At 38.2% G+C, this 144,179-nt stretch overlaps 5 protein-coding genes and 1 long non-coding RNA gene across 7 annotated transcripts; 5 read left to right on the top strand and 1 right to left on the bottom strand.

Moving 5' to 3' along the window:
- The first annotated feature begins 5,767 nt into the window (after positions 1–5,767).
- LOC307169034 (uncharacterized protein) lies at positions 5,768–10,615 on the top strand. The gene is made up of 4 exons (XM_079889428.1): positions 5,768–6,004; positions 6,112–6,277; positions 6,364–6,479; positions 9,449–10,615. The coding sequence occupies exons 1-4, from the start codon at positions 5,846–5,848 to the stop codon at positions 10,259–10,261; spliced, it is 1,254 nt and encodes a 417-aa protein (XP_079745554.1). The 5' UTR covers positions 5,768–5,845; the 3' UTR covers positions 10,262–10,615.
- A 678-nt stretch (positions 10,616–11,293) lies between these two features.
- smyd2b (SET and MYND domain containing 2b) lies at positions 11,294–26,818 on the top strand. The gene is made up of 12 exons (XM_079887610.1): positions 11,294–11,660; positions 12,637–12,700; positions 15,382–15,492; positions 15,573–15,633; positions 16,596–16,720; positions 18,098–18,165; positions 19,326–19,428; positions 20,562–20,672; positions 20,977–21,097; positions 22,378–22,552; positions 22,688–22,796; positions 25,490–26,818. Exons 1-12 carry the CDS (start codon positions 11,488–11,490, stop codon positions 25,568–25,570), a joined length of 1,302 nt encoding a protein of 433 aa, XP_079743736.1. The 5' UTR covers positions 11,294–11,487; the 3' UTR covers positions 25,571–26,818.
- Positions 26,819–36,973: 10,155 nt separating this feature from the next.
- Positions 36,974–42,177, top strand: LOC307168608 (kelch-like protein 10; the record flags this gene model as incomplete). Its single annotated transcript, XM_079888737.1, has 8 exons — positions 36,974–37,116; positions 38,892–39,381; positions 39,841–40,266; positions 40,678–40,875; positions 41,092–41,241; positions 41,417–41,533; positions 41,850–41,941; positions 42,055–42,177. 8 exons carry the CDS (start codon positions 36,974–36,976, stop codon positions 42,164–42,166), a joined length of 1,728 nt encoding a protein of 575 aa, XP_079744863.1. The 3' UTR covers positions 42,167–42,177.
- An 11,352-nt stretch (positions 42,178–53,529) lies between these two features.
- kcnk2b (potassium channel, subfamily K, member 2b) lies at positions 53,530–96,226 on the top strand. Its single transcript, XM_079889424.1, has 7 exons — positions 53,530–53,808; positions 64,055–64,365; positions 67,832–67,946; positions 73,639–73,799; positions 93,100–93,322; positions 93,406–93,545; positions 95,717–96,226. Coding segments are annotated over exons 1-7 (1,278 nt in total). The 5' UTR covers positions 53,530–53,807; the 3' UTR covers positions 96,044–96,226.
- On the top strand, positions 96,227–105,103 carry LOC307169032. Its single transcript, XR_013823024.1, has 3 exons — positions 96,227–96,681; positions 104,540–104,629; positions 104,809–105,103. It is a non-coding gene; the product is annotated as an uncharacterized lncRNA (long non-coding RNA).
- Positions 105,104–112,455: 7,352 nt separating this feature from the next.
- On the bottom strand, positions 112,456–136,305 carry prkg3 (protein kinase cGMP-dependent 3). Of its 2 annotated transcripts, none has more exons than XM_079889014.1 (23): positions 136,209–136,305; positions 127,152–127,278; positions 126,975–127,037; positions 126,586–126,694; positions 126,321–126,487; positions 124,907–125,020; positions 124,704–124,809; positions 124,453–124,516; positions 123,928–124,005; positions 123,471–123,559; positions 123,287–123,352; positions 123,133–123,180; positions 122,398–122,439; positions 122,104–122,139; positions 121,542–121,653; positions 121,299–121,435; positions 119,873–119,962; positions 119,376–119,517; positions 116,645–116,808; positions 113,544–113,660; positions 113,274–113,336; positions 113,010–113,085; positions 112,456–112,761 (listed from the first exon to the last, which is right to left on the bottom strand). In XM_079889014.1, the coding sequence occupies exons 1-23, from the start codon at positions 136,299–136,301 to the stop codon at positions 112,675–112,677; spliced, it is 2,190 nt and encodes a 729-aa protein (XP_079745140.1). In that variant the 5' UTR covers positions 136,302–136,305; the 3' UTR covers positions 112,456–112,674. The 2 variants fall into 2 exon arrangements, with proteins under 2 accessions (XP_079745140.1, XP_079745141.1); XM_079889015.1 differs by lacking the exon at positions 136,209–136,305 and adding an exon at positions 134,897–134,948.
- Between the last annotated feature and the right edge of the window lie 7,874 nt (positions 136,306–144,179).

Here is a 144,179-nt window from a genome sequence, read left to right as displayed (position 1 = left end):
TTTAAACAAATGTGTCTGAAAATGTATTCTGTTTCACTTTGTAGCAAAGCAGTAGCACAGGTCAGATTCTACCTCACTTTAGCCCCGTGCCACCAGTCTTCGTTCTCATTAATCTACTTCTTTGTGGTGAGGAGGGCACTGCACACCTTGTCGGAAACACCCACATTAAGCTCTAAATAAACCAAAACATCCTGCTTTTCGCAGCACTCCAGAGGCCCTGAACGAAGCATGTGGCCCACCATCAGCGCTCTGAGCTGGGGCAGGTCGCGTCTCCTTCCCTTTCATTCATCTCTCAGTCTTTCCTCAGGCACCTGGCATCTGTTTGTATATTGTGTGGTTCACGGCTGTCCTCTGCTCAGGGCTTTAAAGAGTTTTTTTTCCATCCCAATGACTTCCTGTTCCCCGTGATGTCATAATGGAGGAAAGTCTGTCTTTAAGTGGAGGATGCAAACACCCATTTCCTGTCGTGTGCCAGACCCACTGTAATGGTCAATGCGAGACTTTAATTGTGGCCCTGCAAAGGAAATGTTCCAAATCTGGGACATTAGATAAAGAACATATGTCATGATATTTTAATGGCTGTTCAGAATTTATGGGTGAAATAATAGCCTTGTGGTCAACTCTTCGGCACATCACAGGCGAGCTGAGTTTGAGTACTTTCCAATCCCCTCTCTCTCCTACATCGTTTCTTGTCAAATCTATACTGTGCTAAGCAAACAAAGCAAAAAATAAAAATAAATAAATAAATAAATAATAGTAGCAAAATGTTTGGGCTCTTTCCTGAAGTGTATGTGCATCTCTTTGGTTTTATAAGTGTTAAAAGGGATGATTCAACCAAAAATGAAAATTATCCCCTGGTTTACTCACCCTCAAGCCATCCAAGGTGTACATGACTTTCTTCTTTCAGATGAACACAATCGGAGATATATTTAAAATTATCCTGGCTCTTCCAAGCTTTATAATGGTAATAAATGGGGGGCAAGATTTTGAAGACCCCCACAAAAATGCATCTATCCATCATAAAAAATAATCCAGTTAATAAAGGCCATCTGGAGCGAAGCGGTGGATATAGCACTAATAATAGTATAGTTTGACTAACTTAAAGGGATGGTTCGGAGTAAAATCAAATTTAGGGTGCTTTGCACCATGACCTCGAGCCAAACACCCCCCCCAGAAGCCTTTTTTTCCCTTGGTCGAACATTATTAAAGTTAAAGCTTATTTAGAGATATCAGCCGGATGGCTTAGTGCAGGCGCTATTGGATCCTAGGCTGTATCTCGTAAATTACCCCACTAATAATGCCCAGAATGGTACCAAACTTCTACAGTTGTACAAATAGGTTCTGTACTCATAAAACGAGGCATTGGAAAGTTTGTAAGTACATCAGGAGCTTATTTAAATAACACTTGCCTGACGGCTCATGCTACTGCTAACCCGGACGTCGACGTCACTTCAGTGTTTTGGGAAAAGCACGTAAAAGTCCTGACAGAAAGCGATGCATTAGGGATGTAGTGTAACGACGCCCAGTTCCAGGAATGCACTAATATTTTGTTGGTAGTACCAGTTTGCAACAATTATTAGTTAACACTAAGTTGTCAACACTTCAGAAAAAATAATAATTCGCAAACATCGGGCTTGAGTGGAACCTTCCGCCATCCCCTGAGCGTTCATGGCTGGATGATTGGTTCCTGAGGTCGGACCGCAGCACACAGGAAGTGCATGAGGAGCTCACACAGTCGTGGAAGGCACCTTTCACTGCCAGCCTCACACTTCACAAGCTCTTCCACTCTCTACCCTTGATGGTGGAGAGGCCGGGGGTACACTGAGGTTCGTCCCAGGCCCCATCCAGAGCTTGTAAAATACATTTATATAGCACTTTTCTGAGTACTCAAAGTGCTTTACATATGGAAGGGGGAATCACCTCAACCTGGATGATGTGATGGCAGCCATATTGCACCAGAACGCCCACCACACACCAGCTTACTGGTGGAGAGGATACAGAGTGATGAAGCCAATCAGTATATGAGGATTATTAGGAGGCCATGATGGACAGAGACCAATAGGGAAATTTGTCCAGGATGCAGGGTTAAACCTCTACTCTTTTTTGAAGGACATCCTGGGATTTTTTATGACCACAGAGAGTCAGGACCTCAGTTTAAGGTCTCATCCGAAGTTTACTTTGTCCATGATGACGAAGGATTACAGTGCTGCTGGACAGGACAGGACAAATTCTTGGCAGAAAAGAAGCAGACAGAGGCAATTAAACATTATTGGTCTTTCCTGGACTGAAGCAGAGGTTCTACTCTTCAGCACAATGGTGACCCACAAAACTCAGACAACAGAAACCCTTTAAATCCCAACAGAACATTAAACACTAACAGATCTCTCAAGATCTCAGTAGAGGAGGAATAAACAGCAAAAACAGCATTACCAGCTTCACTAATTACTGACTTTATTTCTGTCATACGCCTATAAAAGTTCTTTTTGAAAATTAACAGAGGTTTAGATGTTGAAGATTTATTAAAAATAATAAAGTTTGTAGTGTTAGGGGATTTACAGTTAAAGACCTAAGGACCAGATTAATTAAGACCTGAAGTCAAGAGTGCAGTCAATTGAAGACAAGAGTCGGAATTATAAGAAGTTAAAGAAACTTTTTACTGAAGATAGTTTGCAGTTTCATCAGGCAGAAGTCAGCTTCAAGACTCACAAGGAGTTTGTAGGCCGCCCCGCTTACTGATACAAAGATCACACCAATGTCTAAGCTACGTCCGGTCCTTGCCTCAGGTTGAATGATTATCATTGGCTAAGAAAATATATAAACATAGTAATTTTCCACACACATACAGACAGACTGAAGTATATCTCCATCGATTATGCAGCTGACACTCAGACCCTGAAGTTAGGCACGTCGTGACCTTCCAGGTCGCAGATTTGGCTTGCTGGGCGCCAACATGTCCAGAACAACAAGTCAGTCAATCTCCAATAATGCAGTTGTTCCTTAACCTGTAACCAAGAAGACTAACACACACACACACACAGCTTCTTCAAGGTTGGATTTGGCCAGGCTCTAATTATAAACAGGAGAGTCTTCTCAAAACATCAAGATAATAGGTTCTTTCTCTCAAGGAGAGTACTCTTTAATAAACCACAGTTCTCAAGAAAAGGACACTTTAGTCTAATGCAGTAAAGTAAAGCTTTAACAAAGAAATGGTCCCTCAACTATAGGCTCCACTGACCCTTGTGACCTATTGTATGGTCGTCATTGTGAGCTAGAAGAACAGATATATGTTTTAACACATGTTGAAGACCTTTCTCAACAAAACAAGTCCATTATTTCATTTCTGGAAGCCAGGCTAAATGAGCAAGCACTGTTAATGCATTCATGGCATGTGGCCAGACCCTCAGTCACCTCTCAGATACCAAATACAGACATTAGAGAATACATGAAAAGAACATTTCAGTAATCACACTGGTAACTTCTATAACAGAGTAAAATCTCATAAGCCTAGAGAAGTCATTCAACTCATGTGATATTTAGAAGGAAAAATATTGATTAATACCTTGATTATAATCACTCATTAGATATTCAAAGCATCAGTGGATTAATCCACCCCTTCAGTAGTTACCATTATGGAGATCAGTGTTTGCTTTTGACTTTTTGTATTTAAGAAAATAAAATAAAAAAAAAAGAAGTTGTGAGAAATTCTGTGGATAATCTATTTGGTATTTATTTATTTAATGACTGATTGATTATGTCATAATCATCACTAATTGTATTGGGTCACAGATCTCATTCCAAGGTTTATCACAAAAGTCTGTTACATCAATCAATGCATTTGCGGTTCTCAACAACAGTGACATGCTGCAATGCATGCTGGGAACCATGGATGAGATTCATATATGGTTGCTCCCAGAAAGGGTTTCTGTTGTCTGAGTTTTGTGGGTCACCATTGTGCTGAAGAGTAGAACCTGCTTCAGTCCAGCAGAAGACCTAGAAACACTATAATATGTTGCATGTTGCTTTTTTTAACAGGCAGACATATAGTTAAATATAGTGCAGTTATGTCAGTTAACTACATTAAATTGATGGGTTTAAAAAAAATAAAAAAATCTATTCAGTTAAGTTTCAGTTTAATAAATAGCAATAAATGCACTGTCTATCATTGTCCTGACTCTCTTTAGTTTGTTTTCATATTAGAAACTTACAGATTTGGGTAAAACGTCCTTGAGAAATGTAAGGCAATCGTTTTCCACGTTTTCTAAGTACGCTCAACTAATTACATTTTACAGTGTAAATATATATTGTAAATATATTTTCCAAAATTTGAAAAGTGGCAATTTCTTAAGTATAATTCAATATATTATAATTTATTAAAGCAATATATTATTTCATATATTTTACAGTATATTTACATCATATAATATATTGATTATAAATATATGGAAATGTATTTTCTTTCCGTAAGGGATGCCACTGTAAGAAATATTGTTTAGTACTGTAATTGTTTTGATGTCACCATATTGGTGATTAGTGTTTCATTAGCTTGTTCATTTTACTGTCTATGGTTGGAACACACACATCCTCAAACGAGCCTTACAACAACAAAACTTTCTTTTAGAGTTATATCAACAATAGGCTAGCTATACAACACATATATCGCACTTAGAGTGTTTTAGAATTCACATTTAAAGTAAAGAACACGTCTTTTGGTTGGAACCACTGATCTATATATTGACATTCTACATCAGTGGTTGGAACCATAGAGCTTTTTATTTTATTTTTTATTTTTTATTACAGGTAGCATTCATATCAATGAATTTAAAGAACATTGATTCACATATTAATGAAAAAAAAAAAAAAAAAAAAAAGATAATATATAACATAACAGAGAGGGGTTATACATGTATAATTAAAAAGAAGAGGAATTTAATTCTTTGAAGATGTCCATAGTTCTGGTTGCTTTGCGGTTTGAAAGTCCTTTCAGTGTTTCAAAGTAAATCTTCATGTCAGCCTTAAAATGGAAGATGTTGGGTATCCTTTCAGACCATTTACATTTATGTATGTAAAACTTGCCAAGCAATAAGATAAGATTTAACATAAAATCGTGACTCTTGTCCATATCTTTTTTGTCATAATAAAAAAAAAACATCCCTTTTCTCTATGCAGATTTTAATTCCACTCAACATATTAAATAAATATTCCACATCGATCCAAAAAAACTTCACATAGCCTACATGCATTCAAAAAAAATATGTAAGACAATTTCAGTATCCTTTTTACAGAATGTACAAGATTCAGAAAGGTCATTTTTATATCTTTTTAGGAACTCATTTGTTGGGTAAATCTTATGTATAATTTTAAAGTATATTTCATAAACTTTATTATTAATACAGTATTTATTAGTAGGCTATAGGTTCAAATCAATCTCCAATTAATATTTCCAAAGTGTTCATTCCAAAAGTATTTATTTCGAGGTGTAGCAGGGCAGTGAATCAAGCATCTGAAGAATTTATTATTACATTTACTATCTTTTATATCAACACCGTTTAACAAGACCTGTTTTTTATCCATTGATTGCTTATGAGATTCACTACTACCTCTCAAGAGTCTCAAAAAACCAACTGGAATTGCATCAAAAACAATACTATATTCTCGTGGAGTTATTGGAATCCCAAATATGTTTAAAAACTCTGTATATGTAAGTAAGTAGCCCGGAACCATAGAGCTTACGTTTCACAACAACAACAAAACGCACACGGGTGAATTGATACAGGAAATGACGTACCAGGAAATACACTGGTGAGACAAAAGTTCTCGCGCGAGATTGTAATTCTTCCCTTACATTATGGCGAACAACAACAACAAGCAGCTTGCACTCCAAGTTATCTGTGCGCTGATTTGCAGCGAAAAAGAAAAAAAGAAAAACAACAGACGAATATGGAGGAGAGAATGTTTAAAGAGACGCGAGCAGCACGGATTGTCCGTTCCGCAGAGAGTGTTGGAGGTAAACAAATAACTATAATAAAAGCAGTAGCTGCTTGCTTGCACTTATTCTGATAGAAGCATTATTTAGTCAAACGCCTTCTGATATGAATGATATGTTATTGCTAGTCGAGCGAGGAGCCCGGCTGCCGCGAGCTGTTGCGGATGACGGAGGAGGAGTTCGAGCTCCTGCTGGGGAGCGTCGGGGCCCTCATCACCAAACAACACACTAAAATGAGACGGGCAATATCCGCGAGAGATCGCCTGTCTGTGACCTTGCGCTATTTGGCTTCAGGTGAGTCTGCCTGGGCAGTATTAATATAACGCTGAATTCATTGAACGTAGCTGTTGTTTATTTTAAGGGTTATTTTTGTTATGCAGGGGAAACATTCAGTTCCCTCAGTTTACAGTACAAGATTGGGGCCAGCACTATTTCACAGATCGTTATGGAGACCTGTGCTGCTCTGCACCAGGTCATGAAGAAAGACTACCTGAAGGTAAACTCTGATTTCCATTTACTCAGCACAATCCTAAACATCTGCAGTGGTAACATTAATCATGACTAAAAGTATTGCATATTAACTTAAGAGGACATGATAGTATCTTGTGACCATGCGATGTGAAGTCATGGGACCCAGATCCTATGTTGAGAGAATAAAGTTTAATATGTAAACCTGTACGGTTATAGCAAATTATCAGAAATTGGGATTAATAATAAAAATAAAAAAAAATAAGAATGACATAAAGAAAGTGCAGCATTAAAGGGGACATCAGATGCTCATTTTCCAAAGTTGGTGTGATTCTTTAGGGTCTTCATGAGTAGAGATCGACTGATTGATTGGCTGACTGATTAATCGGCCCGATATGTTTTAATTAATTGGCATCAGCCAATTGTGCTGTAAATTAATAGGCAGGCGCATCTGCGAGCAGCTAAGCGTTGTTGTGGAACATGTGACGCTGCTGCGGGTACCGAAACCTGGTAACGAGTCTAGCGGCTAAATTATTATTGTAGCCTGTGGTGAAAAGATAAGCTCCGACTTTATCAATTCTGTTTCTGTACCAGATAATTTCTCTCCCTCTGAGCAGCTTTAAGCTAGGTTTATACTCACCGCACAGCAAATATGACGTCATTGCGCTGTGGGTGGTCGTTGGCGGTGTGCACGGCTTTTTTTGTAACAACGCGTGTGGCTCTGTATCCGAAGTATGTATTTACAAAATGAGTCTATAGCAGACATAAGCCATTTTAATAAAAATAAAGGACATGTTTTATAAAATGTCCACGAAACTTTTAAAAAATATTTAAGAGATCCTTAATTTAGTTGTATAGTCTACATCAGGGGTGCCCAACCCTGCTCCTGCCGATCGACTGTCCTGCACAGTTCATCTCCAACCCTAATCAAACACACCTGCCTTTAATTTTCTAGTGATCCTGAAGACCTTAATTGGTTGGTCAGGTGTGTTTGATTAGGGTTGGAGATGAACTGTGCAGGACAGTCGATCGGCAGGTGCAGGATTGGGCACCCCTGGTCTACATACATGTTTTTATATCCACATATTTTGTTCTAATGTCACAAGTAATAATCTCAGGGTTTACTGGATTTTACACGATTCTTTTTGTAGTGTGGTATTGGTGGTGATGTACTAAAATAAACATTGTCACGTGTGGACCTTTCTTCTTCTCACCCTTGATTCCTGGTGGTTAATTGGACAATTACTTGAGTCGCCCCCTGTCGTTTCACCGAATAGTACAATGACGAACGCCTCGTCCGTTTGGGGAGGTGCGCGCGCAGTCCTCGGAGACTCGCGCTGCCGAGCCAGGCGAAAGTATAAACAAAGCTTCAGCCAGTCTCAGTTCTACGGGTTGAGGGTGCTAAGCACATCAAGTATAGTGATATCACTAACCCGGGAGGAAGCTCGTGTAGTCTCTACCAGCCATTTGTTGTAGTTCTTAACAAGCAATTTCTTTAAAAGAAAATCTCTCCCTTTGCTTTGAACTTTAAGCGTCGTAACTTTGCAGATGTTGTTTATGCTCAAACAGCAACATTACACGCTAACTAAAGTGAAATCATAACCCAGACAGCACATGACTGCGAGCCGGATCCGTCTTTAAAGTGGCAAATTCACTGCTCTAAAACGGATCCGGGCCGGGCCCGGTTTCAGTTGGCGGGAACAACAAAGTCTCGGAGGTCGTCTTATTCAAATAGCTAGCTATCTGCGTAGAAACTGGCTGCAAATTGAAGCCGCTCGCTGGATGACACAGTTTCAGACTCAGACAGCTCAAACTGGCTGCGTGTTTTCTTTTCAGCCCTTCTGAGCTGGCAGACACCTAACTAAATGCAAAAAAGGCAACAAAAAAAAGGTGACCATTTCATCCAATGTGTAAGGGCGGATTTCCTGCAGAGGTTCAGCCTGCAAGGCTGCCGAATGACTGTAGAAAAGTTGTCAGCAAGATGGTAGAAACTGTACATTTCTTGTCAATTCCACCCACTGCCACTTATACCAACGACGGGAATAAGCGCATGTGGGAGAGCGTTGCTATATATACAGTATATATATAGAGAGAGAGAGAGAGAGAGAGGGAGAGGGAGAGAGAGAGAGAGAGAGAGAGAGGGAGGAAAGAGGAGGTAAAGGAAGAGCCCCAAGAAAGTTTTAATCTTCTTTTATCCTTTCCTGACCATGTGACTAAAACCCAGTTGTGAGACCTTCAAACTGACCAATCAGATAATTACAACTTCCTCCACCATACTAAAGGTGTGACAATTCATCGACCCCCAAAACATCTTGGCTTACAGGCCTAGATCACTATCAGCCCATCTGTGCCTTTAGGAACTTGTGGTCCTTGTGGTAGAAAAAACTTCTTGTAGTAGAAAACCGTAATTGTTCATTTCAAATATCTTGGATTATTTTCAATCCTACAGATGTCCCCTTTAAGGCATGGCTGTATTATATTACATTGCTCACGCAATGTATAGACATTCTCGAAACACACTGAGTGTTAAATTCACATTGTGAAGTGAAGGCCTACAGAAATAGTCATATACAGTAAAACCAAAGCTTTACTGGCATGACTGTCAGACATTTATTTATAATATAAACAAAACATGGAATATTACAGGGAATATTTGCGTATTTAAAAATATAGTACAGAGCATTAATTGGGTAAAGAAGAACATGAATTGAAGGGGAAAATAAAATATAACAATGATTAGCCTATATTATACAGAAATACCAAAAAAATAAAAAGAATGGATTTAAAATTATTTTGTTGTGTATTCTTTTAAGGTACGTAATAATTAGGAATAATTTGAAATTTATAATGCTGTCATGACCACAAGGTGTGCTATACATTGTGCTATACATATTTTATATACTTTTTATATATTTATGTATATACAAATATCATAAATACCTCTAGAATAAGTGTACAAAATGAACTTAATGAAGTCTTATTCTGTTCTATTGCTAGACACCATCAACAGAGGCAGAATGGCGGACAATAGCTCAAGACTTTGAATCGAAATGGCAGTTTCCACATTGCCTAGGTGCGCTTGGTGGAAAACGGATCTATTTACAGCCTCCAGCAAAAAGTGTGAGCGTTGAGCATAATTACAAGGGCAGATTCTCTGTGACGATCATGGCTGCGGTAGATGCAAATTACAAGTTCATCTATGCCAGCGTGGGAACCCAGGCCAGTGTCTCTGATGCCGGACTGTTCGCTCACTCGGACTTGTGCAAAGCCATGGATCAGGGTTTGCTGAACTTCCCTCCACCTGAACCCTTGCCCAACAGTGACGTAAAGATGCCGTACATGTTTGTGGGTGATGAGGCATATCCTTTAAGGCCTGATCTCATGACGCCGTATCCATGCAAGCAGACGGACCGCAGTCAACAGGTACTGAACTGTCGTCTATCAAGGGCACGTAGAGCGCCAGAAAACGCTTTCGGCATTCTTGCCAACAGGCTAAGGGTTTTCAGGAACACCATATATTTGGAGCCAGACAAGGTGGTTAAGATAACCATGGCCTCGCTATGCATCCATAATTTCCTCCGCGAGCGCAGGTCTGAGGCGTACACACCTCCAGGCTTTGCGGATTGGGAGAATGAGGACCACAGCTTAGTTGAGGGAACCTGGAGGAAGCAAGGAAGTGGGTCTTTCCAGCCGGCGGAGCAAAGAGGGGAAAGCGATGCATCAGATACGGCGAAAATCCAACGAAACCTTCTGTGTGACTATTTTGTCTCGCCTGCAGGTTGTGTTCCTTGGCAGGAGGAGCACATTTAGTATTGTAAGGATGTCGGAATAGTATTTGTGTAGTGGAGAACACTGTGGATTTGATGCTTTGGCATTATTGTTTGATTTTAGACCTTTGGTAGAGAATGTCTTGTGTATAGTATATCTTCAGACCATAGAAGTTGCGTACACTTATGTAAATATATGAATATGTAAATATTCTTTTTGTAAGCTTTGTTTCAAACATTTATTATAAAAAAGTACTGGAAACAACAGTATAAAATTTTGCATTACTGTACAGATTCACAACATAACAAGTAGGCTATTATTTAAAACTCAAGTTCAACATTGATTTGATGTCTTTTACAACAGTGAAATAAATATAACCTTGAGATCATGTTCATTATGTTCCTTTTTATTCTGGATATATTGCTGTTAAGTAGTATCCCAAATTCAGATGCTACCTTAAGGTTTCCAAAGGTAGTGAATGCATCAGGTGTTGTGTCTGCCTCAACGTTTGCTGTCGTTGGCTTCCAAATAACACAAAATAAGATATTTTGAAGGTTTTATGTAGGTAACCAAACAGTTGATGGACCCCATTAACTTCCATAGTATTTTTGTCCTGCAATGGGGTACTAGTGCTGCTTTTACATTTTTCTTGGTTTTTAAGATTCACTATCATCACTACATAGTGATAAGGCATAAAGATTGTATAACATACATTTAATGTATTTCAATTATGAAACTCTACAGTCAATTTTATTTTTATGGAAGGGGTGGATTTAGGTGTGGGGGGGTAGTTTTTTTATAATTATATAATATAATTTTATAATCTATAATTAACATGAGTATTAATTTAATTTGATAGCATAATTTATGTTATGTTTTACTACTATCTGTTATTTCACACTTAATAAGATTCGAAAGGAATATAATCTCGTCTTACAAACATTTAATTTATAAAATATAGAAATAAATTAATTTAATTAAAAAGATTGTTTTAGTCAATGGCATCCACGCTTGTTTCTTCGCGGGAGGCGTAACTGGTAGTAGGTGTGATCCGCAGGGGGCGTGGTTTGTAGTACAGCGGGACGCAGACAGACCCCAGAGAGGCGAGCTGTGATTCGAGGAGCGTGGACTAAAATACACGTGCATGTCTGGGAAAAATCATTAATATTCATATATGCTCCGCCCAGTGAAAACGAAAATCTCTCAGAAATCTTGAAACTCGGACAACCGGTGCAGGCTCCCATTAAATACTAGATTTCCGTGACACGATGAAGGCGGAGGGCATCGCGGGCATTGAGCAGTTCGACAGCCCGGGGAAGGGCAGAGGACTGCGGGTGAGCAGAGCTTATGGAGTCGGTGAACTGCTGTTCTCCTGTCCTGCTTATTCATACGTGCTGTCAGTCAAAGAGAGAGGACTCATCTGTGAACAGTGCTTTACAAGGTCTGACTTCACGGAGTTTCAGTTGCCATGTCATGTTTATTTTATTTATTTATTTACATTGTAGACTACTTTGTTACTTTTATGATACATTTATGATCATTGTTTTCTAATAAATTCCTCAATTAATGTCTGATCTATACAGCTACAAAACTTGAATTGGCATGTACTCCTTTGTTACCACATGAACATTCTGGTAAAGCTGAATGAATGACAGGATTTAACATCATGAGTATATGACTATAACAACATAACTCTGAGAGAGAGAGAGAGAGAAGAGAGAGAGAGAGAGAGAGAGAGAGAGAGAGAGAGAGAGAGAGAGAGAGAGAGAGAGAGAGAGAGAGAGAGAGAGAGAGAGAGAGAGAGAGAGAGAGAGAGAGAGAGAGAGAGAGAGAGAGAGAGAGAGAGTGAGTTGAATTCAATTCAATCTTATCTGCCTCTTTCTCTTTAGATTTTAGTGTGAAATAGGCTTGGCATGGTCTTTACAAGTTTTTTGAGATATAAAATACATTACTATAGTCACGATAAATTAGCCATTTTGATTCACGAACAGTATAGATAAGCTCCAAAAGGACACATCTAAAAATACATCCCAACATCTAAAAGCAGCTGGCCAAACCTTAGGACATTTGCTCTGGCCAGGATCAGTGGGTGTAAGTGACAGTGCCTGTTAAAAGTAGCAGACTCATTCTGACAGCTGCTTCAGTGTAATGGCTGTTCTCCGCTGTGTTCTGTTACAGTCTCTCTCAGCTCTAAATGAATCGTAGTTACAGAGGGGGCTTTGAAGACAGAGTGAATTAATGTGTTTAAATGAACAAGTTACATATTCAAATAGTAATAATGACTGTGTTTTCACAAGAAACACTCATTGCTATATGAAATTATGACTTGTTCTTACTTACACACACACACACATTTTTATCATTGAGAGTTTTAATGATCATTGGTGTTTGTTTGTGTTTTTATTTATCATGTACAGGAAAAAAGGTCTTGCAAAATGTGGAAAGTGCAAAAAAGCATTCTACTGCAATGTGAACTGTCAGGTAAAACACACACAAAATACACACATGAACACAGCCATACACATACTATATATACAAAGAAACAAATTATGCAAAGGAAGAAATAAAAATAATGGAGGAAACGCATACATGAAGTAAACCGGTCTCTGAAAGCAGTATCACATTCAGAAATTGAGAAAAAAATACTTGAAAAAAAGCAATATAAACATACTTAAATTATGTATTAATAAAGATGTTTTGAGATCCGAAGTCCTTACATGGCAAGAATGGAATATAGGTATGATTGACTTTTTATTTCAGTGAAACATGCAGCGGATCATATTTACATCAGAGAGCACACTGAGCTAGTGTCTGTTTCTTTAAATACATAATCTAAGAGTTTTACATCAAAGGTTTAATGTAGCTAGCACATATACTCTGTTGTAACGAACCGAAATGAATCTTAAGCCCTACATGAAAGTTTATAATTGTTTGTCTTTTTTATATGGATTTCCAAAAAAATACAGTTAACATGAGTGTGTGAGTACGATTTAAGTTTACGTTTACACAACAACGTTGCACTAAAAATGGATGACAAACAGATGACAACGTTGTCAAAACAATCCCGTTCACACGGAACCGCAAATAGGACTAAAAATGCTGTATTATTCATGCCAGGCCAGTAGTTGGCGATGTCACTTTGTAAAGAAACACTACGTGCCTATAGACTGAACACGTAATACGCATGCGCATGTTTTGAGGTGCCTGAAAACACAAACTTTTGAAAACGAGATTCAAAGTGTTTGAAGACTATACCGTTATCGTTAGGGATGTCCCGATCAGGTTTTTTTGCCCTCGAGTCCGAGTCCGAGTCATTTGATTTTGAGTATCTACCGATACCGAGTCCCGATCCGATACTTCTATAATATATAAAAAAAGAATAAAGAAGAGCGAAAAACAGATCCAGGATGTTCCTTATTTTTTATTTAATTCACCTTATTTTAATATTCAACAACTCTGTTAACAAACAGAGCACTTCTGTGAGGTAGCTTGAACAATCAAGTAATAAATAACATAAATTCTTCACTTTTGGACTTAAAAAAAGTCTAATATATAAACAAATAGCACCTCAACTTAAAATACCCAGCAGGCATGTAAACAAATAAAAAAATAAAAGTGCCACAGTGTTTGCAAAGCCAGTAATGTGCTTTTAGGAACTGCACTCGCCGGTTTCACACTGCACGCGTTAGCAGAGCGTGCAGCGCGTATTTTTATTTCGGCGCCCATGTTAACAGATTAGAGCATTCACACCGCACGCAGAGGCGGAGTAGAGCAGAAGCAGCAGTGCCGCGATCGTTTCGGCGCCGAGTTTTTGCTGTGCCGTTTACGCTGAATTAAAGTGACAATGCATTGATCATGGCCAAAATACGCCGCAGTTTTATCCAAAAAGTACATTAATGATATCTATTGTGTTTTAAACAGTCGATCAAATGACCAACAGCAATTTAAAAAGAAAACAAATGTCCAAAAACAAACTTGTTGCCAGAACAATAAAAACAAAGATGAACCAAAAGTTATATAAATGAAATTATTAATAAAATAAGCTTCTTGACAAGTCTTTTCTCTTAAATGTATTTGAAAACGAAATAAAGCAATGCCAACTTATCCATTATAGAGTAGCCTACCCTGTCTGTACCAAGCCGCGGTTCAGCCGAGCGTGACAAACGCAGCCAGTGTGAAAGCAAAGCGCGCGTCCTGCTCATGCTCACCATACGCACTGCTCCTGCGCTGCTTACGCGCGTGCAGTGTGAAACCGGCGTAACTCTGTGCCACCACATAACTATAGATGTGTTAAAAAATAATGAGAATATATATACATATATATCCGAGTCCTGATCGGGAGGTAACGTCCGATTCCGATCGAGTCTGAAACCACGTGATCGGGCCCGATTTCCGATCATGTGATCGGATCGGGACATCCCTAGTTATCGTCTCCGTGTAAACCACAAAAACGCCAATTTGTGAAAACGGTGACGTCGCCAACTACTGGCCTGGCATGAATAATACAGCATTTTTAGTAGTTTTTCGCATGTGAATTTGGGATAGTTTTGACAATGTTATCATCTGTATGCGAAAAATGCAAAGTAAAAGCTTTTCAGTTTTTAGTACATCGTTGTTGTGTAAATGACCCAAAAACGTATTTTCAGGTCCCAAAACGCCACTGTCGTGTAAAAGAACAGCCAAAACGCATAAAAAGTTATCCATTTTTAACTGAAAATGCTGTGGTGCTACTTCAAAGTGACTGTCTGTTCATGAAGTGCATAAACATCAATGACTCCTCATTGTATTCATGCACAATAGCAAGTCATTGACATGTTTCCCCTGTTTTGCAAAACACATTAGGATTTAAATATAGCATCTCTACTCCCTCTGAATTTTATTTAGACAGTTGTTTGCCACAATCACACCACGAACACCAAACCAAGCTATGTGATTGTTCACACAAATCACTTTAATTAGTTCATTCATGTTATTTATATTATTTCGTTTGCATTTGCATTTAAATAGAAGTAAACAGAATATTAATAAACACATCCTAATATTCAGGACAGTGACCCTCCAGGACCAAGTGTGGACACCCCAGCGCTATAGACATTCATGCAGTGTTTTGTGTGTATGTGTGAGAGAGTGTTTCATGTGTCAGTTTTGTGTGTATTTGACAGAAGAAGAACTGGCCCATGCACAAGCTGGAGTGTAATGCCATGTGTACGTTTGGAGAGAGCTGGTGCCCCTCGGAGACGGTGCGACTGGTGGCCAGGATCATCGTCAGGCTGGTTAGATACAAGCACGGTTTTCTTACTCCTCTTAGAGATACAGAATCAATGAGTTTTTGACGTGTATTTTGCTGATGCAGAGAGACCAGAAAGAGAGAAGCCCATCAGAAAAACTACTCTTATTGAAGGATATGGAATCCCGTAAGTACCAGAAAAACATTAGACACATCTGACAGAGAGGATCAAATGGATTACTAACTTACTGAATACTGTGCATACTAGGCATTATGAATGTCATGCTATATTGTATAGTAGTATGCTATATTGTTGTCACACAATACATATGAGTGGCATCCAGTTGTGGTGTTGGAAGTGAAAATGAGTATTTTGTGCTTTTACTTTTTAATTTAATTTAATTTAATTTATTATTAGTATTATTTTTATTTATTTTTGAATAACTTCCACAGTTTTCTGCTCACACAAATGCATGTAATTAGTGTGGTCACATTTTTCTCCATTTTTAAAGTCCTTATCATGTTATCAGTACTTAATAATTAGTTGAATAATTTTAAGATGACGATTGAAAAAAAATTTGTTTCTAAAATTAGTGTTATCATTTTATAGCATTTCATTTCATTTCGCTTTAAGTTTCTGTTTTCTGTTTCCATTGTATTAAACATTATTTTCTATGAGCACTGAAGAAAGCTGTGGGCTGAAACATTTGCTCTCTGGTCAGTTTTTAATACACTTTTTAATTCCACCTTTTTCACAGGCAAAAAGTAAAATTAAAGATACATTTTTGAATTTTTTTTCAGTATGTGGGCAACTTCTGCTATTTTGGTTAAACAATATTTGAGTCAACAAAAACTGAGTCTGTGTTGCTGTTTCAGAGTAAAGAAGGTGAATATTTATGCTGTTTTGATCTCTGTGTTTTAGGTTAGACAGCTTTCATTAAGTTTTTACACACTACACACCCATATATATTTTGTCGATTTTTCTTCAAATATATATTTATGTATTTCACAGCTACAGCTCTAGTGTCTCCAAATGTACAATATGAATGTGTGTGGAATGAGAAATGTTGACATGCCATTTTTGTGTTGACTTTAAGCATGCATACAGCTGCTGGATAATGTTATGATGATATCTTCATCTTCTCACAGACATGGAGGATTTGGATAATGAGAAAAGGGAGATGACTGAAGCACATATAGCTGGCCTTCATCACTTCTTCTCCAAACACATGGACTTCCCTGATCATCAGGCCCTGCTCACACTTTTCTCACAGGTAAACATACTGTAAAAGAAGTGTGACAGTTGACTGTTTGCTCTGTCCTTCCCAGTTAATAAATAAAAATACCTAAATAAATAAATTACTGGGTAATAATAAAGACCCAGTAATCTACCAAAGAGATTAAAACCTTTTGGCAACAATTGACGTTTTGAATCCAAAATTGTGGTGATTTGTGTAGATTTGATGAGTTTTTGAAATTGGGGCAGGGGTCTGTGAGGAATCTCAGGCAATGAAAAGAGAACCATGCATTTTGAGCTGTCAAAGAATAAGCACTAAAAAATAAGCTCCTGGCTTCAGTGCTTGAAGTGCGGTACTGTATTCATTTACAACTCTAAGCTGTTTAGCTGAAAAGTGAATTGGAAGTCATGCCTTAATTCTTAATACATATGTAATAATACATAGTCCATAATGTGCAAGACAAAGTCAACTGTGGCAAGGATCTAAAAACAAAACTTGGTTAGTGGAAGGCATGGAATGAAGTCATTTTAAGCAACCCATTTAAGTAGTCTCAAAGTGAATTTTTAAAGGCTCCCTGACATGATTCAGGTATTCATATTTATATATTAAATCATCCTTTAAGATTTCATTTATTTTAGTGGCACACAATTAAATTGATAGACTATTGTTAGCTATTCGCTAGTAGTAGCACATATTAACATCTTAAATGCTAAGATTTACATGCTCTTTTAGCAAATCTTTTAGCAGTTATAAGAACTTAAATCAGTCCACAGCCTAACAAAATGTTCCACTCTTCTCCACAATGGTAACCCACTGTAATTTAAATGGTTCTAATAATTCCAATGTAATTGAACATTAAACACAATTGCACACTATCAAGTCTTCCCCTTTTCTAATTTTCTCAACAAAAAAACCCCACTTAATTTTAACATTTATTCTCAATTAATTCAACCATATGCAAAGCATGCTGGGAACTAACAAGCACCGCCCAGTTTCAGTTAATGCAACACAAATCATTAATGTAATCCAACACAAACGGATTAAGTAAACTTAAATTTTACATATATTTAAGCAGATTGAACACAATCAAATTAAGTTAGGACAAAATGTATAGCAATTGTGTTGCTTAAGCAATTTGAACAAGCAGCAAAAATATATTTTTTAGTGTATCTATCTGTCTGTCTGTCTGTCTGCCTATCTTATTTCCACCTATTCCCCCCATAAATGCCAACAATCTATTCTATTATTGGCACTTCTTTTCTTTTTTTTTTTTAATTAAACAAAAAATTGACTAAATTAATTTCTTGGGATATTCTGTAAGATATGTAGCAACAGTCAGGTCAATTAATCTAACCCTAAATTGTTCAATTAAAGTAAAAGATTGGCATGATATGTTGTGTCTCCTTCACACAGGTTCACTGTAACGGCTTTACTGTGGAGGACGAGGAACTCTCAAACTTGGGTTTAGCTATTTTCCCAGAGTAAGCACAAGTAAACACATACACATACACAATCTCTCTGACAATGTGCTCTTCTCACAAGGCTTTATGTTTTTGCAAAGCGCAAAGAGCAAAATAAGAATTGGCTCCCTTTCAGTCAATGCCATGCTTCATGAAGTTGAATTGGAGTTTGATTTGGAGTGAAAGATCAAACAAATAAAAAAGAATAGCTGTGTTCTAAAATGAGTTTATTTATAAAATAAATTAAATATGTACTCACACACAGTATAAATGATATAAAAGTGTCTATTTTGGGGATATTTGGGGATATTTAAATTAATCAATCAATCAACAATACTATTGATCAGCATTACCAAACGTGGACGTTTTCCACTAGAAACAAACATTGATGTATTATTTTAATTTAATACTGTGAAGCTGCTTTGATACAATCTGTATTGTGAAAAGCGCTATAAATAAACTTGACTTGACTTGACTTGACTTATTTGCCTTTATGATCTAACATATCTGAGACACTAGTAGGTTGGAAATCCATTTGCAGTAATCTGAATAACCAAACTGACATGAAAAAGGTCATACTTTACAGGATGTTGCAAGCAAAAGCCTCTTAAGTCTACAGTACACTTTAGTTTTTATGTGTACGCTATGGAGTGTGTACAGTGTGTGTGATGTAGATATCATTATGCCATAGTTTTCACGCAGCCTGTATATTCTGTGTGCAACGAAAATTGTCAGTAAGTTGCTGTAAATTTTACAGCCATTTGTTACAGTGTAGGTCTACAGGATTACTAGAACGTTATAGACCGGTCAAGGGCCAGAGAACCCGTTGTAGGGAACCACTGGAACTTGTGTGATGTGCTTGCTCTCTTTCATGTCCGCATTCCCAACCCAGCACTGTTGGGTTACTGATTTAGTAGTGAATATAAACCTCAATTGGGTCAAATCAATCCAGCTTCCTTACCCAACAGTCTCAATTCAGCGATTGGGTTGAAAACATAATCCAACACCTCCCAGAAGGTCTGAGTAGGGACATTGTCAGACTCTTTTACAACCTCTCATTTTTCCCTTTTCTGTCTTCATCCTTTACAATTTTCTCTAAGCTCTCAGGTTTTTTTGTTACACTGTGTTTATCCACTTTTTGTCTCCCACATTCCTGTATTGTGTTTCTGTTGCTCTCTTAGCATTGCCCTCATGAACCACAGCTGCTCTCCCAATGTCATAATCACATACAGAGGTGTCAATGCCGAAGTACGGGCTGTGCAGGAGATCAGTCCAGGGCAAGAGGTCAGTATGTCGTTGCCATCTTATCAGTGTTAATCTAGTCACAAAATTACTGACAGAATGTCAGTAAATTGTCAACCATTACAAAGACGTGATAATTAATTTCAATTAAAACATACTGTTGACAAAAATATGATGAAAAAATAATTTCCTGTTGATAACAAAATATTAACAATGCACTAACAGTGTTTTTAAAGAATAACAAATCTAGAAACAATAGGTTTCAATTAGTCAATATAGCCAATAATGTTGAGAACTGCTCATTAAACTTGCCCAAACGCTTCCTATATAAAATAATATTACATCTGCAAAAAAATATGCAAAGTGAACTTCAACAAAGATGTAAATCGAAAATCAACCTGTATTTGAGCCCCTCATTACATTATTTTTACACCTGGGTGACCAGTGTGACCACCTAATCAATGGAGGAAAGGTACAGTTTTTCACGATTGTTAAAACACGCAATTTATGAAACAAGTCACTATTTTCTCACAACTATAAACACAATAACTCATAACTACACACCAATTTGTACAAAAATCTAAATTACAATGTCAAGTCAAGTCACAGTTTATGTAGTGCTTTATACAATACAGATTGTTTCAAAGCAGCTTTACAGTGATAAACAGAAAAATGATGATTTGATGCAAAAATAATTCAATTCTGCTGTAAAGCATCTCTAAAAAAGACAGTAGTGTCAGTTTCAAGTCAGTTCAGTGTTGTTCATCAATTATGAAATGAGTTAAATTCATTTTTAAAGCAGCTCGACAAAAGACAATAGTGTTGTTATTTACTTTGAGTCAATGTTGTTTTAATTCATTTCACGAACAGTGTTGAAGTTGGAAAGGCTTCAGCCGAATCAGCTATAAAACATCTCTGCAGAAAACAGTGGTGTCATCATCCAGCTCAGCTCAGCTCAGCAGTTTTGTTCTCATCTAACATTGTCAGTGCAGTCAAATGAATAATGTTACTGAATATTAAAGTGAACCACATGTTAATCTCAAATATTTTACTCAAAAACATATTCTCTTCTATCTTCTATCTGTCATGATCTTGACGTCTTACACTCTGCAGGTATCCTTATTGTTGAGTTTCAGTGACTGACAGCTTTCTGTATGTTTCCTCTGTGTTTGTAGATATACACCAGCTACATAGACCTGCTGTACCCTACAGAGGACAGGATCGAGAAACTCAGAGACGTCTACTACTTCACCTGTGACTGCAAAGAGTGCACAACCAAATCCATGGTGTGTGGGATGGATGAATACACTTTATTTACCCATTTAGGGAAATTTGTTTTAGACCCAATTACACATATACAAAATTAACACATATAAACCTCATAGCACAACATAATTAAGCAATACAATGTAAAATATAAACTACCATTTAAAAAAAAATTGGATTTAGCAAGGCCTCAAATGAGTGTGAAAATCTGTATCCATCACATGTACAAGAGAGAGATTTTACTAAATGATATTATATGGTATTACAATGTATTATTATAATATAATATGTTGATCATATCACTTTGCTCTTGTGGGTCTGTAGGATGTGGTGAAGATGAAGGTGCGGAAGCTGAAGGATAAGATCAGTCAAAAGGATATCAAGGATATGGTGCGTTATGCCCGGAATACGATGGAAAACTTCCGCAGGGCCAAACTTGAGAAAAATATCCTTTTTTGACCCTTTTGCTAATATTGTAATTAATATTAACTAGTGTTACTTGATTGTTTGATTCATAATACTGTCAGTTATTCAAAATATTATTGTTCAGTGTATGTTTTAAATAAGCTGTGATTAATAATGTTTGCTAAGTCAAGCATCACTATTACTAGTGCTTACAGGGTTAGTGATTTAAACATTTATTTAAACTTCTGTCTCAAATTATGTTGCTTTTTCAAGTGAACAAACTTAAGATTTTTATCGGACAGAACATGAAACAGGCAAAAATATCATAACATTTTTATTATTTTAATGTTACTTAATGTTCACTTATAATGTTGAAAGTTTTTTGCAAATGATCAATTTTTAAGGGATTTTTTAAGGCTTTTCAGTAAACAGACTGTTACGATTGGCTAACGTCATTGCATAGGAAAAAGTATCAACATTCACTCACTAACAGACAACCCAGTCAGCAACATAGTGTCGGCCCAGATCAGGGCCACATCTGGTACATGTGGATTCAATGCGTACCAGATGTGGGCTGGATCTGGGCCGACACTATGTTGCTGTCTGGGAAAGCATTATTAAACCTTACTTATGATTTACGATGTAGCTGCTGTCAGATACACTTGGCCTCTTCATCTTCATTGTACTTTTCATTACACTGGGTCTCATTTATAAAACAATCTGCATTAAAATGCTCCAAACAGAGATATAATCCTCCGACATGACCTGACCTGGACCTCCATTAAAAATAAACCATCCACTTGTTCCTGACTCTGGGTCCTTCTAAAGGCTGTACAGAGACGCAAAAAAACTGTTAATGGTGTTTTTTTTTTTTTTGTTGCTTTTAACTGACACTCACGTAGACAGGATTCAGTTCTATGATGTAAAACTATTTGGCAATGTCTTGCTTTGGAGGCAGTCATATACAAATGTATTTGCCCGTGTGACGACACAGATTCCATAAAATCTAAACGGGCCATTTTTGAAGCTTTATTAAATACATGCTTTTTTATAATGAGTAGAACGTTTTAAGCTATAAAACTTAAGCTACAAAGACCTCTTATATGTCAAAAGATTAGGGAAAATTTGGTGTGTCATGTCATGAGCCCTTTAAAATATCATAGCCACCTAGATTAGCCTTGCAATGTCCTAGAAACCAACCAGAACAATTTAGCCCACAACTGTTGTTGTTTTTGAATGGTGTTTTTATGTTTAGTCAAAGGTCATTAAATAACATAAAAGGTTAAGGCCAACATTTATTGAATCTTGACTGTCGTTCACGCCCGGCTGAGCTGTTGGAGATGTGTGAGCTCAGCATTGATAAGATGAGTACCGTGTTTGATGACTCCAATGTCTACATCCTTCATATGATGTACCAGGCCATGGGCATCTGTCTCTACATGGAGCATTACGATGGAGCAGTTCGCTATGGCGAAAAAGTCATGAAGTCATACACGTAAGAACACACACATACACGAATATAATATATGTGAAGGTGAATATGTATATGTTTATAATGCATAAATTGTGTTTAAATAAATTGATATTTGTGCATATACTAATATTTATATCGTCTGCTTTTGATCTGTAGTGTCCTTTACCCAGCACACTCTCTAAATATTGCATCTATGTATCTGAAGATGGGCAGACTCTACATCGTTCTGGACAGGAAGTCCACAGGCATCAGTGCTCTTCAAAAGGTACAAGCTCCTCCAAAACTGACTGGCCCTTACATCATTCCAAACCTGTATGACTTTCTCTTGTGGAAAACAAAAGCAGATATTTAGCAGAATGTTATCTTGTGTATACAATGAAAGCATACAGTGACTGGTCCACGTAAACACGCAATGCACGAACAGGACACAGCCTCTGGAGGCAGTGTTGCAAGTTCACAACCTGGTCCCTGAAAGGAGTGGAGCCAGGGCCAGGATCACATGAGACAGGGCCGCCCCGAACTCAAGGCATGATTCACTGACCGAAAATGCCTGCAGGTCCCTCACCCACTTGAAGGAAGCAGGCACGGTCTGGAGCACTGTCTTTAGTGACAAATCTTAAGCTCAACTGACTCAAGCGTCTCAAAGGGAGCTCTCTGTAGGCCAGAAAGGACCACAGAGAGCTCCCAGGAGGGAATGAGGTGCGCTCTGGAAAGATTGAATCTCCTGTCACCTGGAACCTGATGACCAGGTCGTGCTTTCCAAGTGACCTACCATCAACAGCATTGTGATGTGCTGCGATGGCGGCAACATAGGACAGCCTCCACTCCAACCTTGCAACAAGGAAAGCACAGAGCTGATCGGGCATTTCCGGGGGTCTTCCTGCAGGGAAGAACACCACTCAGCGAACAGATTCCACTTTAAGGCTAGTAGAGTGGTCTCTAACTTAAGTGATAGTGTCTACCACCGCCGGCGCCCTGTCCCTGAGAAAGCAGTTCCTTCCTCATGGGAATTAGCCAGGAATTAGCTGTTGTGAGGAGCATCAAGTTCTACAGGAGCTGACAGGCTCTATTGCGTCCTTCACCAGGAGAACCGCAATTTCTGCACGCAGGACATGTCTTTTGCTTGCCACTTAGGTAAACAGGATGCCGCTGAACCTGGTGGGACCATGTCTGTACTCGATGTTCGCTGAACCTAGTGGGACTATGTCTCCACCCTGCCCTCCTCTGGGGGAAGGAGTCATGTGTTTGCCATGTCCTGTTTCAGAACAGCTCCCACCATCTCTGAGCCACCCGTCTCAGGGCCGCTTCGATGTACTCTTCGAGAGCTTAGCGGCATGGACAGGCTGCGTCGCCTTCCTGCGGGTACCTCGGTGGGGCTGACGGGATGACTCCGTTCGCCCCGGAGCTGGTGTAGACGCCGCAGGGGGATGCCCTCAGCGACAAGCAGTCACAACTTCAGTGCCAACATGGACATGTTCTCGCAGTGAGAGCATGTACCATCCACAAACGCTATGTGAGACAGCAATCATGGCCATCAGAGTCAGGAAGTCGCATCCAGAAACACATGGACGGAAAGACATATTTAAAAAGACACTCTTTTAGTAAGTCTGCTTGAACGGCGAAGCGCCGAGGGGTGAAGCACTGCACTCCTTCGTGCACAGCAGGCTGGATGTAAATCACTGCTGGATGCGCCTTCACACCAGCAGAGAAATCTCCCGAAATGAACTGCTTTCAAAGCAATTAAAATAGCTGTTTGCTCTTTCTCTGAAGAAATTCTCTTTTGATGATTGGAATGAGCGATTGTTGTCATAACCACTCGGCTCCGAAGCAAAATATGAATGAGGTGACTAATGCCGGGCATATTTATACCCGTATGTCTCAATAGAATAGAATAGAATAGAATATCGCACTGTCCAATGTCCATTGGCTTGTTTAGTTACCACTTGGAGGTGATTGGGATCCGTGGCGAGACACCATTACGTCAGTATCGACGTAACGTCGAACGTGACTGACTAAATGGGAACTGAACATTATTTACAATTCTGTCAGGACACTATCGTCAATACGACTGACAGTTAGCATACAGTTTGGATTGGCGGTATGGTTCTGTTCTGGGCAAAATCTCCCTGCGCATCCATGCAGCCTAGCATGGATAAGAGCAGCAATAACCCCCCTTAGGGTAAACAGAACAGAACCAACATGAATGTATTGCAGAAATCATTAATTAATTTTAATGTACAACATAATTAGAGAATTTCAGTCTGATTCAGGGGGAATCAGAATGCCTAATCCTGACTGAGGAGGAGGAGCTGGGGATGGAGGAGGGAATTGGCTCCTGAGAATGCAATAGCTGTTGATAATTCTGAAGGAGCTTATATATGTATACAGTGATAGGCGTCGTATTACTATAGGTAGACGTGGATCAGCTGAGAGTCATCTGATGCGAGCTTTACTAACGTGACCTGCCAGAACTGACACTACGCTTGATCATTATTACCTGCAATCCACAGCCTGACGGCAAACGGTCCTGAGCATGCTCACGGCAGTCTGGAGCACGAGCTTCTTGTCGCATAATGACACATATGCACATATGCAAATGACAAGCAAATTCACACGTTAGCTGACACCAAGTTTGTTTATGACAGAGTGGGAGGACGCGTGTATTGTATTGTTCATCAAAATTGTACTCACTTGTGCTTGTCCTGGATGCAGCAATCTATATGAGTTGATTCTATTCTTAAGACTTTGGGAATCAAAATTCACAAGGTTTCTTAAAACTTAAGGCGAATTTTTAACTTGTACTTTGTAACAACTTGTTAAGACCCTTAACTTACATTTTTAAAACTACAGAAAATTCTAATTCTCTTTCAGGTTTTAGGATTACAGACATAAGTAAAAAAAAAAATATATATATACTCTGTAAATGCCAGTACTAAGTGATTATTGTTTGTGTTACAGGCATTGGCCATCATGGAGGTTGTTCATGGAAAGGACCACGCATATGTAGAGCAGCTCAAACAAGAAATACGTGGGAAATAATGTAAATGGTGTGTACCGTTTAAGACTGCACTTGAATTTCATTTTGTAATTAAGCAAATGGAGAGACTTTCTTCAGTAATGCGTTTAGGAGGCTGATTAAGTATTTCTGTACAACATGGAATTGAAAATCAAAGTGCAAGTGTGCAAAAAGGGAAAACAAATTAATTCATAACATAATTTAAGCATCTATGAAATTAGAACAGTAACAGCTGATAACCAGACAAACAGAGCAAAGGTACTGTAGTCACAGAACAAAGCAGAAGTCAATGAAATGCAGAACAGGCACAAGGGGAATTCCAGCAGGACTGCATAGCTCTGCTTCAACTATGCACAGTCTGGAAAACACAGTGAAACATCTCAAGGCTTTTATACTCAACACTAGTGGAAATCCACTTAACTAATCAAATTTGAGGAACATATAAATTATTTTTATAAATAGTCTGTTTGTATAAATAGTTTATAGATCATTATCACTTTTTAAAATAACATTTTCAATTGATTTAGAATATAGAATATAATTAATCAAATCTGTTTTGTATTGGTGGATGTTCGGTTTACTATTTGCCTATTTCTGTTTGTGGATTTTATAAGTAATAAACAGTTTAGTTATATGTTTTGTTCAGTGTTCTCATGTATATATAAAGAAAATCACTGCTAGGTAGCTGAATTAACATTTTGTCTAAGTATGCTTTTATTTTGTTAAGTATAATTTTAATATGATGATTTGATGCTCAGGAAACATTTATTATTATTAGCAATGTTGAAAACAGTTTTTCTCTTTAAATTTTCTCTCTCTTTTAAAAATCTTACCACAAATATTTGAATGGTTTCGTTGTTTCCACAAACCTGTTAAGCAGCAACATTTTCAACATTGATGATCGTAAGAAATGTTTATTGAGCAGCAAATCATCATATTAGAATGATTTCTGAAGGATCTATTTAGTAAATTTACTAAAATAGAAAATCATTTTAAATTGTAAGATTTCCCAAAAGTACTGTTTGTAATATGAAATGAAGAGGACATTGAAGATAAAGAAGAACTTTTAATGCAGTTTGAAATGATGACCATTTGCTTAGGACATTGTTTCCCAACCACTGAGCCTGAGTACTGAGATGCACGGAACATTTACTGCCTCAGATGTGGCTGTTCCAGTGACAATTTGAGCTCGATTTTCATAAGATGGTAATTATTATAATGACACGTGCAAGTGTCTGACCATAGCTATATAAAGCCACAATACAAACTTCGATGACAGTGTTTAATTTATGCGGGGTTTCCGCCCGACAGCGATGATATGTAAATTTGTTGTTTTATCATCACCAACAAAATCATACTTACTGTGTTCCTACCTGACTTAAACTTCCACATTAGAATTGAGTACTACTTTTAATATAGCCTAATATCTAGATTTATATGGCATTTGAAACAATACATGTGTGTATAATTTTGTTATATTTTTAAATAGGCTAGTGGTGTGCCGTGGAATTTTTTGCTTATCAAAATTGTGCCGTGGCAAAAAAAAAAAAAGGTTGGGAAACACTACCTTAGGATATGATCCACACAAATGATCCACAAACAATGAAACTGTCGACTTAGGGAATTTAAGCCATTTTGGGAAATGAGAATTTTCAACCATCTATCTTGAAGTGAAATTCGGGTCAAGGCAGTCTGTCATTTCTTATAGTACACACATTCTCTTTCATTCTTCATGACTGCCAGAGGCATTTCTAAGCACCAGTGGATGACACACACCAACACAGTCATGCGAAATGCCACCCACCTGAAAACACCAAGTTTGCTCAAAAGAACTGCAGAGCTCACATCAGCCACATTACCGCGACGGGCCGTTAGCTTTAAAAATAGCAAGATAATTAAAGGTCACGTTGGACAGATCAGGAGCATACAGGCCCAAGGATGTCCTCCAGTGGTGTTAAAGATGTCAGGAGTTTCCAAAATAAAGCAAATTAATGTGTCAAGTTCTCTGCATCCCAGCTTCCAGCGCACCATTGGAGAGAGTGTTCAGTTTTTGCAGTCTCATTCTGGAGCAGAGGCACATTAATCTTGTAGCGAGAGAGAAAGATCAGACACACAATCATTTTTTATATTTAACAAATAACCCAATAATCAGACCATGATGTAGTTTTTAGGTACTGCCCATAAAGAGCAACTAACACCCCAAATGCAGTTAACACCAGATCCCAGTTGCATAAACTGCTACGACTAGTCTTACAAGTTAGTCTTTTTTTTTTTTTTTTCTTTAAGACTGTTCATAACTTTTTTAAGTCAGTTACATAAAATCGTAGATACCGAAAAGTATGTCTGATTACCCCGAACTAACTGCTAGTTGGTCATACTAATTCTTAAGACACAGTCTTAACATAATGGCTATGTTTATGCAACTGGGCCCAGGCCTATGTTTACTGTGGTAACAAAGATAAGACAAAAATGAGTTAACAACTCAAAGGACTGAAGTTTCCCTCTAAATTCTCTTTGAAACAGACACATGTAGCCTTTTTCTTTTCAGTCCATCCTAATCCTATACCCTCTATATATAAACACCTGAGATATGTACAATTATGTAACCAGTTTTACTATTCAATCATATGTTCCTTTATTGTGTTTTGCCTATGTATTCATCTAAACTCTTTGAATTAATGTTTTAGCCTTACTTGGGTTAATCAAGATCACATGTGTACCGTGTTTGGCATCTATGCGTTTCTGTTTTAATGACCTGAATGATCATTTACATTATATATTGATACCTATGCAACATATTAGTATTATAAGAATCTTTAATCACCATGGGCTGATTCTGAGAAATCCTGTGGAAGATGATGCTGAACTAGAAGTCTTCTAAGGACCCCTAAGTTTGTGCCAGGCTCCATTCACCAAAGATCTTCTGACTCCCACTGGTTCTCGCTTATCAAGACCACATCAGCAAAGATCAACTGGAGCCTCAACAAATTGCATCAGGGCAGTTTTATTCAAATGGGTGAGACATGAAAGTATCAAACTTAGTCTCATTATTTGATACATTAAGTATCCTTCCTTACCTCTTTTAAAGAAGCTGATGGTTTTGCTCAGGGCTGTTGATCTGCTGAATTTCAAATAATGCTATAACTTCTTGCTTTCCTGTATTCTGCTTCATCTCTCTTCCCATTGCTTAACTGTATGCATGAATGTGTGTGTATGTTAGATTAATCCTAAGTGTTTAGTCCCTAATCATGCAGATTTTGACTACATGCTCTGAGTATTACTGTATAGTAATAAAGTTATTTCCCATACCCCGGAAATTAACATTTCTTAGAATGAATCAATAATTCTGTGTTCACCGGACGAACAGGTTTGTTGATTGTGGTATTAATTATGCTATATCAAGTTAATTCTTACAGCTAATGTAAATATTTATGATTAATTATAACAGTTATGATTAATTATTCATATTTCCTTTTGGGCTAATTTGCTACAAAATACAGTCTCTGAATGCTTTTCTATAAATGTTTTTCTGTTAGGCTTTAAAAGTCTATGTATTCAAAGTTTTTATTTTATTTTATTAGGCTATTTCTGACGGGGCCTGAATATATATGTTATGAAAAGTTCCATGTTCATATCCATGTTCATCGTTTCAATTAAATAAATAAAATGAAACATTTTTTGTTTATTTTCTGTTTCTTTTTTATTTTATTCAATGGAGGAGCATGTGGAAAAATACCATGTTATCAGAGGAGCGGGCAGAAGCAGTCAATGTACTGAAAAAGTCTTACCTGTGGGCTTTTGTAGGCAGGAGTGGGACAAAATGTGAATGTTGCAGGTGAAAGCGAGAGAAGATAACATATATATTTTTGTGGGAGCAGGACAGAATCTTGAGGGAGTGAGATGGAAAAATCTGTCCCGTGCAGGTCTCTAACCCAAGGTGTAACAGATCCCTGGGCAGAGCATCTGCCACTTGCAGTATCTTCCCTTGAATCTAGTCACTTAGCCGTAAGGATGTGACAAACTAGCACATGAGGGCCTTTCAGAGCTTTTAAAAACTTGACACGACTGACCTGTCCAATTTCTACACTTCTTCCAAGATATAATAAATAGAATATATAATAGGGGTGTAACAGTACATATTCGTTCCAAACCGTAAGGTACGGATGTCACGGTTCGGTGCATGCAGTTGCACGACGAATACATTAAGTCACAGGCGATCCACACTTCAGTCCAGAATGGGCCGCGATCGGTATCTCTCAACTGTGGAAAGATATCAATAAATCAGCTTGAAAATAATATCTCACATAGCATTACATTTACCTCAGGCATTTAGTGTCGACAGCATGTTAGTTCGCTAGAGAAATTAACTCTAGAGAGAAGCATTTTGTATATGCACTATATTAGCCTATTCATTATTTACTTAACCTGTTATTAATGTCTTGATTATTTAATGTATGTTTAAATAAATTTGCCATGAAAACGTACCAAACCGAGGTACGTACCCAACCATCATGTTTGTGTACTGTTACACCCCTAGTATATAATAGTTTGCTGTCAATGTCCTCTTCTATCCTTTCAGAAGACTTTCTCACTCCTGGCCAGTCACTCCTGGCACCTTCACTAAATTTGACCCTCCCATACATATCCCATATCTCGGAGCGATCAAGACATCAAACACATCTTCCAGCCTACTTCCAGCCAGTTTTAAATTCTCGAGGAATAAAAACTGCAGCGGTCACCCCTATCTTAAAAAACCTGACCTTGACCCTTCTGACATGGCTAATTATAGACCAATTCCACATCTTCCATTTCTCTCGAAGCTACTCGAGAAAGTGGTCGCTGCTCAGCATCACAGATTTCACACGACCTTTATGAATGCCTCCAGTCAGGTTTTCACACTCTCCACAGCACTGAGACAGCACTCCTCAGGTTATCAAATGCTAGGCTCAGATCTCTTTCTCAAATTTTCTTAAGAGCTAAGAAAGCTCCTTAACCAGGAATAATACACTGATGCTTCATCATGGCCCTTCCCATATGCCAAAATTACCATACTGTGAACGTCTGCTGACTCAGGAAGAACCAAATGTAGAACAACGTAAATGTCATAACTGTAAATAACGGAAGAACTGAGATCTAGATATACCATACTGCTGTCGTATGTGTTCAAATGACTTCAGACTACCATTTTCATAAATAATAACACCCTTCTTAATCCATTTCTTCCATAGAAAGGGTTTTTTATTAATACACAATTTAGGGTTCAATATGCTTGATCAAGCATTGAGGTAAGGGTCAAAGCTATGCAGACGGGAAATCTTTAACCAAATCTTTAATCTGCATGCAAGTGTGGAATAATAGGATGTTTTTTCACCTCTCCATCCAGTTTACTAGACAGACTCTGCAATAGTGATATTGAAGGCAAGACAGATTGTTCAATCATTTACCAAGGGGGAGCTCGCTCAGGAGGAAGTGACCAGTGAGCCAGGTGTCTAAGATTGAAAGCATAATAATTAAACAAAACATTAGGCAGGCCTAGACCACCTTTCTCAACAGATCCCTGTAACTTATTAGAATGCATCCGAGGTCGCTTACCATTTCAAATAAAAACCTTACATATTCTGTCAAACTGTTAAAAATAGGAAAGCGGTAGGCTATTTGTATTGGGAGAGACTGTAATAAATAATTCAGTTTGGGCGTACAACTCATTTTAATTACATTGACTCTTCCAGCCATCGACATATAGAGTGGAACCCATCAATCCACATCACAGGAAATTGTTTTCATTAAGGGGTCAAAATTAGCTCTCACTAAATCATTCAAATTTGGGTGAAATAAAATGCCTAAATATATAATGCCTGACTTAGGCCATTGGAACGGGCCAGAGTGAAACGCTGAAGCAGGACAAAATGCAGTCAGTGCAAGAGCTTCTGATTTAGACCAATTCACCCTATAAACTGAAAACTTAGCGTAAACCTGAAAACGTAAATTATTCCAAGGAGACAAGGTATGGACCTACCAGGGTCAGAAACAAATAATAAAATGTCATCTGCATAAAGCATAAGCTTATGTACTTCTCGCACAACGATACCAGGAAAATCATCATCTTTTCTTATTAGAATAGAATTGGAATTCAGAATTCTTAATAGAATTGGCCTAAGCCATTGAAACTACAGCACAGGCCATTTTTGACCTCCTTCTAGGCTCATTAGAACCTGTGCACTGAAGAACTATGATCATAAACACTGTCATGAGCCCGGTGGGGCAGAGAGCAGTGGGAGCAGAGCGAGGCTGGTGGAGCGACGGTTAATGAGGTTGTTCGGTTATGGGTAGGTTTAGGTCTGGGGTAGGGTTAGGGTTAGACCGCTAGGAGGCACCTTCTGGCCCATATCTATCTGCATCTCATATTGACGCTAAAGGGTGCCATGTGCGTTCGATGTAGACGAAATGTCAAAAGCGTCAGTATATGACGCCTTGGGATGAGAACGGGCTGGAGAATAGATATAGTAAAAATCATGCATTTATTAGTGTCCCATCAAGCAATATATGCGATAAAGTATTTGGCGTAGGCCCCGTCCGTAACTCGCAATCCGAGGGTACGGATTCAGCATTTCCTGCCTGAAGATGAAGGCAGGGGCGCAGCCGACCCTCCGTGAGGTATTGGAAGGGACCGTCCTGGTGATGGTGGGGAGGTTGGAGGGGAAGGGACCATCCTGCGGTGGTAGAGAAGATGGAGGGAAGAAGCCATCTTGTTAGTGGAGGGAAGAAACCATCTTGGTGGTGGTGGTGGGGTGAAAGCGTTCAGCATCTGCAAACTCAGACAAGTGTAAGTACGGGTCCTTTATACTTCTAGTATTAGAACATGAATGGATAGATGAGAAGGTAATAAGTGACGCAACAATTGAGTCTTCCCAGCAGAACTTACGCTAAAGCTTTCATTTCATCATCAGTTAAGTCACTGTACAGACCCCTCACAGATAATCCCCAATCACTCATACGTCTCTGCAGAATCCACCTAGAAACCCCTACAAAATCTGCAATGCACTTCACAGATAGGCCCATACTAAGAAGCTCAGCCACATATTCCTTGGATATTATAACTCTGGGGCGGCCACTATTTCCCCTCTCCAGGGAAACTTTTATACATGTTTCCTTGTCATTTTGCTCAGAGGTGATGTAACTCCGTAAGGGCATCTTACACTGCTTGAGGGATCTGAAGCTGGCTTGACACTGCACTGAGTACAACAAGCTCCTGTGAACATACAAACTCCAAATAATCTAGGTCCAGAGTGGCATGATCAAGGCAACTTGATAGTCTGATGTAGAGCCTGTCAAGTAAATGACTGAGTATAGCATTTCCTAGAGAGAACAAAATTATATTACAAAAACAGTTCAAACAAATCCTTCTAGCATCTCAACAATGTTGGCTGCCTAAATGATACATTTATGCCAATAAACAATTATCAAAACGAACATGACTGGACTATAATCATTTATAAGTTTTGCATAAGTCAAACCTGAAATAAAAATACTGGAATTATGTTATAGTCATGGCACAGAGAAACAATGATAAATATGACCAAACATTATTGCACTCAGTCTAGCTTAGTTTTGTGAGGAAGCGGCTGTTTCTAAGTGGTTAAGCATCTGTTGCAGGTCAGCTGATTTGAGACACTGCAGGGCACATGGGAGTGAACCAACTATTCTTAAATGTTAAATGTAAATAGTGATTTTATATTTTATGGAACACCAATTTTGCAGTAATTTTGGATTTAAAACATGCTTTAAATCACATTGGCTTTATAAAATGTTAATTAACCTGCTCTGTGACTCACTGCAGCTTCCAATTATGCCTACTGGGCAAATAAAATACCTTTACTTTACTATGTTATTCCTATAAATGTTATCATCCACCAAAAACAAAACAAACCAAAAGAAAGAAAAACATTGTACACATTTGATATGATATGATACTGACCTGCGAAGAGTAGACCCACCCCTGTTCTGTCATTTTTCTAGAAGGTAAAGCAGAAGAGAATATAAGGAATAAATCGTTTCATATGAGAGTATCTTTAATTAGGAGACGAGCAAACTTAACAATACAGATAGGCTAGCATTAGCGTTAGTATAACTTACATTTCGTGAAACAATAAAGGCTAGCCCAACTAAGAAACAATGATTACCAACTTAGCCGGCCAGCGCACATATTAAAACTACTTAATTAAAACAAATGTATAAGTGTTTTTAGTAATTGTTGGTTTGGTGTGTTTGAGTGCTCATTGTTACAATTACACAGCAAAAGTTCAGTGACATTTTTATTTGTGCATGGTAGAAAGCACACAATGAACTCTGAGAAAACGCCATGCTTGAGGAAACAGTTTGTGAATAGGCTACTACAAATGATGCCCGTGAAAGAGACTGTGAACGCATTGAATAGGATATGTTTAGTTGGTGAATAGCATATGCTACTATTACACAGTAGCGATAACGTTAAGCGCACCAGAATGAAATATAATATTCAGAAGTAAACAGCATAGCTGACTTACAGATTCAGTTTACATCCACAAATGAATATGAATTACATCCACAATGAATTACATCCATATCCGTCGATTCAGGGAGCAGTGCAAAGTGCCCGTGCAAAATCAGTTTTTGTGTGTGTTTTTAGTAATTGTTGGTTTCTTAGTAAAGAAAACTATAATATTCAGAAGGAACCAAACTATAATATTCAGAAGTAAACAGTGTAGCTGACTGAGTGTTTATGTCAGAATGTTTATTTTTAAACCACAACCTTCTAAAAATGATATATTTAACGATATCTTTAGCATTTCTCATCCAAACAACGTCAAACTTGGCACTGCACTTACTCGTGCCCGTGGCAAGACACCTGTCAAGTTTGAAATCCATCAGACTAACGGTTCGAGAGATATGCGGTTAACAGACATACACACACACAGACAGACAGACGTTTCTGTAATTTATAGATAGACTAGTGCAAAAAATGCCCGTGCAAAATCAGTTTTTGTGTGTGTTTTTAGTAATTGTTGGTTTGGTGTGTTTGAGTGCTCATTGTTACAATTACACAGCAAAAGTTCAGTGACATTTTTATTTGTGCATGGTAGAAAGCGCACAGTGAACTCCGAGAAAAAGCTATGCTTGAGGAAACAGTTTGTGTATAGGCAACTACAAATGATGCCCGTGAAAGAGACTGTGAACGCATTGAATAGGATATGTTTAGTTGGTGAATAGCATAGGCTACTATTACACAGTAGCAATAACGTTAAGCGCACCAGAATGAAATATAATATTCAGAAACAGCATAGCTGACATATAGATTCAGTTAACATCCACAAATGAATAAGCGTGTTGATTCAGGGAGCAGTGCAAAGTGCCCGTGCAAAATCAGTTTTTGTGTGTGTTTTTAGTAATTGTTGGTTTCTTGGTAAAGAAAACACATTTTTACTCCAATTAATCAAAATGGATTTATCACGTTTTGGAACCAAACTATAATATTCAGAAGTAAACAGTGTAGCTGACAGATTGTCAGAATGTTTATTTTTAAACCACAACCTTCTTGGGGCTTCTTTGACCGATACAACTCTCTAGTGTCAGAATGTTTATTTTTAAACCACAACCTTATAAAAATGATATATTTAATGATATCTTTAGCATTTCTCATCCAAACAACGTCAAACTTGGCACTGCACTTACTCGTGCTCGTGGCAAGACACCTGTCAAGTTTGAAATCCATCGGACTAACGGTTCGAGAGATATGTGGTTAACAGACACACAGACAGACAGACAGACACACACACAGACAGACAGACAGACGTTTCTGTAATTTATAGAGTGACTAGTGCAAAAAATGCCCGTGCAAAATCAGTTTTTGTGTGTGTTTTTAGTAATTGTTGGTTTGGTGTGTTTGAGTGCTCATTGTTACAATTACACAGCGAAAGTTCAGTGACATTTTTATTTGTGCATGGTAGAAAGCACACAGTGAACTCTGAGAAAACGCTGCGCTTGAGTAAACAGTTTGTGTATACGCCACTACAAATGATGCCCGTGAAAGAGACTGTGAACGCATTGAATAGGATATGTTTAGTTGGTGAATAGCATAGGCTACTATTACACAGTAGCGATAACGTTAAGCGCACCAGAATGAAATATAATATTCAGAAGTAAACAGCATAGCTGACATATAGATTCAGTTAACATCCACAAATGAATAAGCGTGTCGATTCAGGGAGCAGTGCAAAGTGCCCGTGCAAAATCAGTTTTTGTGTGTGTTTTTAGTAATTGTTGGTTTCTTGGTAAAGAAAACACATTTTTACTCCAATTAATCAAAATGGATTTATCACGTTTTGGAACCAAACTATAATATTCAGAAGTAAACAGTGTAGCTGACAGATTGTCAGAATGTTTATTTTTAAACCACAACCTTCTTGGGGCTTCTTTGACCGATACAACTCTCTAATGTCAGAATGTTTTTAAACCACAACCTTTTAAAAATTATATATTTAACGATATCTTTAGCATTTCTCATCCAAACAACGTCAAACTTGGCACTGCACTTACTCGTGACCGTAGCGAGACACCTGTCAAGTTTGAAATCAACAAATGATGCCCGTGAAAGAGACTGTGAACGCATTGAATAGGATATGTTTAGTTGGTGAATAGCATAGGCTACTATTACACAGTAGCAATAACGTTAAGCGCACCAGAATGAAATATAATATTCAGAAGTAAACAGCATAGCTGACTTACAGATTCAGTTAACATCCACAAATGAATAAGCGTGTTGATTCAAGGAGCAGTGCAAAGTGCCCGTGCAAAATCAGTTTTTGTGTGTGTTTTTAGTAATTGTTGGTTTCTTGGTAAAGAAAACACATTTTTACTCCAATTAATCAAAATGGATTTATCACGTTTTGGAACCAAACTATAATATTCAGAAGTAAACAGTGTAGCTGACAGAGTGTTTATGTCAGAATGTTTATTTTTAAACCACAACCTTCTTGGGGCTTCTTTGACCGATACAACTCTCTAGTGTCAGAATGTTTATTTTTAAACCACAACCTTATAAAAATGATATATTTAACGATATCTTTAGCATTTCTCATCCAAACAACGTCAAACGTCAAATTTCAACATTTAATCAATGTCACCTTGCTATTTGGGTTGTCACTGAGTTTTTAATCATTTCTAATGTCTTTGTGACTGTGAAGATGTTTAATTTAAAACAAAACTCTATAATAATTATGTGGCCAAGACACAAACTGAAAAAATATATATTCAAGCTCTACTACTATGATGTCACAGAGACATTCTATAGAACTCTTCTGAGCAAATGTCCCACAAAGGCAAAATCCTGAGGTGACTTTAATCAGAGTTTGAGGTGAGAAGACTGAATACATTTACAGTCCTGAGAGAACATGGAGAACATAAGAGCCACAGCTTTTGACGTGTTTGATGAAGCACGTTTACTGGACGAACACACTGACATGATCATCAAGTCCAATGACAGAGAATTTCAAGTGCACAAGATCATCATGTGTGGCTGCAGCTCCTACTTTAGGTGAGAAGAAGCATTTGAACTGCAATTGTGTGCAAATTACTAAGAAATAATTCATTATAATAATAATATACATAATTTCCACTGCTAACATCATACTGTTGAAACTGCCTAAGCTTTCCAAATATATAAATGCATGAAAATGAATGTGTATTGCCAGAACAAAGAATATAACTACGGTATCTAGGAAAAGCCTTTCTTGAAATTTAATTCTTCATTTTAATGGAATTGAAGAGTGGCAATGAATGGTGAAACTAATTGGATTCTTTACATGAGAAAATTTGGCTGAAATTAAAATGTAAATAACGAAAAGTTATTTTATTATGACCGCCGCTAGCGTAGCTAGCGAAAGCGGTCATATAGGGATTGTCAAAGTTTTTTTTTTTTTTTTTTTTTTCGTCATCTACTGAATTTTTCGTCAACGATACCAGGGACACCGAAACACCGGGGAACATGAAATTTGGTGGGCATGTAGCCCCACTAGACTTTTACGGAAAAATTTCGTTTGGTCCCCGGGGGCCACTCCCCCCCCGCACTGGGCCCCCCCCAAACCCAAAAAATGCAGTTTTTCCTAAATAACTACCTGAACCGTGGCACCGAGGATGAAGACATTTTTATGGTATGTTGCTCTTAAGGGCCCACATCAACCTAGCCCATAATCACTCATTTGTGATTTGCGCCCCTCCCATAAAAAATGAAAATGCAATATTATTCTGCTTTAATCGCCCCTATCTTCAGTTGAGATGTTCAGAACTGCACCATATTTCATGTGTATGATTAACTTGACATCCTCTGGGGGTATGCTAAGTTTCGTAGAATTTCATCCATGGGGGGGTATAAAATAAATTAATTTATGTGCACATTTAGTGACTGTACACTCATCGGCCTGTAGATGGTGCTGTTGAGCGAAGGGTTGCTGGTTTAGGATGATACTGTCACACACACACATGCAGGAATACAAACAAACGCAAGCATGCACACACACTGACATCCACACGCACAGACACACACACACAAACACACACGCGCACACACATGTACGCATGCATACATACATGCACAGACACACACACACACAGACACACACATACACAAACACACACACATACACACACACACAGACAGACATGCACATACTACTACTTTTTTTAGGTATCAGCCATATACCCGATTTACCAATACCTAATGTGTTATGCTTGGGCAGTATACTAATGAGGTGGGTGGGACATGTTTCATGCCATGTTAGATCACATCCTGAGAGTCTACGCTTTCAGAAAATATATAGTTTATATAGTTGAATCAGTTTTCTCTTCATGGTACAGACCAAAATGTATTATGTGTACACTTTCTTCACCTAAATCCATAAAATCCCATTAATTTCAATGGGCCATTTACTTAAGTGTTCTACTAGGTACAGTGGGAATGAGTTTAATTTTGTTAACATTGTTTTTTTAAAACTCTGGGACCAGGGCTACAAGATAAAACCACTTTTTTGGGGAAAAAATGTTTTTTATTTCAGTAAAACACAACAAACCCATGCCAAAGTCAGATAACTGACTTTTACCATCAACAGGTACCTCAACCATTTGGTAGAGGTTTGTAGAAATTGAATGGGAGGGTCCTTTGGAAAAAAAATCACAGATTTTTCATACTTAGTATGTATAAGTATATTTTTTGTGGAAAGCCAGTGCAGGCCTGAGCGGCGGTCATATTTTGTACCGCCATGCGGTACATCTAGTTTATGCTCATTATTAATTCTTTGTCAAATTTGTTCACAGGGCTCTTTTCTCCAACAACTGGAGCAGACCACAACATTTCTGTGAAATTCTAGGAATATCCCGAGACATCATGCCTCTTATTATCCAGTATGCGTACACAAGATCTGTGCTCATTACTCAAGAGAATGTGCTGGAGCTCTTGGTGGCGGCTGACATGACCTTAGTCTCAGGTCTTATAGACGCATGCTGTCAGTTCCTGGAGTCACAGTTATGCCCAGAGAACTGCATTGGCATCTGCAAGTTGACAGAGGACTTTTCCTCCTGCTCAAAGCTCCTCTGTAAAGCAAAGCACTACATCCTGCAGCACTTTGAGGAGGTTCTGCACGTCCCTGAGGAGTTCCTGGAGCTCTCCCTGGAACAGCTGGAGGAGATCATTGGTGAGGATGAGCTGAATGTCAAACAGGAGGAGGTGGTTTTTGAAGCCGTCCTCCACTGGATTAATCACGCACCAGAAAACAGGAGGCAACACATTGCCGTGCTTCTGCAAAAGGTAAAACAGAGATTTTTGTCTTGTTTTTCACTACAAATATCTTAAAACTCTTAAATCAAGATACGTAAATGATGTTAGTTAAATGTTAGAAATTTTGTTTTGTGGTTTTGCCATTTATATATATATATATATTTAAATTTGTCTATAATTTAATGTCATATTTTTTTCAGTTTAATTTTTTGTTATTTTAGTATACATCAGACTAAATGAAAACGAGAAAAGGTTTTTAATTTTATTTTAGGGTTTTAGTTTAAATACAATAATCCTGGCATGCGGTAAGAAAAATAAACTTAATTCAAAGGGCAAACAAGTTGATTTTTCTTCCCCTTCTGACAGATTTTTTCTTCTTCTTGTTTTAAGCAGTAACTCACTTAATTCTGATACATTTTTCATAAAACGACTGCTTAGTAACAGTCTTGCAACAGTCTCTGAAAGTCTAAACTCTCCCTTGTGCTTCAGGTTCGATTGGGGTTGATGTCCTCAGACTACTTCATCAATAATGTAAAGTGCAATGCGTTAGTGGTGGAGAATGAAGACTGCATGCCTGTTATCATCAATGCAATGAAGACTTTGTTTGACCTCAACATGGATGAACCCACCAACTCAGAACTCATGCATCAACTGACACGTCCACGTCTGCCCTCATCGATCCTATTGGCCATTGGAGGATGGAGGGGCGGCACTAGTTACACCAATGAGATTGTGGCATACGATGTGAAGGCAGACTGCTGGGTCAATGTGACTCAAGAGGATGAGCGTCCCAGAGCCTATCTTGGTACAGCAGTCCTGGATGAGTTTGTCTACTGTATTGGTGGTTATAACAACCCCGTGGAGTGTTTCAACAGTGTGAGGAAATTCAATCTTATCACTCAGACTTGGCATGAGGTGAGTAATGTTGTAGCTCAACATGTAACTTTAATTTAGCTTCCTTCACAAAACAGTATTGTGGTACAGTGATGGTACCGGATTGTACTTTGACATGGACCATATGCTGAATGATGTGCTGTACTCCACATTACTTCAAAGAATAGATACAAACCATGATACATTTTTGTTTGTGTTCCAGCAATTGTTGTAGCTTGATAATATAATATAATATAATATAATATAATATAATATAATATAATATAATATAATATAATACACCAGAGTTACCATCATGACTGTGTCAAAAAAATACCATTAAGAAAAATAATAATAGTAATACCATTGTATTTCTTTGCAACTGATAGGACAGAACCAATGAGATGGTGTATTGGTGTGTGTTCGCACACTGATGTATTTGGTGTGTTGTAGGTGGCCCCCATGTATGAACGCCGAGGCTTTATTAGTGTTGCTGTTCTGGACGGGCTCATTTATGCCATTGGTGGTTTTGATGGACACCAGTGGCTTAAAACAGTAGAGCGCTACGATCCAAACACCAATCAGTGGACAATGATGGCTCCCATGAATGAAAAGAGGAGTTGTGCCAGCGCCACCTCACTGCAGGGCAGGGTAAGAGCACTTACCCATGATTCCACACTCTACTGGAGACTCTTAATGCCTGTAAAGCATGAAGGAAAGGTGAAATGGGCATATGGCATGCATGGGAATAGTTTAAATATGAAAAGGAATATCATAAAATTTACTGACTGTTTTAAACACTGATTTTCTGATCAGTCTGTGGTGATTGTGCACAAACATCATGCATGTTATGTTTGTGTTTGTCAGATTTATATCTGTGGTGGTTTTACTGGGACCGAGTATCTCTCCTCTGCTGAGAGCTTCAACCCTGAAACAAACCAGTGGACTCTCATCGCTCCCATGAGTAGCCGCCGCATTAGTTTAGGTGTGATCGCTTATGCAGATCGAGTGTATGCTGTGAGTATTAAACACACATATCAGTTTTATAGTGTTAATTAGCTATGATAACCATGACACAAATATAGAAATATGGAACAATCACAGTTTAAAGGTCGCACTTCTGTAAATGCATGCGTGGATGTGCATATACAAATGCTCAGAATACATAAATAAAGAGTGTATTTATTTAAAGATTGGTGGTCTTGATGGTGCCAGTCATTTGCGGAGTGCGGAGGCCTACAATCCACTCACTAACATCTGGAGTGATGTTGCATCAATGTGCAATCCACGCGGCAGCTTTGGCATTGAGGTGAGATGTGGACAGTTAATATCTGTATCTGGTGAAACTATGAAATAACATTACAATAATGATTTGATGATAATGAATATGCATGAAAAAAAAAAATGTGGTCCCATATTGACAATAAGTGGAAAGTTGCACCCTAAAATTGTTGAAGGCTTCAAAGATCAATGTGTTTGACTATAAAAACATCTACCTAATTCAAAGAGTCAGAAAATTCTACTATGTTTAATTGAAGTGTTGCATCTATAAGATTTATTGATGTCAAGTTAAAGAGTTTAGCTGTACATTATTCATTTTCCTTTTTCCTTTCCTCAAAATCCAGATAGTTAATGGTCAGTTATTTGCTGTCGGAGGCTTTAATGGATTAAGCATCACCTCTGATGTGGAGCGCTACGATGAGAAGACAGATCAATGGTAACTTCCACAAACATTAAATCTCACAGATCATTTCACACTGCATTAGATATAAGTGTAAGTCTAATGCAGGCTGTATTTCATTGCATTCACTGCATCTGTTTTCTATACAGGTTTGCTGCAAATGAAATGGTCAATTCCCGCAGTGCTCTGAGCTGTTGTGTAGCATCAGGATTGCCTAACATGGCACAGTATGTTGCCCTACGAGACATCAGACGAGTCTGACAGTGAATGTTCTCCCTCTAGCAGATCTGACAGTCTGACTACAAATGGAGTGTTGTGTTTCCTGAATAAATGCATTCAAAAAAGAGGCTGTATTCTAAATGTTAAACTTTCTCTCAGGTGTAGTGTTGTTCATTAAACAACCTTGCAAGGGATCTCTACAGCTTTGTTATAAAGCTTTCGGCTGGTTACCAGTCTCCACGTTTTGAGAGCACTTTACACCAAATCCTTCATTCAGAACCCTTAATACATCAGACTAGATGTGTATCACTGTGTGTTTCACTGTTAGTGCACATTTACTGTTAAAATAAACAGTTGTTAAAACAGTTGTTAGAAAATTAGGTTTGTGTTGATTTCTAAATGAAAACCTCACCTCTCAAAATGATATAAATACATTAAAAAAAAATACTTTAAACAAGTATTGTCATTATTATCTCACCCCGTCATTTGAAACCCATTTAAAAAACTTTAAAAAAACAAAACAAAAACAAGAGAAATAAGAAAAATATGTAGGCTATATGACTCTGCTTATGTCACTTTAATACACATGTGAATGATTTGTGTCAGGTTGGCACCATGTGACGCTGCCTGTGCTTTTGCAGGTGCTGTACAGTATTGACGCTTGCATCAGGAACTTCAGGATGATGGGTCAGGCCTTGGACTTGGAGAATCCCACATCCAGCTACCGTGTGGGCTCCTGTTTCGCCAACCCAGAGAAAGGAACTTATTTTGATGGCACAGGTTACGCCAAAGCTGGTGAGGCTCAATATTTCACTCTTTTACAGCCAGTCATTTAAAGTGCCCCTATTATGCTATTTTAATGTTTCCTAATGTTGTTGTGGAGTCTCTTACAACAGGTTTACATGCATCAAAGGTCAAAAAACGGTTTAATTTCCTCATAATATACATTGCACATCACCACATTTTCAATGATTCTCAAACAACTCGTCAGATGAATCAATCTCTCTAAATCCCTCCTTTCCGCGAGCTACTCTGCTCTGATTGGCCAGACAGCTCAGTCTGTTGTGATTGGACTACCATGTACAGCGCGCGTGTACGCCCATTGCCATAACAACGTCAGCTGTCCTGAGGCTTCCTACACCGTAAACTAAACACAGTAACGAACAATGACGTTGATTTTACCATATCAATTCTAGCGAGTCCAATAATGAAACACTAGAAGAACTAGTTATTCAACCCGAACCTCCATCGCAAGGATGACTCAAGCAGGACGTTTCTCAGTGATAGGCTACACTACTCAGTTTGAGGGACATTATGAGATGTTGCAACTGTAATTCCTCACCATCAGCATTAACAATTTGTCAACAAACCGATTATTTTACTTATTTACCGAGTATTTTTCTAATTTATTGCGGTGAACATGTGGAAACTGTATCAATAACAGTGCATACATTAGCCGAGCTCTAGTGTAAATGACTGATGTAACATAAACGTTGATAAAACAAATCTTGCTCCATGCTTAATCTTTCCTCAAAGTAGTGAGAACGACAGACGATCTGCATTAATAGACACAGTTTTAGGTAATAGTGGCCCACAACTGATCAGCAGAAGTATTTCAGTAAGACAGTGATAACGTGAGTTAGCCAGAAGCAGGAGACCTACACAATATAAAATCAAAACTAAGTGTTTTGAACACCATCTTTCAAGCGTTTCGTGAATCCTGCATTGAACTCTGAGATTTTTCGTTAGTGAAATAAAGGGAACACAGCAAAAGTTTAGGATTATACTGCTATGATATCATGGTAAAGATGAATTTTAACCACTGATTCTTCACATGCTCGTCCTTGGGCAGTGAAAAGAAACCGGCTTTACCTTCACATTGTAGAGCACAGCGTCTTCTTGACATGATGCTCTCCAGTATCCACAGGAATCAGGTGCTGGTTTGAGGCTTAAGTTTTCCCTGGTGTCTCTGCGCGCGCAATAAGTGGACGGGCAATATGCTAATGTTTCGTCTTGATGTCACAACGAAGCGGCTTATGACTCGTTTGACAAACGATTAATTTTATTGACTCAGAGTCGACTCTTACCTTTTGAAAGACAATAACTTTATATACGGTGCACTTTCATTTTTCAGATTTAAAACTTTGCAGGATGTTTTCATTCACTTAGATGACTTGCTGTTTAGTTGAATAAGGTTAACAGTCTTAATTTTGTCCAAAACAATTAAGTTAATTAAGTTAAATTATCCTAAAATTAATATATTTACATTAGGATAATTGAACTTAATTTACTTAATTGTTTTGGACAAAATTAAGACTGTTAACCTTATTCAACTAAACAGCATTAGATTAACCTTATGTAATTAACTTAAGTTAATTGAAATAAATAATGTTACATAAATCCAACGTAACCTACAGTAGTTACGTGGAATCTGTTGACATAAAAAAGTTAATTAAAGCCAACTGTTGACATAAAAAAGTTCATTAAAGCCAACATAGCATTTTTTAGATTGTATGTACAATAACATGTCAGCAATCGATTTAAATAGTACATTGGGTTTAATTTGTCGTTTAATTTCGTTCAGAATTTTCACGTGAATAAATAAATCTATCCGACAATTTTAAGCGTCTATTTAAATGGTCCAGTGGCAGAACTTTTGGCAAGCGTGTCCAGAGGTTTTGGGTTCTAATCCGCACTCGTATAGGTTTTTTTATTTTATTTTTTTTATCAAAACTGATTATGTTTATCAGTGGATGTATGTCAGGCAGGGACATGTTTGTGTGCATTTTTGTTGTGTAATTTCACCGGAACGAGTCTCCACAACGGATTGAGTGTGCGTCCGAGTGAAGACTGTGCGCGAGCCACAAGAGAACACAGTATCCGCGCCACTGATCGCAGTGGCAATGAGCACTTTGATCACTTGATTTCAAAAACAAAACATTTCAGCGCTAGATCGCCTCTTATTTAACAAACGAACGAAATGAATGCTCTGCTAGTTAACTGGAGATGTTTTATTTATTTGTATTGGTGCATTCGTGCCGCGAGATGTTTCAAAAGTGTTGGGGACAATATCGACCTTAGCAAAAAGTGGTGGGGACATGTCCCACCCGTCCCATCCGCAAATTCCGCCTATATTCTGGACCCATATGCCTGGCATACTCTGCACCCCCGTAATGGCGCCCCTGCCCTAAGACTGGGATCCAAGATTTATCTAGCTGGCAATGCAATTACCCACTAGCACAGCTTCTGGCTGTCAAGACGAATGAAACGGAACAGAAAACAAAGAGGTGGTGAGAGGTTTACTGAGGGTTATCAGTTATATGCTGTGGGTTTAAGTGTGCCACCGGAGACAAACATTCAGAAAAGTAACAGTTCCCAGACTAGCTGCAAAGTAGCCTACATTTTTTTTTTTTAATAAAATGCTCTTGCTTTCACACCATTTCAAGTTAATCTTGTTCTCATTTGCCCAAGAGACCCTTTTCCAGAATTCTGCTTACTCTAAGTTCGATTTGGCAAACTGTAAACTAGCCTCTTTTTTCCCCTCTTTTTTTTTTTTTTTTTTTTTTGCTCTGCATTGCATTTCATCTTGCAGTGTTGCACTGTTTTTGGTTAATGAAATATTTTGCGAACATAGTCACTGACAGGTGTGTGGATTTGTTTTCATTATAGTGATAATTCTTCTGCCATCCCCTGTGGAAGTCTACGAGTCCTTTTGCAATTCCTCAGGTCACCAATGCTGCCTTTAATCTTAATATTGTTCCAAACAGTAGATTTAGGTAAACCAGAAGTTTGGCCAATGATCTCATTCTTATAATGGCTTCTTTAACTTCATTGGCATATTCATGGTCCTCATGATGACAAATGACAAATATAAAACTCTGCAGTACAGAGGGGAAAAAATTGCATAAGTCACTGTGACTGACTCTGTCTTTTCCAGTTGCTTAAGGATGTGTTCTTGGTTGCTATGGCAACACTGCCACCAGTGTTATTTCAGAAATATCACACTAGGAAGACTGCATTAAATTACCTCATGCACTGGAAAAAAATTATTATGGCCCCAATTATATTAAAGATAATTAAATTGTGTTTGTTTAAATAATTACAATTTCGTTTTTTATTTTAATAAAAAAAAAAAAGTAATTGGTTTTATGGGAATTACATGTGTTTTGAATCAAGCTATGTGAAGTATCAGTTAGAAAAAAATAAGGTGGTTCTCTGCGTATGCGCGTAAATACATAGTTTCTTTGGCGCCGTTTCCAGTCAGCTTCACAGGTGCGAGTTGAAGAGTTTTCTCATTCCATCAATTTTCACAGTAAGTTTTGTCAGGACACTATCATCAAAGATGATTGACAATTAGCATTCAGTGTGGATAGGCAGTATGGTTCTGCTCTGGGCAAGAACTCCTTGCAAATCCATGCAGCCTAGCATGGATAAGAACAGGGAGAGCACCAATAATCCCCCTTAGGGAAAACAGAACAGAACCAACTAGATTGTATTGCATATATCATTAATGTCAATATTTTAATGTACAAAATAATTTGAGAATTAAGTCTGATTCAAAGGGGAATCAGAATGCCAAAAAACCTGCCTGTTGTGGTTGCCTGTAATTTAAAAATATTGTATTACAAACCAATTTGTCATAAAAGTTATTATTGAGAATTATCAGAGGTTTAGACATTGATGTTTTATTGAGAATTATAAAGTTTGAAGTCACCATTATGGAGATGAGTGTTTGCTTTAGTTGGGCTCTTGACCCTTGACTTTCTAATGTTAGATTTTCTCTGACTGCTTTAACTGTGTGTTTATAATACACATTCATTATGGCATAAAAATCAAAGAAAAAATGTGATAGGGTGTTATTGGTTATTTATTGGTGATGACATAATCATCAAGAAGTGGCTTGATTCACTGATCTCATAAAGAGTCTTATCTTTCATTGTATGAGAAACGTTTAATATATTTCACGTTTTTGAGTATAATAGCTATGTGACACTACCGCATGCGAGCCAGCAGTGCCAAACAGGTAATCTAAAGAACTTTAAAAAACACATGGTGTTCAAAAAAAGGTTGCAAACTACTGAGCAATATAGCCCGACACAGACATCAAGAATCAGCATATGAATCTCAACAACGGTGACAAACAACAAAATAATCAGATAAAACTCTGAACATCACAAAACAAGCTACTAAAAATTTGCAACAAAAACAACAGCAAAAATAAAAGAAGATATAATAATAAAAGAAAATACTAAGGCAATTCAGCATAATTTATTCATGCTACAATGCATGCTGGGAGATAGTGATGAGTTTTGATTGATGGCTCCCATCATGCACTGCACTGCACATCATCACCGTTGTTGAGATTCATACGCTGATTCTTGTTGTCTGTGTGTGTCTGAAAGATACAATAGTTCAAACCTTTATTGTGCACAATGTTTTTAAAATTCTTTTGAGTATCACAACACAGCTGGATTATGTGCTGTAGAGTCACAGGGGTACTACAATCAATAATGTAAAATTAATAACCCATTTAATCAAAAATAAGGCTCTATATGAGCTCAGTGGAGAGGGTCACTACATGATGATTGCATCATCAGCAATATATAATAAACATCACCTGATTCATTTTATCTCTGATTTCCCTGCCATGACCAAAGTGTCTTATAAAAACAGTTACAGCAGCCAGAGATAAACTAATGTTACAAAGTCAAGAGCCCAACATAAAAGTGATCACTGATCACCATCATGGTAACTTCAAATTAACCAATAAATCATAAACATCTAAACCTCTGTTAATTCTCAAACAGTATGACAGAAATAAAGTGTATCTGGGCTGCGTTTCCCAAAAGCATCGTAAGCCTAAGTAGATCGTAAAAACGATCGTACGACTGATCTTAATATTACGGTCTGTTTCCCAAAAGCATCGTAACTTAAGTAGCACTTAAAAATCATCGTAGATCTACGAGTGCTCTGGAGTAATCGTAAATCCCCAAGTGCATCGTAAGAAGACAGAGTTATGAGGTCTCCTCCAGGACAACCGGCAGATTACACCTTTAACTTTATTCAAATGCAATGTGATTATAATATAAGGTTTTGATTGTACTTTATTGTACACTTATTACTCTTTTTTTGTTGTTGTTGTTGGTTAAATTAATGTATGAATAAAATTAAAAGGTCAGAAAACAAAACAACAAAAAAAATCTAAATAATTTAATCTAATAATTTTAATCAAAATAAAGGAATGAACAAAAAAATAAATAAAAGATGTAATATGCTTCAAAGACTGGGAAAAATAGGGATGAACAACAACAACAAAAAAATCTGTCAATGACTTGCTGACATGCACGAAAACCAGCCATGTATTGGGCATTTCTTGGTTGGCCATCATTGGTCCCACCACCTGTTTTACTAAATGTTGTCCTCTTCAGAGCCCTTTTCCTTTTAGCAAGGCTATAGCAAAGTCCTGCCACTTCTTCCTGACCTCCTTCCCTGATCTTTTAATGCCCCTAGTTACAGTCAGTTTTCTAGCAAAATCTTCCCAGATTTTTTGTTTTTGTTTATTTGTATGACTTCCCTTAAACCTGCTGAAAATAATATGTTTGTATAGCTCCACCTCCTCTAAAATTACCTTAATCTCCTCTTTCTTTAAAAAAAAAAAGGTTTTTTTTTTTGGTTCAGCCATTTTGCTGGTGTCTCCACTCGTAGATTTGTGCTTTTATAGATTATTGGCCTCGTGGAAAATGCACATCAGTTGAAAACAGTTAGGTTAAATATTTAAAATTGCAAGCGTGTGCTGAAATAACAAGCCATTCTACAAGGTGACATTTCAGCACTTGACAAACGGACAGCGACCCTTAAGTAGCACTTAAAGCACAGCTGCGAACGATCGTGCTAATTGCATTTTTGTGAAACGCACGTGAAATGAACACGAACGTTCGTAAAGTCCTTCCCAAATCCTCCTCTGATGAGATCTTGAGAGATTTAATGTCTTCTTTTATCTTCAGTTGATTTCATCTAAGGCTGTGGATGGAGTCAGTTGTAGTTTCTGTGTTTCTCTTTCATTATTTCTCGTTCCTTTAATGATTCTGCTTGTTAGCAGCAGGTGTTCTTCACTAATGCTCAATCATCACTTAATGAATCACTTAATTTTTTGACTGCAATGTATATCTTCTTTTAGTAACCTCAACTGAAATAACTTCAGAGTAGGCAACTCATAACTATCGGTTTCTAAATAATTTAAGGAATTAAGGTAATCTGTGTCCTCAAATGTTATGAGTTATCTATTGGATTTTACTTTGTGTGTGATAATGTGAGCTAGCAGTAACAGTAGAGTTCATTTAAAGTTTGTCATTTCAGTGGTTTTACTCAATATAGTGAAGTTTAAGTTATATAAAGTATTTGAATGCAGTGAAGTTTAATTGTATATTAAGGTATATCCTTGTTTTAGTGGACTCAATTAAAATAAGTTCAGAGTACTCATAACTATTGTTTTTTATCAAATTAATTGAACAGAGGTAATCAGTGTTTTGAGTAAGCTGAACTTGTTGGGTTTTAAAGTGTGCGGCTGATTGCTACTCCTGTTTAGAATGCATAATGTAAACATTCTTTATTCAAATAAAAATACTAAAATATGAAAATCACACACAAACCATCAACCATCTTATTTGTGTGTTTATTAGCTTCTTATTTCAAGTGTAGAAATGTTTCTTTGGTTCGTTATTCACAGAGCACAGGGCAAGGAAATGCACAGGACGGTGTCATGCAAAGGGCAGGATTATGGTTATGTTGACTCACGTACAATGATTGACAGCTGTAGAGATCAAATGAAACGAGTCATAAACTGATGCAAATTAGGCAGAGGAGAGACAGAACTCGCTCTGAACGCTCTTTCAGCTCTTCAGAGTGCATAATTCAGTGGGAAATAAATAAAAAGGGCATTCTATATGACAAAAGATTTTGCAAACATTGCAATAAATCAATATTTCTCCAAATATGCACACTTTTGAACTAAGTGCCAACGAATGCTGTCTGCATGTATGTGAAGACAAATAAACCACAGTAGACATGAGTGAACTCATATGAGTGTTGATATTCTATTTCAAATATCATACATTACAGATTGATTATTTTGCAATCCTGACATAAATTAAGAAATGAATGTCACTGCAACCTAGTTTTATCATAAACAGAGGTCAAATATCAAAGCTGGAGTCTTTAATCTTTCTAATATACTCAAGTGTGCCCAGATCGAGTGTGATGTTTAAAGATGCAGTGCATGTTTAACAATAATCTGGGGCCATCTGCGATCTTTGCCTATAAAGGGGTTTAATATCTATATCTAAAACACAAAACCACCACACAATAGCAGAGGACAGCACTCATTGGCTCATTCTGCTCTGTAAAAATTATTTTCAATGGTTTTGCATTTGAAATAATATTTAAACTTTATAAAATCATTAAAATAACATTACAAATGACTTTGTCAAAATCAATTGTTCATTTTATGCATCATATTTTGCAATATCACACTAGGATTGCAATGACACCTGAAAGTTATATTTTAAATGGGAGGCCTGAAATAAGCATTTATTTAACTATCGTTTATTTCAAATATCTATATAAACAAAAAATTGTGTTTGTGTGTAACCATGTTTAATGGAGTTAACATGGAAAATGTGCCTTGCTTTAGTGGAGACAAACTGACAATTAAAACAGACACATTTAAATGAAAGCAAGCTAATGGTCTTTTTTTTACTACTTACTAATGTGTTTCTATAATTCATATTTAGAAATGATAAAATCACTATTATAACATTTACAATCATATTTTATCAAAATCCATCACTTCATATCTATTTAAACATTAGTTTTGACAATTGTGCTACATTATGAGTAATGTGAAACCTGAAAATGGTGTTTTACAGAAGACACTTGCAGGAAACATTTTGTTACCCATCATAATATCTGTATCTAAAACAAAACGTGTGTAAGCATGCTTAGTCTAAATTCATTCTTTTGTGAATGTGTTTTAGCACATTCTCCATCATGGATATTTTATGGTGTCAGGCTGTCAGCCCCACATTTCGGGTTGGCCTAGACCTTAAAGGAACACGCCGACTTTTTGGGACTTTAGCTTATTCACCGTATCCCCCAGAGTTAGATAAGTCCATACATACCCTTTTCATCTCCGTGCGTGCCGTAACTCTGTCTGATGCACCCACCGCTAGCCTAGCTTAGCACAAAGACTGGAGGTAAACGGCTCCAGCTAGCATACTAATCCCAATAAGTGACAAACTAACACCAACATTTTCCTATTTAAATGTTGTGATTTGTATAGTCACAGCGTGTACAAATAACACAAATTCTCAGAAGGCGAAGCATTGCTACTTGGGCGGAGTGATTTGCTCGCAGCACCTGAGAAGCCCTGTGTAGTTTGGTTTGCTTAGTTTGTTTGATTACTGTTAAGTTTGGTTCTGTTCAGTTGATCCTTTTTATGGGTCCAGACCTGACTTTATTTCATTTCGTTTAAGTAATTTAATTGGTAACTTTTGAAACTTTTAAAACTAATTTTCTTTGTTTGGAAATCCTGCATTATTTGCCCTTGACTGCTTGGTCCCTCACACCCCCTGTGGTGAAAATCAAGTTTTTAATGTTGTTTATATTTCTATGTGGTGTTTTTTAATATGCTTTAAGACAAATCATGTGCAAAGTCATAAGTCAACACTATTGCTGAGTGTTTTCTCCTTAAAACTGCAGTGAACCAAAGACGGACTCAAAAACGTGGTTTGAAATCGCTGGTGTTTCTGATGTCACAAACTACCTTGTAACCAATCAGATCAACGTGTGATCGTCAACCAGTGGATCTCTGAGCTGCTGTGAGTGAGTGGAGGTGGGGCTCATTTGCATATTCATAGAACTGCGTATACTAAATGAGGCAACCTTTTATTCTCAACCCCGTAACGGACAAAATGGAATTGGTTTAAAAAGGATTTTACACAAAACTTGCAATAAAACAAACATCTACCTACATCTCATATGTCCCTAACAATAACTACAAATGTAATATGTATGATAATTCTCACATTTTTATGGGGCTGAAGTTAAAAATAGACAAATTGTTTGTCTGTGGTCTCTTTATTTTTGTAAAATGTTTAACTAAAACCATTTTATCGTGTTAGTCCTTAACATGTCAGGTAGGAATTAGCAAGAAATGCCTTCTTTTTTTTTGCCATTTTTAATCATCTTCCCTATTTTTTTTCCAAAAGAATAGTTGAGATTAGTGTGACGGGGTTGAAGAATGTAACCGCTTTGAAGGGAGACATTGCCTTCAATTTTATATTTTTTATTCTGTCCCTCTCTCATATTGTGCCTTTTTTTCTGGGTCAAAATATCTGCTTGCACAACAAAGTCTTTCTGCTGATGTGGCTGCAATTTCTGACATAGAATGCTTGTCAGTGTTTAAGTGGACACATTACATCAAATATTATATTTATAACAAAATTATGAGTTTTGGTAAGTAGCCTATATCTTTACTGAAACCATGACTATATATATATATATATATATATATATATATATATATATATATATATATATATATATATTTGTATTAAAATTATTCATAAATGAAGTGGGGGTGGAGTAGGGGAGTGGGTTAAGTGAGCAATCAGTTTGGTGAAATTAAAGGTAGGCCTAGTGTGTTTATCAAGATTGATGACAGCCGAACATAAGTTGACTATTAAAAAGAAAAGCTGAACATCAGTTCACAAATAAAATACATTTTTGAATTGTTACTGCCTTTATGTTTTGGAATAAATGTAAAAATGCTTAAAAGCACTAACTTGATGAGAGCTTGGTTTTAATAAATAAAACATTAATTACATTGTTAATGTTAAAATACAAAATATTTATTTATTTATTTTTATTTTTCAATTTTAAGCATAGTAATATAGTTAAGCAGGAAAATGTGACAACATTAAGTAACTGGGACATGATATAGCATATATGTATATATATATATAGAGAGAGAGAGAGAGAGAGAGAGAGAGAGAGAGAGAGAGAGAGAGAGAGAGAGAGAGAGAGAGAGACAGAGAGAGAGAGACAGAGAGAGAGAGAGAGAGAGAGACACACGGTGGGGGAAGGTTGACCAACCCTAGGGTAAGGCAAGATGCGATTCCTCCTTAAAGACACCTACACATCCCAGCATAAACGCTTTAACATCACATCAAACCACTATAATTTGAACAGGCAAGCATATGCAATGCATACTTTGACATGGAAGCCAGTTCGAAAATTAAATAGCCTATTGCCTTACCCTTACCAAATGCATTTTAATTTTAATTTCTGGATGGATTATTTCAGAACAGCACTGGAGCAGGGGCTGATCTGAGTTTAAGAGTCAAGAGCACAATTTATGCTCAGCCTGGTTGAAACCTACCATCACAGATCACGAACCGCTCTCGCGCGTCTTGCGTCATTGAAGTCTCTGATCTAGAGGAGGTGCGATTCGGTTCCCATCCGTCTCACTCATTCAACAAGCTGTACATTTCTGAGAGGCTCGGACAGTTTAACAGCAAAAAAAGATCTACCCTATCACGGATCAGAAGAAATGGAGTTGCAGAAATTGAACCGAACCGCTGCGACCACACGGTAACGCGAGTGTCGATGAGGAGAGGACTGAAGAAGTAAGTTACATAAACACCGGAACACAGCCGGCGTTATACATCAGATGTGTTATTATGCGTGTGTAAGTGTGTGTATGAGAGAGAGGGTAGGCTACTCGTGGGGTTTGATTTGATATAGTCTAGTCCTTATTTCAACTGAAGATAATAAACGAAATGATTAATATTACCCTACAAGATTAACCAAATCAGTGAATAATTTCCTTGGATAAAAAAGCAAATCTGTAGGCTACATGGGGGAAAAAACCTACTGGGCAGCCTTATGAAATGGTTCATAAATTATCAATGTATTGCGTATCACGAAGAGATGTGATGCATGCGTACGCTCCTATCATACCATATTTCAAATCATATCACCTGAATATTAGTTCGTGATAATTTGGAGAACTGTTTAACAGTAGTATTGATATGAGTGGGACATATAAATGCGATGTTTTGAGTTGGGGGTGCTGTGATTTTCTGGGGTGGATTTCTACTCAATAACAATTGTGCAACCTAGGCAATCCTGTCATTAACAAGACAACTTTTAAAAAAAAATTAAAAAAAATGGTGCAGTTAATTTAATATAATTTTCAAATTCATTCTTCAGAATGATAGACTGGAATGTTCAGGGTTTAATGCAATTTAATATATATATATAAAAAATAATTTACAAGCTGAAATGTAAAGCTTATGTTGGTAAAAGCATTTACATAAATTCTTGTTAAAACATGTAGGCCTATAGTATTTGAGGTGTACAGTTGTTTTAATCATCATTTTACAGTCATAGGGTTTAAGGCATATCATTGTAATTTCAACAAAGTTGTAAAAACTTCACACAGAAAATGTTATGTTATTTGGATATTATTTAAGTCTTGTGGCTATGCTATTAAAACAGTGAACACTTTGAATGTTTACAAGTATTCACTTGCATTGTGCCTCACTGACATAAATCTTTTAAAGGTTGTTTTAAGTCAGATTTTCATTTCAATGCCTTTCTCAAAAGTTGAAAATGCAAACCTTTTTTTGGATGGCATTTGGTGCAGACACCCTCAGCACGAATTGCTGTAATTTTTGCATCTGTTTTGTGCGTTTTAGCCCTGATTTACTGAATTTGCAGATTTTCCTTGATAGCAGTGATTGCTTGATTATATTTTTTTCAGCGTTTCTGTTTAATTGGTTGTTCTTTGTAGTTCTCAGCCTTTGTTGTGTAATCTAACAAATGCTGTGTGATGGCCATAGCCATCCATCTGTGGTAAAGTGGAGTGAAGATACACTATTTGCAGTTTAAAATTAAGATTTCTGTTGGGTATAAACCTGTTCCGTGATGACTTCAAAGTGTACCGCTTTTAGGTATTGAGTTTGCAGATGTATCTGCATCAAATGAAAGGGTTTTTATTTATTTATTTTTTTTATCTACAACTTATCCCTACATGTGTAAATTAACACATTTACTATAACATGCGGTCGCACCAGCCCGATTAACTCGATTTTTTACTAATTTTTGTCATACAGACAAGTGTTCTACATCATTCAAAACTGACATTCAAAAATGTCTACTTTTATTTGTGTACATTCATAATTTTTAATCATTTTTATTTTTAAATGATGTAAATCACATAAAAAACAAATATTCTCTGTTTAAGTAATCTGTATGAAAGCAATGAGATGTACAGTTCTTCATTAGCTCTAATCTGACCACACCCACGCGCGCAAGAGCATTCACATGCGAATCGTCCACGTGAAGGAATGCAGACCTGTAAACGCCCCCATCACCTCAAAACAAAGCATTAGACTTCATCAGTCCTCTGCTTTTCATCAAGTTTGGAAGACATGTTTTGATGTGCTGTGCTGTTTACCTTGGATTTACCTCAGAAGAATTAGTAGTTTAGTAATTTTCACATAGTTTTGAAGCAAATATTCCAGGCTACATGATACAATTTTCAAAAGTCATGTGAAGAAATAATCAGTATGGGTTTCATGACCTTATTTCAGTGACAATTGTTTTTTGTTTTTTTCACAAACCACACATAAACATAATTTTCTCAAAACTACAAACGTTTACATACATGCTGCTGACATTATTGTAGCAGAGTTTGTGCTGAATACAGTGTAATCAGACTTTAGCCATGAAAATGTTACAAGTAACAGAAATAAGCACAAATGTCAGAGCATGTCAGAACACCTCCAGGGCCCAGAAAACACCTCAGACCCCAGAGGGTTAATTAATGCCTCTAAATATTTAATTCAGAGCTCCCTGCCTCTGGATCCTGGATTAGTAATGTCTGTACATACTGTTGATTACCAACTGAATATAAATGGCCATAATTTATGGTTGGACTTCATTGGGCCAGATGAAGTGATCATCTTTGTGTCTGTTGGCTCTAATTAAACCTTAATAAACCCTAATTACCCTAATAAAACCTTAATTAGGGTAGACGTAGTAGACGCCATATTGAATCTTAATATGAAAATCTAAATTAAATTTTGTTTTGAGTAGGATGATCTAAAACTCCGACCTACCTGCTCAGGATGGCCAACCAGTGAAATTTAACTCACAAACCTAGCCCTAACCCTGAGCCTTTTTTATGGCCATGGGTGTTAATCTTCAGTGGAACACAAAGTAAAATTTTAAAGGGTATATTCTATTTTAGACCATTATAGATGGTCTGTACATGTTTTTGTTTTTTTTCAAGCTGCAGAGAAAATAATTAAAAGAGCCACTTTTTATATGGACAATGCAGCCATATATCTGTTCCCACATATTCTGAGGCCATCAATCTGCTCAAGCACACTCTGGCATCACTTTTTGAATCAAATCTTAAACTGCATAAAATTGCCACAAACACCATCACTGAAATGCAAGCTTTTTCACCCCAAGGACTTGGACTCTCAAAAGGTGAAAGTCTGCCCACACAAGAAACCTTCAAACGTTTATTTATGTGTCAACACATCAAATCTTGCAAAAACATTTGTCGCTTGCTCCTCCTAAATTGTTCCAAGAGTTGAGAGATTGCCAGGTGAGTGCATCATTCAACTGATTTAATTTAGACTTTTATTCACAACACTGATCAATGCACAAATATAAGAGTGTATAAATGAAATATGACACAGTAAAGATGAAAGCTCAACTGTGCATGCATGACACGCTAGAACCAATGAAGGTCTAATAATATTTACACTTTGTCAACATTTATTAGGTAACCTTACATAAGAGTATTATAGCATTTATTAATCTAGGTCAATGAAACAAGGTATGTGATTGAGTCACAACTGTCCAAATAGCCTTACTTTGCTTGTACAACAGAGTTAGTAAGTTAATAAGTAGTTAATAAGTGACTCTTGGGAAATGCAGTCCTGGTGTCTTGGATGTGCAGCAATACATTCAGATCACGCAGGAGAGAATATTAGGGAGGTTCGTGAAGAAACAGTAACTCAAACATGGAAACTGGAAATGACACTCCTGAGTGGAATCACAACTGATAATGCATCCTCAAACATCAAGGCATTTAAGGGGAAGTCTTGCCACTGGGTTCCATGCTTTGGCCACAACCTACAGTACATCTGGCAGTGAACATGGCTACAAGCCTGGGTGGCGTCTAGATTTAGAAAGACTATATTTGCATTTTCTAGATCTAACAAAATGACAAGGCTTTTGAAGCCTTCACCTCTTTCTGGGGTTCTACAGTTGATATGGTGGACCATTTCTGTGAACAGCAGCAAGCCATCTGTGAATAAGTGGTGCCTAATGCCTACTGGCACAGACATCACCACACTGGAGACAGTGCGAGAGGCCCTGGGCCCACTAATTACTTCCATGGATGCCTTGTGTGCAGAAAAAGTGGCAACACTTTCTTCTGTCATCCCTGTGATGTAGAAGATACTATCACATGTATAGGACAGTGATACAGACTCTGTGCTAACCTGCAATATGAAAACTGAGATCAGGAAATATCTGGAGATGAGATACAGCTTGAGGTACAAATCCTTCTTAATTCAGCAACCTTCTGATCCTTGATCCTTGATTTTAGAACACATTTGTAACTAAGGAGAAGGAAGTGACGGAAGTACATATGCAAAAAGCTGAAACAGCTGATCTCCCGAATCAACACTCATTGATGGAGAACAAGCAGAGCAGGAAGAACAAACAGCTGCCAAAAACAAAAACTAGACTTGGGTAGTCTCCTGTCAACTATTATATAAGAGAAAAACAAGAAAAGAGAGGGGAAAGGGATATGAATGTCAAGCCGAGAGAGAATATCTAAAGATGCCAGCTGACAGACTAAACAAAGAACTCCAAACATACAATTTCATGGAAGAGACCAATGCCACAGATTCCACTTTCTTGGTGGAAAAGGCATGAATCAAGCCTCCCTATTCTTTCAATGTTTGCCAAATATTGCCTTTGCATTCCAGCATCAAGCTCAGCTTCTGAGAGAGTTTTCACAGCCCACTAAGATCATGACTGTCAAGTGACAATATTGGCACATTAGTTTTGTCCAAAAATCTACAGATAGCAAAGGAGCTGTCAAAAAATAAAGACTGAAAAGATATGAAGATATGACCCTATTTTAATTGTATTACTTCAGTTAGTACTCCAAATTTAACCTATGTTCCCTGTAGGTTTTTTTTTTTTTCTTTTTTTTTTTGTAAAATTTGTATACATTTTGTTTGCACCATGTTATAAAGACTGAAAAGATATGGAGAGTCACGTGATGGCAAGCTGGGAAAAGGCAGCACGCTAGAGCAGCGCTCCGGATACCCACCATTATTTAGATTATTTAGTATATATTTGCTTTGCATATTTTATCAAACTTCGATAGATAACTTATTTTTACTTGAAGCATCTGACAAACGACAAAATGACATCTTCCATGCAACCAATTCGAGTAGTGCAAACACGTCGGAAAACAACGAGCCCTGGAGCTAACGATTAACCGTCAACTTAAAATATATTTTTGCTGAAATTAGTCAAACAAACGCTAGGGGCAGGGGCAGCAAGTGATTTGATAACTATTAATGCGACTACTATAGAACTTAAAGATGCGATTAGCTCCGTACAGGCCAGACTCAACAAAGCCGAGAATCGCATCTCGCACGTGGAAGATTCAACAAATTACCTGACTAGTGACACTGAGAGGATGACGAAACTTGTGGACGAACTCTGGAATAAAGCTGAGAATTTAGAAAATCACAGCAGGCGGAATAAGATCAAAATAATCTTAAAGAGGGGAAAGAAGCAGGCTGCAAAATGAGTCTGTCCAAAAGATGGGGTTCAAAGGTTGACGGGATCACAGTTCGAGATTGAGCGTAGTCATCGGAGCCTTTGTGATCCCCTAAACCTAATGATGATCAATGTCCCCAGGCCGTGTTGGTGAAATTTCTATGTTATACCGTGAGGGAGAAAGTCTTGGCAACAGTGAAAAAGAGCAGGGGATTTGAATGGGAGGAATGCAAGCTTTCCAAGACCCCTTCAAAAATCATCTAAATTTTATCAACTCAGTTTAAGGATTGGTGATAAGAACTGTGAAAATTTGAGATTGATTTGGCAAAGAGACATTAATAATGACATAGATAAGGACACCTGGAACAGAATTGTGTCCCACAGTGGAAGGTAAATATAGGAAGCAAGAGGTACATTTATCCAGTATAAGGTATTACATAGGTATTGTCACAGAATCAGCCACACCATCCGTCACTCCTACACACGCTCCCAATCACCTGATTACTAATCAGCACCACTTGCATGCAATCATCACATTTACCATAAAGACCAGCACACCCCAGTTCACATTGTCTGGTTTTGTTGTTCGACACTGGACTCTTACCTGAGTGCCTACCTGTGGAAAACTCACCTATGTCTCGTCTTCGTCTTCTTCAGTCGTCTGTGTGCCATCGTGTGGTGGTGGACCGGGAGACCTTGGGAGTGCGGACGAAGTGGGAGATCTTAGTAGTGCCAGCGGAGTGGGAGACGTGCCGTGTGAGCGAGAGATGTCTGGAATTCCAGCTTAGCTCTGGAGTGCCAGCCGAATGGGGAGCCTGGCTGAGCAGGAGACCATAGTAGAGCTGGCAGAGATGGATACCACCACAACGTAGACAGCAGGGTTGAGGACCAGGGTGGAGCAGATGGAATCAGAGAAGGACAGTGACACACATACCCCTTTTCCACCAAAAAAGAGCTGGTTCGGAACTGTTGCTGGTTCAAAGTTGGTTCAACTTGCGAACCTTCTCAGAACCTGTTTGTTTTTCCACTGACTAGAGAGCCCAGCGAACAACGCCGTTACGTCACTGTGTATGTTGCCATACGTCTTAGCTTTCCCAGAAACGCTTGCTCCAACTTCAAGCATAACAATTACAATGGCGGACTAAATCGTCTTTCTGCAAATGTTTCTCCTGGCTTTGCGATCCTATATTGGGGTCAGAAGAAGATGTTTAGAACACATTTGTGCTGCTCGTCTGGATTACTATAGACGGAGGTTACGTTCGAGAAGAAGGTCGACAATAACCCCGCCCCCAGCCTCTGACGTAAGCATGACGTGGTAAAAGAACGGTTCTAGTCCAGCAAAGAGTTGGTGCCGCTTTGGAACCAATTTTCCTGGCCGAGAACCAGTTCTTTGGCTGTCGAAACACAAAGAACTGGTTCGCGAGTAGGCACCAGCTCCGAACCGGCACCAGCACTGCCTTGGTGGAAAAGGGGTAACAGAGAGTGACACACACGGTCTCTGGCAGAGACAAATACACATTGAACGTCCTCCGTGGCCGAGATGAGGGAGCGAAATACGGCCTCCACGGCCAAGATGAAGGAGCAAGGAATGGACTCTTTGGCCAATACGAATGAGAGAAAGCTGAGTAAGGAGTGGCCTCCATGGCTGTGACAGGGATCACAGGACTTGGGACCACCCAGACTAGATTATCTGGGACTACCTGGACCACTGGACTTGTGAGCTCTGAGACACCGGTCATGGGAACTCGGGGAATGTCATACTTGGGAGCTCTGGGACTACTGGACTGGGAGCTGTGAGCCCACCAGACTCGATAGCTCCCTAGAGTGTTCAGAGGCAGACTTCTTCCTCTTTCGGTCTCCTCCTCTGTGCTAGGGTCAGTGTGTTGTCCAGACTGGAGGATGGGGACTGAGAGGGGTCAGCGGGAAGGAAATCTGGAGTGGACTCTGGAGGTTCTGGGATAATCACAGGGAACAGTGGAGGCACTAGAGAAACTGCATCAGTGCAGCTGAGGTCCTCTTTCCACTTCTCCCATGATGAAAGAGGAATCCATTCTGTTAAAGGGCCAGAACCAGAAACTGGTAGAGCATCCCTTGTGGTCCACTGACAGACAACAGTAATCGTAAGGGTTTGTTATTGAAGAAACTAATGAGTATTTCATCCTCATAATTCACAACATTTGCCATTAGTAAAAATTCACAAATTTGTTCCTTGAGGGTAAAATTGGCCTGAGTGAGGCTGATGAGGCTAAATTCTGGAATGATGAAATCCATTCCTGCTGAATTCAGTGTGATTGGTCTAGACTTTTTCTCATTCAGAGGCAAAGACAGAAGATTAACTCAACAGTAGGGTTTTATTTAAAGGTTTGTGGAATGACAGGTAATGCAGGTAAGTATATGGATAGATAAAACAAGGAAAGCACATGACTTGATGTTAACAGTTCTCTCTTGTCAAGTGAGACGAGCACACAAGGAGACCAGGGAGTAAACACAGCGGATCAACAAAGGAGCAGACAGGCAATGGAGAACAACAATGGAGAACAGGTAATGGTGAACAGACGATTACGAACAGACGATGGAGATGTCTACAGTATGTAAGTATATCCAACAGGTAAGATCAACACAAGAGTCTGAACATTCTTTGGTAAACAATGAATGCGCTGCATCCGAAAACTTTGGCAGCGGACTTGTTGCCTCACTGCATTATCATGCAGAGACTTTGCAGGCAGTGTTTGCGCACAGTGTTTTCGGACAGACATCTGAGGCAGAGTAACAGTTTAATGATCTACAGCAAAATAGAGAGAGCTTTATATTTAAGCAAATACTGAATTACTACAGTAGTAATTTCTCGCTAGAAATGACATCAGAAGTGGAAAACGTTGGTCAAAAACATACATTTACACACAAACTGACCAACAACCACAACTTTCAGACGCCATCTTTCTTTTTCAAGCTCAACTGTCAACAAATAGAGCACATAGGATTGTGGGATATCAAAGGCGAAGGATACATCGATGCTGCCTTAAAAAATTGATCAGATGAAGAAACCTTAGGAGACAGGAAGTGAAGCTAACATTGGATTCGGACTTGCCTTAGTATCTTTCAACCTTGGAATGCATGCTCTGAAGGTAGCACTTTAAAATTTTCGGATGCAGCCATCCCTGTTGAGCAGGTAATGATGGCCAGGTGTGTGCAATTAAAATGTGGGTGAGAGTGAGCAGAGTGGCAGAGGTTTCAGTAATTATAATTGCCAGACCAAATGAGTGTCTGCAAGAAAATGTAAAAGTCAGTACAGACAGAACAAGAAATATTTATATCTTCCATAGTAAATGGGACTTAAGTTTTCAAAACTTTAATGAAGCCCAAGCCAATCCGAGAAATGTTCTCCACAGATTAGTTTTATTCATAAACCACTAATGGTTAGATAACACTAGTAAAGGGGATCAGTGCCAGTGCTTACACCAGTGCCAGCGCTTTACAACTTTACCCTTCAGACATCTTGTTGCGGTTTATGGGAAAGGAGAGATAGACTCTCTGTTTACAGCAATGAATGTGCCAGTTATGGTGAGGAGTGTTATAATTCTGTCACATTCTAAGAGGTTAACTAATCACCACAGACTTAGCCAGCTGACCAATCAAAGCAGACTGGACTTTTCAGAAGGCAGTTTTAAAGAAACCAAAACTAAATCATGTTCAGACAGAGGGTAAAAACATGTGCTTCAACTGTGTAATTATAAGACAAATACTGAACATTATTTGAACATTAAATCATAGACATATTCAAGTAGACCAAAACTAAAATTATTCTAGTGAAAAAAAAAAAAAAAAAAAAAATATAAACCATGTACATGAGCATACTAGGGGTCCTATAACACTTTCCCTGCCAGCGTTTATTAAAAATTTGACAGCAAAAATGTGTCGCTAGCATTTTTTTAAAATCATTTTCAGTTTAATTTAAAAAAAGGAACATTTTGAACAAAAAGCTGAGAAAATCACGTTTTTGCTAATGACTACATCATAGAAAAACAGATTGAGTCCATCAACACCCCTAAAGCTTGTCTTATACCTCTTCCTTGGTTTTCCATTTTATTTCGTAAAGTTAGCATAAAGTTTAGATTTATATGCTGTTGAATGTTTGATGATCACGTTAGCTTACATGTGTGTAAGCAATATTCTATTGCTTGTTTTGTGGCTTCTTCTTAGCTTGTTTTTGGATGTCCTATTTTAGAAAATGCATAACAGCACCCACTACTGTATAACATGGATTGCAGGAAAAACTCATCAATGGCTGGGAAGAGTTGTGTCATATACGGAAAATCTTGTCAATGGTGGGGTAACATTTAAGTGTTTAGATATGGCTGTCTGATTCTGTCCAGGAAACTCACAGAACAAATCATGACAGTATAGAAAGAAAATAACTAAATCATTTCAATCAAATCAATCATTAAGGTTTAATCTGCACTTATCTGTACCTAGTTGGTAAAGTCTGCAAGGTTCAGTATGTGAATATATTAGTTTAAGCCCCATTCTGCAGTCCCAGACTGATCAATCTTAAATTGGTATGGAAAGCTGTTAAAGTGTCTTGTTTTGTATGGTCCTCAATATGCATATAAAATAATTCCTTTCACCAGATTATTAATGCAATATATTATGTAATATATGTATAATGTAAATTATAATATATTATGTAAATTCTAAAAGTAGCATAACATTTTGGGTACTAGTACAGTATGTTGCATTGTTCCATAATTATGTTGCTTTAGGTAAAGTTTGAGATTATTTAAACAAGTTCAACACAGTAAATTATGTAAGTTAGTAAACACATTCATTCAATTTGAGAGTGCATCTTTATTCTGTTCTGTGCAAATTTGAAAGACTGAAACAAGAGCACTTGAACGGACACACAAATCCTGCTAATCAGAAAACCACTGGGCTACTGGTGTGATTGTGTATATAATCTGGTGAGCAAAACGATCTTCAGAATGTGTTCTTCAATTCACAGTCATTAGCTTATCTCATTCTCTTTCTTTCTTTCTTTCTTTCTTTTAGTGGCTGCTCCTGACCTCCTTGATCCTAAAACAGCCGCTCATAACTCCAGACCTCGTCTCTCATTCTCGGCTCAGCCAGTGCTGCTGAAGTCTTCTGAAGACTTTGAGACTCGTCTAACCGTCATGCGCTGGAAAACAGTGCTGACCGTCTTCCTGCTGGTGGTGCTGTACTTAATTATTGGAGCAACTGTGTTTAAAGAGTTGGAGCAGCCTCATGAGATGTCAAAGAAACTGGCCATCCTAGTGGAAAAACTGGAATTCCTCGAGCAGCATCCATGTGTGAACTCCTCAGATCTGGAATATTTAGTGAAGGTAAAACAGCAGACTTGCACACAAACCAAATATTGGACTGACCACATGTTGGGGTTACACATTTGAGGTTGATTATCTGTCCATAATGTCATCTTATATTGACCTGATGCTGGGCTCGGTTTACTTGTTTTTATTTTTTAAATAAGAACATTTTGTTTAATTTTTTCTTTGATCATCACATTTATTTTGATCATCACAAATTTTCATTTTCATTCATTAATATCCATAAAATAATAATTAAATATCAATGAAAAAAACGTAAAACCTTCAGACCACTGGTGTCTGTGCGATGCCAAGTATATGGTATGGTAACAAAGTTCGGGAGGAGCACACTCGGACAATCTACCCAATCAGCACGAGAAGAAGCATTTATATATATACACACACACACACACACACTGGGTTCAGGCCAAATTCTGAGCTCGGATCCGTCCCCTCGGACAGCACGCCAAATATGCATATTCTATTATATATCTGATGATTATATGTAAGTGCAAACTTGTGAAAAAATGGTTATGTAGTTAGTTAGTTTGTGACAGTACTCCTGAATCTACTGCTAGTACTCCTGGAAAAAAAAATCACTTTCAGGGACACACAGTAACAACAAAAACTAGCAGTGTAAACTTTGGTTGCTTCCACAGTTGCTCTCTTCCTTTCCCCACATTATCTTCACCATAGTAATACTTTATGTGCCAGTGAATTTGCCTTTTGAGAATTTGCTACAGTGAGACAGTTTACTAGATTCACTTAAGGAATTGTCCAGATCAGGCAATGGCATAAACATGTCCACAAAGTCTGTGCTGAATGCAATTTGCACAGTGCAGTTCTTCTGGGTCGATTCAGAGTGCCATATTTTGGATGATGGCCTAAAGCAGGTCATCTGGTTAAACAGGTGCAATCACCACTTAAATAGCACTGCACAATAACAGCTTTTGTGCAGTGCTATTTCAGTGGTGATTGTATCTATTTAAACCAGTTTGTTAATGTATAAGATGCAGCTTTTTTTGTGGATAAATAAAAAGTGTTAATTAAATAAATTTTGGACAGGTGCTCTGTTCTTTGGAATGTTATTGTGGTGCCCCATTGTCTCCACTTGTTGATTATGGCCTTCATGGTTTTCCATGGCACATCTGATGTTTTGAAAATGCTTTCGTACCCTTCTCGTACCCAAGTTTTAATTGTGGCACCAAATCTTAGCCTTCAGTAAACCATATCAACACATCAGTCTTTAACCAGAAACCCCCAAAACTAAGCCACAAAAATGCCATCAAAATACTCAGCCAACGGATTCATCCATAGGCAGTAAAACACACATTCACACAAATAGACAATTTAGTGTCTGCAATTCCATCTTTGGATTGTTAGGGAATCCAGATCTGAGGGAAAGACCCTCTGGCTCAGCTGGGAGTCATCACTGAGCCACTGTGATGCCCTTAATTACAACCATAAGACACAGATACTATGTATAAGAATTTTTATGTTTTTAGGTCAAACAACAACAAAATAAATTTCGACTTCATGCAGCGCTGCGCAGACCGATCTGACTTGAAGTCTGACTTGATGCAGTGCATGCCGGTTAGAAATTCTGTGCGACTTGAGAAAGCGCCAACCTCACATTACTGTAACGTATGGCATCAAAGTACCGTGAGAGCGATCTGAGAACAGCCGGACGATTCAGCCAGCGCAGCTTCTCCAGAGTGGCTGCACGAGCTCTGATGACGACACAGCTGATCCACGATTGGCCGGATTCACCGCATGACAACGATCATGTGTGTTTCTTGTTTATTCCAACACCTTCAGTTCCGCTAATGCTCACAAATCCTTGTTTTTATAACTCTTTTCTTTTCAAATTTTATATTGCGTCATGATTATTAAAATAAAACTGATAAAAATATATAGACCCACTTTATTGGTATTTAAATAGTATAGGCTCATGTTGAACTTTATAGTACTAAGCAGTACATGAAAAGTGTTTCTATTGCTTCATGAAAACGTGTGTATTTGACAAATATTGCATCTAATCTACTTCATCTGTGATAAAGTACGCAAACACTGCTCAAGGGTCACTACACAGAAAGTGTCTGACTTGATTGCTCCATTTTCATTCAATTCTGCCCCCGACTTTTTTTATTTACGCCAGAGTTTCAGAGTAGGTTTAGAGTTGATAAATCCATATGAATCCAACGCTCGGTATACATGTTCTCTGTCAACGCAGGTTTGATCCACAGTTTGTGATTAACTCTGAAGCATGTGCACCTGAAAGTGTGACACGTGCAGCGAACAACCAATCACATGGAACATGGAGAGTGTCAGTTTGATTCACTTCTTGCTAGAGAAAACCTCACTTTACTCACAGCTGATTGATCCAGTTTGAGTTTGCGATCTCTAACCCAGAAAAAAACCTGCTCCGAAGCAGGTTAGCCATGTAGCATAAGTTACCATGGCAATGAAACACGCTTAAAACCAATCCACCTTCTTGAGCCGAAAAAACAGAATTTGCACAAAATAATGTCAAACTTACCTGGGTAGCAACTGAATCCAGCTTCATACAACAGGCCACAGGAGTTGTCAACTCCTTGTTGATAATAACAAAAACATCATGAAATCAGCTTTTACTGATCTCAAATCTCCTCATTAGTTTTAATAGTGATATGCTTTTAACTTTATGTTTATAATTTGTGCCACCAACCCCTGTGAAACTGCCGAATGACATCCAATAGCATTAAACAATCAGATAAAGTCTAAAAGTGTGCACAAATCATTTTGAGCTACTGGATCTTTTAGACACATCTGAATCTCAACAATGGTGACAGTAAAAAAAAAAAAAGCTTCATGCTGCAATGCCTACAAGCATAGTACAAAACTCATCCATGACTCCCAGCATGCATAAATTAGTCTTACTGTTTTCTGCTTTTATTTTTGTAGATTTTTAGTGGCTTGTTTAGCAATATTCAGAGGTGATATTTTTATCTGAAATTGTTATACATATGTTGAATATTGTTTATTGTCACCATTGTTGAGGTTTGTATGATGAGTGTTAATGTCCATACATCTGAATAACCATTGAAAGTCTCTTGAAAAAAAAGATGTCATCATTTTGAAGTGATCTCTTTTCACGTTGTTGCTTCACAGAAATATTTCTATTATAAATGCTACATATGTTTAATAGGTTGGTAAATTTAATATAGATTATATTAATCTTTAATTTAGTGTTGAAAACTGCAGCTCAATATATGAACTTCCTGCTCAGCCAATGGTGTGACTTAGTGTGTGACAAGTGTTTGCCCAAACAATTACAGATGAAGGAATGTTTAAGAAATCTGCTTAGATCAATATTTTTGTCATTGATTTGGTGGATCAAATATATACACAGAGGCAGAAACTGTATTAACTTAAAATGTGCATGCAATTATAAATATTTTTGTAATATGTGTAATTATACAAACCTTTTTTTCTCCTATAACAGCAAGTGGTGTCAGCATTACGAGTAGGAGTGAACCCTTCAGGAAACTCCAATCAGAGCAGTTTATGGGACCTCAGCAACTCCTTCTTCTTCGCTGGAACAGTTATTACAACTATAGGTACTAAAGTACACAAACACACATGCAAGCACATTAGCAAACACTATATTACTGTTCTAAAACCTAGTTCTCCTCCATTGGGAGGAGCAAGCCGACACTAGAGCGAGTTCTTCGGTGTTACTGGCTTGAGGCGAGCACACGGGAAGAAACCAGCTCTACACCTAGACTATAGAATCTAGCGAACGTGTTTGTGTCATCCAGCCTGCAGCTCTACAGATATCTGTCAGTGAGGTGCCATGCTCTAGCTCCCAGGAAGAGGCAACACTCCGAGTGGAGTGGGCTCTCAACCCGAGTGGGCAAGGCACGCCTAGGGACTGGTACGCCAAGGCGATGACATCCACTATCCATTGGGCCATCCTCCGTTTGGAGACAACCTTTCCCTTGTGCTGGTCTCCGTAACAGGCGAAGAGCTGGTCTGAGGTCCTCAGGCTTTGCGTTCTGTCCTCGTATAGGCGCATTGCGTCTTGGACACGTATCCGGGCCGGGGTCTCAGGATAACCTGATAGTTGGCCGGGGCAAATTCTAGGCACAATTTGTCGACCAAAAATGCATGCAGGTCCCCTACCCTCTTGATGGAGGCCAATGCAACCAGGAGTATTGTCTTCCAGGACAGAATTTTTAACCCTGCTAAATGCAAAGGCTCAAAGGGTGGTCTCTGAAGTGCCGAAAGACCAGAGACAAGCCCAAGAGGGCATCGAGAGCGGGCGAGGCAGATTTAGTCTCCTCGCCCCCCTCAGGAACCTGACGATCAGGTCGTGCTTTCCCAGTGACTTACGTCAACTGCATCGTGATGTGCGTGAGGTGTGATAGGAGCCCGGCACGAGCTGCTCTGCCACACCCATCTCAGGACTCGATCGTGGAGCTAGTGTTGAAGCGGCCTCATATAAAGCAATCCGAGCTGTATCACAACGGCTGCGGGTGCCATATGCCCCATTTGCTCTTTTCCCAGTTGACCCAAAGCTCTAAGCAGCTGAGGTGCTGAGCACCATGTCCCTGCATTCGCACAACTGCTCTCTTGACTGGGCCAGGATGAGCCAGTCATCGAGGTAGTTGAGGATATGAACACCACGCTCGGTCATGGGAGCAATGGCCACCTCCGCGACTTTCATGAAGACACGAGGCGACAGGGCCACCCAGGCCGGGGTAAGACCTTGTACTGACATGCCCGTCCCTCGAACGCATGCGCAGAAATGGTCTGTGTCAAGACAGAATCGAGACATGAAAGTACGCGTCCTTCAGGTCAATTGCTGCAATGAAACTTGAAAATGCATTTCTGCGTTACATCTTGAACGGCAGCCTGTGGAGGGACCGATTCAAGACACGCAGGTCCAAGATTGGCCGTAACCCATCGCCTTTCTTGGGTACAATGAAGCAATGAGACAGAGTCACTTAAATACACACAGCTGAACGAGACACATGTGAACCTAATAACACTAATTGCAAGTTTAGTAAGCTGGGGATGAAAGCACCATGAGGAACTCTAGAGGCCAAAACACAACATAAAAAGCAAAATACTGACAGTTTCATTGGGGCACGAAGAAATATTGAGCTGAGTATCATCAGCATAAAAGTGAAAACTAATTCCATGCTTCCTAATGATATCTCCCAAGGGTAGCATGTACAGAGTGAACAGCAATGGTCCTAGTACTGAGCCTTGTGTTACTCCATACTGAACTTGTGATCGCTATAACATCTCTTCATTTACTGCTACAAACTGATAACGGTCAGATAAGTAAGATTTAAACCATGCTAATGCAATTCCACTAATGCCAACATAATTTTCATGTCTATTCAAAAGAATGTTGTGGTTGATGGTATCAAACACAGAACTAAGATCCAGTAACACTAATAGTACTGAGACTGCTCTCATTATAGTTACAAATGTAGTTACATTATAGTTACAAATATAGTAACTCTAATGAGAGCTGTCTCAGTAATATGATGTGGTCTAAATCCTGACTGAAAATCCTCGCACATACTATGTCTTTATAAAAAGGAACATAGTTGTGAGGATACTGTATTTTCTAGTATTTTTGACAGAAAGGGTAGATTTGAGATTCTCTAGGATCAAGTTTTGCTTTTTTAATAAGAGGTTTAAAAACTAGCCTGGAAATTGAGAACCAAATCCGAAAGATTAAAGTTCTGGCATTGAGTAATGAAAATCGCCCAAATCGAGGGGCGGCACAAAGCATGCATTTGAAAATCTCACTGCACACATTTGGATAACACTATGACCGTATGACGTATACTGTGACGTATCCAGCTAACTGGTAGATTAGACTCTTGCTGGATATGGTCGGCAAAACAGCAAAAACGTCCTTCTTGCAAAGGAATGATTCGAGCACCGGTCTTCTGTTCCTCTTTTAGATAAAAAGCATCGTTGTAGCGGCCAAAGCTGTTTCAAACAACTGGTGTTCATCCATAGTCATCTTGCAATGTTTACTAATGACTTAGACGTCATCACAAATGATGCACTGTCATCATCTGTATAGCTCGCCTCTGGCCCACCTATATCAGATACACCGATGTGATTGGTGCGGCTCGGCTACAAGGGCATAGTTAATGAGCATCATTCCTCAATGCAAGAGTGACTCGCTGAGCAAATTCAAATTGTGCTCTTGCGAGAACTCTGGATTTCCAGGGTATTTTAACAGCCAGCTTAAAAGTTTTCGGTATGTATCCTAATGACAAAGATGAATTAATGATTTTAAGAAGAGGATCTATGACCTCTGGAAGCATCTCTTTCAGTAGCTTAGTCGGTATAAGGTCTAACTTACATGTTGTTGATATAGATGATTTAGCGAGTTTAGACTATTCTTCCTCTCCTATACCAATGAAAGAATGTGATGTTTTCCCAGGGACACTACAATGCACTGTCTGATGCTATATATATATAATTACTCATAACGCGTTTAGGGCTGGTCCGAATACCATTTTTTGAGCTTCGAAGCTAGAGTAGTAATGAACTAGTATTCAAAGCTTCGGAGAGAGGGGGCTGAACATATTCTTCTCTCTAATAAAAGCAGTATTCTCTATGTGTCTGTCTGTCCGTTTGCATTCTGATCATTTCGAGAACCGTTCATCCGATCGACTTCACAAGGGAGTGCAGTGTCGCATTTGGTGCAATATAGATACACGCGAGACGCGACACATTCAGAATTAATAAGCTTTTAATAAACTACAGAACAACGCGAGCGGGAAGCGGCGCACCTCACACGGGCAGAGCTTATGCTCCGAGAACCAACACTGCACTAGTGATATAAAAAACATCTTCCTCATGAACAACACAAAGTAAATACACTCACACGTAACACACACACACACACACACACAGGTCTTTTAACTTAAGCAATACTTTTAATAAGGTAGTCTAATATTTTTCTGACTAACAAATTACTGACACAGTAAAGGGTAGATTTAGAAAAACAAAATTTAAATAAAGAAAAACGAAATTTAACTGAAGAAAATGAAATTTAAATAAAGAAAAAACGAAATTTAAATAAAGAAAAAAACGAAATTTAAATAAAGAAAAACTAAATTAAGTTAAATTAAAAACGAGATTAATTTATATTGATAATAAAGGGTAAAAAGCTTAATACATTTTGTATCTATTATTCTATTTTCCACAATGTCAAAGCAACGCAGCTTAACCCAAAACACAAGCTCAGGCATGCACTTCTGTCCACACACACTCCGCTGTTCTGTGCTCTAGCCAGGGAATACTCCCGTTGCAGGAACACTTTAGTAGGCCAAGAAGAAGCAAATATATTTAAGTATAACGAGGTTGGGTTCCTTCAACTGTCCATTCTATTAAAAATGGCTAGGCTATATAAGATAATTGTAAAAAAGAGTATTGTATTTCGTCTGATTTTATAGTGTTGAACATATTCAAGCGCGAATGAGAACCGTTTCGAGGGGGGTGCCAGGTGTGCAAAAAAAAAACAAAAAAACGAATATTCGAATGTCAAATTTTCAAATCGAATACCAGCCCACCGAACATTTGGGTCCAGCCCTAAACGCGTTATGATCAAATATTGCCTAAATATTTAAATCACTCAAAAAAGGGAATACATAGCCCATGTATTTGGACATAAATATATGGATTTAAAATTAATTACAACAGATATAATTAATTATGAATATATACATCTTTGGTGCTGAGCATGCGTGTGTAGATTCTCAGTGCGTGGTTCGTGAGCATGAAACGTTCTTTGGGTTCTTCCGGAGGGTGCGTCTTTAACGGGAATATTTGAATGAGGGAAACTCGAGAGTCAGTTCACCCGGAGGATGTTGTCTTATCCGAAGGACTGGAAAAATGAGCAGACAGGGAAAAATAAGCAGGGAAGAAAGATTGAGCGAAGATGAGCTATTGTCATCGTCCTCTAGGATAAATCAGTCCACACCTATTTTGGGTGAAATTACTAATAGTAGTTAGGAACTTTTAGCGGGAGAGAGTTTTCTTTGTCTCTTTCTGACAGGCTAATATACTGTAAGGTGGGGGACATACATAATTTATCATATACATTCTGGAAGGACTTAATTATGAGTTAAATGGAAATAATTTATATGTCTATATATTGGGTTAGTTTCTCCAATGTCCATGCCACATGGCCTTTCTTTCCTGTCATAGGAGGGAAGTTGAGTTGATTAAGATCTTTTTGAACCTCACGAAGGAGCTTTGAGTTGTTTTCTGTTTAGCATTTGCCAGGCAACTAAAGGGGCAATTCGATCCAGACCCATCGGGTGCTAGGCCTGTGATTTACATGAAGTACAAAAGGTTAAAAGCTTTCTGAAGCTTAGATATGAATAGGTCATCGTGATTCAGTCCACATGCTACAAAGTTCATATTGTCATTACTGCTGTGCTGTTTGGAAATGTCAGAAGTTTAAGCTTTATTTCATGTTAATTTAGCCACTGTATCAAATAAGGTTGTGTTTGTTTTCTTCTAAGAGAGTCGAAAAATAAGCAGATTGAGAAGTTTTTAAGGCCTTTCTGTATATGCAATCATGCTCTTGGAAACCAAGGGGAACTCTTTGCAGTTAGCTGTGCAATGGAAAGGATAGAGAGACCACTGATATGTGCCGTAAACTACAGCTAAAACGTTTCCTTTTGCAGAGGTGAATGGATTGAGCAATTGCTTGAGCAACCAATCAGCTCCAAAGAACAAATCTGAATGAGTGGATGCACACCATCTCCTTTTATTCCTGCAAGTCCGGGGATTGGCACGTGTGAATTGCACTCACCAATTCTAATTAGCTTTTCTCAAAGTATCTGAGGTGTTTGGGGCCCCTTTAGGCGTCGCTGCATCTCTCTCTCTCTTCTTAAGGTGCTTTTGGTGACCAGATTTATATACATTCTCTACTATTCATGTTTTATGATAATCTTCTATGGCTACAAGAGTTCAAATAAATAATGTAAGGGTTCACCAATTTTATTTAAATAGCTGTAACTTGAACAAAATGAGTTTGGTACAAAAAAGAAATACAAAATACATTGCCACCATCACCCAATCAGCTTTAAACAGATATTGTCATATTATGTATGCATTGTTTGACGCAGACATGCATAATTCATATCACTTAATAGGCTTTCTCATGCTGAAGAACTTCACCTCAAGAGAAATTGAATAATAATTATAATAATAACTATGTTTATAAATACTTTTTTTAAACTTTACTTTTATTGACTCCAGGATTTGGGAATATCTCACCTCACACAGAGGGTGGACGCATCTTCTGTATTATCTACGCCCTGTTGGGAATTCCTCTGTTCGGATTCTTGCTGGCAGGAGTGGGAGACCAGCTTGGAACAATCTTCGGAAAGGCAATCGCTAAAGTAGAGGGTATGATTGATGTGAGTTAAAGCAGTTTTTTTTTTATATATTTACACCGATAATAAATATTTGTTTAGTCTGTACAAAACCATTTTACATTTTTACATTATTTACAGATATCTTCAACCCTGTTCCTGGAGACCTAATGTCCTGCAAGATTTATTTCCAACCTGCCTTTAATTTTCAAGCGATCCTGAAAAACTTGATTATCTGGTTCAGGTGTGTTTGATTAGGGTTGGAGTTAAACTCTGCAGGACAATGGGACTCCAAAAGCAGGGTTGAAGACCTCTGATTTACAGTATACAAAAGAAGTGAGTACACCCCAGTGCAATATCACTAAAATGTCAAATGATTATAAATTGTATCACCTCTCAATAATTACAATATTTCTAAGTTGACAAATACTATTAAAAAAAAAACTAAAAACAAATACTATATTGAAAATATAGGCCCCAAAATTCAATGCAACAATAGTGAATACACCTGTGATTAAAAGTAGAGATACATGGAGAGACCTGGAAGCCCAAGGTGGGTCCGAGGAACAGTATGGTATTTGCAGAGGTGGATGAAATGGGAGGCTGGGTCGGACCATCCACAAAGAAGGAGACTTGAGTTTGGGCGGGACAAGCAGCGAAAGAAAAAGACTTGAGGCTGGGGGGGACCATTGGCGATGAAGGATATTTGAGACTAGGGGATACCAGTTGCGATGAAGGAGACTTGAGGCTGGGTGGGACCAGAGGTGAGGAGGAAACTTCTGGATGGGACCAGCAGGGGAAGGAAGGGCTAGGGAACTGGTCAGGACCAGAGAGTCCATGATGAATAAGATGGCACCCCTGAAGGTTGTCTCGGGGTGTCGCTGCACACAGCTGTTTTACTGTTTTTGTTAGTTTGTCCTGTCTTTACTTTAATCCCAATAATTAGTTTTTCCAGGGATGAATTACTGAACATTCGGCAGTACACATTTTAGTTGGAGGGGCAGCGCCGCTGCTGAAGCGCCCCAGGATGCGCAATCGTGGAAAGAGCCGGCGTGCTAGTCAAGCTCAGACTGTGCTGCTTTAGTATCTATTCGGCAAATCTCCTCTCTATACCCAACAAAATGGACAAACTTCTTCTGCTGTCTCGGACAAATAAGGACTTTTTAACTCTGCTGCTCAGTGTTTCACGGAAACCTGGCAGAATGAAGCCATTCTGGACAGCTCGCTGCATCTGCCGGGCTTTCAGCGGTTCAGACCCCCACAACACAGAATCAGGTGGGACATGCTTCTACATCAACAAAAGGTGGTGTACAGATGTAACAGCATTGAAGAAGATGTGCTGCCCAGATCTAGAAGCTCTTTTCATCAACTGTAAGCCTTTCTACTCGCTGCGGGAGTTTTCCTCATTCATTCTCATGAGTGTTTCCATCCACCGCAAGCTCGCAAGTATTATGATAATAATACCTAACACAGACCTTCAGAGCTAATATTTTATATATTTGCTCTCCGTTGACTTGTTCGTTGACTGTTTATACAGCAAAATCAATGGCGTTCCACTGAGATATGTGACAAAACCTGTCCCATAATTTAATCTGCCATTAGTTCTTAAAATACCAGTTTAAAATAACACACTTCAAAATGTATCACAGATGATTTCTAGAGTGTTCTTAACACAAATGTTCCATTTCATCTTCTCTTTATTTAAAAAAATTATGACATTTTCTTTTTAATGACTCCCCCTAACCATCCTGACAGTATAATGCGGTACTTATCCTGGTGAAGTCAATGTAGGTTTGTTGTTATTTCTCTTTTATGTGGCCATGTGTAAAAAAAATGTTTCAGTGTGATATTGACCCATACTGGGTGACAGACAATGAAAAAAAACACTGTGTGAAAAACAACATCATGAAGTTGTCACGGATCTATGAAGGAGGACTCAAATGCAGAACGAGTATTAACAGGTTTATTGACAAAACATTTGACAAGATGTGGTCAATTCGTTCTCTCAGAACGAGAGTCGCAGATCCAAACGCAAGCAAGCAGTTTATTGTAGACAAGCAGAAACATGGGTTATACTCAAAACACCACATATAGCAGGCGGGCAACCAGGATAAACAATCTCAGGAGAGGAAGGGTGACATGGATAAACCCAGGGCGTGTGCAAACTGGAACTGGGGCCTGTACCATGAAGCCGGATTAGGTGGCTAGCCAGCTATGTTTCAGCTTAGTTTCCGTCAACCCTGGGTTTTAGGTACTATGAAAGTAGCTCAGCTTTAATCGGTGTTCGTTACCATGGTATCTTACGCTGCACGGCTAACCTGCTCCGGGGCAGGCTATGTTCTGGATTCAAGATCTCAGACTGAAGTTTGACCAATCAGCTGAGAGCAAAGAAACATATAGGTGACGTAACTTATTCCAAGTGTCTGTTGCAATGACTTCACATTTTCTTCCAAATCCGGTGGACATCTCAGCGCAAATTGTTTGACGAGCACTTCGTAGAGAAAGAGTTTTTAGCCAGACAAAATCCCCTTGCCTTTCCTGATAGTTACTTGTATGAAAGATACAGATTTTCCGCGGAAGGAATTTCTTATCTTTGCGAACTTCTTGAGCCGCACATAAAGAATTTAACACGTCGATGCACTTACTGTACAGCAAATGGTATTGCGGTTTTTTATTTTGGGTTTTTTTTTTTTGCAAGTGGTACATTCTTGCACGGTGGGTGACGCACAGAAGCTAGGGGAAAACACGGTTTGTCAAACCATTCGCAAGGTGGTCCTCGCTCTGCAGGAGTACATGAAAAGTTTCATTAATAGTGTTCCCCGGACATTTATCGACCATGTACATAAAAGAGGGCTTTTATAAAAGTGCCAGTAAGATATATTGATAGGGTGACATCACATGAACACTTTTTTTTTTTCAAAAAGCAAATTTCACAAATGTACTATACAATATAATACATGTTAAGAATTATTTTGAATCTTTTTTATTATTCTTCTGTTAATCTTATGATAGGATTCCCAAGTCATTGCAACATGTATTGCTCCAATCTCCACTGCTCTAGGGAACATGAGGCAGATTATGTTAATAGGAAGTCCTATCACAGCCATAATGTTCAGGTAGAGATGATGTGAATATGTGAGATGATTATTTTCTGTGAGATGAATCTTTAAATTAATAGTAACTTTAACAGATATAACAATGATCTACTAAACATTTCATCTGCAGACGACTTGTGGTCATGAACATATATGATCAAGTTTGGATGCCAAATGGCCTGGCTCCAGTGCTTGTCTCACAAATTTTCCATGAGTCTGTGTTGTGTCAGCACTTTGAGGAAAGCAAGTTAAATTTGGTACAGTACAAAACACTGTTAATTTGAACTGAGCTAGAAAAACTTACACAATAACCATCATGACCCTCAGACAGGGCCACAGAACCACTTCAATGTGGCCCTCAGTAAAACCAGAGTGAAGATAGAGATGACCTTTGGCATCCTAAAGGCACATTTCAACTGTGTTCAGCGCTTCAGAGTCACCAGAGCGGGCATCACAGATAGTGGCTGCATGTGCCATTCTGCACAATATATTAGCCACCAGTAGAACGGAGCGAGAAACACTACAAAACCAGCTTCTCCCCGATAAAACTGACCCGATCACACTTGACCACCCAGCTGGTGCAGATGTAGATGCAATCACCATACAATATTACACTTAATAAAAGCACATTGAAACTGCAGACAGGTCTCAAGCTGTTTTATTGGTTTTGTGGGATGGGAGGGAGAAAGAGAGCAAGAGAAAGTTGCATTAATAAATATTCATACTAAAGTGTTACTTGGTTAAATAAGTTATACTATATATACTATATAACTATATACATACTGAGATCAGTTTTATCCAGCTGTTTGATTTTGTTTGGAGCCTCCTCAGCTCACAGTCAGCTCCTTTAGTGTGCAGTCTAGTTCAAGACTCCTTTAGTGTGCAGTCTAGTTCAAGTCTCCTTTAGTGTGCAGTCTAGTTCAAGACTCCTTTAGTGTGCAGTCTAGTTCAAGACTCCTTTAGTGTGCAGTCTAGTTCAAGTCTCCTTTAGTGTGCAGTCTAGTTCAAGTCTCCTTTAGTGTGCAGTCTAGTTCAAGACTCCTTTAGTGGACAGTCTAGTTTAAGACTCCTTTAGTGTGCAGTCTAGTTCAAGACTCCTTTAGTGTGCAGTCTAGTTCAAGACTCCTTTAGTGTGCAGTCTAGTTCAAGTCTCCTTTAGTGTGCAGTCTAGTTCAAGACTCCTTTAGTACAGGGCCCTGACTGAGTCTGTTTCCACCTGAAACATAATTCCACCACAAACATGATCATTACAAGTTTTCTGGAGGCTCATCAAAAATCACAAAAAGTTCCTTGACTTCCTACAAACACAGGACTGACTGTAATTTATGTCAAGGGTTTTAAATCCTTACACATTTCTTCTGAAGCCCATTGAGGTAGAGGCCTCAGTTTCTGGGGAAGGTTGTGAAAAATCCTACAATAAAAGAGATGTGTAAGGGCCAGTCCCTTTTTTATGCCACACATTCAAATGTTTGCCATAATAAAAGCCCAGTGCATTCACATCAGCAACTGTCTGAGAACACACAGACAGAGTGTCTTCATTTCCTCCACCCTAATAAATCAAAATAGGCCAATGTAAAGCATAACTGTTGTAAAGCAGGTTATGTTTGGTGTTCTGTCTGCTGCATACTGACCTCTGTGTGGGAGACTGTGTGTATGTGTTTCCCTCTACTGCAGAACATAGTCAGCCATATTTAAAACTTAAAAAAGTAGTAATGTATTGCACACGTACCCAGTGTTACTTGCTTAGAGGAGCCAGCACCAGGGTCAGATTGTACAGTAATCCCATCCATAATCGGCCGTCCCTTATTGCCTACTCAGAGCCAACTCCTCCGCCACAGTGTATTCTGGTTTTCTGAATTTAACTCTTTATTTCTGTATGCTGCAAACAAGTGTTTGTGATAAAATGTTCACAAAAGTAATAAAAGGTTGTGGTAAATACTCACCACTTTGAATTATATTTTTATATTTTGTCTTTATCTGCTGCCAAGAACATTTGGAGTTGGGGTTGCATCTAAAATGAATCAATGAATATTAATCTTTCTTAGTACATACATGCACATTTTTTATATATTATAAAAATAGGCTATAGGCTATATTACACATAGGCTACACATACATATATACATAATTTTACATAAATATAGAACGTATTTGTTTAACTTACACATTAACAATCAGCAATCTTTCTCCAACAGTCTTCTCTTGCTTTGGCCGCAGAGACCGTATTGTTTCGAGCTTGAAATACATATTTAAATTCATCGTAATTATGAATGATTATCTCTTGCTCCTCCGCGGAAAAATATATCGCTCTCGCGATTGGTTGTTCAGTGTCGAAATATTTAATGTAATTAACTCAGCATCTTTTTTTTTCCTTAAGTAGCTATGCTAATGTCTCTCCACATCATTTGGCAAGCATTAGAGTATATGATCCCTCTATCTGAGTTCTGCTCACCTGCTCCGTGAACCGTGAAGTCCACATGTAGGCCTATTCTGTGATCAGCCGCGCTGGTAGACTGATGGGCACACAAGACCCACAGGGTCTGTATTTGATTCTGTCAGTGACAAACTTGTCTCAAGGATTAAGATGTGCAGGTATATCAGCGGAAATAAATTGAAATACTTGCGATTCTAGTATTGCTTCGAGAGAATAGATTGATAGATCACATACAAATTTTTATACCAAATGTTTTAACTAGTAATTTTCTTACTTAATATGAAAATGAATGTGCAAAATAAACTTAGTGGGGGAGAAATTAACTGACAGCTCTCATTCAAACAAAGAGATCTGATATTGACCGAGAAATATAACTGTAGTAATATACACACTGATCAACCACAACATTAAAACCATCTGCCTAATATTGTGTCTTGTGGTATCTGGCAGTAAGACATTAGCAGCAGATCTCAAAGTTACTCAGATCTTTTCGCTTGGCCATTTTTCTTGCTTCCAACACATTCAATTCTACAAAAAAAAAAAAAAAAAAAAAAAAAACTGTTCACTTGCTGCTATATCCTACTCCTTGACAGGTGCCATTGTAACAATATAATCAAGGTTCACCTGTCTTCACCTGTCAGCGGTTTTAATGTTGTGGCTAATCAGTTTATACACTATATACAACAAAGACATATCCAAATGTGGCATTACTTAAATGGTCTTTTATGATGATTATTCTAAAGTTCACTTAATTATTTTCTTTTTTTAAGCCTATTAAATGTTAAAAAATAAAATAAAAATAAAAAAGTATAATGTTCTATTGCTATGATTTCTTATTTAATTTCCAAAAATTAAGAACCAATCCACTTAATAAAGACATAAGTAGCAGTATTGGTATTGGATATACTGGCCTCATCCCACTTAGTATAAAGATGCCAATAAACAAATATTTAAAATATACCATTTTTATGTTGTATAATGCTGCATAATATTCTGCTTTCATTTCGGGATTCGGTGGGAAAATATGTATTATGATATTAAAATATATAACAAAAGACAAACAAGAATAACTAACACAAGTACTAAATGAATACCATGAATGATAAAGGAATAAAGTGCATGAGATGCATAAAATACAAGTGATTAAGTTGAGTGTGGCTACAGAAGTGTTACGTTATCTAATGGACAGATACACTATTTTTATCTGAAATTAATTAGGTGAAGAAACTTATTATGCATCAAACAAATAAATGAAAGATTATTTGTTATTAACTATCATCAGCTATATTACCTCTAATGTAAATTAGAAAATCATATACTGATAATAAACAACAATGCCAAGGTCTCTGGAAAGAGGTTTGGTAAAGTGATATTTACATTCCACATTGTTGAGTGAGTCAGGTGTGACTTTAAAAGATTCCACAGAAGCCTTAATTCTCAATGCTAAAGGGAGAGAGTTCCATAGCCTTGGAGCCACAACACAGAAAGCACGGTCACCTCTTGTCTTAAGACGTTTTGCTGGGAATAGTTAAAAGGTCTTGGCCTGAAGACCTCAGAGACCGAACAGGGGCATGTGCATGTAATAAATCCTGTATGTAAGAGGGTGCTTGACCATCCAAGGCTCTGTAAGCAATGACTAAAATTTTAAAATGCACTCTTAAACCAATAGGAAGCCAATGAAGGGTCTTAAGCACAGGAGTAATGTGCGACCTCCTGCTGGTCCTAGTCAAAAGCCTAGCAGCTGCATTCGGTACACCTTGCAGTGGAGCCATAGAAGATTTGTTCAAACAAGTGTATAGAACATTGCAATAATCCAACCGTGAAGAAATAAAAGCATGAGCAAGCATCTCCATCTCTTTTTTTGAAAGCACATAGATCTGTCAAAAATGACACAGATTTCTTATATCACTGCAGTCAGAGGATGATGAACTCCCAAAGGCCTGCCTAATCTTACGGGTAATGTTGTCTGGCGCAATAATCATCCCCTCCGTTTTATCTTTATTAAGAGACTAAACAATTCTTCAGAAGGGACAGTTTATTGAATCTATCTGGACTAAAATATACATATAATTGGATGTAATCAGCATAACAATAAGATATTTTAAAACTACTAATAATATTGCCAAGAGGAAGCATATACAGAATGAACAACAGAGGGCTTAGCACAGAGCCTTGTGGCACTCCACAGGACAAAGGGACAGAGTCTGACGTAAGATCCTACGGACACAGAGAAACTCCTGTCGGAAACCAATCCAGAGCTGATCCAGAAATGCCCACTAGAGAGTTATCAACAGTTTCAAACGCTGCACTGAGATCTAGCAAGACCAGCACAGAACATTCACCTGCATCAGCAGCCATCAAAATATCTTTTGAGACCTTAAGGAGGGCAGTTTCAGTCGAATGGTTTTTATGAAAACCAGACAGAAATTTATTACAGATATTGCGAGCCTCCAACACATTATTTAACTGCATTGCCACTACCATTTCTAATATTTTAGAGATAAAAAAAGGCAGTTTAGAAATAGGCCTATAGTTGTTAAATGACGGGCCAATAGATGTAATGGATTTCATAAACAGAGAAGTAGGCAAAATATCCACTAGGCTTTCGGAAGGTCTTCTTCATACCCACCAACTTAATAATGTCATTTGGAGAAATTGGGCAAAAGGAGTCCAGTATTGGAAGTCTTTGTTGAGTAGCTATAAAGGGGTTTCTTAAACTAAAATATAATAAAATGAAATTTAGTCATCTGTAATTCAAATGAAGAGTACATACCTCCGCTCATCGACTGTTAAATACATTGCTTTTTAAAAAACCACAGCAAGTCCTCCACCATGGCCCACAAGTATTGGCGTGCTGATTAAAGAACAATCCATAGGACAGAGCTCAATCATATGACAGTACTCCACACTCCGTTGCCATGTCTCTGTCAGCAACATAAAATCCAGGTTTTTGGAAGTAAATAAGTCACTGAGCAAAAATGACTTTGAAATTTGAAGTTTGAAATTGAATGACCGTTTACCAAAGCCATCTTGAGCGGTGCAGAAACAACACCTGAAGCAGAGGGAGAGGCTCACGGCCGACCTCAGGTGCTCAGCGCACACACCGCTCAGTGGTGGGGTTTCTCCTGGACAGAGGGACCAGAGCCCTGGGGATGTCAGGGAAGACAGAACAAAGATAACATGGTCTGGAGCCACCGCCAAAGAGTCCCAGCTTCAGGAGCTTTTTAAGATGCACCTGCCTCCCTGTACTTTTTCCTCGCCTTCTTTGCCGCTTCTTTGTTTGTCATATTAGGCCTTCTCCATTCCACATACAGGTAACGGGTGCAGACAGACATACAAACGGGGCTGAAAACGCACGACAGGTATATATGCCGTTGCACTCCTCCATAGATTATTGAATTAGAAGCATTGTTTGACGATTGTAAACCCATGCAATAGACATGACATTTGTGGACAAACTTAGCAATATAGTGCAGAAAAAACGAGTCGGGACGAACCTCCAGCCGCAGTGGCGAAGCCAAACTCTGGCGCCATGCCGGTACCAGAAGCAACTTCATTTCAACTCATATTAAATATGAACGGATATCTGTCATGATCCCAGCCCGTGTTCCCCTGGTCATATGTGGACTTTTATGTCTTCCCGTTCTGTGCCATGTTTTGTAGTTCTTGATGATTAGTTCTGTTATTATTCCCAGGTGTGTCTTGTTTGCCTACCCCTTCTGCATTTAAACCCCAGTGTTCCTTGCTGAGTCTTGTCCTTCTTGGCTGAAATGTTTGGTGGGCTCATTCTGTTCCTGCTTGGCCCTACGTTACAATATCTGAGATTATTAGCAGAAATTGTATATCATGCCTCATCTTGCTTGGCAGGACAATATGAATGCTTGGAAATAATATTTCACGTCTTTAAGTCCCTTTACAGCAAGCGATATTTGGCAGCTGTTGGGGAGGATGAAAAGTAGCCAATGTCCATCCCTTCCATGCCAGCCCTGAGCGCACATCGAAAGGAGCGGCAATCCCATTCAAATTCTGGTGTCATCTCTTAGCAGTGACTTGAGAAAATGCTCTTTCAACTTAAGTGTTGGTTAGAGTGAGGATTTTATTTGCACCAAGTGCTAAATCCTGTAAGCAGTTGCTTCGTGTTAAGCGTGTTAACACCACCTGCTTTTTCTCAGGTGACAGAGCATTTGCCTCCAACTTCTGACTAAATGTGGTCCCCAAGTTAGCATCTTTAAGTGCAAGGTATATACTAGAGGATTTTAGGTCTAATTCCCTGAGTTGTTGATCATTCATACGGAAAACACGTAATCAACGGCTTGATTACACTTCTCATTGCTGACATGTACAACCGGTTGTGATCCTTAAAAACTGCAAGGCTATCACCGCTCTCTAACTAAAAGCACTTGTTGACAGCTTTTATTATTAAAAAATATATTAAAAAATGCATGTAAAGGCTGTTGGTCTTGTTTTTGTACATTTCACTCACTCTAAAATGTAAAGTGAATGCATCTTCTGGCTCGAGGATTTTGTCAATGCAATCTGCTGGCACTAACCAGCGGTGGGATCCTGGAGAAAGCATTTTCAAAGAACATCCTCTGCTGTTAACTTAGTCTCATAAAGAGTTTGGTAGGTATTCTGATGCTTAGATGAGTGTGCAAACCAGCTGTAAGTCTCCCAGATCATATATTCAACATTGCTAAGGAGCTGCTGAATTGACTTTTGAGCTACAATGTCCACAGAATGGCATACACATCAAATTAACTGTAAATTAGGCTGTTTCTGTTTGAGCAACTTATACACAGAATGATGTCTCCCATCAAGTTGTTTGCTCTATCTGTTGCTATGCCAACCATATTTGCTATATCCAGTGAATTAGCTTGCAGAAAGTCAATGTTGGCATCCACAATCCCACTAATATCCACATCAAAAAAGCTCAGCCAGTCCCAGGGAAGTGCTCACATGTAATGTTGGTGGTTTCATCCAAATAAAAGGAGAAAGGGGAGTCTCCAATGTCCTGTTGAAGTTCTTCTTTAAAATGCAGTGCAAGAACTTAATGGCAGCTGTACATTTGGTTCTGTGCATCTAGAATGCTCCGGTCTCATCTTTCAGTATGTCCATTAAGTCGTCCAAAGCATTAACTGATCTCTGGCAAGAAACATATGTTGCTATCTGGAGTTCACAGCACTGGTTGTCACAAATGCTCGTATGTTAGCTTTACTCATTGTAAAAGCCTTAACTGTGGGCAGGCACTGATTCTTGTGCTTCTTGGTTTCAGCTCGGTCCTTCAAGTCCTTGAGGTGCCCATATGTCTGTGCTGCAGAATTTGTAGTGAACTGTGCTATCATCTCCTTCAGATGGCATTATACATGGCTTCAGGTCCAGATCACTCTTCCACTCCTTTCTATAAGGTTTTTTTTTTTTTTTTTTTTTATAGTTCCACTTCAGCACCTTTGTTCTTTCCACTGGCTGTTGCTACTATCGCTCTTAATTGTTTGAAAGCACGGGCTTGTCCTGTCGCTGTCAACACCAGCTGACTTTTCATAGGGCATGTGTGTTTAGGTAAGTCATGCTGATGACTGATTGGAATACATGGCCACTTGGGTTTTGTTAACCAATTAGCCTATAAAATGTAAATGGTTGAAACCCAATAAACTGATCCCAAAGCAGCCCAAATTTTGTCTACCCGTCTAAACCAATTTTGACCAGCACAATAAAATTAAAAAACGCCCAGTTGCGCCCAAAATCTTGTTACCAGTTACTTTTAAAGCGCCATGGTCATAAGATGCAGGTGTTAAGACATGCCCTCCAACAAGCCACCTAAAACTCACATAAGCATGATCACCACAGTTACAAGCTGGGATGTCATACATGAAACAGGAAACACATGACTGGATCACATGAAGGGAAACAGGATCACAGAACAAGCCTAAGTCCAAAAAACCTAAAAATGATGCCTTCGGAGGACGCATTCCAAGGTAGGAAGGCATCAAGGCATGTCCGAATCCAAAGTTGGCCTCACTTCCTGTCTCCTGAGATACCTTCATCTGGTCGATTTTTGAAGGCAGCATAGATGTATCTTTCACTGTCTTTTATATCCCACAATTCTGTGTTTTCCATTCTGTGATAGTTGAGCTAAAATATAAAGATGGTGTCGGAAAGTTGTAAATGTAAATTTTTGACCAACGTTTTCCACTTTTGATGGCATTTCTAGCTAGAAATTACTATTGTAGTAATTAAATATTCGCTTAGTTTTCACTAAAGCTCACTATTTTGTTGTAGATCATTAAACCATTACGCTGCCTCAGAAGTCTGTCCGAAATCAGTTTCATAAGATACCTTAATGTGCAAACACTGCCTGCAAACCCCCACCACTGCTCATTTTGTATGTCTCCCTCATTAAGCACACCCAATTCAAGTCTTGCGATCTCTACTAATGAGCTGATGAGTTGAATCAGGTGTGTTAGAGGGTGAAGACGTCCAAAACATGCAGTGGTGGGGGTCCCCAGGACAGGTTTGAGAAGCACTGCACTATTCTATTTTTTCTTCCCTTTGCTCAAATACAGAAATGTTTTGCTTTTGAGCGATCATTCAAAATGTGCTAGATTAATTGTTTGTGCTACCTGCACATTTGCTAACCTCTATACGTAATATCAAAATTACATGTAAAACATATTTTTGCCATAATTTTGGGAATATTGCAAAGTATGTCACAGAAAGTTCTCTAGGTTTGATAGACAAAATGGTGGATATCAACAAGGCTTATTAACAACTTGTTTGTCTATTTGGGCTTTCAGTTATTTATCTGTTTTAAGGTCAGTTTGTCTTGTCTGTATTGTAGGTTTGTAGACTTTTTATTTGTATTTTTGTCTAGTATTGTCTGTATTTTTTGTCTTTTGTCTGAATCCAAACTCGCCCTATAAACCCTCAATCCCTATTCCCTACATTAGTCCACTAATACAGTTCACTTGAAGTGAATAAAAACGAGGGAGCGAATTCGGACGGTTGTTGAGTGTATATTGGGTGTACACTCGTTATTGCAGTGCAATGTGGGATTGAATGAGTACACTCGATAACGTCCACTATGGTTTCGGACACCACTACAAATGGATGTCCCCTCGAATAATGCCCTATATGAGGGTATAGGGGTTATTTCAGATTCAGCCCCAGTTTTCTGTTCCGTCGTTGCTCTTTGATTATTCTCACCTATGCCTCGTTACCCTCATCAATATTTGTATAAGCTCTAGTGTGATTTTCCGTTTTCTGGTTCTCATTTTGTTTTGGTCTTGTTATTGTTAAATAAACATTTACCTGCATTTGGACATGGCATGCCACACTGGTTTGAGGCTGAATAAACATTATAAACTGTTACATTTGTCTTTCTGAATGGGTGCATGATGATGCTTTATGACCTGTCTAATCTTTTAAGGTCTTAATGTGGCAAATATTGGCTACTGGTACATGCTCATACTCTCGTTGGCAGTGGCTGTGTGTTAAACATACATTTAGCAACTGTTACTGCTGTGTGTCTAGAGTTGAAAATTGATCCTAAAGCTTTTATTGTCTGTTTTTTAATTCACTTTTATAATCTGTGGCATGAAAGCTATGGGTCTTTGCAGTGTATTTCATCACTCTAGCAGAGATTGCTTGTTTGGACATCATATTGTTCCATCACACACATGCTATTGTTTTCTATCACTTTGAACTGTGCTGTTGACTTTGGCTCCACTGATATGGCGAGTTTGTTGTATGTATATTGTATTTGTTGTTACAGTATTTTGTCTGATTTGCTTGTTTATTGCTTTATAAAACATAAAGCATATTAAAGCACCATATAATACACATTATTATTATTATATTTAGTACTACTTTTATTATTATTATCAGTAACTAAATAAATGACATGACTAGTCATGTGACATCAATAAGGTGACCAACTCCATGTAAAATGAAACTGCTTTTTTAAAAGACTGATATATCTGGAGTCTTGGTCTCATGTGTGTGTACATCATTTTAATGATATTTCTACTTCTCATTTCTGAGTGCACCTAAAGTTTGATCCCACAATGAGCAGAACCATGCTAAACCCAGTCAACACTATGATCTCACAGTGATGTCACCATGTGGTCACAACGTCTGCAATCTGAGTTCACAGTGTTCTAAAAGTGTAACCGCACAGCGCTCTCACTGTGTGCTCAAACTATGACCACAATATGAGCTCATCCCAGCTAGAAATGTTATTGTTCTATGAATGTTTTGAGAGCATTATGTTATGTTCTTGTAATATTTTCTGTAGTTAATTTTATTTTTGTAACCAGAATGTTCTGCTAAAAGGTAGGATAACACTCTCTATAAACATTTCAAACATGTTTAGTGATGACATTGATAGAACATTATCCCCCCTAACATTCTTAGACAGTTATAGCGGGAAGTTTCGATGTTTAGAAATTATGTTTAAGAGGTTTACATGTTGAAGTTTGTTTGAAGAGTTTGGTCACCATTGTAGAGGTCAGTGTTTGCTGTAGTTGGGCTCTTTGGTCTTAGGGCTGGGCGCTTTAAATCGCGATATTGTTATGCGCATCTCGTCAGTAAAGCCGGTTCCTTGATTAGTAGTAAATCACCATCACCTGCTTTCAGATGGAGCGGCATTGACTACAAAGAGCCGTAGTTAACTGACAAGCTGAGCCATATTGCACTAATATCGCGGGCGTATCGCCAGCGATAATTAATGCGATATGGCTGAGCTTGTCAGTTAACTACGGCTCTTTGTACACAGCAAAAACTCCAGTGTTAAATTAACACTCCTGGGAGTGTATGAGTCCACACTCAAGAGTGTTGAAGTTAATGAGATATAATTAAGTGATTAATTTTGTGATGATTGAACATTATTGAAGTCACCTGATGTTAACAAGCAGAATCACTGAAGGAGAAAATCTCAAATTGTAAGTTACCGTTATGACGATCAATGGCTGCTTTAGTTGGGCTCTAGGCCCATATATTATTAACTTTAGATTTTGTTTGGCTGTTGTTTCTGAATTATAATCACCAGTTGAACAAAGAATAAAGTGATCTGATGATGTTGATTATGTTATGACAATCATCATTTGAACTTGATCACTGAACTCATTAAAATCCTTCTTTCTGACTTCGATTTATGTTGTTGGTTAGTGAATCTGCATAAATGCCCAGAATTTTTTTATATAATATAAAGGATTTCTTAAAAGTTGTTAAAAAAAATAAAAATCATTCTTTTAGGCACACACAGATGTCAAGATTCAGTCTATGCATCTCAACAATGGTGAGGAGCAGAATATTCAATTAGGAAAAGTAAATTACATAGACAATTCAGATCATAATTTATTCATACCGCAATGCATGATGGGAGCCATTAATGAGTTGTGATTGGTGGCAGCCACTGCAACATGCTTTATTATTGTCACCATTGTTGAGATTCACAGGCTGATTATTGATGTCTGTGTTTTAAATGAATTTATCTGAATGTCTATTGATCAGAAAATGTTTATTAAATATTTTGAATTATAAGTAAAGTATTGATAATCATAGGCTGAAGAATCACTAAACTGCTGCTAAGTTAAACCAAACTATCTCAATAAGTTTCCTTTTTCAGATCACAGCATGATTATGTCAAAACATAACCAACACTATAAGATAACGTTTTACTTTGTTCATTTAACTGTTATAAATCAATAACAGCAGACAAACAACAGTAAATATGGTCTAGATGGTCTAGAGCCCAACTAAAGCAAACACCCATCACCTTAATGGTAACTTACAATTTGTGATTTTCTTCTTCAGTGATTCTGCTTGTTAACATCAGGTGTCTTCAATAATGCTCAATCATCACTAAATTAATCACTTAATTATCTCCTCAGCCCTAAATGCCGCTTCATCTGAAAGCAGGTGATGGTGATTTACTACTAATCAAGGAACCGGCTTTACTGACGAGATGCGCATAACAATATCGCGATTTAAATCGCCCAGCCCTAGTGTCCATAATATGAGCACACAGTGAGTGCACAGTGCGGTTACACTTTTAGCTCACTGTGAACTCACATTGTGGTCATATGGAGAGATCACTGTGAGATAAACGTGTTGGGTGGGAATTGTTCTATATACTAATCATTTGTTAACAACAAGAATTCTTTACTTCAATGAGCACACTTTTTCTGCCTTAAATTAATACATTGTTTAAATAAATACACTGTTAGCTGTATATGTGATGTGCATGATTTGTATATGTACGTTTCTGAAAAACATAACTTAGACGGTCACCTCACCTTTGATAACAGATCACTCTAAATTGTAATGTAGACATGCATTTTCTTTAAAGCTGCTCTGAAAAAATATGTATTGTGAAAAGTGCTATACAAATTAAAGTGAATTGAATTGAATTGAACTTACATTCATTTCAGTTATACATACAAATATTCCTCAGGGAAGGACTAGAACAATATTTTTTAACTTTGACCTAGACTGACTCACAGAAACTTTATTAGGACTGTGTATCTCATGCTTCTATACGCTATGTATGTCGCAACTGAGCAAATCATGATTTATCATATATTAATTGTCTTATAGAGGGGCGGGTGCCATCATATTTTAAGCACGCTCTTGTGCAGCCTCTTTTTAAAAAAATGAGTTCAGACCCGTCGGCAATTATAGACCTATTTCTAAGGGGCCTGTTTTAGCTAAAATGCTGGAGAAGGTAGTTCTTAACCAACTTTTTAAAATAAAAACAATATTTTTAATACATTCCAGTCGGGTTTCAGCATAGTACTGAAACTGCCCTTCTCAAGGTGACCAATGGCTTGCTTTTGTCGGTAGATTCTGGGAACTGTGCTGCCTTAGTGCTGCTGGATCTGAGTGCAGCCTTCGATACAGTGGATCATGGGATTCTCCTTGAGTGTCTGAGTCTGTGGGTGGGCATTAGGGGGATTGTATTAAGGCGGTTTACATTGTATTTACAGGGGAGAACCTTCGCGGTGGAAATAGGGAGCTCTCGTTTCCTCCACTCGTCCCATCATCTCTGGGATCCCTCAAGGTTCGTGTCTCGGCCCTGTCTTGTTTTCCTTATATATGCTCCCTCTGGGATTAATCTGTCAAAAGTATGGTGTAGCAGACCATTGTTATGCAGATGATACCCAGTTGTATCTTCCTTTGAAATCGAATGACATCTCGAAATGGCCAGTTTTGCTTAACTGTCTGGACGAAATAAAGCTGTGGATGGCATCAAGTTTCCTTAAGTTGAACGAATCTAAATACAATTTTTTGGCCCACCAAAGAGAGCAAATCAGATTGCACTTGACTTGGGCCCTTTAGCCTCTAATGTTAATACTCAGGTGAGGAGCCTTGGTGTGATTTTTGATTCCGAACTGAAATTCGATAAACAAATAAATGCTGTGGTTAAGGGTAGCTTTTTTCAATTGAGGGGCATTGCCAAACTGAAAGGCTTCCTGACTTTCAAAGATATGGAAACTGTGATCCATGCATTCATTTCGTCCAGATTGGATTACTGTAATTTCTTTATTTGGGGTTGTCTAAGAAGTTGCTTTCATGGCTGCAACTGGTGCAGAATGCTGCGGCCAGACTGTTGACTGGCACCAGGAAATGTTCCAGTATCTCTCCGGTGCTGGCTACTCTGCACTGGCTCCCTGTTGAGTATAGGGTGCAATTCAAGGTCCTTTTAATGGTTTTTAACGGTTTACATGGGCTTGCCCATGTAATTTCTAGTTTGTTACAGCATCATGTTGCTGCTAGACCACTAAGATCCTCTCAAAGCTTTATTTTAAATGTTCCAAAATCTCGGTTAAAAACTAAGGGAGATCGTGCCTTTGCGGTAGCAGCACCGCATCTTTAGAATAGTCTCCCTTTAAACATTAAATCCTGTGATTCCATTGAGTGTTTTAAATCTAGGTTGAAGACCCATCTCTTCTCTGCTGCTTTTAACTGTTCTTAGCTACATGTGGTTTATTTAGTGCTTCGTTTTGTTTTATGGTGTGTTTGTCTATATGTGTTGAAAGTTCGGGTCTGTAAAGCACTTTGGTCAACTCGTGTTGTTTTTAAATGTGCTTTAGAAATAAAATGATTGATTGAATATAAACCACCACTGAGCAAGCCAAAGAGCGACAGTGGCAAGGAACCAAAACTCCATCTGTTGATATTAGTAGAGAACGAAACCTTGAGAGAAACCAGGCAAACAGCTGATTCACACACGCCCTGAGGACCCTGGGCCTGATTCCATCTGGCCATCTCTCCTCCTCACACGTGGCACTTCTCAATGCTTTATCTCTCCCCATTTATTCATTGCTGCTGGTCAACAAAGTTAGCCCAACAACTACACTCTAAAAATAAATTCAGGGGACCTATTACTACAACTTAAATAAATGCATGGTTGTACGTTCAATTATAAATGATTGAATTAAACCTAATGAGTGCAAACATTATTTTAAGTTCTGTTGACATAATAATGTTGATCATTATATCAACTTTAACTGTAATTTCTGGGTTAATTAATGAAATTTTAGATAACAAAACTGAGCAGTGGATTTGTAGTTTTTAGAGAGTAGAATGGCACATATACATTTTTATGCGTCTAGTATTTTTTTTTCAAATAGCTATTGCAACAAGCTACATACCTGTGTTTTTGTATTATAAATTCTTTGTGACCTTGGAGGCCCCAGTCATATATCAGCTCTAGGATATCAAAGTCTTGGACATGTCTTGTTTCTTTACGTTATCTTTACAGTATTCGTTGGATTTTTGTAAATTTCTGCCTCCATCTGTTTGTTATATATGACCCGTGCTGGCACAGTTAGTTGAAATGTCCAAAATGGGAAAAGAGTGAAATTATTTATTTTTGGTCGAATTTGAGGTTTTCAGAAAAATGAGCTATTTCTACCGACCCCAATGCTCCAAATAGCAATTAAATTCAGTTTTTTCCACTCGCTTCTTGGCGACAGGCGCTTCCCCTCAGCACAAGCTTGGTATTGTTTTAAAATGCAGCGTTCCAACTTTGTGAATATTCATAGCGAATTCTCGACGGCATGAGTCTGACTCTGAACCAATGAAATGTGATTTTCAAACTCATGCTGATGTAAACAAAATTATCTTACTGGCACTGACTGACAATCCGAATGTGAACAAAGACGCCTAGCTCAGACAGTGCGCAATCCCGATATACACATAGATAAAGAATTACAGGATTTCAAAATATCTCTTTCTTGGTGAGTATTCACTTATCTGTCAAATCTGGGGGGGAATTCATAAATGAACGTTTGGTTACCTGTTGAGGAAAACATCCGATGTGTAACATTTATATCAGATCCATGCGGTACAGTAGGCTAGGTCTTAATATATATAGGCTGTGTGTTTCATCAATAAAAAAAAAAAAATTCCTATAGATATTTGGTTTTGACTTGGTGTTTTACCAGGGATTGTAAGGTATGTTTGCTAGGTGATTTTGTTTAGGAACCTTTAGAAAAATTTAACTCGATTTTTCTCAAAATTGACTTTGTGGACTCTATCGACTTTTTTGTTGAGATTCCAAAAAAATCATACATCGTTTTGAAGGTTGTTTAATAGAGAATGGGAATTACAATAACTTTTTTGTGTCAAATTTGCCCATTGTGACTTATTTTGCCAGCGCGGGTCACATATTGTATTTCAAATTAGTTTATCAGACTTTCAAATCAAACTGTCCATCCATGGATTGACTAACCCTTTATATATTTATTTATCCATCCATCCATCCATCTATTAACTCCTACATCTTTCCATCCATGCTTTTTTTTTCTTTCCTCAGAAGTGGAACGTGAGTCAAACCAAGATCCGTGTGATCTCTACTTTTCTTTTCATTCTCTTTGGTTGTCTCCTCTTCGTCACTCTGCCGGCCGTCATATTCAAACACATTGAGGGCTGGAGTGCGCTGGAGTCCATCTACTTTGTCGTCATTACTTTGACAACCATCGGCTTTGGAGATTTTGTTGCGGGCGAGGGTGAGCGACGCCTCCATGAAGAGAGCAGTGGTGAGCATTAACACAGGATACGCATGACTGCATGTTTGCAGCTGTTTTCAAAAAGGATTCTAGCATGTGTCTCGTTTGTTCAGGTGGTTCTGAATTGGAGTACTTGGACTATTACAAGCCCCTGGTCTGGTTCTGGATCCTGATTGGTTTAGCATATTTCGCCGCTGTTCTCAGTATGATTGGAGACTGGTTTCGTGTCATATCCAAGAAAACAAAGGAGGAGGTGTGTTCTCATGTGATGCAATAAATGATGCCACCTTCAAACAACATCTGCACCCACAAATCTATGCAATGCTTTAAAGTCACTTCACCCAAAAATAACAATTCTTTCATCATTTACTCTCCCTCATGTTGTTCCAAACCCATAAGACGTTTTAGGTTGCACTTTATTTTACAATACATGCACTTACTGTAAAATGCAACAGTTGTTCTAACTAACACTTTTTAGTTAATTTTACTTAATGTCTTAACTTAATTGTAAAAATCTAGTATTCTCATACTATGCCTTATTTACTCCGAAAACCAAAGTTTAATTTTTATTATTTGATTGGTTTGAGTGCCATTTTTCAAGCAAAAAAAAAAAAAAAGTTTAAGGGAAGGAAATTTTTTACTATTTTCCTCCACTTCTGCAGTTATCTTTCTCTAGTTGCATTCACTCATTTCCCAAAGTCATCTAAATGTTGAATTGTCAATACAACTTAAAACTGATTAGTGGTTTTGCACTTGGAACTTCTTTTATATTATTTTAATTATCTTCCTATTGATGCAGCGATGCAACAAAATCACAGTTGTTTGATTTCAAAGGAAGCGAAGTAATAAATAGGTTGCTTTTAAAAAAGGACCTAAAGTTTCAAACGAAATCCTTAACTAGTCTATTTTTCATGTTGAAAAATGATAAACACCCTGTGACACTTTTAATTGGGTTGAGACAATCCCTTTATTTTCTATTTGGATATTTTCAAACCCTCTATTTTCGTGACAATATCATGCAATGATCAATGTTGAGTCACACGCCTAACAAAGTACTGGGTAATATAAGGTAACATGGGTTAAGGTTAGGTTTAGGGGTAGTTTCGGGGTTAATACCTAGTTATTAACCAGTTAATGCAATTACTATAGTAAATACATAGTATGTACATGGGGAACAGGACTGTAAGATAAAGTGCTACCAACTTTCGTTCAGATGAATTAGTATTTTTGGTTCTAGTCAAGTCACCTTTATTTATATAGCGCTTTTAACAATATTGTTTCAAAGCAGCTTTACAGTGATAATAGGAAATTACAGTAACAGATAATGTTTTGGCTTTACAGCAGCGGTAGAATAAAGTTATTGTTCAGCTAAAGGTAATGTTTTGTTTGTTTTTTTTAACCCTCAGATTCCAGATTTTCAAATAGTTGTATCTCGGCCAAATATTGTTATATCCTAACAAACCATACATCAGTGGAAAGCTTATTTATGTATAAATATCTGATGTATAAATCTCAATTTCATAAAATTTACCCATGTGACTGGTTTTGGGGTCCAGGGTCACAAATGATATATACCTAAATACAAAGCACAAACATTTTTTATTTTTTATTTACTTATATTATGGTTATGGTTATATTAGGGTATCAGATATAGCTCCAGTTTTCCTAGCAACTTTCAAAATTAAATATCACGTTGCTTTTCATCATTCGCCTTCATATTGTTCCAGACCCATATGATGTTTTTTTGACATCAACACAAAAGGAGATTTTTTTTTAAATATTTGCACTGCTTTTTTTCCAGTGGCAGTTCATAGTCAGCATGTCTGTCAAGCCCTAAATAGGGCAAAACAACACTATAAAAGAGCCATAGATGTATCATTAATATCTATACAGTTAAATTAATCTACTAACTATTCTGATGTCATATGATAGCTTTGTGTAAAGAACTGACCAAAATGTATCATTACTGACAGATAATATTCCCCTTCGGTCCAGCTCTCAAATGTCATTCTCCATTCTATAAATTTAAAATTGTGTTCGATTAAGGCATGTGAGAACCTATGGCATTTGGCTTTAAGCTAAAGTTAACATTTTTTCCATATACTGTACATGTGCATATAATTACTGAATGTAGTTGTTGTCGGTTTCTCACACAAAGCTACCATGCTTTCAGAAGACTTGGAATGTAGTGCATAGTTGGTATATATTTGCATATGTTGTTTTATTTTGTTGTTGTCCTTTTTGGAGCTTGACACTGTGTCAGTATGGAAATAGGGGTATTGTATAAAAAATATTCAAAAATTCCCCTTTTGTATTTCAGAAAAAAAGAAGGAAAAAACATACTGGTCTGGCATGACATGATTTTTGGCGCACTAACCTTTACAGATGTTTTTTAGAATATTAATCTTGTTCTTTTTGTCATAGGTAGGAGAGTTTCGAGCTCATGCCGCTGAATGGACTGCTAATGTGTCTGCTGAGTTTAAGGAGACTCGTCGACGACTTAGTGTCGACATTTACGACAAATTCCAGCGTGCTGCATCGATCAACCGCAAGCTGTCCGCTGAAATAAACCTTAGCCCACCCATCAATCAGCAGATGACACCAGGGAAACGTGCACATTCAGTTAACCTAGGAGATCAGAGAGAAGAGTTGTATCCCTACAAATTTGTACGAAGCGGAAGCTTATACCTCAACGGCCTCATCCCGGATTACGCTGACCATCGAGATATCAGTACAATACAAACAAAATGAACTGGAACTAAAGGCATTCACCGACAAACTGTGAGAGCAAAAAATATAGGATTTATAAGGAAGGATAAGACAAAAGGAAAAATGAGAGGACAAAGACAAGACCATACATCGTATGTAAAGAAAATAGAATGACACCATTGTGTGGACAAAGAGCATTGTGCTCCATTGACGGCCATGCAAAAATAGCCATGTATTCTGATTAAATAATGAGTTATTTGTAATATATATGATTATAGTTACTTATTAATATACTGTAGATGCTTCACGAGTGCCGCCCCTTTTTTTTGGATAGCTCTAAAATGCATGAAAGGTTTTTGTTATTAATTTTTTTATCATTCTTCTGCAAGAATAGTCAGTATAGACAGCATTTACGTGGCATTTACTGGATGTCAGCATTCCGGCACTGCATGAGGCAGCCGAGCACCTGCAATGGAAACAGAGAGCTCTCTCAAGTCTACCACACTCCAAGACTGCAAAGCCCAGCACATAATGAAAGCACAACATCACACAAGTCTTTTGTATTACTCTGTCCCAACTGCAGGCATACACTGCAGCGAGGGAGTGAGGAAATTAATTGACATCATAAGTTGAACATTCCCAACCGTCCATGACCAGATGCACAGAGGCACAATTAAAAGGTAAGTGAATGTGATTATAACAGTCCTGCCCTCAGTCATGTCAAAATGATCATATTTATGAGATTAGTACACATGAACACCACCACAATGTCATCATTACTAGTGGGAGACTTTTTTTTAACATTCTTAAAGCAATTGTTCACTTCAAAATGAAAATTCTGTCATCATTTACTCACCCTCAAGTTGTTTCAAACTTGTATGACTTTCCAAACAGTTGTTGACCCCATTAACTTCCATAGTGCAATCTACTATGGAAGTCATTGGGGTCCATCAACTGTCTGGTTACCGACATTCTTCTGTTGAACACAAAAGAAGACATTTTGAAGAAAGAAATGTATACAGGCTTGACACAACTTGAGGGTGAGTAAAAGATGACAGAATTTTCATTTTGAAGTGAACTATTCCTTTAAGCTTTTCTAAAAAGGGTCACAACACATGTATTGTTCCATTTCAAAAATGGCCACGAACAGCCAGAGTGTAATACGTGTTTTTTTTTTTTTTTTTTTTAAATAGATGATCAGGGAACTAACTTCCCTGAAGTATAACAATAAAATAAAATTGTGCACTTGTGGCAATTTATTTATGTGTAAATTTCTCTATTTCACCATAATTTTTATGGTTCCACAGAGTCATTTACACCACGCTCTCTTGTCTCATGTCTTGTATTCTGATTTTGTGTGTTAATCTATTTAATTACTTCAAGAATATAGCTGTGATCCGTACTCAAAATTAAAAATCCTTTTAGTCACTTTATTTTACAGGGGAATAATATAACAGACGTTATATTACGTCTCGCGGGACTTCTTCAGTGTGTTGAATTCTCTAATCCCTCCACCCACTATTTAAACAATTAATTTAGACAAACTTTTACACTAAGCACAATAATCTCCACTTACTCTCAGGGCCCTATTTTAACGATCTGAAACGCAAGTGTCAAAGCGCAAAGCGCAAGTAACTTTGTGGGCGGGTCTCGGCGCTGTTGCTATTTTCCCGGCGGGATAAATGACTCTTGCGCCCGGCGCAAATCTAAAATGGGTTGGTCTGAAGTAGCTTCATTATTCATAGGTGTGGTTTGGGCGTAACGTGAAATAAACCAATCAGAGCATCATCTCACATTCCCTTTAAGAGCAGACGCGCTTTTTCCTTGGCGTATTGCTATTGTAACGGCGGATTTGCCAGACGCACGAGGAGCGGTTCACAGCCGAGGAGAGCAACGCTCTCGTCACGGCCGTAAAAGAGAGAGAAGTGACATTGGGGATGGAGAAACACACCCAAATTAGCTTCGGTTAAACAGGTATATAATAATGTGGGTAAATGTGTAAGCTAGATGTATGCTTTTATAATAAATTATCTATCTATCTATCTATCTATCTATCTATCTATCTATCTATCTATCTATCGTTTGTAATAATATGATTTGCAAAAATGAAAACTGCTGCTTCTGTGTAGATTAGAGAATCAAAGTGTATGCGCGTTGCGCTCACGCTACATTATGGTCAGGCATGCGCCCCTTAAAATAGCATAATGAACAACGCGCAACGCGCCACTGACTTTAGACTAGGTTTTTTCTGGCCAGTGGTGCAATTGTTTTATGGAACAGTAAAATAGCACCAGGGATTGTTTGCGCCGGAACACGCCTCCTTTTTTGCGCTGAACCGCCCAGGGAGCGCAAGTTCATTCCCTAGTTTAGCGACGTGCTTCTGTGGAGGGAAAAGCGCGCTTTGCGCGGGTGCAAAATAGGAATGAAACATGCGTCGGTGTACAAAGTCAATTGCGCTGGGTGCAAGATAGGGCCCTCACACTGAGACAGAGTGGTGCATGGTGATGGAAGAAAACTGCATTGCTCCCATTATAATCAACAAAGCTTGTAACACTGCAAGTATTTGTTGTGGCAGCACAGCTTTTTTGCCCCAATCCTGTTTTTGATGTGCTGCGTTACTATACTCCCAGCACTTTTTTCCTGTGTCCTTGCTATCTGCTTAAGTATTGAATACTGCTTCCAGGTCCAAGCCTTTACTCCATTTACATATTTGAGAATATCTCAATCTCAACAGCCGTTTAGGAGCACCTTTCATTTATAGCACACCTTTAAGCAAAAATGTTTAAAGTTACAATGTACACTACAGACCGCAGGCTCACAGCGTACAGAACACCAATAATTTAATGATTCAGAGAAAATAAATCACTGTCAGGCCAACTGAGATTTTGGTATGGAGATAAAGGTTAGATCATGGTTTTCCAGCACACCGTGAGCAGGGTTGCCAACTCTCACGCATTTGGCGTTAGACACTCACACTCTCACACTGCCCAGGTAAATCTCACTTCAAATAAAAAAAGCCAACGTGCTACACATACCGTTGGGCATATGACATCAAGAATGCTATGCTTTCGAGTCACTCTTGCTGTATTTTGATGTCATATGCCATTCGGTTTACGTAGCACCGCATGAAGTCGAACGCACGCATTGACAAGGTATGATTTTTAATTAAACCAATGAAGACCTGCAACCTCTTAATTGAACCAGCCTGTACCAATCACATTTTCCCCACACCGTACAGGGTCACTGTATATAATACCCACCTGCGTGACAATCACAGAATATTTTTAAGCGGCATTGTGAAACGTATTATTTGTGCACACAAACGTCTCAGTTGCATATGTAACCCTCGTTCCCTGAAGGAGGGAACAGAGACACCACGTCGGACTGACCGACGAATAGGAATCTCGCTAGAGAGGCCAATATAGTTCAAGTGTAACTAAATGAGCCAATGCACATTGGCATGCAATATTTGCATCAGCTGCTCTGCCTAGCAGCGTGGGTATATAATGAGCAGCAGGTGCATCGCATCTTTAGGTTTTTTCTAAGAAGTCGAGCCGGTGACCGTATTCTAGCAGTTCAGCACCGACTGAGCCCGTTCCTATGTGAGGCGTGCTGTCTGTCCGACCGAATCCAACTCCATACCAATAAAAGTGATCCTCTGCACGGGGGAGAGTTTGTTCTTTTCCCAGATGACCTGAAGACCCAACTGGCTGAGGTGACTGAGCACCAGGTCCCAGGTCCCTGTGTTCGCATAACTGATCTTGGGACTGTGCTAGTATGAGCCTCATCAAGATAGTGGAGGATGCGAATGCTGCGTTCTCTCATGGGAACAAGGACCACCCCTGTGACTTTCGTGAAGACACGGGGAGACGGGGTCAGCCCGAAGGGCAGGACCTTGTACTGATGTGCTCAACCCTCGAATGCAAAGCGCAGAAATAGCCAAGCCTGATGGTCCGAATGAGCCAGCGAGACAGACTGGGGAGCGCTAGCCAGGCTCGTAGAGACTGTGCAAGCGGGACCAAAGGCGTACCCGCAGTGGAGCAGCAAGGTGGAACGCAGTGAACCGGCCCGGTGGCAATAGAAAAGGAGATTAAGAGTGGTCCGGTTCTGCACTGTCCACTGCCCTACATGCCCTCTAGGGAACCAGAGATATAGGAAACTACTATTTTATTGAGAATTTGGGAACAAAAACAAAATGAAACAAAGGATTCTCCACACGGCCCTCCTCTGGGGGAGGGAGTGGTGCGGTCACCATCTCCCAAAGAGCTGTCCTCTCCATCTCCAGGTAGACCGTCTCAGAGTCTCTTGGACTTGTGCTTGCCGCCAGGCTTGGAAGGGGCCTGGACGTACTGGACGCCGTTCCTGCGACCGGCTCCATGGTGCTGCTTGGATGGAGGCTGCTGCTGCGGCACGGGAGCGGGGGCAGATGCAGGGGGGCACCCTTGGCGACGAGCAGACTGGTGTCCTGCGGCCAAGGGTCAGGTGGAAGCAGCAGCTGTCAGCCGGGGCAGGATGTGCTTGATGGCCTCAGTCTGCTTCTGTGCAACTGAGAACTGCTGGGCAAAGCTCTCGACTGCATCGCCGAAGAGGCCAGTCTGGGATACGAGGGAATTTAAAAACCTGACCTTGTTGGCATCCCTCATGTCAGCCAGACACAGCCAGAGATGGCATTCCTGGACCTCTAGCGTGGACATCGCACGACCCAGAGATCGCGCCATAACCTTCGTCGCACGAAGCGCGAGGTCTGCTGCGGTAAGAAGTTGTTGATGAACTTCTGGATCGTGACCACCCTCGTGCAGGTCCTTCAGTGCCTGTGCCTTAGCAACAACACCATAGCGTGTAAGGTGGCTTCTCCACAAGCCTAGTAAGCCTTGCCTGTTAAATCAGACGAGTGCTTACAGGCTCGGAAAAGGAGAAACAGATTTCCCCGTGAGGAAGAGTTAGGGCACATTTGTATAGCAACGGCCCATTCCAGTGGGGAAATCTGTGCGTAACCTCTAGCCGTCCCACCATCGAGGTGCCATAAAAAGGTGCCGTCCAGGAACTAATGAGCTCCTCATGCACCTCCAGGAAGAAAGGAACCGGGGCAGGATGCTGAGAACCAGCGCGAGCCACCCCGAGAAACCAGCCGTCCAACCTCGTCTAACCTTCGTTAGTTTCGCCACTGTTTCAAATAAATTCCTAGGGTTTTGTTTATTTTCTTCTAATAGGGTTGAAAAATAAGCAGATCTAGCAGCTTTTAAGGCCTCTCTGTATGCAATCAAGCTTTCTTTCCATGAAATGCAAAATACCTCTAGTTTTGTTTTCTTCCAGTTGCACTCCATTTTTTCTGGCTGCTCTCTTAAGGGTCCGAGTGTGCTTGTTGTACCACGGAGTTGGACTATTTTCTTTAATCTTCTTTAAGTGAAATGGAGCAACTGTGTCTAAAGTGCTGGAAAAGAGAGAGTTAAAAGTTCTTAGTAATTCTGAAAATATTGCTATAAATTACAGCAACACCTCCCCCTTTGCCTTTCAGACGAGGTTCATGTTTATAACATTAATCTTGCAGGCTGGACTCATTTAAAGTAATGTAATCGTTTGGTTTTAGCCAGGTTTCTATCAAACACAGCACATCTAGATTATTGTCTGTAATCATATCATTAGCAATAAGTGCTTTTGAAGTAAGGGATCTAATATTCAGCAACCCAAGCTTTATCATTTGCTCATTTGTATTATATCTGTTTTTTATTTGTTGAACATCAATCAAATTTTTATCCTTAGATGGGTTTGGAAGTTTTTTGTATGTCCTAATTCGGGGAACAGACACAGTCTCTATATGATGATATCTAGGTGAAAGAGGCTCTATGTGATGGGATTTATCTGACCTTGGTGACGTGAGACGGCTGGCCGACGGTCGGTTTAGCCAGTCTGTCTGTCAATCTACTAAATGTCTCATCACTCCTGCGAACAGGAAGGGGGCCATAGCAAATTACAGTGCCTGACATCGTACTTGCGAGTTCACACACCTCTTTAACATTAATTTTAGTGATCTCCGACTGGCGGAGTCGAGCATCATTAGTGCCGACGTGAATAATAATCTTAGAGAATTTACGATTAGCATTAGCCAGCACTTTTAAATTTGCTTTGATGCCAGGCGCTCTGACTCCCGGCAAACATGTGACTATGGTGGCTGGTGTCTCTATTTTCACGTTCCATGTAATAGGATCACCAATAACTAGGGCACATTCAACAGGATTCTCAGTGGGTGTTTCACTGAGTGGGGAGAATCTATTTGAAGTAGTAACCGTAACGGAAGAGCGGTGTTTTGTCCCGCGACTACAGCGCCTCACCATCACCCAGTTGCCCTGCTGCACGGGCCCTACAGCCGGAACTGAACAATGTACAGAGTTCACTAAGCTAGACACATCCAAAGCAGTATCTAAAGCCCTTGCATGCATACTATCCTCGATTAAAGTTTGGATGCGTGTCTCTAGTTCTGAAATCTTCCCCGTCAGCTTGACTATCTCCCTGCATTTATCACATGTAAATCCTGTGCTGACAGAAAAGGCTATGCTAAACATGTTACATGAGGTGCAAGTAACAATAAGAGGAGAAGATGACTGATCCTACTCACCTAAGTTGTTTGATGAACTCGTAAAAGGCGAGAGAAAAAAATAAGAGCGAATGGATGGCACGCTAACAGGCTAGCGAATTACTAGCATGTTGTGCTAGTAATAACGATTTAGATTGAAGCTAGCGATGTCAGGTTAATGTGTGATGTTGAGTAAGTTATATTTAGCAGTATAAACAACAAGGAATGATAGTAAATAATGATTTAAAACAGAAAGATATACGAAGCTTACAGAAGCAAACCAACGCAGTAGCAGGAGTAACGAGGCAGACAAGAGCAATCGATCAGAGCAATCGATGTCCAACGATGTCGATGTTGAAAACGCTCACTTACCAGCTCTGAGAACAGCCTTTTAGCATTCTCTGAAAGTGCACCGCCCACCAGCAGTGAGAACAGATTTTCAGCGCTCTGTTAAAGTGCACCACTCACCAGCTGTCAGAACAGCTTTTTAGTGCTCAGTGAGAGAAACCGGACTGCCGCTGTAGTGCCGTAACACCAAGATCAAACAGAAAGGGTAGAAGAACTGGCTCTTCGAAGATTTAAAGCAGGAAAAAAAAGCAAATATACAAATGATGCAACTATTGCATGCCAATGTGCATTGACTCGTTTAGTTAGACTCGAAGTAGATTGGCCTCTCTAGCGACATTCCTATTCTTCGGTCAGTCCGGCATGGTGTCGAATGTGACCGACTGAGAGGGAAGCAGATTTACATGTCTAAGATAACTATTATTAATTTGAGTTGTTAATTTTAATATTTAATAATAATACCAGCTGACAGGGCTCCCTGTATGTTTACAGCATTAGTTGAGAGTTTTTTTTTAGTTTTTTTCCTTGAGAACATTTTACATGTAGGAACTGTACCTGATATTTATCTGAATTAATTGATAATGAATCAAGATCTGAATCAAATCATAAGCTTATGAATTGAAATTGTGAAATTTGTGTCAAGCACTAATAAATACAGTAGCCTACCAGTCACTGTGCCATGTAAACATTGTAAAATGTTGTCACTAAACGTAATGAAATTCTGTTTAGTTACCAAATGTTTTGACAGTCACAAGACATTGCCTTCCATGAGTGTATATTAGCAGCGTTTATTGTTTGGTTTTGGGATCTGAAGGAGCTTTTGGACCTAGAAAAGGGTGACATGGGACATAATAAGTGAACGTTCAAGACATTCCAGGTTTCTAACCTTCTAACATTGTACTTAGCATTGCTTTGGTGTTCTACAATAGCCCTTTACTGCATATAGCAGTGCATTCTGTTGAAAATACAATTATAGCATACAAAACACCCATTTTATTTTTTGCTGATGCATAATGTATCCCCAACTCACAGCTGATCCACGGTTAATGAACATGATGGATCTGTGCAACTTCAACATATGCAGATTAGACAAGCTCAAATCATTGACCTTTTCCACTGCAGACATGAAGGAGGATATGAGAAGAGTATTTAGATTTCATTGGGAGAACATACTCACCTTTCTCAGAGGATGCTTAGTGTATAATTGGAAACAGGTGCCTTCAGTTCATGGTTAATTAATTACTGTTTCCCATGGCAACCCTCACAGGCTCACAGAAGGCCCTCCAGTATGGAGACTGTTTTTATATTATCAGAGGACACATTTGAAACAAAATTATACAAGTGCATCATATATGTCAATATACACTACCAATATTGTTAAATATTATTACATCCTAAAATAACTTTTTCTATTTGAATGTATTTTAAAATGTATTTCTGTAATGTGAAGCTGAATTTTCAGCATCATTACTCCAGTCTTCAGTGTCACATGACTTATATATACCTCACTCTCTTGTATGCATGTCTCCTACTCCCATTATTGGTCTCCCACTATTGTGAATTTAAGTGGTGGTGTCTCTGTGTAGCCGTTTAATATTCAATCTCTGATTCTCTTCATACAGTGTCTAATGATTCTCCTGCCCCAGACTGAAAGTCACATGCACAATCCTGACACAAATAGCCTTCCCCACCCAAACCAATCAGACCTCAAGGTACCACCCAAAATGCCCTGTAACATCACAACTACTGTTAATGAACTTACTGAATGCAATGAATTTGTTTCCATGATCATTCAATGCAATCCAATTAGACCAAAATATTTAAAATACATGATTTTTGTGTTGATGCCACATTACAGCTCAGTTGAATGTAAATGTATTATTCTGTTTAGCGAGCGCTGCAACCTCTGACATCCAGATCGCTGGGCTGAGACGGAGAGATTGCACAGTTGCCATGGAGATCAGAGACACATTTTAAGCCACCAGCATCACTGCAAGGACTACTGTATTTGTCAAGCCATGACTGTAAATTTCGCCCTTCTCGTACCCACTTGACACTCTTGATGGAATGACAGACAAATCAGACACAAGATTATTTATAGATGAAATGTGTCCTCAGATGAATCAGAGCTCCAAAGGTGTCAAAGGCTCTCGAAAAGAGACAGAGTATTTCTCTTGTCGTAGACTTAGAACGGAAAGCATTCAGGATTGGTGTATTAAAATTAATTTTGATTTATTTAAGTCTGTACATTTTCTTGAAAGCAATTAACTAAAATGCCTTGGTTTTGTTGTAAAGGGTAGATTTACCTGGCTGAACAAAATGCTGATTTCAATATGATTGTAATCTTAAAATGCTATTCTGTTTTTTTTTTTTTGTTTTTTTTTTAAATGCTATAATAATAAAAAAAAGTATTATATTTGGGTGTGTTCACACTTGGCGGGTTTGGTTTTATTAATACGAACTCTGGTGCGATTGCTGTTATGCTGCATTCACACTACAAGCGACAAAGCGAGACAAATTATTTCAATGGAGAGCAGGCGATTTCTGTCGACAGCGACCGTTGGCAACCGGATGGGGTGTGTCCAGTGACTTGACAAAGTTGAGATCTGTTCAACTTTATGCAAATGAAGAGCGACTTTCGGGAGCGACAACCAATAGGTGTGTAGACAGTGGAGCGCACGTGATCCGGACCGTCGCTCTTCAGTGACGAGGCAAGATGAAGGAGAAGCTCATTTTAGAGGTCAGCAACTGTCCTATAATTTATGACATGTCTCCGTTTACATTCGGTGGTACTCGCCGTGCTGACTCTGAGTCTGAATGGATTCGTGAGCCCATATAGAAGGCATTTGCCCTTTTGCTGCAGATAAACTGTTTCTCGTTCATCTTTAAAGGAACACTCCACTTTTTTTGGAAATAAGCTCATTTTCCAACTCCCCTGGGGTTAAACAGTTGAGTTTTACCGTTTTCGAATCCATTCAGCAGATCTCCGGGTCTGGTGGTAGCACTTTTAGCATAGCTTAGCATAGATCGAATTGAATCTGATTAGACCGTTAGCATCTCTCTCAAAAAAATGACCAAAGATTTTCGATATTTTTCCTATTTAAAACTTGACTCTTCTGTAGTTACATCGTGTACTAAGACAAACGGAAAATGAAAAGTTGCAATTTTCTAGGCCGCTATGGCTAGGAACGTCTCGGTTGCGTATGCAACCCTCATTCTCTGAAGGAGGGAACGGAGACGTAGTCGACTTCGACTGAATGGGATCACGCTGGGGAGCCTGTCATCTTTGAGTACTAGCCAATGCAATTGGCGCGCGTGATTTGCATCACACACTCTGTCCCGCGGCACAGGTATAAATACGGAAGTGGATGCACGCACTAGAGTCAGCGGTGGTAAGCGGGGAAGCCTCACTATGATCCTCTGATCACCCATCCCATGCGGCGCCGTAGCGGGGCGTGGTAATGTAATGTAACCTTCACGCATGAAGGCGAATCTCGATCTCAAGATCGCGATAGTCATATCCTCGCAATGAGAACACAAACTATCTATGCTAAGCTATGCTAAAAGTGTTACCGCCAGACCCGGAGATCAGCTGAATGGATTCGAAAACGGTAAAACTCAACTGTTTAACTCTAGGGGAGTTGGAAAATAAGCCTATTTCCAAAAAAAGTGGAGTGTTCCTTTAATATTTGGCATGTTATGTACATTTTATATAACTGATTCATTTACAACATGGAGTAACATCTGTAAATGTCTGTGTGGTTTGACGGATATATGAACGCAACATGGACCAAAGACATTAAAACAAATCAATAACAGAATGTGATGTCACAAGATGCGACCCTAAAAACGGTACCTGGTTTTTCTTGTCGTAGTCGAAATGTTGCCCATTGAAAATACCGTCTCCTTGCAACAGATCTTCGCTTGTGTGCAGCGGAGGAACTCTTGACACTGTATTGACACCTTTTCGCAGTTTATATTTCAGCTGATGCATTTCGCCCAGCACACAGCATTGGTTTGGATGTGCGGTAAGTTCCATCAAAAAATATACATCATACAAGCCGTTTCTTTTCTTTTTTTCTTTTTGTACTTTTAGATTTGACCTTAAAATGATAGTGTGAACACTAAGCAAACCAGGACTAAATGTATTTTTTCTTTTTTGGCTCAGACCAAAAGGACCAAGAAAACTGAATTACATGTGTGAACACACCCTTAAAGGGTTAGTTCACCCAAAAATGTTTGTAATACTGTCTGTCAGTAATTATTCACCTTCAACCCCGTAAGACTTTTGTTCATCTTCGGAACACAAATTAAGATATTTTTTATGAAATCTGAGAGCTGGCTCACTCCATCATCTTTTCAGTTCTCGCGCATGCATCGTGACACTCTCTTGAACTCATGTCAGAGGCCCACACAGAAGAAAATGAATAGTTGAATAAAGTCGTTATTTTTGTTTTTTAGCGCACAGAAAGTATTCTCGTCACTTGATAAACTTAAGGTTGAGTCACTGTAGTCACTTGGACTATTTTATTGATGTCTTTACTAACTTTTCTGGGCTGGCGGATGAAATTACCTTACAGCCTATGAAGGAGTAAGCCAGCTCTCAGATTTTATAAAAAAATATCTTAATTTGTGTTCCGAAGATGAATGAAAGTCTTACGGGGTTGGAACAACATGAGGGTGAGAAATTACTGACAGAATTTTTATTTTTGGGGTGAACTAACCCTTTAACATAGACTTTTGCATGGTTCCTTGCACAATACTATTAATAGATAATCTGCCACAGTACTCATCATTTGTGAGAAAATGGTATAAAAGTTGCCATTTTACTGCCTCTAGGATTAATTTCAGATGAAAACTACAGTGAATTTTATGTATAATACAGTAGGTATGTTTTTAGAGTTTTGCAAAAAGACATGTTTTTCCAGTGAGCTGTGTTTATTCGATTTACCATATGCTACATGGTGACATATCCATAAAGCTGCATAAAAATGGGTTTCTAAAGGTTTTTGAGAACCTTGTTTCTATTACATTGGCTGCATCTAAGTTTGAGATGGTGTAACCCTGACAGTGAAGATATGAAAGAAAAAGAAGCTACTTATGTTTGAGTACAGTTATACCTACCCTGCAATATGTGCATTTATGAGTTTTGAAGGGTCTGTTTAGGACATACATTTGAAGATCACCTGATTTCAAAACTTCATGTTAAATTACAAACACAGCTCAAATACTGTTCTTTGGAAAGATGGTGCACAATAAACACTGATCTCAATGTAAGAGCAGTTTCAGGCATCAAAAGGTGAAGAGCAGAGGTTAGAAGAAGTGTTATTGTAGATTAATAACAAATGAAACTGAGAAGCATTTTTTACAGGCTTAAACCTTTTATTTATTAAATATGCTTTAAGTTTCTATAAAGCATAGAGACTTTGAGTTATCTCCAATATGTGAGCATGCAAATTAGAATTTATATTGCATTTTGTAATTAGATTCAGTACTTTCACACTATAGGATAACTTTAAGGCAAAGGTCAAATATTTCAGGGGAGAAATAAGAAAAGTAATAATCATAGTTGACAAATGATTGTATGTTAGTTTACACTCGCTATTTGTAAATTGGTGCTCTTCATCTTTCAACTAAAATAAGGGGAGTAAAGCTGATAATAAGTGATTGTTAATGTGTTCTTAACTGGACCAGCCATTTTCTTTTAATATTGATGTGTTTTCAGTGGCTGTTCTGTGGCAATAAATCTTGACAGTAAATGGGAATTAGTGGTGCTTTCTTTTGTGAATGAATCAGTATTTTTGAACAAATCTTTCTTGTTCATCTCCATGCACTCCAAGACTCATCAAGACTTATTTTCAGTCTCTTCCTTTTGAAGGCTTTTCTTGCTTCCAAAGACCAACTATAGAACAAACCAATAGCATTCAAGGCTTTCATTGGTTGTGATTGTAAACCAGTCCTGACCAGTTTTACTGAGGCTTCTAGGCTAGAGTCCTCCACAGCATGATAACAATCTGCCCTGAAGGAGGGAATGGAGACGTCACGTCAGAACAAAGAGAGCCCAATCACCTTTGAGTGTAAACTAAATGAGCCGATGCACATTGGTGTACGAGATTTGCATCTCGCAACCCGCCTCGCAAATCGGGTATATAATGCAATTGCACTTTAAAGTTTGCGCTGAGGTGCCGAGCTGGTGACCCGACCGCTTAGCGGTGGTGCAGCAATTGTGGCGATGGGACGTAATGTCTCCATTGGTTACAAAGGTAACCTAATCATTCCCTATCACCACCACTATTGCTGCCCCTACCAGCGCTCCACGTAAGCTACTTGATCACCCTGTACCTACTGGGGCGGAAGATGGGACAGGGCTTTACGCAGAGAAGGTCGATCACTGCTTTTCCTTCTGACCCATACAGTGAGACTATTGGATAACACTGGAAAGCAAGCCTTTTCCAAGTGGAAAGGAATGCTACGGAGACCACATCCTGCCTGTAGGGAGGTAACATGTGGAGATTACACATACGGACTGACCAAGTGGGCAATGCAACATATGGATGGTCTCTGGGGTATCTCTGGCCTAGTTAGAGGGAAGTCAATACAGAGCGGGGCCATCCCGACTACTTGCTTCTGGTGGAGAGTACACGGGAGGACACAGGCTCTACACAGAGATCATAAAATCTTGCAAACTTGTTAGGTGGTGTCACCCAGCCCGCAGCTCTCCAGATGTCTGCCAGTGAGGTGCCATGCGACAGCGCCCAGGAGGAAGCAACACTCCTGGTTGAGTGAGCTCTCACCCCAAAAGGGCACAGCTCGCCTTGGGTCTGGTATGCCAAGACGAAGGCATCCACTATCCAGTGGGCCAACCTCTGCTTAGAGACAGCCTTTTCCTTCTGCTGGCCTCCATAGCAGACAATGAGCTGGTCTTACGCCTGGTTCACACCGGACACCGAAGCGACGCGGAAGCGGCGCAGAACGGAAAATCACGCGCGGTCCGGCGCCTGCCTGTTCACACCAGACGCGTATTCTCCGCGGCGGTCGACATTGCTTCTGCTCAGTTGTTGTTTATTCAGAGCAATTTTTTACATCATGGGTAAGTAAATAACCTCATAAAATGAATACACCATGTTTCTGTAACCAAGAAGTTTGTACACTTCTTTTATTAATCCGTTGTCGAGACACACACGCAGCCAGAGAGAGAATATGGTAGACAGTAGTAGTGTAGATATACCGTTGAAATATACATCCTCTCTTCAAATTTATTAAATCTATTTTGTTGTGTTTTTTGTTTGTTTGTTTTCATCTTTCTAGTCTGTTTAGATACACAAATATGATCGCATTTGTCACTCGCGGTATTTAAATTTTTGAAAATTGCTTATATTTTGACAATTGACCGGATTGTCTCGTGTTTCTTAGTGTGACTTCCTGCCGGAAGCAAGATCACCACCTGGTCCTTGAAGGGAGTGGTGGGAACCTTGGGCACGTATCCGGGCCAGGGTCTAGGATTACGTGAGAGTCTGGCCAATGAACAAACACGGTTAATTAAGATTCAGGCTGAAAAGAAAGTACGACTCTGATCAGGCATTTCCGGGGGTCTTCTCGGTGAGAAGAACACCAATCAACAATCAGGCTCCACTTCAAAGCATAAGTGCACCTCGTAGAGGGGGCTCTAGCGGAAGTGATTGTGTCTACCACTTCCTAGGGTATACCACTTAAGTCCTCCGTGTCCCGTCCAGAGAGGAGAGGGAGTTCCACAGGGATTTTGCCCGGCTTATAAGCTCTCGCTGAGAGATTCTCGATCTCCCATAGGGTCAAGCAGACCTGCGGCTGTGCTTTTACACACAAGCGGCGGCTGGTCAACAGAAGAGGGATCTCAAGCTTTCTGGAGAAAGAAGAGTCACGACCGGTGTGCAACATCTTTAAAAAGACGTAGTGTCACACCCCTTGCTTGCTCTTTTAGGGAAATAAAATAGAGTGCAAAAGAGTTCTTTTAGAAGCTGTAGAAACAGCAGGAAATGCACTTTTAGATTGCGACTACCAATGCAGCGCTGTCACAACAACAGCGAATGAAGAGCTTCTCTCAACTCATAGCACACTCGTTGATGATTGCTGAGCAGAACAACAACTACTCGCCTCAGAAGCGAAAGCTGGAATGTGCGATTGCACGCACTCTTCCTTATCTACCCGCTTTGCGGGGCGGAGTGCACGATGCAAATCGCGCACACCAATGTGGATTGGCTTGTTTAGTTTACACTTTAAGTTGATTGGGCTCTCAGGCGAGATCCCAATTCTTCAGTCGTTCTGACGAAATGTTGAACATGACTGACTGAAAAGGAACAATAAATACAACATAATAGACAGATTGTCATATCTATCTTCATATCTCAAACTTGCTTTATGCTAAATCACTCAGCCATTTTAGACAAACAATATAACTTTCTGCAAAGCTGCCTTGAAACAATGTGTATTGAGAAAAGCGTTATACAAATAAATTTGACTTGACTTGATTTGGTTTCATCATTATTCCTTAGCATTATCAACATTATTCCTTAGAGGCATCAGCACAGAAAAAAAGTTTATTTGTTCCATAACTGCAGCAGAAATGCTGCTTTTCAGTGCTTTTAAGAAGGCATTTTGCAGTCTTTCAATTACTATTTCCATTATATGTTGTCACTATAATTATTTATTATAATACCTTAACAATAATATCACAAAACCACAATCGCATTCATTTGAATTAAAAAATATTTACAGTATCAGGTTGCAAAAAAAAATGTAAAATAAAAATTCTTAACATCCTGCCAAGTCACATTAATATATATATACATTTCAGTACATAAAAAATAAAGTAAAGTAATTAGTATTTAATTATAAATTCACATTGTTATTTATTAACCAACCAATAAGTCTGAACAAGAATGACACACTCTAAAAACTGCTGGGTTGTGTTAACCCAATTTTGGGTCAAATATGGTCTCACCCAACGTTGGGTTAAAAATTAAATTAAAAAATGGACAAACCCAGCCGTTGGTTTACATTTTTAATGTAACCAATGCAATTTGTCCATTTTTAAATTGCATTTTTGTCCATTTTTGATTTTGTCCAAAATGCAATTTGTCTATTTTTAAATTGCATTTTTTAACCCAACGTTGGGTGAGACCATATTTGACCCAAAATTGGGTTAACACAACCCAGCAGTTTTTAGAGTGCATAATGGTCTTACATGGGCATGTATTTTTTTAAAGGTACAGTTATTGAAAGGGAACAAATATGATCTCTGAAGTCCAGGATTTGTACCTTCCATTTGGATTTGTCTGTAGCTTCTCACATTAAATTGAAAAATAAGAAGATTTCTTTTACTTTTAAAATGTTCATTTTTAAGTGTGAAACTTCAAGAATCTAGACCCTTATAAATTGCAGGTCTTCCAATCATCACAATATCTGAAATAATTTAAGAATAAAACTACTTCAATGTTCAAAATAGTAAAAAAAAAAAAAAAAAAAAAAAAAAAATTTGAAAGAGATTTGAAATTTTGCTGGCTCAAAATTCATCCAGAATTTCCTGTAGTGGAAATAATTTTAATTTTAACTTAAGTCTGTGAAAGACTCTAAAGTTCAATCATATTGTATGGCAAGAGTCGTAAAATTACTGTTCTAATCTTCATTTAACATATGCTGATAAGAGTATTAAACCTTGAGTATACTTTAGAGTTTATAACTTGAGTCAGCACAGTCAGAGACCTCAAGACTTGGCTGATGTTCAGAAATCACAATCCCAGTCTGAAAACTCCTCCTCTGCTTGAGTCTTATCATAGGGATGGCGGTCAAAGTTTATATAGCAGGGACCCTGAAAAACAAAAACCCACAGACACAATTTGTTACTTTGAAGCTTATGTTGTAGATGGATCTGAGTTTCATCCTAAAACAGTTTAAAAAGCGTCTGAAACCTGATTTTCACATTTGCCCATTGGCCTTCATTGATAATTGAAAATCTATTTTGAGCTTTGTACTAAAGAGAAACATTCTTGCTAAAGATTTTTTTACATTGTGTCAGATGATCTGTGTAAAGAATATGATTTAAGTTAAAAATGTGACCTTTCTTATGAGTCGTACAGTCGGTGCTTCCAGTTGTCCCATTCTTAATCTATGCCAGTTAATGCTGTTAAACCACCTGAGAGATAATTGAGGGAAAATTTGTCATTAATAACAATAGAAACAGCACAAATTCTACACAAAAGCCTAGCACATCAAAATGACTAAACTCAATACACCTAAATTGTAATTGTGGGATATGAAAATATTTGTATTAATTGAAAATATTCATCTGAACTAAGCACAATACACATTCATTAAGGTCACCTGTGATTTCTGACATCTTTGATTCCATTTTTCGTATTGCCCAAGCGCTGTCCAGGACGTGGCCTGCAAGACATTTAAATAACACATAAACTGAAAATTAGCAATGTAAATACCTAAAAACTGTTTAAAAATGGTGACGTTCAAATACAATAAACTGGGATAAAAGACATTTTATTACTTCTCATATAGAAAACAAATCACAAACTGCGCCAAATAAATTCCCCACATGTAAAAACAAGCCAGAGCTTTTGTAATAGTTTCTGTAATTACCTGCACAATTTAGTGATGAGAGATTTGGCACCTTCCCCCATATATGAAGGGAAATTAAGCACACCATCCAAGATCTTGGCATAGATCTTCTGAGGATCTGAACTGGAGAACGGTGGGCTTTAGGACAAATAAAACTATATTATTACAAGTAATTAAATTTGCCCTAAACAAGAGAAACGCTGATTTAAACACGCATAAAAGGAATAATTTATTCATTTTCACCCAGAAAGTCTTATGTCTTATGGGCCCTGATTTAAAGATTTTCATGAGAGAAAAAAAGTGCAAACTTGATAGGACACATTTTTAAATACTGTATGAGCTGATCAAATTAGGGCAAGCTCACAGTACAGGACTGTAAAGCTAACTGAATTGCTGTGGTGTGCAAACTACACAACACAACGTTGACGAGGTGCACAAACTACTAGACATTATGGTCCACTAGAAGTGTGGTGGTGTTTGTGTCTGCAGACATTGTCCTGTGTCTGTGGTCAAGTGGCAGTCCCGACTAAAAGTGGGGGGGGGGAAAGTTCTCATAAATGCAAGCAAGAAATTCACACAAGTGACTTTTCCGTATATAATATCGGCAATGTGACCGGCTGGATTAGCTCCACCTTGTCCACTGTGTCAAAATTGATTTACTAAGTCTAAGGGCCCTATTTTAACAATCAAAGCGCATGGTCTAAAGCGCACAGTGCAAGCACACTTAGGGTGTGAAAACAGGGCCATCTAAATCCACTTTTGCTAGTTTAACGACGGGAAAAATGGGTCACCTGGCGCATGGTCTGAAAGGGTTGTCCCTATTCTCTTAATAAGTAATGGGTGTGTTTTAGGCATTACGTGCAATAAACCAATCAGAGTCTCATCTCCCATTCCTTTTAAAAGCCTGTTGCGCTCACGCCATGGAGGATTCACTATTTATATGGCGCTATTTGCAAGCGGAAAAACTGAACGCTTCTCTAGCGAGGAAACGGATCTGCTCGTGCGCGAGGTTAAATCCCGCCTATAGGCGCATATTACTAACGCGCTCTTTAAAGGGATGGTTCGGAGTAATTTCAACCTATGCACCATGACCTCGAGTCAAACACCCCCCAGAAGCTTTTTTTCCCTTGGTCGAACATTATTAGAGTTAGAGCTTATTTAGAGATATCAGCCGGATGGCTTAGTGCAGGTGCTAATGGATTCAAGGTTGTATCTCATAAATTACCCCACTAATAATGCCCAGAATGGTACCAAACTTCTACAGTTGTACAAATAGGTTCTGTACTCATAAAACGAGGCATTGTTAGTACATCAGGAGTTTATTTAAATAACACTTGCCTGATGGCTTATGCTACTGCTAACCCGGACGTCGAGGTCACTTCCGTGATTTGGGAAAAGCCCGTAACATACACCTGGGCGCCAGGTGTATAATAGGGCCCTAAAAGTTATTGCTTGTAAACCCCCATACCCCCCTTCACTTCATTGATGAAAACAATAATTTAAGGCAGGCTTACACTAGGCTGTGAGCCATTGTGCACCTTAGAAGTTAGATAAGCTGTTAATAGTGCAGTCAAAACACAACTGTACTGCATGGCGAATTGGTGGTGGTCGCATGACCCAGTCAACACTTTGATCTCACAGTGATCTCATCATGTGGTCACAACATCAGCAATATGAGGTCACAGTGAGCTAAGAGTGTAACTTCACAGCGCACTCACTGTGTGCTCATACTATGGCCACAATATGAGCTCATCCCAGCTAGAAATGTTATTGTTCTATGAATGTTTTGAGAGCATTATGTTGTTCTTGTAATGTTTTCTGTAGCTAATTTTATTTTTGTTACAAGAATGTTCTCCTAAAAGGTAGGATAACACTCCCTAAAAATATTTTAAACATGTTTAGTGATAACATTGATAGAACATTATCCCCTAATAGTCTTATAAAGTTTCCCAGCAGACACAGGACTGAACCTCTTAAAATAAGTTTGTTTGAAGGTAATAGTTTGGTTTGGTCACCATTGTGGAGGTCAGTGTTTGCTTTAGTTGATCATAACAATCCAGGATTTCTAAAGCATGAGATCCTGCAGCATTTTAATCAGAACATCTGGATTATTTCATATAAAAAACAAAATCTGTGTACAATAAGTTTTAAACTCCTTCACGCGCTGATTCTTGAGTGTGTCTAAGTGAAACAGCAGTTCAAAATGTTTCGTTTTTTTCTTTTCATTATTATACAGATTTTCTTATTTAAATACTGTTGGATGTCATGCTGTAGAAACATTATTATAATCAATTATACAAAAGTAATAACACACATGAGATCAGCTGATCAGAACACTACATGATGACTATCATCATCAAGTAGCTGACATCATCTGATCACATTTTCTCTTACTGTTCTTGCCATAACATACAGTTACAGCAGCCAGAGAAAAACATTAAAACATCAAGAGTCAAACTGCCCAACTAAAGCAAACACGGATCACCATAATGGTGACATCAAACCAAACTAATTTCAATAAATCATCAACATCTAAACCTCTGTTAATCTCAATAAGGACTTTTGTACACATATGACAGAAGTAAATCTGGTTTGTAATAAGTGAACGCTGGTAATGGTGTTTGTTGAGTTGTTTAATGACGTTGGAGTCTGACATCAAATGTTTAGACGTCAACCCAATTTTAATTTTCAACCAAAAATTTGGAGTCCAATAACATTTCTTGCTGGGCTGACCTCACATTGTGGTTCCACTTTTAGCTCATTGTGACCTCACATTGTGCTCATATGGAGAGATCACTGTGAGATCAAAGTGTTGACTGGGGAGCTTTTAGGTTAAACATGGAGACTGGAGCTTCAGATAAAAAAAGACCTATACACTGGTCAAAATTGGGACAACATGTTTAAAAATTGTTGGTAGGTCGGGAGGTCCTCATAACATAATCTGCTCGGCTCGTAACTCCTCAAGCCACGACCATACGAGCATCAGTTATTTCCATATGATTTCTCCTGAGAGAAAAAAAATAGCCTGCATGCTCGTAAGACAGAAAAAAAAAAAGCGTACAGAGTACACCCGGCTTTACTGTTGAGGCATGCAGAAAACAATATATGAGAAAACTTTATACCTGCCCACACGTAGCTCATAGATTAGAACACCGAGTGACCAGAAGTCAGAAGCAAAGTCATGGCCTTGGTTCTGAATGATCTCTGGAGAAATATACTCAGGAGTACCGCAAAACGAGTATGTCTTTTCACCCCGAGAAAGCTCTTTTGCAAAACCAAAATCAATCTGAAATCAAAAGAATACAAGAAAATAAGATAAAAAATAAACTTCAGTGTACTTGACTGTTACAACATTTTTTTCTGACAGTGTTTGTCACCTATTAACAGAATATTCACTCTCAACTCTGTTTAATTTGTATAAAGTAAAAATAAAATAATTGTATGAAAAGTGTTGCTTGTACAAGTTTCTTATTGGCATTCTTGTCTTGACACTCAGTTTTGATGGATGGCCAGTTTTTTGGCATATTTATACAGTATTTTTTCCACTTTCATCACCTTAAACGTGCACTATGCAGGATTTTCGGGGGGGAAATAGACTCATACTATTACAAGGTGTTTGCAGCAGAGATGAAACAGGATCTAAGTGCAGCAGCTTTATTTGGAAACAAACTCAAAACTTCACAAAACAGAATCTCGGGTAGTGATGGGACGGTTGATACCGGGGCTCCGATGCTCCAACGCAGTTTTCAAAGCACTATTGTATCACACACTGTACCAATGCTTGTATCGAAATGACAATACCACGTGATTGACGATGTTTGGAGCTTTGAACGTCATGCAGTATCGGAAGGTCGGGACTGCTGGTCTGAAAACAATTGGCGCTTCTCGACCTCATCTGATGCATAAAAAGGGAAATGATTATGGGGGAGGCATTATTTTAAATTATTTAACACTACACTTCCCTATAACATAATTTATATTTTTTAAAAACAGAACACTCCAATTTTTTTAATAATTACAAATACTATAATTATGATCACATACTTGTATCACATATGTATATTTTATATTATTGATCAATATGTGAATCCGTTGACCAGGCTACACATGACAGGAGTTGTGGTCTCATGAGCACAAATTAATTTAGATGAGATTAGATAGAACTGTATTGATCCCACACTTGTATGTCACTCACAGACTTCTGATGCTTTGCTTGGTCACATGCTTTTTCTGCTCTGCGGTGATTTGTTGGATATGGTGGAGAAAACAAGTCTGACCACCAGATGTCGCTAATGTGCATTGTGTTAAAAGCTTCGAGTAATGAACCTTTTTTCGGCACAATCTGATGAAAGCCTCATGCTTCAGAAAGCCTCTGTTTCCCATCTCTAATCTCGGGAACATGAACACGAACACGAGACCAACGAGACACACCTGAACTGAAACTCAAATCAAATCAGTAAACGTGGAAACAAACCGGCAGGGTGTGGAGAAAGACAGAACTGAACTAATTAACAGATTAACCAAACACAGACAAGAACACAACAACCTGTGTCGGAAGCTCAGGAAGCTCTGTAAGTTTCAAACACAAAAACAATTCACTTATGTTGCTATTGCCTTACTGACTGATATCTTTAACTTGAGTTAGATTATTAGGCATTGTAATTACGTTTTTATGATGACACGTACTGTAAGTTAATTATTAGCCAGCTAGATTGAAGATGGCTAAAACTCACGTATCTAATACAGATATGTTCGAATAGATCTGTTAGCTCATGTAGGCTACACATAAAATGCTATTTATGCATGATAAACACAATATTTGCAAAATAGAGTTGGTTGGGCTGCTGATATCATGTCAGGGGAGAGGGCTTGTTCTTCTGGCGGTGTTTCGCCTGTGAGAAGGGGCCAGGTTTGAATGTTGTGTTTACAAACAGTAACAGAAAATCCTGCATAGTTCACGTTTAAGGCTGGAATACACTACACAACTTTTGCCCAGATTTTTTTCCACGATTTACAGTCTGGAAGAGTCGACACTAGTTGCTGAAAGTCAGAGCCAGTCTGCAGATTTTGAGCAGATAGTGTTGGCAAATTTCACAGAAAATCACGTTGTATATAATGGGCACAGGCTCAGATTTTTTTAACTTTTTTAACTTAACATGTTTGATATTTTGAGCCTATTTTAGTAGACATATAGTTTAAATGTGTCATGCATCTTCTAAGAACATTCTTAAGAACATTGTTTAGTGCATGCCCAGTTTTTCTTTGTAACTACAAAGTCTGCAAGTGTATGATGTATACAATCTGCTCTGATTTTAAAAGTAATGTAGGGTATTCCAGCTTTTAGTGGACTAATAGGGGACCATATGCTTTTAAGTACATTTGATGCCTTGGAATTTGTCTTAGATACATGTTATTTTTTAAAGACAGTTTCAAATTTGTCACTTATAGCAACTCTAAAAAGGAGTTACAGTTCTCTATGACAGAGATTGGAGGAATTCAAAGAGATAACTTGCACTAACATTCACATTCCACAAATTTGACATGTACTGTAAAGAAGGAAGCAAGAACAAAATGTGTATCACCAAACTCCTCAGTGAATTCAGATGCCCTGTGTAATGTTTGGGCATCCATCCTAGATGGTAAGTCTTGAAATATATCTTGTTAAAATCTATCTCAAATAATTTTTTATCTTTTTTGTTAAGGTAATGAGGATTGATAACAGCCTTGCAGCATGAGAAATATTTTGAATTGTCACAATGGCAAATGTATCACAATTTTATTAGCAGCTTATAAATGTAAATGCCTGTAGTTTATCTATTTGTGGAAAGTAGAAAAACAGATAATTTGTTTTACCAATTTCACATATCCTTTGGAGTCCAGCATGAGGTTTTCTGGCTTCAGGTCTCGATACAGGATGCCTTTGTTATGGAGGTATGCAAAGGCTTCAACCACACAGGCTGTTATAAACACAGCTATATTTTCCTGAAAGCGTCCTCTGCAACATGACAACAAATACACCCACATTCACACATTCAAACAGCACTAATTAGGAATTGTGATATTAGCTTTAAATAAACGCAGTCAGACATTAGAGTGAGACTGGAAATGGATTCTAAAGTGTACCATATTATTCAAGCAAAATGAGCAAGAAAGATGATTCCAAGGTGGTTATTGTGGTTATTCACCAGGGTGTTGCTATGCGTTATCCAAGATGTTGTGAGTGGTTGTTAATGCATTATGCTGTTGCTACGGTGTTCCTGCTAGTTTATATGCAATACAGAAATAGAACAAAAGTAGGCTTAATAGGCATGCTTTCCTAATCAAACTCTACAAACTCATGAATATCTTACACTTCTTTTAGCTTGGTCCAGATTTCCCCACCCGGGCAAAACTCCATTATCATATAGATGTAGCGAGAATCTTTGAAGGCAGCATGCAGCCTGAACAAGAGGAGAAAGTCAGACTGAAGATTATACAGTTATACAGAAATTATTCAACCCACATTGTAAATCAGGTTTAATTGGCAAAATGTACAGACTTTCAGCTGTTTGCAATGAACAAATCAAACAAAAGTAATTGAAATAGCTCAACACAGCTAATGTTTCAAGTGGTTTTCCCAAATTTAACTTAAATGCAACTTTTATTGACTTCTGCAGACTCAAAATTATTCAACCCCTTCATGGCAAGCATCAGGCATTCAGGTGTTCATGGGGGGCGTTCACGAGTTTACACCAAAGATCCAGGCAAGACAAGATTAAACATGTAATTACTTGTGAATTACATGTAATGCCTACAACATTCTAAAATCTGCCAGTTTAAAGGAACACTTCACCGATTTTTCATATTAAACTATGTTATTCCCTTAACTAAGACGAGTTGATACATACCTCTCTCGTCTCAGTGCGTGCACTCAATCGCTCTGGCGCGCGGCGACACTTTGATAGCACTTATCTTAGCCCAGTTCATTCATTAGGGACCAAATAGAGATGAAGTTAGAAGCGACCAAACACCTCCACGTTTTCCCTATTTAAATACAGTTACACGAGTAGTTACACGACTAAGTATGGTGACACAAAATAAAACGTGGCGCTTTTCTAAGCGGGTAAAAAGGATAACTATAATGTATGGCGGAATAGCACTTGAAGTTGGAAGCACTTCGACTCGGCACAGTAAAAAGTCACGCCTGAAAAATCCTCTCACTTCTGTCATTAGAACCAACTTGACTTTTTACTCGAGTCGAAGTGCTTCCAGTGCTATTCCGCCATACATTATAGTTATCCTTTTAATGTCCTTTTAGCGCACTAGGCTAAGGCTGAAACTAACGTCTCTGCAATCCGCAGTAAAGAAATTAGCTGAAAAACATCAAGCACAGGGCTCACACTAATTTCCAAATCAATTTTGAAAGTTCGAATTCGAAAGTTCAAATAAATCATTCTGCTTTTTCCCTGTTAATGTTCTCCATTGAAAATAATTTATAAGAATGCTTCTTGTTTGCTGACTGGCTGTTTGCGGGACAGCTGCTGTTAATTCAATTTTGAATGTCAAATCTGTAACCGTTGCATTTTTTGGCTGCTCCTCGCTGATTGGCGCTATTTGCTATTTTCAAGTGGGGAACCACTTGAAACATTTGTTGTATCGAGCTATTTCAATTACTTTTGTTTGATTTGTTCATTGTAAATTTTGGGGGGCTGTATAATTTCAACTGTATGTGAACAATTATCAAATGGTTTGAAAAAAATATATATGATTATAAGTTATGTAGGTAGCAGCACCAACCTGACAATGAAGTCACATCGGATTGCCTGAAGAATTTTCTTTTCTAAAATAATGTGTCTTTCCTGCTTCTTTGCAACAATATGCTGTTTACTGATCTTCTTCATAGCAAAGTACTTTCTGTGCTGCAAGGTAGTTACCTAGTGAACAAGCAAATATATTAGTATTTCAGGAGGTCAAATCAGAACAACAACAAATTCAGAACTTGTACTGACAATTTTTTTTTAAATGACTCTCCTCTCATACCAGTTCCACTTTTCCAAACCCCCCAACACCAAGAGTGACCGGCTCTCCTTGATAACTTCCCTCCTGGTACAGTACAGGGACGAGCTCTTTCAGCTTTAGAGATGTTTCTGGCCTGGAGACAGCAATACACATAATACATATATTCAACAGAAATTACTACATTATGTATAATTCATATTCTAACTTATTTTAAAGGCTTTATTTAGCAGTAGACCGGCAGATCACAATAATTCCTGATGTATGTGTATAGGAAAAACTAGATTCATACAAACTCAGATTAATGAAAGGCTTTAAAAAGATGTTATATATTGAACTAATATGTATAAATATTATACATTAATGCCAATTAAATATTAATAGTAAACAAATACAGTATATAGAACATTATTTTCCTAATTGGGTTAGTTTATTCCAGTGATGCTAAAGTTTTCAGCATCATTACTCCAGTCTTCAGTGTCACATGATCTTTCAGAAATCATTCTACTATGATGCTTTGCTGCACAAGAAACTTTGAAAAGAAAATTTGACTCGGGTAGATTAACAAAAAGAGCCTAGGAGTTACCCTTTAAAAATGGCTGTGTCTGGAAACCTGGAACATCTGAAACCACAATGCAGTGTCTTTTATCAAATTTCTTTGAAGAAGAGAAAATCTGAAGAGCAGCATTTATTTGGAATAGAAATCTTTTGCGACATGTCTTTAGTAATTCTTTAACAAATGTAATGCAGCCTTTTTTTCTTTTTTCCCCAAAAAAAGTTTGATCCCAAACTTTTGAACAGTAGTGTATGTGAAACAAGCTTAATATATGACTGTGAAATTGTTCTCTGTCCTATTTGAATTATTAAGAAAATATCTTACCCAACTTTCTCTGGCTTTTCATCATCCTCCAGTGAATCAGCACTACAAAAACATTTTGTGATCAATAAATATTTTTCAGAATGAAAATAACCAATACCACTGATGCAAAACACTAGAAAAATAATATTTTCATAAGTTCAAAACTTGAAGCTGGTTGGAGAACAGAATGCACACTAAATGTTGATAATGAGCCACCTGTAAACAGGTCAGGAATAGCACACTATGTTTCTACCGCCTGTCAAATATGTTACACTTACTAGTTAGACAGCTAGCGAAGAAATGCTTTCTGCTAATGAATCATTTTGTGCAAAAATTGGTTTATGGACAAAATAATTTCTCTCCCCTACAAATAGCACCACAGGTGCCCTGAATCTTGCAGACACGGAGACCAAGTCCATTCATTTCCACCAGTCTGATCTGCATGCAGATTTGTAAACATGAGCATTGGTTCAATGGCAGACTAACCAGCCGATCACAGTGATGTGGAGGCACTGCCTTTTCTCACTTCATTTATTTTGTGTTTATTTAGCAAATTATATTTATTTTGGTAGTATCACAATCAGTTGTTTTATACCCGCACAAAACCAGCACTGTATAAGAGCAGGCGTATCTGTATTTCAGTAAAGTGAACACAGTCTCGACTGTGGAAAATGCACTACATGTTACAAGTGACTAAGCAGAAGACTAGACTGAACATATTTACAAATATAGAAGTCACAAAGCAGGAAAACTCACTCGTCATGGAGCTCAAGACTTTCAAATGGAATGGTCTCCTCAAAAATTCTGTGAGAAATTAAAGACAATATAAAAAATGTAAACAAATGCTAAATCATAGGCATTATATATAAATTAAGTGTAGTAATATTGTCATCACTGACATGAAACTCACTCTTTATCAATGGAAAAGCAAGTGACAACTCCAACCGCTGTACATGTGGCTGTCCTGAGGATCTCTCTGGATTACACACAATACAAGATTTGGTTGACTTTTACATTTAAACCAGACAGAACAAATATTTACTCCTCATACAGTGCTAATGATGTTGTCACTAAGTAACAGTCACTATGGTTACCGTATAAGAGCCAGTTCTCCAAAATGTTCCCCCTCTCCCATCTTACGAATTATTTTCTGCTGTCCGTTCACTTTTTTCGTCACTGATACCTAATGTGAAATGAACAAAATTATGACTAGTTTTTTTTTAAAGTAAGATTTCTTTTAAGATCATTTAAAATGATGTTTAATACAAACACAGTCCATTATGTGGCATATTTTATGGTTGAGAAATATGTGCAAAGTTTCATGTATAGACTTGCACAAAAGATTCATGTATTTTGTGTAAGGTTTAATTTCTGTGTAAAAGCACACATTTAGATTAAACCCTTATTAAATGCAGGCACTCCTAAGTCATATACTTGTGTAAAGAAATAAACCATGTAAATAATGTAATCAGTGTTGCAGAGGATGTTCAAGAATAAAACTATCCTGAGATAAGAGAGCAACTGATTAATGTTTTAATACGTTTCTTTTACCTCTCCTTTTAGAATGATGTAAAAAGTATTGCCCTCTGCTCCTTCTCGGACAATGACCTCGTTGTCCTGATACTTCACCTTTCAGGGGAACAAACATGGATAGTACATTGAGTCATCATGTCATGCTTAGAAGAAAATATTCCTGATGTACAAAACAAAAGACAATTTTACCTTTAATTCAAATGTCACCTGTTACTAAACATACTTCTGACTACTCTAATATACACATTCATAGTACTGATAAAATGAGGGTGTCACACTCATTGACCATTCCACATTGACCAATTTCCCATCTCTAAGTCAATAGCTTAACTTAATGAAAACTACTGCAAACACACAATCCTAGTGATGTCTCGAGATATTTTTTTAAGGTCTTTGGTCAGACCTGGTATCTGGTATATTTTCTGGTATATTTGTCTGGTATATTTTCTCCAAGAATACTTGAGGCATCCTTAATTTACAATATTTCCTTATTATAACAATAATGAGTCTATTTACAATTTATAAAAGTAAAATCACACTGACTTCCTCCATGGAATCAATGATCTTTGACAGCTGCACATCATTCAGGGCCTTCAAAGTGCGTGCCCTGGTGGAAACAATTATAAACAATAGAATTTACTCAGCAATAATAGACGGATACACATGATGAACAATATACAAACAGTGAAGATTCAAAGTATGCAACATGCAAAGCATCTAATATTTGACTAGGCTAAATACAAGCCAGAATGTGTTACGCAGAATGTGTTCAAAGTGACCCCAGAATGTCTTACGTTTTCAAGAAGCCCATGAGTTGCTCTCGTTTCATCTTGAATTTGTTGGTCATAATGCTTCGATATGTTTGTCTCTCGATACACCATAACTTTACTGCAGTGGCGGCTGTGGGTAAAAGAGTATAAAAGCATGTATTTACCACATTAGTAGGGGGTAACCCACATCACTCATGTTCAGCCATCACTCCAGAATGATAAATGACCTTTGACAGATGCCGTGCGTTTACAGTTGTATAGAATGGCCAGTTCCCCAAACATATCGCCAGAGCTCAAAGTTCGCAGTTCACGTCCAGCCTGAGTGACCTTCAGCTCCCCCGCTAGAATGAAAAAAGGAATTTAGGCTCATCAATTAATTTCGACTGTCGAACAGTATTCAAACGAGATGTCGGTTTCCAGAATTGTACTGCAATACACTTGTGCAAGATTTTTAATGCAGTAAAAAAATATATAGTAAAACAATTTAAAAAAAATATATTTCACTATACAGGTGCTGGTCATAAAATTAGAATATCATCAAAAAGTTGATTTATTTCAAGAATTCAACTTAACAGGTGAAACTAATATATTATATAGACTCATTACATGCAAAGTGAGATATTTCAAGCCTTTGTTTGTTATAATTTTGATGATTATGGCTTACAGCTTATGAAACCCACGAAATCAAAATCTCAGAAAATTAGAATATTACATGAAATCACACAGTAATTACACAGTAATACCATGATCATTGAACCAGGTTTTGGTTATTTTGGCAGTGTGGGCCGGTGCAAATCCTGCTGGAAAATGAAGTCAGCCTCTCCATAAAGCTTGTCTGCTGAAGGAAGCATGAAGTGCTCTGGAAATGTCCTGGTAGACGGCTGCGTTGAGTGGACAGCACAGTGGACCAACACCAGCCGATGACATGGCTCCCCAAACCAACACAGACTGTGGAAACTTCACACTGGACTTCAAGCATCTTGGATTGTGTGCCTCTCCATTCTTCCTCCAGACTCTGGGACCTTGGTTTCCAAATGAGATGCAAAATTTGCTCTCATCAGAAAAGAGGACTTTGGTCCACTGTGCTTTATTAAATCCAGAGTCAACGCAGCCGTCCACCAGGACATTTCCAGAGCACTTCATGCTTCATTCAGCAGACAAGCTTTATGGAGATGCTGACTTCATTTTCCAGCAGGATTTGCACCGGCCCACACTGCCAAAATAACCAAAACCTGGTTCAATGACCATGGTATCACTGTGTAATTACTGTGGGATTTCATGTAATATTCTAATTTTCTGGGATTTTGATTTCGTGGGTTTCATAAGCTGTAAGCCATAATCATCAAAATTATAAAATTATAAAATTATATATAAATATATAAAATTATATCTCACTTTGCATGTAATGAGTCTATATAATATATTAGTTTCACCTGTTAAGTTGAATTCTTGAAATAAATCAACTTTTTGATGATATTCTAATTTTATGACCAGCACCTGTATTTTAGAATGTAATTGATTCCTGTGATGATTTTTACCATGACTTTATATGGCAGAAATAGAAAGGGCAGTCTGTTAGTAAGCATTCTGAATTCAGCGACACTTAACTTGGCATTCAGTTATCTCTCCTTACACACTCACCAGCGACAATGTACATGCTGTCTCCTTCTGTGCCCTCTCTGATGATGACATCCCCAGGACCACAGTCCAGAACCTTCATCAGTTCCACCATCATACTGATCTGCTCCTCATCCAGACGACGGAGAAAGTCGTTCTTCCCAATGGCCTTCACGATCTGAGCTGCCTCACTGACACACACACACACAGAGCATTGAGGTTAGTTTATTTTAAGACTGGTGTTGAATTAGATTCACAGAGTTCTTGATTAGCATGTGTATAAAGTTACCTGGCAGTTTTCTTCACTCTATTGGCCGTGATTTCCAGGACTTCTGGTACTTGCTCCGGGGCCATGACAGCTGCCCGACTCTGTCGAACCTCAGGCATTTCATCGCAATCTGGCAGACAACATTAGGTGTCAAATAAACATATCTTAATGTGTAAAATGTTTTTATTTTATACATTTATAATATTGTGAAAAATTGAATGTTTTTTTGTGACCCAGTCGTCCAAATCGATATTGATATGTGAATCGTGCTGACTTCAAGCAAAATGCTTCATCATTTTTATCAATTATAACACATGATATATGTGATAATTAATTGTTCATATTTTATTAATTGTAAGGAAGCAGATGAAAGGGGACGCAGTTAAACCCATTAGTCTGTTCTGTCTTACCGAGCTCATCCAATCGTCCCTTCAGCACTTGTATAAGTCCCTCTTTCTGTTCAAGCTGTCTCTCTGTAATTATAATACAATATTCTAGTGTGCATTGAAATTAATCACCATCACATACCGTGTACTCAAAAATGAGAAAAAGCATTCATCATTCATGTTATGATATAGTGGTCTTACTCAGCTCCTGGTTCTGGTTCTGGAGTTCCTGGTTGAGCTGGCATTCTTTCTCCAGCATTTGTCGGATTTTCTTGAGTTGTGCTTCCATTGGCCTGATGAGATTTACCTCTACTAGAGCAGCATGACACTAACAAAGAGCAGGAAAAAGAGTTAATATGTAACTGCAACATTAAAAAAATAAAAATACCTTTAAAATGAATGAATGATCATCATCACAGCATTTATAAAAAGGTTTCCAGTGGATTAAAATTTTAAAACAGTTTAAAAGCAATAATAATGTTGCATTATTGCGCTGACATATGGTAAATTTTACTATTACACTTTATTAGTGATTTAAAAGGTACTTCTCAGACAACAACATAGTGTCGGCCCAGATCCGGCCCACATCTGGGCCGCGTGGAATCCAGGTCTACCAAATATGGGCCGGATCTGGAAGACAATATGTTGCTGTCTTGTTCCATCTGAAATTTCTATCTGTCTCACACAGTTGTTTGAGCCATTCAGACTGGATCCGACACTGTGGATCCTCATCTTCACATGGTAAAATCCACAAATTACCTTTTGTGCTTACAACAGACTATCAGTTATTTGTAACATACTACTGTAGATTGTATGTGACATTAACAATAGTATAGTGCATGATTAGGTTCAAGTGAAGATAGAACCCCTGGTTCACTTATTGGGTGCTGAGTGCTCTGACACAGTTCAATCACTGGTGCTTAAAGAGAGAAGACAGAACAAGATCAAATTAGACCCTTGGAGTGAAATGGGACAGAAGGACCAGTGGCATGTTTAGACTAATGTTAGTTTTTTTTTTTTATATTAATACTTATAATTCATAGGGTTATTATTACTATCCATTTAAAACATGGGCAGTTAAATATGTAAATATTCATATAATATTAGCGGATCAAGATGGCACTGTAGATGGCTGAATCGGTTTGGAGCTCTTCGGTGTGAACTTTTTTTTTATGTAGCTTTTTCCCAATTAGTTTTACTAGGGACGGACATAGGCATTGCACATCAAACAACCTTTTGCTGACTTTTGAAAATTCAGAATTTTTACTAGACATTCTAGTCGGAGGAGCTGATTTTCGATACAATCGCTCCAAGAGGCACGAACAAGGGAAACGTGCTGGTGATATTCATCTGGCGAATCTCCGCTCCCTCGACAATAAACAGACAAACTATTACTCCTCACCCACACAAAAAGTGACTTCTCAAAGTCTGCTGCTTTTTGCTTTACGGAAACTAGGTTGAATGAAGCCATTCTGGACTGTGCATTACACCTAACACGCTTCCAGCTGTTGCTCACACAGCGGATGTTCACACTGCAAGCCTTAGTGCTCAATTCCGATTAATTGCTCAGATCCAATTTTTTTGTATAGCTGTTCACATTGTTGTTTTAAATGTGCCCAATATCAGATTCCAGTGTGAACAGATCATGGACCTGAACTGACCCGCATGTGCAAAAGAACAATAAAAAAGATGTCACGCAGCACACTGTAATACGGAAGTAAACATGGAGAACGTTAAATTAAGTGATTATGTGTGTAACGATCACCAGTGAGAGTGCCCGGGATAACCACCAGAGGGCACTCCAACCCGGACAATCACCACACATCCACAAACTACATTTCCCATAATCCTTTGCCTAAACTAATCAGCCATGATCACATTCACCTGTGTATTTACCTTGTTTAGCTCACCCCATATAAGCCTGGTTTTCACATTCATTCCCTGTGAAGTCTTGTTAGATGTTTACACTGCATGAGCGTTTTCCTGGTCTTATGTCTCTTGGTTTTGGATGTCTTGCCTGTCTCTGGGTTACCCTTTTGCCTGCCTGTTTGTTTGATTGGACTGCCTGCCTGTGTTTGACCTTGCCTGTACTTTGGATTATGTGTTTGGATTGTCCCTATTAAATAAACTGCATTTGGATCCTCAACCTTGTCTCAGAGCAGTATGTGACAATGTGTTTATTTATAATGTGATCTGCCGCAGAAGCCAGCGAATTTATATATATATAAAAAAGACGAGGATACAATAAAAGAGGGAGAGTTTTTAAACATTTTTTGTACGAGCCCTCATGTTTTGCTTGTATACAGAGCCGTCACTGTAATGAGCTCTGATACATCACTGTCCTTCACTGACTACCTTTCACAACTGTCTTGATAACTTCAGGTGTGTAAAATCTTTGAAGTGACTCTCATGAGCACAGAACTGAGACAAATGTTGATCTAGAGTGACATTATTTCTGATGTGACTGTTCAGACTACGGTCACATTACAAAACATCTGACCTGTGTCGGATTTAGGACCAGATATGGAAGTGGCACAAATCAGAATTAAAAAGATCAGATTCCATGTGGTTTGTGCCGTTCACACTGTCATGAGAAAAACAGATCTGAGTCACATTATTAAATCACACAGCGAATTAAACAAGGTCTTCATCCACTGTAAACCAGTGAGTTTTCATCGTTTATTCTGGTGTGTTTATATTCGCCGTCAAGCCTGTGTGAGTGCAGCACTCCAACAGATGACTGATTTGATCACAGACAAGAAACAATACTCAGACACTTTCATTATCATTCTCTGTGATTTTAATAAAGCTAAACTCACCTGTTAACTACCTAAATACAGCACATCACATACCCCACCAGAGACAGTAACATACTGCAACTTTCTTTTAAAGGATGCATATCACTCTGTCCCCCGGGCAGCTTTGGGACTAATCACTGTTTGGTTCATCTTCTCGCAATCTACAGGCAGAAATTTAAATCTCCTTAGTCTGTAGTAAGGACTATAAAAGAGATGGACAACTGAAACAGAGCATGAACTACGAGCCTGTTTTGACTGCACTGATTCGAGTGTTTTTCAAGTCACAGCCACTGATCTGGATGAGCTCACTGATACTGTGAAATTATCAGTTTCCGTGAAGATGTGTGTTCCCACTAAGACTTGTTTGATTTATAATAATGACACAACGTGGTTTACTGGAAAACTCAGACAGCTTCACCAGGCCAGACATGATGCTTACACAAGTGGGGAAAATGTCTTGAACAAGCAGGCAATAAACACACTGACAAAGGTTAAAGAAAAGCTAAAAAAATAAACAGTTTTAATCGCCCCTGCATCAGGGTGGAAAGGACTAAAAGCCATCATCAGCTACAAGATGGCAATCTTGCCATGAAGTCATTTGAGAGAGTGATGTTGGACTACCTGAAGGACATCACTGGACCCTTGCTGGATCCCCTTACGTTTGCTCATTGGTTAAGCAATCTCCCTTTACACAAACAAACTTTTCTTGAAGTTTGCAGACAACATCATGGTCATTGGCCTTATCCAGGATGGTGATGAATCAGTTTACAGAGGAGAGTTTAAAGGAGAACTCCGGTCAATTTTAACATTGAGCTCATTTTTTTGTAAATTTGGAGTGCTGTCAGTACAGAGAACAACGACAAAAATCGGTGTTGCCTACACCGTGTTATCCTCTTTTTAAAGTTTGCACCCTGTTGACTTCAATGGGGCAAGTTTTAAACCTGCTTTTAGCCTCTTAACATCCTTGATGTGTCATTACAAGTGCCCAGCCAATGTGAGTGATTCCTTCAGAGTGATCACGGGTGAATCTGACTGCAGTAGATGTGAAAGATATTAATAAAAGTGATGTTATTTCAGCCAGCTCACATACCTGTATTTACATCCTGTTTTCGGTTGAAGTCCATAGTAATCAATTGTCGAGTTCACGTGCATAGGTTTAGTTACCTATGATCACGCGCGTGAACTCGACAATCGATTACTATGGACTTAGACCGAAAACAGGAAGAAAATACAGGTATGTGCGCTGACTGAAATAACATCATTTTTATTCATATCTTTCACATCTACTGCAGTCAGATTCACCCGTGATCACTCTGAAGGAATCACTCACCTGTGCACTTGTAATGACACATCAAGGATGTTAAGAGGCTAAAAGCAGGTTTAAAACTTGCCCCATTGAAGTCAACAGGGTGCAAATTTTAAAAAGAGGATAACACGGTGTAGGCAACACCGATTTTTGTCGTTGTTCTCTGTACTGACAGCACTCCAAATTTACAAAAAAATGAGCTCAATGTTAAAATTGACCGGAGTTCTCCTTTAAGCAGCTGGCTGTCTGGTGCAGTCATAACACACTCAAATCAGTGGAGATGATAGTGGAGTTCAGGAAGAACACCCCAGCACTCTAACCCCTGGTTTCACAGACAGGGCTTAAGACTAGTCCTAGACTAAAATGTATGTCTGAGCTGTTTCCACTGAAATAAACTTGCACTGACTGATCTTAAAAATATATCAGTGCCTTTTTAGTTTTAAGATGCACATCGGTAATGTTTTTTTCTAAGCATGTTTATAAAAATTACTTAAATGTCCTAATTGATCTATGGTCTAATCCTGGCTTAGTCTAAGCCCTGTCTGTGAAACCGGGCCATAGAGTCCTTCAAGTTCAAAAAGGTTCAAAAGCTCAGCAGCTTTAATCAACAGATGAATTTCAATCTTCCACAGGTTACAATGACAGTTCTACTCAGCTGCACGTCTATAACAGTCAGCGACTGTTGTTCCATGATCCATAAGGACCAGGGGGCGTATTACAGACACGTTCTATCTTAAGTCTTAAGTTAAGATCTGACAAGTTAATTTATGGAGTTAATTAATAAAACTAACAGTTTTTGTGGAGTTAGGATGCTTCTGTAATACTTTTCCTATCTGTAGTTAAGATAAGATAAAATAATATAAGATAAGATTATGCACTTAAGAAATGTCATTTTGTAATAGCTTTTGTCCTAAATGAGGTCCTAACTAACTGAAATTGCCATGGTTATCAAACTGATAAGATTCTAAAGTTAGGATCTTTCTGTAATGCGCCCCCAGGCCCAGTGCTTAATTTATAAATTCTGAGGCCCGGAACAATGGGAGGGGATGGATCTGGCAAATTAGATATGAGATATCTAATATCTAAGATATATCTCTTCACAGCATTTAATAAAACGCTGTCCAACAACACAAATAACTCTCTCCCAAGGAACGGGCTCCATCAGGACAAGAGGTTCATAACGTAGTGGATGGAAATGTGCAATGACTCACCTTTTCTATAGTTGAATATTAAGAAAAGAGCATAAAAAATGAAAAATATTTTGGATCGAAACCCAGCATCGCCGGGGAGTTAATTGTATAATTATAATTATATATATAAATTTATATTATTTGGGTCTGATTATTACATTTCTGGTGAATACTACAGTTTAACCTTACTTTATTTTTAACTTTGTTATATTGTATTTATCTATGCTTGTAATTAGTGTATTGGTTCTTTTTTCACTGACTGTCAACCTCCAACACTTGTACATCTCCAGAGTGAAGAAATGGGCAGGTAACATAATATCAGACCCCTCTTTTTCCCAGGCCATAGAGCTGGTAAGTCCCGCCCCTTCCTCTAACCCCACTGGACCTCTAGGTTGAAAAATCGTCAATGCAAGTGAATGGGAGAAAATAATTATTTTCTGCTCCCGTTTGAATTTTGCCATGAATGTGAACATCATTTTTCGTGTGAAGAATGCTACAATTTAGCTGGTAGAAGTTTGATACGGTTAGACTTTGTGTGAGAGCACTTTGTGGACTACAACTCTGATTTCAGACGCGAATCTGAAGAAAGAACAGCCCATTTGGTTTGAATGGTGACATTTGGGTACAAAACACACAGGCATCTCGATCTGTCTCCATAGATTATCGCAGCATTAGCACCGTGATTTGACAAGTGGAGGGAAAATGTGTTATGGGGTGACGTCACATAGGCGACATGTAGTCTTTCTCGCCATGTCTTTTCCACAACTGCTAGCCAAAGAATCATACAATATACGGTCAAACTCGTAACATGAAAAATTATATTAAAAATTCACAGACAACATATGTTCACATTCATGGCACAATTCAAACGGGACCAGAAAATAATTATTTTCTCCCATTCACTTGCATTGACGATTTTTCAACCTAGAGGTCCACTTGGGGTTTTACGGATGGGCGGGACTTACCAGCTCTATAGCATAGACTGTCTGCACTTCAGACTGTAACGAGTGAAAATAAGGTGTGGCCCCTTTAAGAGCTGCGCGCGCCCTGTTGAACTGTCTGCAGTCTGTATTGTATGTGAGCCTCGAACACCCCATGTATGCGGGTTATTCCTGTTTGATGCTCATTTTCATCTTATTTTGTTTATTAAATAACGCTGTGGACGGTAGAACGTATTACAGAGAGGTACCCGACTTCGACTGGGGAATCAAGTGCGAGTTGTGAGATGCCAATCGCCTCCGTGAGTCTGTCTGGCCACAGCAATAACTTCAGCTGTGTGTGAGCTATCCCTATTTTTCCTCCTGACACAACGCGTTACAATACGCTACAGATCTCTGTGCACTAGAACATTCAGGCACAAGAACAGTTTATTTTTTCCAACAGGCTGTCTGCACCTACTCTCCACCAACAGCTAACACGCCCACTACTATCTACTTTTTTATAGGTCAGTATCCTTATAGTATTTACGCCACCAGGCATTGGGCAATACAATAATTAAAATTCTATGTAAATACATATTTTAATTTATATTGAAAGGTGTGGTAACACTTTATTTTACAGTGTCCTTGTTACATACATGTACTTACCATTACCATAGTAATAACAGTAAATTATTCATAATTACTTGGAACTAACCCTCAACCAAAACCTAGGCTCACCCTACCCTAACCCTATAGTAAGTAGGCTAAATGTAGTTGCTTATTATTACTCAGTACTTAAATATATAATTACACTGTAACAGTGACACCTTAAAATAAAGTGTAACCAAAAGTTTATATAGTGTACCTAATAGTATACCTATAGTAACCCAATACCTAATGTGCACATCTGGTCATATGCCTTCTGCTCACTTCATTAGTGTATGTTACTTTAAGTTTTTTACCATAATTATACATTTAATTTTTCTAATAATGCTTGTTCTGATGAGTCAAATAATTAATATACCTGCCATTTACCTCATAACACAATGGGATTTTTATACAGCCAGTCACAACAGACACCGTTATAAAATAATTTCAGTATTTCAGTCTATTATTGTAGTGTCATCTATTTCAGATAAAATTGTTTTTAAATGTCACGTAGAAACAAAAACAAATATAAATGGACACTTTTGGACAGTCTCTTACTGTCGACCCTGACTGTTCTATATAAGCTGGGCCAGACTTTATTCTGTTAGTCAAAAGTCAGGCTAAGTAGAAATGACTTCCATTCAAATGGAATCCATTTTATGATTCAGCATATTAAAAGCCACTGTTAACCTTTAAGGAAATGATTAGCTAGCCTCATTGCCCTCTATGCTGTACACTTTATGACTGAAGAGGTGTTCAGGGTCTACTGAAATCCTTCTAGTGACCAGCCATCATTGCTTGCTAAAGGAAATCTGAGGGTTTTGACAGGGTTGGTGGACAACATGATGGATAACAGAATCTTTTATACTTGTCCAGAGATATTAAAAGTTCTTTAGATTAAAGCACTCTGTCCCGTCATGTCTAAAATATTGCCAACTGCAAGGTTTACTAGATAAATGGAAAGCCCTTGTCAGGTATCCCAGAAAGCACAGCAACGTAGATATGTTAATCCATGAAAAAAACCCTGTTTGTCATCTCTACAGACAATAATCAAATCATTGTTTTATTTGTTAATGAAACTTACCTGAAAACCCAAGCTCTCACTCCCTCAGATCAGTGTGTTCTGGCAGAAAGATCAGCTTTATAGATATAAATCATTAACCTGACGCTCCACCCTTCGCCACAGGTAAAAAGGAAAATGTGATTAACAGACCTAGAAAATGTTCGTGTTCAGGTATTCCTCTTACAAAGCTCAGCAGATTTATTGAATGTCTCAGTTATGGTTTATTTATCAACTTCAGGTTACTACATTCCATATAAATAATAAACACACAAAGGACAGTAAAAAATGGAGGCTAGTGAGAAAAGCTTAATTCTTAATTCCTGCCACCACTTCTACAGGAACAGCAGTGGTTACACTAGGAGACAGAAAAATGAAGAATGGTACCTTTAAAGTTCTGTATAGCCCTGAGCTTGTCTGAAAACACCTCTGGGTGTCACTGCAGAATCACTTTTTTGTATGCAGTGCAAGCAGTTTCAGGACAGTATCCGTGCCAGCAGAAATATTCTGTAATATTTCTGTCATGAACTAATTTATATACAATATTATTGTTTATCTGTTAGAAATACTGAATCTGTGCACGTCTTATTTTATTATTGGAGCTTTTATTTGTTGTCATGCATTATTGTATAGAATTTTGTTTTCTGTGCATGAATACTTTGGTTTTGAATGTATTTATGAATTTAAATTGTTTGTTCCACTGCCCTCTGTTGTATTTATGGTTTGAGAGTTTGTGGAGTGTCTGCACACCTTTGTTTTTTCGTGTGTTTTTTTTTTTTTTTTTTTTTTTTGTGCAATTGTCAAAGTTGAGAAATGGTGTGTGTGGTGCATGTGCAGACACATTACGTACTGCATAACATTTATTAATAATAATTTCGCTTTCAGGGATTACATACACTTTTTTTGCAGGAATGCCATGATAAAATGGACTTAAAGGGATAGTTCCCTTTAAAGGGAAGAATGTCATATACAGCTAGGATGGCTTGAGGGTGAGTAAATCATGGGCTAATTTTAATTTTTGGGTGAACTATGCCTTTAAGAGTCAACCACACTGTTATTTAACTTCAATTATAAATGTGCTAACTACTTTTTATGAAGTATTAATGTTGAAGTGATAACTGTCAGGGAACACCGACTCAAGGAAACGGTGAGTAACTTCAGTAGAAATGGTTTATTGACAATAAAATGGTTGAAATGAATAAATATGGAGAAATGATGCTGAAGTTCAACAAGAGAGAGGAAAAGGATGACGGTCTGTAATGGTATGTGGCACCACACACACACACAGTTTTAGATAGCAGATGGTCAGAAGAATAATGCAGTCGTTTTCTCTTACAGGCCTTGCAGGGAGGGATGGTTTAAGATGGATACCAGGACTTGGAGAATCACACAAAGGTAGGTAATCACAGGTAAGTAAGATATTCAACATTATGGCAGTCCTAGTCAAAGACCAGACAGTGGTGTGTGTGTGTGTGTGGAGCAGGCTTAAATGGAGTGGAGCTGATGAGAGTGAATGATGGCAGGTGTGGATGATTGTGAAGTGTGTGCAGGTGGGAGCCAGGAGGGATTATGGGAAATGTAGTACGAAGGTGACAGGTCATGGTGAGGTGACTGGAGATCGTGACACTACCTAGTGCAATTCAACATTGTAACACCAGAGCAATGAAATCCCACATAATTTGCTATTTTAACTGCGCTTATTTCCATTGTTGATATAAGTTGCAGTGGATAGTAATAGACAAGAATTTTTTTTACAGTTTTACACCATAATGCTGATAAGTCATTATACAATCCTGCATCCTCCTGACTCCACAGTAGTGAAATCACTAAAGATCAAGTCAAACAAGAGCAAAAGGGTCAAAATCACCATAAAGTGCCTTTGAGACTTCACAATTTCCCCCAAAAAATCTGAGATTTTCCATTTAACTTCATATGTGTTGTATTAAGGAGACATTAGGCTGTTAGAAATGCATATTGGTCAAGCTCCAGCACTTTTTATAAAATAACTGCAAGCTGACAATATACGAGCAAACCATAAAATATGTCCACCCTGTCATGGACAAATTCATAGTAGAATAAATAAATTTTCATTGCATAGTGATTATAAATGTAAATGTAAATGTAGATCTGTGGAAAGATAATGTGTCCCTTTCCCAACAAAACATTTTAGTTAATATTAAAAGTATTTTGATCATAATGAAGTTACTGCTTAAATATGTATTGCCCAATAAAATATGCGATAGTTGCACATTCTATTCTAAATAAAATCTAACAACAAAGATATTTAGTCAAACTTTAAAACAATACTAACCTTCCCTCATTTGTTTATTAAGAAATCACACACAAGGTTTTGTTAACTTGTTAAAATAATTAGATTATTTTCATCATAAAAGTTGAAAATGACAGGGTGGACAACAAAGTGACAGGGTGGAACTTGGCATGACAGGGTGGACAAATGCTTTAATGGGTGAACTAGAACGGGGGAACATTAGAAAAACAACAGGAACTTCAAGAAACCCTTAATCAATATACAGTAGAAGAAGGAGGGGCCTGGCTCAGGCTGATTTTCAGGAGTTGCAAATGTCCACCCTGTCATGAACCATGTCCACCCTGTCATGGAACAGGGTGGACATTTTTTGGCTAAAGTTAGTATTTAATGAGCACATGGTGTACAGCAGTTAGCAAAGTGATTCACTGTTGAAGCTGACTGTGCACTGTTTAAAATGTATATTTAGAATTTCTGAAAAGTTTTTATATTAACTAATATTTCACAATGACAGGGTGGACATGTTAAGCTTGACAACACGCAACTACAAACACAATATGATGAAAATTAGGAAATATAAGTGTAGATACTTACTGTGTGTGTTGCAGATGTTTTAACATCCACTGAAGAAAGACCAAATGGGGGAGGGGATTTCACTGAGTACATCAGTTGGTTTCTTACAGGGGCGTTTACCCCATAATGACAGGGTGGACAGCAATTTCAGGGACACATACAAACTGCTTAATATTATTATGAACATAAAATATAAATAATCAAAATGACTTGTTTTATTAAATAGCTTGCTGAGGACAATAAGTACATTAAAAAAGTATTTTAATTTTATGTAATTTAACCACTTTTTACACTCACTGAATTTAGCTGTGTGGGACATGCCAAAATCGCACACATCCAATCAAAGAAAATGGTATAAAATCAGAAAAACACATTTCAAGAGACGTATCATTGTTCTTGTATGTGTGTAAGTGTTTGGCCATTTATAATACAACCTCAGAATTTCATTATTTTGCATTATGTTCATGATGACTGAGCGATTCTGATGAGGACACCAAAGGCACTTTATAGTGATATTGACCCAAAAAGTCTTTTAAAATATGGTAACACTTGCAGTGCATTTTGCAGTGTCCTTGTTACACGTTACATATGAATTGTGCATAATTACATGCATCTAACCCTAAACCAAACCCTAATCCCAAACCTATAGTAAGTACATGTAGTTAATTATTATTACTCAGTACTTAAATGTATAATTACACTGTAACACGGACACCTTCAAATAAAGTGTAACCTAAAATATTACTCACCTGTATTACTTTTAAATCTGGCAATCACGACAGTTTTATTTTACCTCAGTTGACAGGCTGCTGTATCAATTCAAAATCATCCTTTCAGGTTTTAGCAAATCATAAAGTATAAATACATACTACAAAAAAATTATTGAAATATATTAATAAGCTTCAGAGAAATGCTGTAGGCGCCATGGGTCCTGCTCAGCTGTTTCGAACTTCGAAGGAGAATGCTGCTTCAATTGTGTCCGTCCATTCTTTTAGTATGGTGCATTTTTGTCCACATTTTGTTTAGAATATAATTACTTGGGAATGTCATTGTTTTATGGCCAGAAGGAATCATGCCATGTCCTAGATTTTTGTGAACTACATAATTTCTTTGCAATAGTGTGGTTTGATTCACTTTCTGTAGACTGCACTGCAAAACAAAAGAAAAAGAAATGGTGAAATTTATGGTAAAAAAAGGGGGGGGGGGGGCAACTATGGTTTCTAGAACTTTAGCGTTAAAAAAGCAGTCCCGACATTTTAGCTTTTATTTAAATTTACAGCAAAAAAAGTTTGTCATTTTAATGGTAAAATGCTGTAAAAATGCCATTAAAAAACATTTTAATCTGTTAACAGTATGTTCCAGTACTATATGTAAAACCGTAATAGATTTCATTTTAGATTTGATGATTAGATTTAGATTTCATGCAAAAAGCACATAGCTAAACAATACAGTAAAGTATATAATCAAAGTGCAAATTACAGCACAGAACATGTGCATTTATTTCTATTTTATTTAATATTTATTTTATTTAAAAAGTTGTGTTGCTTTAAACATACATAGCATATTAAGTGCAGGAAGAGATAAGATGATATAAAAATAAACCCATCAATTAGAAGGTCAGAATAAAAATGGTATTACACTTGGCATTCTGTCTCCTTCACTTCCAGGAGACTGCTGACCAAACACTGCTGACCTGAAACTGCTGTGGGGATCTGCAGATAGACATATACTTAATGTATAAGGCTTATCTTGTTTTCTCAAGAAACATGATGGGCAAAAAATTCAAACTCTGCCAACATAAAGACTAAAAAAAGACACACATATCACAGATAGAGCAAGTTTTGGCAAGATGCAATAAAGATTACCAAGTCAGTATGTTGTAATGAGGTGTTTGAACATTATTACAGCAGTGGTTCACTGTTGTCTGCTGGCTGGTCTTTGTAGATGTCTCAGGTTTAACTAAAAAAAACAGCTATGTTCACTCTCGTATTCCCTTATTATTCTTTTTATCTCCAAAATGAATGCATCCAAAACACAATGCAGCTATAATGTACTACAATATTTGTCACATATGTTGCTTGCAAAAACAAATTTCAAAAGTTTCTCATTTTAAATGTCTGTCAATGGAGAAAGATGCTCTTTGCACCCAGTTGGTGTAGTAATGAGCGGTGTTGGTAACGTATTACAAATAACACAAGTTACGTAATCAGATTACATTTTTCAAGTAACTTGTAAAGTAATGCATTACTTTTAAAATTTACAACAAAATATCTGAGTTCCCTATCAATACAGTTCACTCATATTGAGTCGCTAGACGCGATGGGAAAAACTCTTTTTTTCTCAGAATATTGAAGCCTTATTGAATCACGCAGCGGATCTGCAAGAACATATTGGCTGAGCAGTGTAATCTTTGGAATGACCTAAGTGTAGACCTAAGTCTTCCGTGTCCCATCCAGAGGCCAGACATGGAGTTTCCAGAGGTCTGGACGCGAGTGCCATAGGGTGCCCCGTCTCTGAGAGAGCAGATCCTTCCTCCGAGGAATGGGCCAAGGAGGGGCTGTCGTGAGGAGCATGAGTTCGGGGAACCAGGTCCGGTTGGGCCAATACAGGGCAACTAGCAAGACCTGCTCCTCGTCCTCCCTGACTTAGCACATTTCTTTATTAGAAAGAAATAGTATCTGCAAGGATTTCCAGTCAGGATTTACACCGTACCATAGTACTGAGACTGCTCTCATTAAAGTCACAAATGATTTGCTCTTATCATCCGATCGTGGTTGTATCTCTCTATTAGTGTTACTCAATCTTAGTGCTGCATTTGATACTACTGACAACAACATTCTTTTAAATGGACTCGAAAATACTTATCTGACCGTTATCAGTTTGTAGCAGTAAATGAAGAGATGTCTTATCGATCACAAGTTCAGTATGGTGTACCACAAGGCTCAGTACTAGGACCCTTGCTGTTCACTCTGTACATGCTACCCTTGGGAGATATTATGAGGAAGCATGGCATTAGTTTTCACTGTTATGCTGATGATTATGATACTCAGCTCTATATTTCTTCATGCCCAGACGAAACTTACCAATTCACAAAATTAACGGAATGCATAGCTGATATAAAAAACTGGATTACTAGTTACTTCCTACTATTTAATTCTGAAGATTCTAATTATTGGACAAAAAAACTTCCTCACGTAATAACCTAGAATACTGTCTAACACTTGATGGCTGCTCTGTCAAGTCTTCGTCGTTGATTAGGAACCTGGGTGTGCTCTTTGATACCAATCTTTCATTTGAAAGTCACGTGTCCGGTTGAAAAACCACATTTTTCTATCTTAAAAATATATCTAAATTAAGTCATATGCTCTCAATGACAAATGCGGAACAGTTAGTTCATGCGTTCATGACCTCAAGGCTAGATTATTGTAATGCTCTACTGGGTGGTCGCCCTGCACGCTTAATAAACAAACTACAGCTGGTCCAAAACGAGTTCTTACCAGAACCAGGAAGTATGACCATATTACTGTCAACACTGCATTGGCTCCCTATTAAACATTGTATACATTTTAAAATATTGCTGATTACTTACAAAGCACTAAATGGTTTAGCTCCGCAGTACTTGAGCAAGCTCTTAACGCATTATAGTCCTTCACGTCTATTGCGATCTCAAAATTCCGGCCAGTTGATAATACCTAGAATATCAAAATTGACTGCTGGCGGTAGATCCTTCTCCTATTTACCCCCAAAACTTTGGAACAGTCTTCCTAACATTGTCCGGGAAGCAGACACACTCTGTCAGTTCAAATCTAGACTAAAAACACATCTCTTTGACCTAGCATACACTTAACACATTATAAACTTCTTTAATTCAATGTTAGGCTGCATAGATTAGGTCAGCCGGAACCGGGAACACTTCCCAAAAAATCCTGATGTACTCGTTACATCATAAGAAAGATGGCGTCTACACTAATATTAGTCTCTCTGTTTATCCCAAGGTTTACCGCAGTCCGCCGGATCCAGGCCGTATCCAAATCTGCGCCTGGACACGACAACAATGCAGTCCTGAAGTGTCATAATAATAATAATTTCCCCTTTAGTGTGAAAGGGCCTTTACATTTGCCAAAAAATAGAATTTTTTTTTTTGCTGTTGTTATTAAAAAAACAAATAAGTATGCCCAGCCTAGGTAAGACAATGTAACACAAATGTAACAAAACACATTACTTTCCATAAAAAATTAAATAAGTAACTCAATTAGTTACTTTTTAGGGAGTAAAGCAATATTTTAAAAGTATCTTTCCCCAACACTGGTAATGAGACTACCTATGAGTATCTACAGGGGCTAACTGGATGACGCTAGCCATGACCTCTTGAGTTTGACAAAGACTTTAGTGGCCCCTGGTGGTGAAACAGCCTCTAGTTTGCAATTACATTTATGTCTGAAAGATGAGGCCTACATGTCCTGCCATCAATTCTGTCCAGAATCATTATGTATGACAAAGTACATAACACGTACAGACTGATTTGGGGTTTGTGTGCTCTAATGGAGTCCCAAATCACGACCCAGAGAGAGTTGCAAATGTTGTTTTGAGTTTTTATGTTCTTTTAATAAGTAAATCTGTGAAAGACAGTCACTCTGATTTGAGTTCTTACTATAGTTATCACTCTTCATTTTTATGTAAGAGTGAATTTATTTATTGGCAATACTGAGTCAGAAACTGTCAGAACTGATGATAAGAAGGGTTGGGTGAGAGGTGGACACATGGGTGGCTGAGTTTAACAGATTTAGTGTCATCTTTCAGACTGGAGGGTAAGATAATATGTATCGACCACCCTAATCCTCTGATCCCTTACTTCTTCTCCTCTTCTTACCTACATTTAACCCTCTTTTTTACCACTTACTGTCTGCCACTTATACCAGTTTTTTTCTGCTTTGGTCTATCCAGATTACAGCTAATGCTCATGTTTGTGTGGTTGTTTTGAGGGTTTCAGGCTCAAACGCAGACACTGTCACCAGACAGAGGTAATTAATTCTAGCCAACAGTCCATCTAGACAAAACAAAACAAAGCATTAAGCATTCTGTTTCTATTATTTTGATAAAACAGGATATTTAGCTGTTGGTCGTGAAATGATGCTATTTAGCCCAAACTTTATAATTTAAAAAGGTTACTGCTGAGCTATTTTCTCCAACTTCCGGCACATACAGTAGTAACAGGGCTATAACCACCACACTGAAGGATCACCAATATTTAGATTGAGTGGTGAACCAATATATTTCAATGGCAGATTCAATAAACTATTAATTAATTACCTTTAATGCTAATTATGTACAGCTTTGCTAAGTATCAATAGTTATTTATCATTAGTAATCCTAACCCTAAACGCAACATCATTTTAAACTCGTCACAGAAAACTGATCAAGTAAATTCTGTGTAAAATCACGTTGTTTGGTAAAAAAGAAAAAAAAAATCACAGTGAATAATTATCTCAGATTTTCCCTCATAAAAGACGTGACCAAAATAAAAACAGTAAGACTGTAAGAGAAACTTACCTCAGTTTGAACCATGAGGTCCAAATTTTTAATGATTTCACACTCTTAAATATTAAACGTTACTTTTTTTTTTTTTTTTTTTTTTAAATGACTGAAAATGTAAAAAACCTTAGAAAATACATACAAAAATCAACACTAAGACTTTATATTTTCATTCCGTTTAAAAGGTAGGTTTGGGTATACTGGTAATTTATAAAAAATTCTCTACAACCCATTACAATGCAATAGTGATGAATAGAGACATGCAAATTGGCTGATAATCCAATAGAATACAATCATTTAAATAAAAAAGAGTTTTATTTTTAAAAGTTCAATGTGTTCTGTGAAATTATGGATTAAACTACATTCTTGAGCTGATAAAAACAGTGCCGTACAAAAGCTTTTTATTCAACAGAATGTGCACTGAAGCAGTAAACAACTGAAAAACAGCAATCTTTTGTTCATTTGTGTTTGGGATTTTGTGATTTTCTTGAGTTAATGCTGTATGTCTTTACACAGGTGGGAGGTGTCTACATTACAGACAGTTTACCAGATCAGTCAAATCTGCTAATCTGACACCAGATTACCGTGGTAGAATCAGTCTCTTAATCCAGTCTGTTAATCACACACAGACATGGCTGCATGTTCCATGCATAAACACATATCTATATTCACAGTCATATACATGTTCACACACTGTAAAACACACACAAAATGCTCTGATATGTCACATATGCGCACATTGATATAATGGAATATTTACACTCACTTACACTCACATACACATAGAATTATAGAAGCACCTACACTCACCAAAACATGTGAAAACATACATGAAAGCATTAACAACACGGTCAAACTGGAACATTACTAAGATACACCATTTCTGTTGAAAACTTATGTATATTCTTTGCTAAAATGAATCCTCAATGATCAAGT

This window comes from Squalius cephalus, assembly GCF_949319135.1.
Source record: "Squalius cephalus genome assembly, chromosome: 12".
Taxonomy (NCBI): Eukaryota; Metazoa; Chordata; class Actinopteri; order Cypriniformes; family Leuciscidae; genus Squalius; species Squalius cephalus.
This window is presented reverse-complemented; position numbering and strand designations above follow the sequence as displayed.

What these genes read in the sequence shown, in the direction of transcription:
- LOC307169034 (XM_079889428.1), top strand. Translation starts at nt 5,846, where the DNA reads ATGGCGAACAACAACAACAAGCAGCTTGCACTCCAAGTTATCTGTGCG. An exon ending in TTCCGCAGAGAGTGTTGGAG is followed by an intron (nt 6,005 to 6,111) that starts GTAAACAAATAA and finishes TGTTATTGCTAG; the next exon opens with TCGAGCGAGGAGCCCGGCTG. An exon ending in TGAAGAAAGACTACCTGAAG is followed by an intron (nt 6,480 to 9,448) that starts GTAAACTCTGAT and finishes TTCTATTGCTAG; the next exon opens with ACACCATCAACAGAGGCAGA.
- prkg3 (XM_079889014.1), bottom strand. Translation starts at nt 136,301, where the DNA reads ATGTTGAATATCTTACTTACCTGTGATTACCTACCTTTGTGTGATTCT. An exon ending in CTCATGGGCTTCTTGAAAAC is followed by an intron (nt 124,517 to 124,703) that starts GTAAGACATTCT and finishes TGTTTCCACCAG; the next exon opens with GGCACGCACTTTGAAGGCCC. An exon ending in ACATCATTCTAAAAGGAGAG is followed by an intron (nt 123,560 to 123,927) that starts GTAAAAGAAACG and finishes ATTTCACATTAG; the next exon opens with GTATCAGTGACGAAAAAAGT.
- smyd2b (XM_079887610.1), top strand. Translation starts at nt 11,488, where the DNA reads ATGAAGGCGGAGGGCATCGCGGGCATTGAGCAGTTCGACAGCCCGGGG. An exon ending in TGCTCACACTTTTCTCACAG is followed by an intron (nt 16,721 to 18,097) that starts GTAAACATACTG and finishes TCCTTCACACAG; the next exon opens with GTTCACTGTAACGGCTTTAC. An exon ending in AGATCAGTCCAGGGCAAGAG is followed by an intron (nt 19,429 to 20,561) that starts GTCAGTATGTCG and finishes CTGTGTTTGTAG; the next exon opens with ATATACACCAGCTACATAGA.
- kcnk2b (XM_079889424.1), top strand. An exon ending in AAGTAGAGGGTATGATTGAT is followed by an intron (nt 73,800 to 93,099) that starts GTGAGTTAAAGC and finishes TTCTTTCCTCAG; the next exon opens with AAGTGGAACGTGAGTCAAAC. An exon ending in CCTCCATGAAGAGAGCAGTG is followed by an intron (nt 93,323 to 93,405) that starts GTGAGCATTAAC and finishes TCGTTTGTTCAG; the next exon opens with GTGGTTCTGAATTGGAGTAC.